The 107,212-nt window shown below is 57.1% G+C and overlaps 2 protein-coding genes across 3 annotated transcripts; both read right to left on the bottom strand.

The window, feature by feature from the left end:
* Positions 1–10,528: 10,528 nt before the first annotated feature.
* On the bottom strand, positions 10,529–15,364 carry LRRC3 (leucine rich repeat containing 3). Its single transcript, XM_045031013.1, has 2 exons — positions 15,147–15,364; positions 10,529–12,214 (listed from the first exon to the last, which is right to left on the bottom strand). The coding sequence occupies exon 2, from the start codon at positions 12,070–12,072 to the stop codon at positions 11,290–11,292; it is 783 nt and encodes a 260-aa protein (XP_044886948.1). The 5' UTR covers positions 12,073–12,214; positions 15,147–15,364; the 3' UTR covers positions 10,529–11,289.
* Positions 15,365–21,561: 6,197 nt separating this feature from the next.
* TRPM2 (transient receptor potential cation channel subfamily M member 2) lies at positions 21,562–98,447 on the bottom strand. Of its 2 annotated transcripts, XM_045031238.1 has the most exons (33): positions 98,427–98,447; positions 97,080–97,328; positions 95,865–95,950; positions 93,103–93,271; positions 92,184–92,364; positions 61,943–62,109; positions 60,396–60,576; positions 59,544–59,605; positions 58,937–59,137; positions 58,082–58,184; positions 55,966–56,087; positions 51,504–51,854; positions 50,257–50,394; positions 48,769–48,898; positions 47,671–47,816; positions 46,839–46,951; positions 45,271–45,484; positions 42,042–42,160; positions 41,547–41,679; positions 41,193–41,364; positions 39,388–39,568; positions 37,284–37,465; positions 36,929–37,061; positions 34,549–34,636; positions 33,823–33,910; positions 31,951–32,102; positions 30,881–30,957; positions 30,555–30,656; positions 27,954–28,040; positions 27,138–27,243; positions 26,345–26,446; positions 25,807–25,923; positions 21,562–23,440 (listed from the first exon to the last, which is right to left on the bottom strand). In XM_045031238.1, exons 2-33 carry the CDS (start codon positions 97,254–97,256, stop codon positions 23,315–23,317), a joined length of 4,506 nt encoding a protein of 1,501 aa, XP_044887173.1. In that variant the 5' UTR covers positions 97,257–97,328; positions 98,427–98,447; the 3' UTR covers positions 21,562–23,314. The 2 variants fall into 2 exon arrangements, with proteins under 2 accessions (XP_044887173.1, XP_044887172.1); XM_045031237.1 differs by lacking the exons at positions 92,184–92,364; positions 93,103–93,271; positions 95,865–95,950; positions 97,080–97,328; positions 98,427–98,447 and adding exons at positions 25,579–25,617; positions 65,477–65,525.
* Positions 98,448–107,212: the final 8,765 nt, after the last annotated feature.

The raw sequence follows: 107,212 nt of genomic DNA, 5'->3' as shown, positions 1-107,212 counted from the left end.
CTGACCCCGCACTGATCCCTTTCCATTTCCCCTTCATACGCCCCCAACCCAGCCAGCGGGTGGTTCCCCCCTCTCCTGCCTAGACCTGGGTTACATTTAGAAATTAGATCACCCTAGCTACAGTGCGCGGGGCAGTGAAACGAGGTGCGCGGTAGTTCCGGTGACCTAGCCGCCATTCAGCTGATGGAAGGATTCTTCCATTGACCTAGCTCCCGCCTCCTGGAGAGGTGGAGTAACTGCATGGATGGGGATAGGACAAGTCTGTGGTGCTATAACAGCACAGCTGCAGCACCAGAGCTGTGCTTAGCGGCTGTAGTGTGGACATGGCCTTAGCCTATAATCCTACCCTGTCTTCTTCCCAGGGGTCGGACACCCACTGACAAAGCTGGGATACCTCCCCAGTCTGCTCCTTTGAATGCTTCTCTGCCTGGAAACTCCAGGCTCCTAAGGGCTACCACATGAGGAGAGGGATCACTCTGGTTCAGTCCCTGAGCTGTATCTCTCCCTCAGCTATGTCCGTATCGCCTGGGCAAGGGAGGAGAGCAGAGATGGCCAGGAGGGAGTCCAGGACTTTGGGCGAGGCTGGATCCCAATGTGTCACCAAGTGGCTGAGTCAGGCTTTCCTAAGCAGTAATGTCTGGTTTAGAGCCGTGCTTTCCAGCCAGCTGCAAAGAACATTTTGAATGCTCCAGCTGAGAAAGCACTGTCCTCAAAGCGTGCAGCCCACTGTGCCCACCTCCCGCTGCTCTCCACAGCACACTCCCCGCTCATCCTTCCCCTGCCTCCAATTACCATCCCAGAACAACTCATGCAGCCATTTCAACTGGTGCCAAAGCTCAGTGCCCTGGTTATATTTCATCTTCCCTTCCCGCCCCTGACAAATGGGCAGACTGTATTTTACAGTCCTGCCACAGGGGTGAGACGATTCAATTAGCAGACGCAAATCGAATCCAAGGGAACGGTTTGGGTTCAGCTCACCATAAAAGCCTGACGCTTTTGCCTTGCTCAGACAGTGTAAAAAAAGCTCAGACATGTTTTCCCTTGGTTTTCCACTGGTTATTTTCCCATCTCCTGGGTCGTAGCGCCGCATGGGGCTATTTCATTGCTACATGTAAACTACGACTGTGACAAGCGGCTGTGTCTGCAACTAGCAATTTGTCTGACTCCAGGTTTTAGAAGTCTATTGCAATTAGATGCTGTGGGTCCTGAAGATGAGTTGCCCAGAACATGCACTAGCTAAATTGTTATAGAGGCAGGGGTGTAACAAAGGGGAGGGGGTAGAGGGCTCAGGTCCCTCCGTTGACCTCTGACAGGAGCTGGAAATCTGTCCAGCCACTCGAGGCAGCTGGGCCAAAATTGAGTGGCGTTGGACCCCCCCTTCTGCCTGCTTCCCTCACCCCTCTTTGCAGTGCTGGTACCTGTGGCCACTCCCAGACCCTGGGGAGAAGTGGGGCAGGGGGCACCAGGACCCTCCAGCCCCTGGGAGGGGTGGGTCCAGCTTTTGGTGCTTCCTGGGGAAGCAGAGGTGCAGAAGGTGTCTGGGTTGGGGGCTCCCAGAACTGCCTGGCTACTGTTGGGGGTGGTGCTCTTCAGGCTGACTGCCTCCCTTGTGCTCAGTTCTGGGCGTGGCACAGGGCTGGGTGCAGGGGGGCGCTCAGAGCTGGGTGTGGGGCAGCAGGAAGGGAGTGGTTTTGGCTCTGGGGACGGGGGAGAGTGCTGGTCAGAGGGTATGGGGAGGGGCTGGGAGAGAGTGTGGGGTGAGAGCTGGATCAGGGCAGGGGAGCAAGAGTCCTGAGCCCCCTCCATAGGAGCCTTCTGGTCGAATCCCAGTCCAGAATCCCATGGGATGACATGGGATCCAGAACCTCAAGCCACCCCCTGAGCTGCAGCTGCCCCCCATGAACGCCCTCCAGCCTCAGGAGCTGACGGTCGAGCTGGCCCCGGGGTGATGGGTGCAGAGGGATGGACAGGGGGGTGATCTGCTCCGGGGGATCAGCACAGCTGGGACTAGAACGCAGCCCTCCAGGCTCCAGCCCTGTGCCCTCAGCACTAGGCCAGACTCCCTTGGCATGTACCTGTCACCAGCTGTTCCTGCCGTCTCAGTGCCGCCTGGGGGTACTTTGGCCTAGAGCGTAGCATGCGGGGAGGCGGGGCATGTCCACGTAGACCGAGAGCCGGCACAGCTACATTGCTTGGGCTCCTCCTGCTGCAGGCAGGCCCAGGGCAAAGAAATGTGGGGCCCTGTGTGCTATGAAAATTGGGGTCCCCACAAGGAATGTCTAGGCAGAATGTCATCGGGATGCCCGTGCCAGCCCCCTACCAGCCGGTGTGAGCCTTTGGATGGTTAGTGCTTATGGTCGGGGAGGAGGGGGCGAGCACCAGGGCACAGCACCACTCAGGTTTGGCCCAGCCACCCCTCTCTTGCACTTCTGCATGCCCTCCCAGCCCATATACCCCAACAACCTCCCTCAGCCCCATTTACCCTGACAGTCCCCCAACCCAACCCAACCCAACCCTGCAACCCCAGCCCGCAACCTCTTCCATTGCCCCCACAATGCTCCATCAGCCCCCAACATCCCAATTCTCCCCACAGCCCACAGAACTCACCCCATCACCCTTCTCTCACCCAAATCCCCCCATTCCACAGCCCCCCAAAATCCCTCAGCCACCACTCCTCCAATCCCCACATCCCCCACTCACCCCTACCACTCCACCACCCCTTCACACCTCCAAACCCCCACTCCACAGCCCCCCAACATCCCCCACTCATTCCACCACCCCCTCACACCTCCAACCACACCGTCCACAGCCCCCCAATGACCTGCACCCACCACCCCTCACACCACAACCCCCCACTCCACAGCCCCCCAACATCCCCCATTCACCACCACACCTCCAACCCCAGCACTTCACAGCCCCCCAATATCCCCCAATCACCCCCACCACTCCACCACACCTCCAACCCCCCACTCCACAGCCTCCCAATATCCCCCACTCATTCCACCACCCCCTCATACCACAACCTCCCACTCCACAGCCCCCATCCCATCACTCCTCCAACCCCTCACACTATAGCCTCCCAATATCCCCCATTCACCCCCACCACCACTTCTGGCCACTCACCACCACCCCAGCTCTCTGCTCCAGTCCCAGACTGGGGCTGCCCCTGCCTGGCCCCCCTCCACTAGCGCCCACGGCTCATCCCGCACTCCCACGGCCCTGCACCCACAGAACCCCACACCACTCGTGGGTGGCTGGGCCAAGTCAGAGTGAGTGGCACCCTGGGGTCACAGCACCACTCGGGTTACTGTTTTTCCCCAGCAGTCTGGGGACATCAGATGGGAGCCCTGAGCACGGGCAGTGAGTGCTTGTTGATTAATCCAGGCCTGGTACCAGGTGAGAAACCAGCCCCGCGCTGCCTGAGTTCAGCAAGATGCTTGCTCACTGCTCAGGTTAGTCCCCAGTTGCCTGTTAAAGTGGTTAATATATGGAGATGTACCTCTCTCATAGAGCTGGAAGGGACCTTGAAAGGTCATTGAGTCCAGCCCCCTGCCTTCACTAGCAGGACCAAGTACTGATTTTGCTGCAGATCCCTAGGTGGCCCCCTCAAGGATTGAACTCACAACCCGGGGTTTAGCAGGCCAATGCTCAAACCGCTGAGCTATCTCCTCCCCCAAAAAGGTTCTTGTGCCGTCTTCAAACGCAGCCGGCGCTGACCACCAGCACAGACGGGACACTGGCCTAAGGGGCCTTGAGCCTGAGCCGATTTGCAAGTCTTATGTGCCTGGCTCTGGCATGTTTTTCCCTGTGAGTGCGATGTGACGATGCTATTAAGTACTAGCCAATAGTCTAGGCTTAGACCTGGAGGGCCCATGATCCTTCCGAACATGGGATGTGTGCAAGGGGGTCATTGCACAGTTCTGCCAGTTTCACACTTGAGTTGGATGCTGTGGTGACATGAGGGTTCCTGGCACCTCTGTAGTGGGTGGGAGCCCAGGGATAGCTGCTCCACCCTCACTGTCTCAACTGCGGGGCCAGGCTTAGCTCATTGCTAATGGCTACACTTGCAAATTTGCAGCGCTGCAGCAGGGTGTGAAAAAACACCCTCTGCAGCGCTGCAAATTGCGGCGCTACAAAGCGCCAGTGTAGTCAAAGCCCCAGCGCTGGGAGCGCGGCTCCCAGCGCTGTCCGTTATTCCCCACAGGGAGCTGGAGTACGGACAGCGCTGGGAGAGCTTTCTCCCAGCGCTGGGGCTTTGACTACACTTAGCGCTTCAAAGCGCTGCCGCGGGAGCGCTGCCGCGGCAGCGCTTTGAAGCGCTAATGTAGCCATAGCCTCAGAACTGGCAACTCTCCAGTGGAACAGTTCTCAGCACGCCCCAGGGAGTGACCCCCAAATGGCTCCATCCCCCCTTCATAGCCCCCTGGTCTGTCTCTGCCAAACAGAATCTGAGGGAAGCCTAGGGAAGCTGACAACCCTTTGTCTCCATCCAGTGCCATATTTCCTGCAGCTGCTGGCAAAACAGCTTAGTGTCCCCATCACCACACCCACATAGGACACCATCCCTTCCCCCATCTTCCTTTCTCAGACTGGGACTACTCACCCACCCGGAGTTCTCTGCTGGACTGAGAGTTATGTACATTCCTGGCACACACAGCATGGTCCAGACCCTTGGGCATACAGCACTGACCTGGCAGTCAGGGCACCGGGGTACTCTACAGGCACTGCTGCTGATTTGCTTTGTGGACCTTGGGCAAACCATGTCCTGCCTCTCTGCCGGGACCATCTCTCACTAGGTGTCTGTGCAGCCCCTAGCACAATGGGAACTGGATCTTAGCCAAGGCACTGATGTAATGAAAAATGTAATGAACCTAGGCACTGCTGTAAGGAAAAACAACTCCTCCAGCAAGCCTATTTCATACAATTTCTGTGCGAAGCTGGAGTATTACAAAACTCCCAGCCCCTGGGAAGGCACTGCCGCAGTGATAACTGTGTGTGGGGGGGACATTTTGGAAATCCATGAAAATACCAGTTCCCTCTCTGTTAGAAATACAAGCCATTTCCACCTCACTTGCAGAAACAATGTATCTTAGCCTCCGTTTAGTACAGGGCTGCAGCTCTTGACGCTTTCTGACGGGGACAGCATTTGCAATATGTCAGAGAACAAATTCCCTTAGCAAAGCTGTAGATGGTGTGTAAAGTGGGTTCAGCTGCCGGAGTTCACTGATTCCTCCATTTAATTTCCTCCTCTTGGTGGAAACAGACAATCTGATTTTCTCTCCATTACTACGAGCCAAGAACAACAGCCCTAAATCGGCCCCAAGTAGATGGAAAGGCAAGATAAGGAAAATAGACGACTGCTGGGTAACGGCCTGGGAGTGAGATATGGAAATATGGTTTGACACGCAGAGAAAAATGTGCCTGATCCAGGATGTATTGATTATACCCCCCTCGTAAGCTGGGCACTAAAATCTCGGATGGACGGATAGATAGAAGAATGCAGAAGCTGTAATGTACTGGAACTACAGTTAATAAACTGATTAATCAACTACATTTGTGTCCTGCTCAGTACTTGGGCTGTCTTGCTGCTCTTAGTCTAACATATTCTGTTCCTTCTCCCCTGATCTTGCTGTCTTGAAAACTCCCCCTAGAGGGCCATGCCCCCATATATCCCGGGTTAATGGCCTTCTGAAGGCAGGATGCTGCTATCCTCTTGACAAGCCTTTGAATCTTGCAGTGAAATGAGAAGGGGGTTTGTGCTGATGAATCCCTCAATGTGTATGAGATGCTCACACACTTCGGAGAGGGGCCATAGAAGGACCTATGCAGCTAGACAGCGTAAGAGGCTAGCCAAGATGATCACTGGCCCAAACCAGAAGAAGAAGGAGGGGCTAAAGCATTGCCTAGCAACACTGAGCTGCCAGAGAAATAGTCCGATTGTGGGGTCAGTGGCTTGCTGCCATGTGGGGAAAGCGGGAGGGGTTGGTGGTTGGCTGCCTTGTGTATTCCCAGCTGGGGGTGCTGCGCTGAGCCACGGCTTGCTGGGATTGAGGAGAGGAGAGGGAATGTGTCGGAGCTAGAAAGCAATGCCCAGAACCGGCTGGGCCTGCAGCAGGCCTGTCCAGTGCACTAGCCCCTAGCGCTGTGTGGCTCAAATGTCTCCTCTTGGTGACCCCGTTTTCAAAGCCCTGACCCCTTTACACCTAATAGACAGTAAGAGTAAGGAAAGCGGCTGTGACTGGGTGTTAATATTCAAACTCCCAGGCTCCTTGTGCAGCCAGTCCCAGTTTCTCTCTCCCCCTCCAGTCCCAGTCTCACCAGACTTCTTGTCCCAAGCTACTCTTCTCCCTTCCCCTGATCCGGCTTTTGTCCTTTCTGCATTCAAATCAGATGGCTTCCTCCACATTGCCTGGGGGCCATCGAGGGGGTCATTGAGCGACTCCCTGCCCTCTTTTCCTATGCCCGGCCCCATCCTACTGCAGCTGGAAGCAGCAATTACAAGGAAAGGCCTATCGGCCCTGTAGCCGTAGGCTGAAGCATGCTCAGTCACTCTGTGAGGCTGGTGCACGCAGTGTGTGGTCAGCACTTTGAAACGCTAGAGCGGTTCCAAGAAAAGATCACCAGATTGCTTTTAATATGGGCAAAACAATGCATTTTCCCCAAAGCTCGTTCTTGGGAATGGCTGAACTGTTTGGGCTGAAATTTTCCAAAGAAATTCAGCCTGAGGCAGCCACGCGGCTGCCTTGGCAAGGAAGATTTCAGGCCTAACAGCTGAAGATTGGCAAAGTTATAAAGAAGTGAAAACAGGCTCTTGTAACAGGCAGTATCAGGCAACCTTAATCATTGGCAGCACTGCTTACACTTCCACAGAACCTTCTTTTTTCATGCTTCAGTAACTCGCCTGCCCCATAATCAGTAGACACCCAGCTGCTCGGCACAGAGCATTTAATAGCAGACTGATTTTTAGCTCCAGATCCAAAGCCCACTGAGGTGAATGGAAAGACTCCATTGAGTTTTGGATCAGCCCCATAAGGAGATCTGAGATTACAAAGCCTTAATCACTGTAGCAAAATATACCCTGACCAGCTTGCTGCTCTGTTCAGCTGCTGCTAGTTTTTTCTGGTAGTGCTATTCACACACAATGGAGGCGCGGAAGTGTTCTCAGCACAACTAAACGCCAGCTGGGGAATGAATGAAGCCGATGGTGTGCGGCAGCAGCAGTCGTTAGCTGTGTGTGTTGCTTTGCTCATTTAGCCAGTCAGCTCATTGAAGCTGGGAGTGTCTTGTCTATGTGTTTGTACAGTGCCTGGCACAATGGGGCCCTGACGCAGGCTGAGGCCACTCGAGTCTCCTGCAGTAATATTTACAAATAAGCAAGGGGGGCTTGGGTGTGCGTACAAACTAGTGATGTTCTAATGCTTTGCGCAGCTAATCCCCATTATTAAAGGCCTTTATTTTACCTTCCATTTTTCTTCACAGTTCCTTTCCTTGGGTTTGCATTCTTGTTCCCGCTTCCTTGTGCTTTTATTCCTTCCTTCCTCTTGTGTCACCAGCTCTTCTTTTCTCTCTCTCAACCATGCGTAGTGGCCGGCAAGGCCAACTCTTTCTTTACACGCCTTTCCGGGTCGCCCTTGTTGAGACAAGAGACTCTCTCTCCTCATGGCTTCATAAAATTTAACAAACACCAGCGTCATTTATATTTGAAACCACGGCACCCGAACAGCAGCTGCCTGATGCTGAAAGGTCTGTGCACGCTAACCTGGTGCTAACTGTTGCTACATGCAGCCATTGCCTACGTTACAAACGCACACCATTATACAGCAAAAACTCCTTTGTGAGCACTTCATGGTTCCCTTTCCCAGGGATCGGTTCCAGGCTGAGCATGGGCCTTAGACTGAAGAAATGCACTTTCAGCTCTGCTCCATTGACCCAACTACAGCCCAGTGTCGGAGACACTTTCAAAGACACTGCACAGCAAACTTCAGGCTTTTTTGCTTTTACCGTACCCTTGGCCATTGTGCCCCGTCCCTTCCACGTCCCACAAGGCCCATCCTCGTTCCTACACATGACGTGACACGACGAGACCCGAGCAGCTTGGCAATTCAGTATGACTTTATTGAGAAAGGGAAGCTTAGAAAAGCAACAGCATTTTGGTGCCTGCCTGAGGTGCTGTATGCGGAGCAGAGGAGGCACTTGGGTGGGAATGTAAGAGAACGGCCCCTTTTCCACATGGTCTGCTCACTATCCAAAGCCATCCGTCGCTGTAGTGGCGCGTGAACGCCGTCAGAACAGCCACCTTTCCCTCAACAAAGGCAATGGAAGGGGATCAGGGTTGCGCCCTATTTCTACAGCACACATGCCCATCGTTAGTTCGTTCCATCGTTAGTTCAATGGGGACGTAACTGAGAATCTAATAAAGCCGTAGGCAGGTGTGAGGGCCGGCTATTCCCTTTGTAGCCCAACCATCTCTCATTATCCACAGCTGCCTTGGGGAGAGTCCTTCTCCCAGAGCCTCTCCTGGGACAGTGTCCACGGGAGGGGATGAGCGGCCTCCTGCACTGGCTCCCCATGCACAGCACTGCTTGGGGGAGAAGAAAACTGCAAGTGTGGAAACAGGAACTTGCACACCCAGAGTGAAACCAAACAATGACGACACAGGTCCCCGATTGTACTTTACATCCAGAAAGCCTGTACAGACAGTAACTAGCTAACCCACCCCCCAGACAGACAGACAGACAGACAGTAACTAGCTAACCCACCCCCCAGACAGACAGACAGTAACTAGCTAACCCACCCCCCCAGACAGACAGACAGACAGTAACTAGCTAACCCACCCCCCAGACAGACAGACAGTAACTAGCTAACTCCCTCCTCCCCGAGACAGACATAAACTAGCTAACACTCCCAGACAGACATTAACTAGCTAACCCTCCACCCCCAGACAGACATTAACTAGCTAACCCCCCCAGACAGACAGAAACTAGCTCCGCCCCCCCGCCTGCCCGCCCCAGACAGACAGTAACTAGCTCCCACCCCAGATAGGCAGACAGTAACTAGCTAAACTGTCCAGACAGACAGCTGGTCAATAACTTGCTATCCCCACAGACAGACGGTCAGTAACTAGCTAACCTGCCCAGCCAGTACCTAGCTATTGCCCAGCAGTGCTGGCTCATCCCCTCCTGTGACCAATGCCCCAAGAGGGGGCTCTGGGAGAAGGACTCTCACAAGGCTTTCCTCATGGAGCTCCTCCCATTGCCCATCGGGGCGGGACTTTCTCCTTTACAGGCCTGCCCTCAGACTCAGCAGATCCCCAGGGAGTGCAGGTGTTGCTGTGCCACTGCATTGGGTCTGGCCCCTTTCCTGGTAGCATCCCCTGGCTGAAGCCGCCCTGGGGCCCTGAGAGGCTTGGGCAGGAGGTGGGGAGCAGTGCTGAGAGCTGCTGCAGGAGGCAGGCAGGGCTCTGCCCTCCTTCCCTTAGGAGCTGGAGGAGTCTTGGGCTGGGACAGGGGCTGCCTCCCCGTGCATGCGCGCGCACACACACTCACACGGGAGAGCTGGCAGCATTGTAACTATCACGCACACAGATATACACACATACACGCACACCCACACACAGCGATACACAAACACACACGGGAGAGCTGGCAGCACTGTAACTATCATGCACACATACACACGGAGACACACAGACACACACACACAGATACACATACATGAACACTGGGGAGAGCTGGCAGCACTGTAACTAGCTCACACAGATACACACACACGCAGACACACACACACACACACACATACACGCACGCCTACACACAGAGATACACAAACACACATGGGAGAGTTGGCAGCACTGTAATTATCATGCACACACATGCAGGCACACACACAGAGATACACACACAGACACACGGGAGAGCTGGCAACACTGTAACTATCATGCACACATACACACCGATACACACACACACACACACACACAGGGAAGAGCTGGCAGTACTGATTGTCACACAATTTTTTTTTCAAAAAGCCCAAACTAGCCCAAACCCATCCTTGCACTCTTTAAACCAAAACCCTCCTGATTTTGGGGCTGATCTCATGATTGGTGGGGTCTGACTCACGACTGGGGTGGGCAGTACTGGGGAGGGCTTGGGCAAACAGCTCGTTTTTCTCCTCTCATCGGGGAATGTTGCCCAGGACCAGAAGGGGACAGGTGGGGGCAAGTCGAACCCATTGAACGGCGACCCAGGTAGGAAGCCCCAGGGCTGAGCGTGTGTCTCTGGCATGACAGAAACTGAGGGTGACCCACTGATCTCCCACTTCTGGGGTGTACTCCCTGGCTAAAGGAACCAACATGTGCTGGTTTGGCTTGTGCGCCCATCTAGCTACCTGACCGTGGATGCTCCCAATGCAGGGCCCCAGATCAGGGCCTTCCACACAGAGCTGCCAGGCTCTTCTATATACCCCAACATGCTCATGGGGGGAGGGATAGCTCAGTGGTTTGAGCATTGGCCTGCTAAACCCAGGGTTGTGAGTTCAATCCTTGAGGGGGCCATTTAGGGATTGGTCCTGCTTTGAGCAGGGGGTTGGACTAGATGATCTCCTGAGGTCCCTTCAAACCCTAACAATCTATGATTCTATGTGCAGAGCCCAACCAGTACATAGCACGAGCAGGCAGCTCCCCGGCCTGCCCCCTCAAGCCATTCTCGCCTGGGTGGGGCAAGGAGGTGCTGCAATGGTGGCTGACCCCTCTATCAATGCAGAGGGCTCCCTCTAGCAGGGAACTTGGGGTGGGGCAGGGGAAATGCAGCCTGGGGCAGTTACTGGTGTCTTAGGCTCCAGGGCCACACGGCTGTGTCAGTTGCAGGCACAGGCCCTGTGTGTTGGTCTCATGCTGATGGTGCTGAGCAGACGCTGACTGCTCAGCGGCACAACTCCAGACGTTGGAGACCTGTGATCTCTGGCTGCACATTCTACTCTTTGGAACACCACCCTCTGGAATGACAGAGGCAGACAGGACTAGGGGGTTCTGCTTTCTAACCTTCTGCAGCAGCCAGGGCATATCCTGTTGTGTCTTAGTTAGCAATGAGTAACCCGCCACGGCATGGGATGTGACGTAAACATGTGCTGTTCCCCTACAAGCTTGTGGCCACGGTTCAGTTAATAACAAAATACATTTTCATGTTTCTATCAAATGTCACATAAAAACCTCATAGAAAAGCTTGTGCAAGCAGGTCGGAAGCAGATTGCTTCCCCCGAGGCGTTTCTTGACACGGTGCTTGGTGCTTGGCATTACAGGACCGTGGTGATGGTCTCTTTGGGGACCTGGGTGCTAGGCAGTGATTTAAGGTACTCCAGGTGCTTCCTGGCATCTTCCTGGTTGTGTCGAACGTAATACACCACATAGGTGATGACCATGGTGAACCAGCCGAACATGGTGATGAACATGGCGACATCTGTGGTCTTTTGATGGATGTTACAGAAATTGACGCCAGAGTCCAGGACCTGGATCAAAGGTTTCCCGACATATTCTTCGCGCACAGAGGTTTGGCAGGTGATCTCATTCACTGACTCAGGATCTAGCTTCACTTCCCAGAGCACCTCCTGCAAAGCGCACTCGCAGTGCCACGGGTTATTGGACAGGCGGATCTTAGCATTCAGTTTGACTAAGGCTTCCTTGGGAATACTCTGAATAAGGTTATTGGAAAGATCCAGTGTCCGCAGCCCATCTGCCACACCTCTGAAAGCTGCCATGTCTATCTTCTCAATGGCGTTTCTGGAGAGGTCCAGCTCTTCCAAGTGGTTCAGGTGTTTGAATGCGTTGTTGGGGATCTGGGTGATTTTATTTGCATCAAGCTTCACAAACACAGCATCTTTGGGAATGTCCTTTGGGATTTCATCCAAATGCTTTGAGCTGCACAGCACAGCCATGGCTCCCGAGTGGTCTGTGCACTGGCAGGACTGGGGGCAGGCGGTCCATGCAGGAGGGATGCACAGGAGGAGGCAGAAGAAAACGCGGGTGGAGGACAGCTGTGCCAGTGAGGTTGCTGGATGTGCCAGGAACATTCTGATCATCGTCTCAACGGGGCACACTTCTGCATGGCTGCTGGGGAAATGTTAGTCTTTGCCAGCTAACCTCTCCAGGTGTGCAACAGGACTAGCTGGAGGCGAGTCATGTACTCTCTTTTCTTGTCTTTCAAAGTGCACTCTTTTGTTTCTGACAGCAAAAAGAGGGAGGGGAAATTGACATTATTTTTCTTGACACTATGAAACACTTAGATCTCTTGGTGTGTGATCTATATTAGCAAAGCAAGCACTGGGTTAATCTGCCAACTCTGTGCGCCATCTCCTAACAAGGTCATCTACCATCATCTCTGATAGGGTCAATTCAGATGAAAGTTATTTCTCTGCATTTTTCAGATTTTTAAATGAAAGGGTCAGTTATTGAGGGCCAGAGTGTGACACAGATACACACTGGCACAGGGAAGTAATTCCCCACTCTATGCACCGCTGTGGAGACTTCCCGGCCTGGGGACCAGGTGCACAGGTGCAAGGGTGTTGCCGCTGAGTAGTGAATGGGACAGGTGGAGCCCCATCACAGAGCTGATATTGCATGAGAGATGTTATAATCTGTTGCTGGGACAATCTTGCCAACCTCAAGCGTTAAAAAAAATCGTGAACCAGACCATCCAAATTTGTGAGATTGGCTTGCAAATCATGAGATTGTAACAAATAATCAAAGCAGGGTTGTTTTCATTTGCCCTCTAGTGTGTAAGCCTTTGGAGGTCACAATTTCAAGCTTTTCTTTGCAACCAGGACAATTGGAAAGTTACTTTAAAAAAATGAAAGCCGACATTATGATGGGATAACATGACTTCAGGAGCTGGAGCTTTAAAAAACCACTAAATATCACCTAGGATTGAGAGAGATGGCAACACTGAAATTAACACACACACACACACACACACATATCTACATGCCTGTTCTCCAAACAAATGGTGATCTCATCAGTATAGGACTTGGGGATGGGAGTTAACACTAATTTGAAAACAAAATAAAGCCGAATATTAGGAAAGATGAGGACAAACTGGAGAGAGTCCTGAGGAGAGCAACAAATACGATAAACGATTTAGAAAACCTGCCCTGAGAGGAAAGGCAAAAAAACTGGGCCTGGTTAGTCTTGAGAAAAGGAGACTGAGGGGGAACCTGAGAACCGTCTTCAAATCTGCGAAGGGCTGTTACAGAGAGGATGGTGATCATGGATGGCATGTATAAGAGGCCAGGGGAGGCTGAGCCTCCCCGCAAAAGGCCAGCGATGCAGGGGGGAGAAATGCCGCAAATGTGGCGTGGGTCACCCCTCCAGAGGCACACTGGCCCGGTGCTGCCTTTGGGCACCAGAAGCAAAGCCCCATAGAATTGGGGAGCCCCGCCCACTCTCTGCTCCATCTCTTCCCCTGATTCCCTGCTCTCACTCTGCCTCGTCCCACCCCCACTTGGCCTTTTCCCCTGAGGCCCCGCCCTCTTCCTGTCCCTGCTCCGCCTCCTTCCCTGAGGACCCCCCACCCTCCACTCACCTAAGGCAGAAAAAAGTGATGGCCCCTTGGTGGCCCACCCTTCTGGGAAGGGAGTGGAGAGGAGCAAGCAGCAGGTGAGGGGAGTCTCGGGGGAAGAATCAGAGAGGCGCGAGGGGCTGGTGGGGAGTCTCGGGGGAAGAGGCAGAGAGGAGTGAGTAGTGGTCGGGCGGAGGCTCGGGGTAGCGGGGGTAAGAGCCAGTGCGAGGGCAGGGGACGCGAATGACTGGGCACGGGGCCTCAGTGGCAGGGCCACGGTCCAGGCGCAGGTGAACACTCCACCCCCAACTTTTAGGGAGCTTCTGACACTTGTGTGTGAGCCGCCCCAAACAGAAGACTCATGCGCCACCTCTGGCAGTGATCAATGGTTCCATGTCCATTGAGGGTAGAACAAGAATTAATGGGTTTAACCGCAGCAAAGGGAGGTTTAGGCTAGAGATTAGGAAAAGCTGCCTACTGCTCCGGGTAGTTAACTCTGGAACAGGCTTCCAAACAGAGGTTGTGGACTCCCCATCACGGGAGGTTGCTAAGAACAGGTTGGACAAACACCTGCCAGGGCTGGTCTAGGTTTACTTGGCCCTGCCTCAGCGCAGGGGGCTTTGAGTGAGTTGGATTAATACAGTCATTAGAAGGATTACCTGCCCCAGGCTATGGGCACCCCTGCCACAAATTACAAGAACAAACAGCAGCATCGGTCCAGACCCAGCAGAGCTCAACCACAGCAACTCCCCTGCCTGCCCTGCCCAGCCTAGATCTAACCCCACACTTTCTGCAGCAGCCCCCGCACATAATGCAGTGTGTGCAGACTACTGGAGGAGCTTGTTCCAGCTCTGCAAGACCTTCATGGAATTCCTCTGTTGACCCCAGATCTGGCCATCCTGGCATGGCAAGAGAGGCAGGGTCTCCACTCAGCAGGTCCCAAAGCATTTAGGCCCCAGTTCAGCCAAGCACTTAAGCATGTGCTTAAATACTCTCCTAAATAGGGATGGATTAAGCACATGCTTGAAGTTAAAGTATTATGCTGAATCAAGGTCTTCTGGCTTTATAGGTCAAAGCCAACTCCTTCCATTCAATCCAGAAGCCGTTTCTATGAATGGGGTTCCACAGGTGTAAGATCAGTGCAGAATTTAGCCTGATAAATCCATGTTAAACTGGCTTTCAAAAACTGAAGCTAGGCACTGAGCTGAAAGTTTGATTATCCAGAGGGGTTGTGGCCATGCCAAGCAACAGAGAACAATGATTATGCCCAGCTTCATTTCACTAGGAAGCACAATTTTACTACCAGCCTGTCTGCATCTTCCTCAGCTGCCTGGCAATGTTTGGCGCGAGAGTTCTTTCGTTACAGCGAATGCCAGTGCGGCACGGCTTCCAATCGGACCCATTTGCAATATGCTCAGTCACATAGGCTGGGCAGGGTACTTTGTAGCTAATAACTAGTGAAAGGGCATATTTCCTACCAGCCCGCTTTCCTCTCCCTGAATACAATCTTGCTGCTTCGGTAGGGTGGGAGATCACTAGAAACCTCACCTGCTAATGGCACTTCTTGTTTGCTAAATCTGCAATGAAAAGGCACCTTACCTGAGTTGAGGTAAAACCATTTGGCTGCTGTTCAGGTTTTGTTATTCTCCTCCTTCAGCTGCCAAGCATGTAGCCAGTGCTGTCCCTGCAGCCCGGTATGCCTGAGTCTGGGTGAGATCCGGCAGGGCTAGCGGGGTTTAAACCCCATCCACCACTTGTTGCTGTCTGTTCAGTCCTCATGTCTCCATCTCTGTGGTGCTTTCCTTCGCCTCGGCATACACACAAGCCACACACCATGCAGATGGGCTGTAATTGGACAGCATCTGCCTGTCACTGACATCCTCGCTGCGCATCCTTGGATTTTTTAAAGGGACAGCCTAGTAATAACTCAGCCACATAAACAACCTCAATTGCTTCCCCACACGTCCTGTGTCATGCTGGCAGGTGCGTATGTTGCAGTAGGTTCTGGGCATGATTACCAGTCAATCGGTAATAGATAGGAAGAGGTGGAGTCGCAGCTCTCTCACGAGTGCTTTCAAATTCCCTCCAAATTTCTGTCTTCAGCGCAGTGTCTTCTCCTGCTGACAGGAGGGTTTTAAGCTGCGCCCAAGAGGCTGGATCTTAGCAGCCACTGGTGTTGGCTGTGGCTCCCCTTGTCCCAGGGATGGGCCAGCCCTTCCCGCTGGAGATGCAGTGGCTGGCTGCATTGGGTTCTGTCCCTGAGGGGTGAGCGGGCGAGTCCGGCACTGAAATGAATCCAGCAGCCTCACAGAAGGGTGACGCTCGCTCCATGTGTGGTGAGAGTTGGGGCAGGGTTGTGGTACGAGCCTGGCTGGCATTCAGCAGATCTGGGGTCTAGTCTCAGCCCCACCGTCACCTCTGGGGGTGAGTCATGGACTGTCTGTGGGTAGAACACCCTCCCCTTGTCCCCCCAAAGGGAGAGCTCCCCAAGTGCCACGCTGGCTAGGCGAGGTTAGCGCTCTCCTGCATCTGACCCCAGGCACCCCCTCTAATGTGCCCTGCAGACTGAGCCCTCAGCTCGCCTGCAGTGCTTCCCTGGGGAAACCTGTGCTGTGACTGCCCCATCCTGTGGCTGCATACAGGGTGTCTCCCCGTCCCCCTGCTCCTGAGCGACCAGCTCCAGGCTCTGTGGGGCAGGGGCTGTCTCTCAGGGGCTCTGAGCTTGGGTGGAGCCTCAAGGTGCTGCCCTACTGGATAATCACATTGTTTTCTGGGGCTCCCATTAGCCCTGACCCACTAGCAGCCACTCAGGGAGCAGGGGCCAGGGAGACGTCGCTGCTCCAAACAGCCCAGTAGATCAGGGCTGCCCGGGGGAGCAAGAGGGCAATTTGCCTGAGGCCCCGCAGGGGCCCCCCATGAGAGTTTTTTGGGGCCCCTGGAGCGGGGTCCTTCACTCACTCTGGGGGCCCTGGAAAACTCTCGCGGGCCCCGGGCCCCCGGCGCTTCTTCCGCTCCGGGTCATTGTCGGCAATTCAGCGGCGGGGGGTCCTTCTGCTCCAGGACCCGCCACCGAAGTGCCCCGAAGACCCGCGGCGGGGGGGTCTTTCCGCCCTGGGACCCGCCGCCAAAGTGCTGGGTCTTCGGCAGCAATTCGGCGGCGGCGGGGGGGGGGGGCGCCGCCGAAGACCCCAGGCCCCCTGAATCCTCTGGGCGGCCCTGCAGTAGATTACATGAAGGAAACCATTTTATCGACAGCAGGGTGATCCGCGCTGTCTCGGGCCTGCCTCTTCCTGCCCAGCCTAGTCACTTTGCACTTGTGCCAACCGCGCAGCATTTGCCAAGGGAAGTGTGGCCCAGGAAGGGTTGTGGCCACGCTGGGGCTGGCCCTGGAGCTGTCACCCAGCTCCTCGGGAGACATGGCAAAGCGGGTGAGCTCTGCCCTGGTACTGACAGGCTCCCGGCTGGCCATTGCACAGCACTGCCTCACTAGCCCAGCACGTTCCAAAGCCCTTGTGCTCTCCCTGCTGAGGCCAGGCTCACTTGGGGCAAACTCAGCCCCCCAGCACGAGCCCTGCCGGAGGAGCATGCAGTGGAGGAGGCCAGGTCTCGGGGATGCACAGCCAGACCATCCCCTGCAAGCAAGGGCCCTGGCCTGCCAGCAGCTCTGTGGCTTTCACAGAGGGAGAAGTCTGTTACGCTCATCAGTTTAAAGCTGCACCATCGGCTCCCTCTGAGGGGATGTGGAGAGTCAAACCCATCGGGACTGCACTGGTCCCCATCACAACTGCTCAGAGGCTCCTGGTACTGAAATGTTGCTGAGTGGTTGGGGCCAGCATAGGGACCAGACAACGGTGTACTGTCTCTGCAGGGTATGTTGGGGGGTTAATAACTGCATTGCTGATGTGCCCAATGAGCCGCGTGACTGTACCCGCCCCCAGCACTCATGTGTCCCCAAGGACACCCCCAGCCATTCAGCTTCCCTGTAGGGACAGGACAGGCTTAGCATCTATGATACTACCTGCCCCAGTCTCAATGCCATGGCCTGCCTCAGGAGCTGCAGGGTCGCTGGGTGATGGGGAGATTCAGAGAATACAGTTACTTCACCAGGAGCTGCTGATACTTTTGGGAATATTAACAGCTTCGACATGGGAACGCGCTAGCCCTGGGATGGCCAGAGGGCTAATTCCAGTGTTAATTATGCTCTGTGGGTCAGCGTATTAATTTAGGACTAAACACTCCCCTCAACCTGCAGAACTCCCAAAGATCAAGGGTAGAATGTGGCATTTACGTAGCAACTAAACATCTAGTTATTATCCCTTAGTTGTTCAGTACCTTCATGTCACAATCAGTGGGAGATATGCTCGTAAGGTTTACAGCACTAATTCTGCCTCTGTTCTCTCCCCCTTCCCTGTCTGTTCCTCCGTCTGCTGGTCCTTCCCTGCAGCAGCACCCCCTCACCTTGCACCAGATACAGCGATGAAGTAGTTAATGACAGGGGAAGTGTCATCACTGGGTTGTAAGGGTCTCACTCCAATTAGATGACTAGCGGGTGGGAGAGTTCACAGCTCAGAGCCGTTGTTTCAGGCTCTCTGCAGACTCAGGCAGACAGCACTGCAGTGGTTTATACTCGATCCATGTTCAGATGTTTTTCTTTACAAGTGCCAGGGCTAGAAATGGACTTGTTGGTTTCAAACAAAAGCTGAGCTTCTGCACAAGCCAACCTGTCTTGTGATCCATTCAAATGCCTCAGCTGGACTGGATCTGGGACACCCCTGCTCTAGGCTCAGACACGCATTTCTGTCTTTTTAGCCTAATCTGGACATTATTTCCCAGTCAACACCCCAGATGCAGGCAGAGGAGTCCAAAGGTCAAGCAGAGGATGGTGGCATCACTTCTAGGGGGGATGCTGTACAGACAGTGTACCTCCCCACATGGCCTGCAGGCCTTCAGCCCAGACACGGAGAAGGAGACGGGGCGTCAGATGAGCAAGGCCTATGTGTCAAAGCATGAATTCATGCCAGGGAGGCTGGGGTGAGTTCCCTCTAAGTTATAATGATGTAAATCAGGAGTAGCTCCACAGAGGGCCATGGAATTACCCCTGTGCAAAACCTGTGTATGTGCAAGCAGAACCAGTCCCATTCTGCACATGGCAGATAACGGGGCCAGATCCTGAACTGGCAGAAATGACCACTGGCTATGCCAGTTTCTACCAGCTGAGGATCTGGCCCAAAGCATATTGCATGGGTAAAGCCATCCCTTGAGCGCTCAGTGGCCTGGTGGCTACTAAGGACTAATTTCCCCCCGGACACAGGTATTTATTACAAATGTATCAATGGCATGAGAGGACACTTACTGAATCAATTCTCTATGTCCTTGTTAAGTGTGCTGGGATCTCTCAAATGCCAAGAAATCCCAGGCCAATGTGGAAAGGCCCCGCTCCAGGCAGAAGGGAAGAAATACGATCAAATGGTGGTTGTAGGGAAAGCCATTCCAGACCGGTAGCAAGCCAAATAATGCAGTGGTCTGGCAGTGCTAATCTTGTCTAAATACGGTCTCAGATTTGCTGCAAACTTGCCCAACCTTCTGTACTGGAGTAAGCTAGGGGCTGTGGCCTAGGAATTTGTCCACAAATTGTTTGGGTATTGGGGAGCTTGTGTTTATGACTAAATTAGGCTTATAGTGGAAAGCCAGCTTCTAGCATAACAACTCTGCAGAGCTAATGTGACTGGCCCTAATGCAAGTCATGCCATTAATGCTGGCCTAGTCACTGCCATGTGGAGGCGAAGCAAAGCTGTTTATTTTGGAAGCTGCAGCCCTTCATCTCGGATCCCATTAACATCCAGCACTCTTGCGGTGTATTTTCATTCGGTGCAGCTGTCTAAATCAATGAATTCCAACATTCTGAGTGTGGAATTACACACAGTAACAGATGTGGCCCTAGCACGGAGGGAGTTAAGTTCCGTAGTGACCATTTACTAAAAGGACATCATATGCAATTGGTCTTAATTGTTAGAATTATTGAGTTAAGAGAGGCATTAAACAAAACATCATTCCGCCCCCTTATGCAAACACTGAAGCCCACTTTGGTGTGTCATTGCAGGCGAGTTGCTGTTGTTCTGCATTCACTGCTCAGTGTATTACTGTGGCAGGAATAGTTTGATTGGGCAAAGACTGACTAAATGACAGGAAAAAATCCCATCGAGACCAGCCACGGTCATCAAGGCCTAGCTTCACAAAGGAACTTAGGCGCTGGGACGCTGAGTATTGCCGCACTCATCAGGGATGGGGAGGGCCCCTGCGTCACGTTGCCCCTATGGCTGAGGAGGAGGAGGGTTCTGAACAGCGACCTGTCACCTCACAGGTGCTGGGCTGTGGGCTTCCCTCAGCCTCTCTGGTTAAAGCTGTCCTACAGCGGAGAAGTGAGGAAAGAGCGCATGAGAATGATTGTATAGCCGGCTGGTAAGAGCACTTACCCAGGAGCTGGGACTCCCAGGCGCCAGGTCCCCTGCTCCAATGACACTGAGTATTTATCCACAATTCAACAGCTTCAACTGGAGAGACTGAGGGAAGATCACTGCAGAATAGCTAGAGCCCTGTTCAAATCCCTTCTTTTCATCAGGTGGAGGGGGTACACGAATGGGGGTCTCCTACATCCCAGATGAGTCCCCAAATCACTGGGCTAAAACATAGGAGGGAGCTCCTCCTTCCTCAGCTGTTTTGTGTGAACTCACGTGTGGTGCCCGACCCAGTAAGCATGCTCAGGGCACACCCATTGGATTCGGCCCCACATGCAACTTAGGTGGGCAAACGCCTATCCCCTCCCCATCCACGAGTCATGCCCAGGCTTAGGTGGAAGACAGGCGGCTGGACACCACGCTGGAGGCAGCCGGGCACATGCTCAGAGGCAGAAACTTTGGTGCCCATGGAACATTTTACTGCAAAAAACGTGACTTGAGGCAGCCACAGGGTTCGGAGGGCGTTTTGTGGAGCCTACAGCCGGGACTTAGATGCCTAAATCCCTTTGTGAACTGAGGCCAAAGTGCTAGAGTCTGGACCTCTTCCTGCCCCACAGCTAGCTAATGGACTGAGGGGGCTCGACAGATGTTCTCGCTAAGCAGGTTTATATGAAAACTCTTTCGTAGCTTGTTTTGAACTGTTTTTGACCTGGAGATCCTGGTCGGCTTGCCTGGGAGCTACGTGTGACTGGCTGGCGAAAGGCTGTGACCACGTTGTTCATTTCTAGCGATGAATTGTGGCAGGGTGGCTGGCTGGCTACGTGTGACTACGTGTGGCTACGTGTGACTGGCTGGCGAAAGGCTGTGACCACGTTGTTCATTTCTAGCGATGAATTGTGGCAGGGTGGCTGGCTGACTACGTGTGGCTACGTGTGACTGGCTGGTGAAAGGCTGTGACCACGTTGTTCATTTCTAGCGATGAATTGTGGCAGGGTGTCCAGCGGCTTCGTAAGGAATGGGAACCCCGAGGTGGATGTTTGGGGGCTGCACAGGAATCCAAAGGAAGAATGACCGGAAAAGGGATCTGCAGTCTATCTCCCATGGTGCTACTTCCCTCACAATGCCTGGTCCGGACGTGTGCCTATTTACGACGCTGACACTTTAACAGCAGCTATTTCAAATTCAAACCCAAATACGCAACCTCACTCACCTTGTCTCCATAACCTGGCTTTCTCGAGTCATCCCCCTTGTCCTCTAGACCCACCCGCCAGCCACGTTTTACTGCTCCGGCCCTGTGGGGGGATGGCAATGGCTAGGGGCACAATTTAGGCCCTGACTGCTGGGTGCTTTCTGCCCAGGCCGCTGGCGTGCTAGCAGCTAAGGAAGGCGACTAGAGCTGGTTCAAGGAATAAGCTCAGATACAATACAGTTCCCAGCATATTCAGGGCCAAATATGAGGACTCTGGGCTTTAACAGTGGTGCCAGGGACCCAGCCTAAGGAACAGAGCAAGAAATAAATAATAGCAGTAGATGCTCAGCCTAGTTTAGGGTTAATTCCTTTATAACGTGCTGTCCCATAACCCCACTTGGGAGTCAACATTTTTACGTCAAACCCAGTGAGACGGCAACAAGACCGAGTAGCTCGCACACACAATATAGACACTTCCAGTCCAAAAGATCCCAAAGCACTTTACAAATAAGTCTCTAGAGGAGCCACAGCATTCAGCATCCTCTGGATCTAAGGTGAGTGACGTGAGTGTGATCGGGTGCAAGGGAGGGGTCTGACATCCAGGTCAGTGCCTCTGGCAGAAGTAGAGAAATGACATGAGCTCTGGGAAACCCTGGGCTCCGGAGCGTCTTCCAGGCACATGCCCTCCAGGATGTCTGAGCTCAGGGCTACAAGTGAGACATATCAGCTGGCTGATAGGGGGAAGGGAGACATCTCCTGCTTCGTATTCCTTGAAGCAGCACCAGTGCCAGCCTAGAGAAAGATCTCTGCTGTTCTCCAAGCCCCAGGAGAGCATGACCATGGCTGACATAGACAGGAGCAGCCAAGATTTGGGGTAGGCATCAAGAGAAAAACGGAGGGTACCTGGAATGAAAGGGAGGGGGCAGTGGGAAGATCCCGTATGGACTGGCCTAGGAGTGAGGTGCTGGCCTAAATCCAAGCTCAGGTGCCCCTAGGAGTGGGGCAAGTGTGGTGGATGGAACAATGCCACTTAGCGAGAGGATGTACGGTAGCCCAGGTGCATCAGCAGCAGTGTGAGGGCAGGCCATGGGATCTGCTGCCCCTCCCCACTAGTGTTAGCTTACGCCATGACAGTGGGGACTGGGGGACCCAGCAAAGATGAGGCACCCATTGCGCTAGGTGCTGTACATAACACAGGGAGAGACAGCCCTTGATGTGCAGAGCCTACAAGCCCCACAGGCGAGCCAGAGGAGCCATGGTACCGACAGGAAACTGAGGCCTAAAGAAACTCGGGCCCGGAGTTACAAAGGGACTTGGGCGATGTGACGTTGGGCGTTGCGGAGCCTACCAAATCACAGGCTCACACTGGGATCCACAAAGCTGCGGTTGGTGCCTAGGGTCCCTATACAATGCATGGGGAGAGACGGGCCTGAGAAGGTGCCCCACAAAGCCAGCACGCTAGGTGGGACCTGCCTAAGCCAGCCAAGGGGAGGTGCCGATACATAAGAGAGGGGCTCCTCTACCCATGGGACTTCGAACTTTTGTGAGTCCCCCCTAAGTGATGGGCCCAAGCTCCCCCAGGGAGTCTGTGGCAGAGCTAGGAACTGAACGCCGGTGTCCTGGCCCGGTACTAGGTGGCACCACACATCAGGAGCCTTTCACCTCTACAGACGTGGGTGGAAAAACTGGCCCATGAGTTAAGTCTCTTTCCAGGTCCCACTTGTGCACATCCCAAACCCACTGCTAACTCAGCCAAAGCATCAGGCTCTGCCCAGGAGAAAGCCAAGGCCACAACAAAAGGGGAAGTTGTCAGCTAAATTTGTTGTGCGTTGGCAGAGCTGTGTGGGGAAGTTCCTGCAAGGAGGAGGGCCTGGCACAAGCCGCTGCCATCTCTGACTCACGAGAGTGTTACGTTCACTCGCAAGTAATGATACAAGAGAGTGAGAAGGAGAGTCATGTAGCATGGCATGTTATCCACGGTCCCGCTGAGCCTGGAGGGTTAAGCCAAGGTACACACCCAAAGCCCCAGTTTAGAGCAACAGGAGACAAGGGGACCAGGCAGGCAGATCTCCATGACGCTTCTCCCAGCTCCGGAAAAGCCATCCCAGGTGGCAGCCGTAATCTCAGTAATAGGCCCCCAAAAGAGCAGTGACCTTCTGCAGCAGTTCCTTGTGGTTTGCGTACAGCGGAATTCTCTTGTCCACCAGCTGCCACCGGACACACGGCTCTGGGTCCCTGCCCTGGAGAAACTGGGAGAGGAAATCCAAGATGTTACATGCAGGCTGACATTGCCACAGAGCGCGTGTTTCCAGCTGCACTCGGCATGTGGCTGGCACAGCAAAGCCTGGGATGGGATGGCTCAGGGGTGGAGGAGCTGTTTTCCTCAAGCCTTGATTACCTGGGACTAGCACAAGCACTAACTACTGGTGTTTTAACAAGGGAACTCCAACGGTGTTGGATAAAAGGTAGTTCCTGGGGCTATGTCCTCCCCACCGATGAGATGCCGTTCCTTCCCCCAGGACACAGCAATGGCCCGGCTGCTCTCCCTCAGTGCTGAGCGGAGGCCAGCGTCAGGCAGGTAATAGATTTCGAATGAAGGAAGTCATTGAATTTTCCTGGGATCTGGTCTCATGGTGCATGTACAGTCCTTCCACACTAAACTTAACAGCACGCCCTGCTCCACCACTGTGCTTCTCCCTGGCCTAGGGTTGCCAACGGTCTAATTGCACAAACACAAGCACCCTAGCCCCGCCCCCTGCCCTGCCCCTTTCCCAAGGCCCCACACCTGCACCACCCCTTCTCCCAGGCCCCGCTCCCCCACTCACTCCAGCCCCCCTGCCTCCATTGCTCACTCTCCCCCACCCTCACTTGCTTTCACTGGGCTGGGGCAGGGGGATGGGGTGCAGGTTTTAGGCTGGAGGATGGGGCCGAGGGGTTCAGAGTATGGGAGAGGGCTCCGGGCTGAGCCTGGGGCAGGGGGTTGGGGTGCAGGAGAGGGTTTGGGGTGCAAGCTCTTGGATGGAGTTTGGGTGTGGCAGGGGGCTCAGATCTGGGGCAGGGGGTTGGGGTGCAGGAGGAGGCTAGGGGTGCGGGCTTTGGGAGGCAGTTTGGGGGTAGGAGGGGATTCTGACCTGGAGCAGGGGTTTCAGGCAGGGCTGGTGCAAGGATGTTTCGCGCCCTAGGCGAAACTTCCACCTTGCGTCCTCCCCGTGCCCCCGCTCTGAGGCGCCCCCCCCCCGCAGCAGCTCCCCCCATCTGCCCTGAGGCACCCCCCCGCCCCAGTTCACCCCTGCTCCGTGCACGAGCACCCCGAGCACGCCATTGCTGCTTCACTTCTCCCACCTCCCACCTCTCAGGCTTGCGGCGGGGCAGGGGTGAGCTGGAGCGGGGAGTTCCCCTGCGTGCCACCCCACCCCCCTTTACTTGCTGCAGGCGGCCCTCCCTGCGCTCCCCTGACCCAGCTCCCTCTGCCTAAACGCCGGCAGTGACCTGGGCGGCCAAAGATCCGGCCGCCGCAGTCGCTGCCGAAGAAAATGGCGCCCCCCAAATTGCAGCGCCCTAGGTGACCGCCTAGTTCACCTAAATGGTTGCACCAGCCCTGGTTTCAGAGTGCAGGCTCTGGGAGGGAGTTTGGATGCAAGAGGGGGCTCAGGGCTGCGGTGCAGGAGGGGTTCAGGGTGTGAGCTCTGGGAGGGAGTTTGGGTGCGGGAGGGGGCTCAGGGCTGGGACAGAGGGTTGGGGTGCATCCAGAGGTTCGGGGTGCGGGCTTTGGGAGGGAGTTTGAGTGCGGGAGTGGGCTGGGTCAGAGGGTTGCGGTGTGGTAGGGGTTCAGGGTGCAGGCTCCAGCCGGGTGGTGCTTATTTCGGGTGGCTCCAACAAGCGGCAGCATGTCCGTCAGCGGCTCCTAGGCTCACAGGTGGCCAGGTGGCTCTGTGTGCTGCCCCTGCCTGTAAGCACCGCCCCCACAGCTCCCTTGGCCACAGTTCCACGTTCCCAGCCAATGGGAGCTGCAGAGTCGGCGCTTGGGACAGGGGCAGCACGCAGAGACCCCCCCACCCCGGCCATGCCTCTTCCTAGGAGCCACTGCCAGACATGTCACTGCTTCTTGGAGTGGCGTGGAGCCAGGGCAGGTAGGGAACCTGACTTAGCCCCTCTGCGCCACTGGACTTTTAGTGCCCTAAAATCTTCTGGATTGGCTTCAGTAGCCTCCGGGAGATCGAGCCCGATTCTGGGAGACTCACGGCCAAACTGGGAGGGTTAGCAACCCTACCCTGGCCTCTCCTCCCTCCTCCCTTTCTCTCCTCTTGCAGCCCCTTTCACTCCGTCTCTCCTCTGCCTAGCTCCATTTCTACACCACCCCCATTGCTATCCAGGAGTCCTCTCTCACCTGCTCCTTCTCTGCATTGTCCAGGCTGGGTCCCCCCACCTGCAGGCAGAGAAACAGGATGGAATGGGACCACAAGACTTGTGAGCACACCACCACCACGCTGCTGAGATCTGGGCCATTCCCCGGGCTCTGCAGCTTGATCCCACACCCACTGAAGTTGGCACGAGGGGTGAGGCCTTTCTGCATGGAAGTTAGTGCTTTGTGGGACAGAAGGCAACAGGCATTTACCGAGTTCGGCCGCTTCATCTGCACGTCGTTCTGATCTTCAAAGTGCACGTTGATGGCCACTGTCTCGATCCAGGCATTGTCCGTGTTCCTGGGGTCATCGACGTAGCCTTTGTATACCTGATGGATAGAGAGGGCAGCTGGGAAGGGTTCCCTTTGGGTTTCAGTGTGTTAGCAGAAGGTCAGCTGTGACCTGGCTCAGGAATGCCAGAACAGGAGGGCCAGGGGGCCATGGCACCCCCACTTTTTACCCCCATTAGCAGGGCTGATGCAAACTTCCACCTTGCGCCACCCCCGCACCCTGCCTGGGAACTCTGCTTAACCACAGCAAGTCCCACACGATGGTTGTTGTGACCAGCAGGACAATCCTGGCCTGTTCTACCATTCCTCCACAGACCACACCAGCGTCATGTACACAGAACTGCAGCCTGGGGCCACCCTGTCCTGCGTGGGAGGAACTGGCATGTTATCATCATGGCAACGTGCGTCTGACTCTTGTCCTGCTTCCCAAACACAGTGCCATGCGGCGTTCCCAGCATACCTCTGCACCTTGGTTCAGCAGGTTCTGGAACTCTGGCCAGAACTCCTTCTCCAGGACCCGCTTCAGCTTCAGTGGCAGCGATTCCCCTGGCTCCAGTGATCCCTGCACAGAAACAGATCATCACAACTGGGCACTGTCTGCACAGACCGCTGGGACTCCTCCCTGACTGTAGCAAAGAGAGCAGGCCCTATGCTTGCTACTAAGGAAGCAGGAGTTCCCAAACTATACACTGCCCCAGACGGGGGAACAAGCATGGAGCATCCCACAGGTCTGCTCTGGGCAAGGAGTGAAGGGACACCCATGACAGAAACTCCTCAGGTGTGCGTGAAAATATAGTTTTGCACATAACTTAATTCACCTCTGGAACTCACTGCCACATGATGTTTCTGAGGCCAGGCTTTGAGCAGACACTCCTGAGTCAGAACTGGCTGTTAAACTAACAAGGAGGAAAATGATACAGACTATTAATCACCTGCTAGGCTGGGGGACGATGAAATGCCGTTTGTAGTATCGTATTGCATTATAAGGTGCATTCTGCACTGGACAGGCTAAGGCCAGATGGACAACTGGGCTGTTCTGGCAGAATTATGAGACCTCTGGGCATGGGGGATAAGACGCACTGAATCCCAGCTGAGGGCAGATTGTATCTCCCTCCTGCAGAGACCCACAGGGCCTGTCTATGTTTTACATTTTGGTAACATGGGTATAGCTTGTGATGCCAATAACATCTCTCTGCCTACGTTTTCTGAGCCTTTGAAACCTAGGTCAGGTCGATGGGCTCCTTAGCACTTACCCCTGGCAGAGCCCAGTGATCTGACACAGGAGACTTGACAACTAAGACCTCCAGCATTTTCTTTAGGCTCTTTCTATAAATGGATCCATCCATATTCCTTCTCCAGCTACAAAAGAGAAATGTGTCATGCTGCCCTGGAGCTGGCTCCTCCGGTACCTCCCCGTGGCACGGCAGCGAAGATCAGTTTCAGTGCTCAGGGAGGGCCGTGACGGACTTTGCTGGAGATCCCGGGCTCTCACGAACCATCAAGGAGATTACACACTCCTAGCCTTTACATCTGTTAGAAAACAAGCCAGTTTCCCAAGATCCCCCAGCCCTGTTTCCAGGATAACAAGGGGAAAGCTCGGCTCCTGAGATAAGTGGTTAAGCGTGGTCGTGGGCCAGACAGACACCAGGGACTTCTGGAGTCTAATCCTTTCTCTATTCCCAATTCACCACGTGGCCTTGGGCTAGTCATTTACCTTCTGCAGAGATCTAATACTCCCTATCTGAGTGCAGTGAGCATCAATTAGCTAATGACTGTAAAGTGCTTTGAAAGCATTAAGTGGTGTTTACTGTAAGTGCTAAGCAATAATTGCTACACAATAGCACCATGGTCTATGAAATAAGAACAGGCTGCTCTTTATTTAAAACAAAGAACAGGAATCATTTTAGCAATGCATTCCCTTCTGTACGACAGAGGCCTCTGCCCCGTGCGTTACAGACATAATGTTCCTAGCTCAGCCAGTAGAGGGTGCTGCTCTAGTCAAGTAACTGCCACGTGCCAAGAGAATGGTGCCCAGACGTGCAAGCCGAGATCTCACTCGCTGTACTCACCATGTCACTATGGGGTGCAGCACACGGTTCGGTCCAAAGAAGCGTAGGCTTCCTCGGCCTCGTAACCCCGTCCTGCCCATAGGATTCCTAGCACAGAAAGAGCCAGAGAGGCATTGGTATCCCTTTGCCAGGATTATTGGCTAGTTCAATCACGCCGTCGCTCATGGAACTCAACGGCCAATGTCACGGGGTGACGCTGTGTTTGTTCAAACAACAAAGGCGCCGGAAATGTTTCAGCACAGCCCTGGAGGAAGACACATTTCCACTCCTGTTTTTGCTTCTTGGAGCTTTGGAAAATTCCAACCATCAAAGGATAATTGCTCAACCCAATTTCAGGAAATGAACATAAACGAACATTCCAGACGCCTTCACCGGGATGGGAGAAGTTATGGTGGCTTCTAGTTATGAGTGCACAGTGGGGTTACCTAGAGCAGCGGGGGGCGCACTGGAAGGTGGGAATGCTTCCACCGGGATAGAAAGGGCCATGTCTCTTGGTTCATGTTCACCATCCCGTTTCCCTGGGAGCCATTGGCTGTTTCCATTTCACTTTGTCATGAGGCTTCTAGGGGACAATTGCATGGAGCTTTGGTTGGTTTAGGATCAAGGGCACTATTTTCCGCAGTGTCAGAGGCACCATCAGACACATGGCCTGGTCCCCAGCCATGGAGAGAAGTTTACAGAGTGACATTGGGTAGAAATGTTTGCCCCTGTAGAACCTGCTTTGACACATTAGGGTTTCTTTCCCTGGACTTTCCCCACACCTCAGCCAGCTGACAGCTTGGGCTGGCTGGTGAACCAGGGTGGCCGGTGGCCAGGAATAGCTTAAGCCGGCCAATGGCCAGGGACGACTTGGGCTGGCCGGCGGCCCAGGGATTGGGCTGGTGCTTGGGCCAGCCGCAGCCTGGGATTCTGGGTGGTTCAGCCAGGGCTCCTCTGGCCACGGGGGGAAGGGAGCTCAGGGCTCTGGCGGGGGAGGGGGTGTGGCCTTGGGCAGAAGGGGCAGGGCCGGGGGCTACCAGGGCCACCCAGAGGATTCAGGGGGCCTGGGGCAAAACAGGGGAGTGGACATAAAAAAAGGCACCACCTGCTGCGGCGCTTGTACTCACTGGGTGGCGCTCTGAGTCTTCGGCGGCGGCAGGACCTTCACTTGCTCCGTGTCTTCGGCAGCACTGAAGGACCCGCTGCCGAAATGCCACCGAAGACCCGGAGCGAGTGAAGGGCCCACTGCCAAAGTGCCACCGAAGACCCGGAGCGAGTGAAGGGCCCACTGCCAAAGTGCCGCTGAAGACCCGGAGCGAGTGAAGGGCCCGCCGCTGAAGACCCGGACCGCCGCCGGTTGAGTAAAAATTAAAAAGGCGCCTCTAGCCAGGGAAAGGATTCTCGGCCAGGGCTCACAGGGCCTGGGGCAAATTGCCCCACTTGCCCCCCCCCTCTGGGTGGCCCTGGGCTAGCCTCCCCAGTGGGGGTGTTCACATGCCGCCCATGAGATCTGAGTGACTGTGCACTGCACTGTGAGACCGCAGGAGGCACATGTGGCTTGTGACTGGTCTGAAGTTGGGCTGCCCTCTTCCTCCCTATCCCTGGGAGCAGAGGCGGCTCTACGGTTTTTGCCGCCCCAAACATGGCAGGCAAGCGGCTTTCAGCGGCGCGCCTGTGGGCGGTGCGCTGGTCACGGGGATTCGGCGGCGCGCTTGGGGGCGGTGCGCTGGTCACGGGGATTCGGCGGTGCGCCTGCGGGCGGTGCGCTGGTCACGGGGATTCGGCGGTGCGCCTGCGGGCGGTGCGCTGGTCACGCGGATTCGGCGGTGCGCCTGCGGGCGGTGCGCTGGTCACGTGGATTCGGCGGTTCGCCTGCGGGCGGTGCGCTGGTCACGGGGATTCGGCGGTTCGCCTGCGGGCGGTGCACTGGTCACGGGGATTCGGCGGTGCGCCTGCGGGCGGTGCGCTGGTCACGGGGATTCGGCGGTGCGCCTGCAGGCGGTGCGCTGGTCACGGGGATTTGGCGGTGCGCCTGCGGGCGGTGCGCTGGTCATGCGGATTCGGCGGTGCGCCTGCGGGCGGTGCGCTGGTCACGGGGATTTGGCGGTGCGCCTGCAGGCGGTGCGCTGGTCACGTGGATTCGGCAGTGCGCCTGCGGGCGGTGCGCTGGTCATGCGGATTCGGCGGTGCGCCTGCGGGCGGTGCGCTGGTCACGCGGATTCGGCGGCGTGCTTGGGGGCAGTGCACTGGTCACGCAGATTTGGCGGCGCGCCCAGAGGCGGTGCGCTGGTCACGCGGATTCGGTGGCATGCCTGCGGGAGGTCTGCCGATGCCGCGCCATCGGCGTCCCCACCGCCGAATTGCCGCCGAAGCCACGGGGCTGGCGGACCTCCCGCAGGCTTGCTGCCGAAAGCCGCCTGCCTGCCGCCCTCACAGCTACCGGCAGGCCGCCCCTGTGGCATGCCGCTCCAGGCACACGCTTGCTGCGCTGGTGCCTGGAGCCACCCCTGCCTGGGAAAACGGTATTACTGAGCCGGAGCCAGAGCACCAAGGCAACAGAGCCAGTTTGCTTTGGCAGCGTTTGTGTGAGAAGCCCACCCCTCCACCCCCCGTCTCACTCACAGCGGCAGCCTGTTCTGGACGGCGTACGTGCCATGGAAGCTCTGCCGGTTAATCAGTCCGTCCATCGCATTGTAGTTTATCTTCGAAAGAGACTCCAGGGAGCTGGAAGACAGAACAGAGCCCTGTCCTCTTCAGCATACGGCACTGGGGAGCAGCTACAAACACCAGCGGAGCCAGCTGGCCAGCCTGGCTGGCCGGGCTGGGCAGAGAGCAGGAGAGTGCCAGCCAGTGGGGGAGATGGATACACAAAGGCAGGAGGCTGGAAGAGAGGTCGGGGGTTGAGAGAATGAGAGAGAGAGAGAGAGACTACCTGGTCCCACACTCACTCTCTGAGAGGATCGCACACAGCCACCTCCTTCCTGTCTGCCGTGTAGAAGGGAGGGTCATAGATCTGGAACGCCACCTGCAGAGCACACAAACCACTTCACACACGTCCCGCCGGCCCAGGGGCACAGCCCTCCCGCCAGTGGCTCCCGGACGGCACAGCCCCCTCCCTCCAGAGAGCTGGCGAACCCCAAGGTGGCCCAGAGGAACTACCCTCCGAGCGATATAAAGACTGGCCTCCTTGGTATCCCATCGGAGCCCAGCCCTGGAGCACTGACGCTGAGGAATCCTGCTGAAATTGACGAGGGTGGGGGGAACCACACGCCAAGTGAAAGATGCAAAGCTGGGATCTCAGGGGAGAGGATCCATTGAGGGCCTGATCCTGGGCTCCCCTGAGCCCCTCTCTGCCCTCCCCATTTCACTGAGCCTCACGTGGGCGTCTGTTCTTGGCACCGCTGGTCCCTGAGCTCCGAGTTTAGTTCAGCCTCCCCTGGGATCCCCAGGGAGCAGGTGGCCTCCCAGTGGGCCGGGGCAGCCCCAGGCCCAGCACCACTAAGGCAGTGCAGCCCAGTCAGCGCCCTCTGGGGAACGTCCTCAAGTGCACCCAGTGCCGCAGGAGTCTCACCTGTCTCCAGGAGGGATGCTGGCACGGGGGTGGGACCTGCAATGAGTACCCGACTCACTGCTGGAAACAGGACTCAGGACAGCACAGACATGGGCACGGCAAGGGGGAGCCCGACATCCTCCGTGGGAAGTGCCAAAGTGCGGCGTTTAATTCCGCAGGTAGGTCCGTACTCCCCTTGGCCTGCTGTGCCGAGCTGCTGAGCTCCCTCCCCAGGCCACGTGGCCGAACGATGGCTGGAGGCCCTCTCGCTTGACATCTTAGGCTTGCGGTCACCGAGTGAGGCAGCATCAGAGCCGGGCAGAGGGTTCCTGGCTCCCAGCTCTGTGCTCTGCCCACTGGACCTGCCTGCTTCCATCAACACACCCCAAGTGTCACAGGCTACAGCCCCTCTCCTCCGGGCAAGTCTCCCATCCACAGGCCCTGCTCCCTACAGTGGCGCTCTCCTACCTCCCAGGGCACCTTCTCGTCCGGCACTGGGAAACGCACTGTGGAGGAGCTGGGATAGAGGAGGTTGCGGGCGCTCACATGGTACAGAGCCGTCGTCTCCTCGGGCTTCTCCTCCGAGCCGTACTCCTTCAGCTCCGGGGCTTTGCTGGGCACTGGGAGACAAACACAAAGAGCCAAGACCCCAATGGAGCAGAGGAACGTGACCTCTGAGAAGAGTTGGGGTGAAAGCAATGGGGTTCGTGCCACCTGCTGCCAGGGTTAGCTGGGTTTCTCCATGAAAACGGCTTTGCTTCCCCACTCTCTGGGCCTGGGAACACTGGAAAGTCTCCTGCTGGGGCCAGTAGGCTTCAGGCTGTGTGCCCTGGCCACCCCCTCAGTGGCGGGCATTGTCTGCACAGGACACTGGGTGCTGAAGATTTGAGCCTAGAACTTGCAATTTGTTGCACTGCCCCCATAGAAGTGGGTCTGCCTCTCCTCCCTTCCCCAGCACAGTCACACATACACCCCTGCCCCCTCCCCATCCTGCAGCCCTGCTCTCCCTGCACAGACCCTGAGGGCCTGGAGAAGGAATCCAGCATGGGAGGGAGCTGGGGCAAGTGGAGGTGGGGAGCTGCTGGGGAAGGGGTGGGAAGGACGATCTCCAATACAGTGGGGCTGGAGATGGGGAGGGGAATTAGAATCATAGAATCATAGAATATCAGGGTTGGAAGGGACCTCAGGAGGTCATCTAGTCCAGCCCCCTGCTCAAAGCAGGACCAATTCCCAACTAAATCATCCCAGCCAGGGCTTTGTCAAGCCTGACCTTAAAAACCTTAAAGGAAGGAGATTCCACCACCGCCCTAGGTAACCCATTCCAGTGCTTCACCACCCTCCTAGTGAAAAAGTTTTTCCTAATATCCAACCTAAACCTCCCCCACTGCAACTTGAACAGTCTAGATCCATCCTCTTTGGAACCCCCTTTCAGGTAGTTGAAAGCAGCTATCAAATCCCCCCTCATTCTTCTCTTCTGCAGACTAAACAATCCCAGTTCCCTCAGCCTCTCCTCATAAGTCATGTGCTCCAGCCTCCTAATCATTTTTGTTGCCCTCCGCTGGACTCTTTCCAGTTTTTCCACATCCTTCTTGTAGTGTGGGGCCCAAAACTGGACACAGTACTCCAGATGAGGCCTCACCAATGTCGAATAGAGGGGAATGATCACGTCCCTCGATCTGCTGGCAATGCCCCTACTTATACAGCCTAAAATGCAGTTAGCCTTCTTGGCAACAAGGACACACTGTTGACTCATATCCAGCTTCTCATCCACTGTAACCCCTAGGTCCTTTTCTGCAGAACTGCTTCCTAGCCATTCGGTCCCTAGTCTGTAGCAGTGCATGGGATTCTTCCGTCCTAAGTGCAGGACTCTGCACTTGTCCTTGTTGAACCTCATCAGGTTTCTTTGGCCCTTAAAAAAATATTCAAATAGTAGGAGTCTGCTGCACTGTGTAGCACCCAGCCGCCACGGCACACCACACAGGGTATGCAGAAGCTGGCAGCGAGCCTCCCAGCCTGGGCACAATGCCTGCTGCCTGCCCTGGGAACAAGAGCAGACCCTTTAAGAACAACCCCTCCTCCCTTCCCCCAGCTCAAGGCATCCAGGACTCTCTGTGCTCCTTCTGCAGTGGGGCAGGGCCTGCCACCCAGCTCACCCAGGAGCCTCTTGCCCTGTCCTGCTCTCAGCCCTGGCGGCTGCACTGGCGCCAATCAGGCCTGCGCTGGAGCCAGCGGAGTGACACTGGTGGAAACCCTGGAGAAGTGAGAGGAGAAATGGGTCCTAGAAGACAAAGGCTGGTCTTTCGTCTCACACGCTGGCAGCCAGAGACTGGCTGGACTTACCCATGGTGGGCGCGTCCTCCTCTGAACCAAATCCATTCCCACGCAGGGCCCGCACGATCCAGGCCAGGGTCTTGGCCGTCTGCGACATCTATCCAGAGCAGGGCAGACCATCAGGGAAAGCCACCTCCCAGCAGCTCCTGCCCAGGGCTCAGCTTGGACATGGGGGTGGGTGCATGGATGCCCCGTTTCCAGGCATAGGGATGTGTTTGGATTTTGGTTTAGTCCAATTTTACCATGATTGTGAGAGCCAGAAGGGGCCTGGCCCGGTTTGTCAGGACAGTGGTTGGAGCACCCCCCCCTCCCCCAGGAGACGGTCTCAGGGAGCGCAACCCTCCGGGTAATTCCTCTGACCTTGGGAATGAAATCAGTGCCCAGTTCTGCTGGGCTTCCTCTGCTGAAGGGGTCTAATGGAAAAGGAGCTGAGGCTCGGGGGTGGGATGGGACTATATCACCCCCCAATAGTGCAAGTCTTCCCAGAGTAGTTGGAAGAGACGTTTTGTGTGCTCGATCCTCAATGTGACCCACTCTCCAGCCTCTGACCCACTCCCTGGGCCCCACCCTTGACCCCCGATCCTGAACATGGCCAGTTGCCCAGGCCCCAGACCAGTCCCCACTCCCAATCCCAAGTGCCCCTTATACAGCCCCCAATCCCAAATGCCACCCACTCCACGCAAGCCCATCCGTGACAACATCTGTCCTCTCGATGCGCCTCGAGCTCTGTCTCACCTGCTCTTCCAGACCAGTCAGCCTCTGCTCCACCAGTCCAGTCCTCTTCACCCGATCCAAATCCAGCAACTCCACCAACACGTCCACCCTGTGAACGGGCAAGAGGAGACAGGAGCTCTGAGGGACCAGACACCAAGCAGGCGTCCCATGCAGCAGCATACAGCCAGCGAGGTGCTGCTCTGGGGTCAGGGTAGCCTGCATACCTTCACGCAGTGCTGCCCACAGACACCCTGCCCCTTGCGCCGCCTGCCAGCTCAAAGTGCCGAATTCCTGCCTTTGCCTTCCCAGTGCCCCCCACTGTTTGTCATCCCTGGTGGGTGCTGCTGATGAGGAAGCAGGGTGGAGTTGCCCCGGGGCACCTCTGCAGAGAGTTATGCCTCAGTGTCCCCCGCTCCCTGGAGCACAGCTGAGTGTGCACATGGCACATCCCTTGGCACAGCAGTATGTCCTATCTCAGAGAGGCCCGCTCTGCAGCAGCCGTGCTGGGAGACTGCTCCTCCCTGCCCCTGTGTGCACACAGTGGTGCAGGGTGCATGGAAGTAGGGCCAGGTCCTTGCCCTCTCTGCGCTGGCCCGTACTGAGAGGTGCAGCACACGCGGATCACACGCACTAGCTGTGCAGAACTGCTGCTCAGGAGTTCGCTTGCTGCTGCATCTGGCTAGTGCTGTAGCCTTTGGTTTGCTGCCGAGTCCCATTTCTGCAGCTCACATAGATAGCGGAGGCCACGGTGCAAGCAGCGGGATGCTGCAAGCTCACCCGAGGTGCGATGCGGGCTGGGCGAGGGCTGGCACACACCTACCTGCCTTCTGCTTGGCTCTGCCCAATGCTACCGGGCACCTTTCGTGTGCACTAAATCCCCTCACAAGCCGCACTGCGTGTCTCACCCACACGCAATAACCCACCATCTTCCCCGCCAGCAGCTCTGCCACGGCAGACAGCAGGTTTAGCGCGGCTCTATAGCCCTGCAGAGAGTGGGCCACATTCTGCTCTCATTGACACCTGTGCCAGCCCAGGAGTGTCTGGGAGCCACTGTGCCAGGAGTAACTGCTTGTGTGAACAGGGCTCTTCACGGAGCCTCAGGTCCAAGCTGCTCCCTCACACCCCAAACGTACCCTCTGGATGTGCAAGAGCTCCAAGTCACTCCCACACGTCCACCCTATAGCTCCGCTGCTGCTGGAGAGGGGCTTCCGTTGGCCTCGCTGGGCCCCCTGCGGCCAGGGCCAGAGAACTAACAGCTATTCTTCCCTTGTCTCCAGTGCACCTGAGCCGACTGCTCTCCTCCACTGACCTATCCCTCTGCTCCGGACTTCACTCCGAGCCCATTGAGTCGACAGGAGGAGTCACTCCAGAGGGATACTCGCCTTCTCAAACCACTGACTGTACTGCCCCTGCAGCATCCCCAGCCGGTGCCAGCCAGGGACCCAGGATGAGAAGCCAAGTGCATTGCAACGCACCCTCGGCAGGGCTCAATGACCATTCCAGTGGCAGATACACCACGTGCTTGGCCCCAAAGCCACTAGTCATCGACCCCTTGGTCTAGTGCTTGGAGCACTGCAGAGCCACACACGCAACCCCAAGGGAAAAGAGAAGCGTGTCTCACTCTGCAGTGGCCCCCTGATTGAGGAGACAGGTTCTGGAGGGAGCCCCAGCAGCCTGTTAGCGCGCTGGGGGCGATGGGAATGGGAGCAAAACAGCTGGGTTATAAGGAAAGAGGCTGCGAAAGGCAAATGAAGATCACTGATCTATTGTCCCAGCAGTGCGATGAGTCCCCCCACAGACTGTCACACCTGAGCCGGACGCACTGGATGGGAATGTCCCAGGGCTATCACAGCTCCATGAACTGGGGGCAGGGTGTGATGGGTTGGTAATACTCTGTGTCGACCTGGTTATTGTCATGTTACTGTGCAAACTGCTTGAGTTTAGTTTAATGGGGGTTGTCAGGAGAAACGAGCAGAAAAGGATAAGCCACTTCTCCACAAACACTTGAGGGCTGTTAAGGGACAACGCCAGGATGGGGAAGGCCCAGGAACACTGGAGTGCCAAAGAACTATAGTGGGGTTTAAAAAGGGGGCCATTCTCTCAAGAAAGGGGAGTAGCTGTTTGGGGGAGCCAGACTGAGATGGCCCCCACTGGGGCGTGTGAAGAAGCCAGGCCTACCTGGGTTCCCATCAGGGGATGCCGGGGTTTGAAGTACGCGAGATATGCATGTAGACGTGGTTGTTTTAAAAGCCTTTTTTCTCACCGGCTTCAGGGGGACTAGCAAGGGGGCCCTGGGGACAGCTGCCCAAAGCTCCCCACTCAGAGCTCCCTTCGTGACATCAGAGAGCACTGACACCTACAGGTCTTTCCCAAGGAAACGCAAGGCGAGAGCGGCCAGTACCTCTGCGCGACATCTCGGATCTTTTGCTCCATGTTCTGCTTCTTCTGGCACTGCTGGTGCTGCAGGTAGTTCTCCTTCAGGTACGTCTCCCAGGAGAGAAGGGCCGCTTCCTCGTTCTTCTCCAGCTTTTCTTCTGCAGAAGAAACCGAAGAGCTGAGCCCCGGAGGAGAACCCCCAGGCCCCTCAGACCCAGGCCCTACTCCATGACACTCCCACCCCAGTGGCACTATGTCTCCTCCAGATCCCAGTCTGGTCTGGAGAACATCAGCGCCTCCCCATAGCCCTTCGAGCCAGCCTAACGGAGGCAAGGCCCCACCGCATCACAACCGGCCTGGCCTGGGAAGGAACTCCTTACTGAGCTGTTTGTGCCGCTTCGCTGGCTGCCGGAGCAGGACCCTCTTGACAAAGAGCTGCAGGTGGTTGAAGAGGATGAAGGGCGGGGGAGCAGCAGGCCGGCCGTGATACTCCTCAATCAGGTCGTGCCGCTGGAACTTCCAGATCTGGTCGGTGTGCTCCTGCACCTGCTGAAACGTGTAGCTGGGAGGAGGGCCCAGGGGGCAAGGGATTAGCTATGGTCATGCCAGCGGGTGCCAGGCAGGGGGTCTGCAAGCCAGCGCTGGGCACCATCCCAGGCACTGCACCAGGGGTAGGCAACCTATGGTACGCGTGCGCCTTCGGCATGCAAGCTGGTTTTCAGCAGCACTCACACTGCCCGGGTTCTGGCCACTGGTCTGGGGGGCTCTGCATTTTAATTTAATTTTAAATGAAGCTTCTTAAACACTTTAAAAACCTTATTTACTGTACATACAACAATAGTTTAGTTATATATTATAGACTTATAGAAAGAGACCTTCTAAAAACGTTAAAATGTATTACTGCCACGCGAAACCTTAAATTAGAGTGAATAAATGAAGACTCAGCACAGCACTTCTGAAAGGTTGCTGACCCCTGCACTGCACTCTGCTATTCTCGCTGGCTTCCAGCCTTGATTTTCCTGTCATTCCTGGCCTCCCTTCCTGCTGCCCTGCAGAGCACAGGGGTTGGCCCTGGCACAGAGGGGTGGACGGGCTCCCAAAGGAGGGGCAGGTGGACCCTTGCCTCAGGACCTGACAATGCATCTGCACCACAGCACCCAACCAGCTCACCAGGTTCCTCAGGCTTTTGGCTGGTATCTCAGGCTCGCATCTAGAGCAGGTCATCTGACATCTGAGCCAGCGTGCCTGGGACCCCGCATCCACCCCTCAAGCTGGTCAGGGCACCCAGGACCCCCAATCCACACACCCCCAGGCAGGTCAGGGCACCTGGGACTCCCCAATCCACCTTCCCAGGCATGCCAGTGAAGCTGGGACCATCCATCCACCCCCCAGACAGGTCAGGGCATCTGGGGCCTCCAATCCACCCCCCTCCACATAGACAAGTGAACCTGGGGGCCCCAGTCCATCTCCCCACACACAGGTCAATTCACCCAGGGTCTCCAATTCAACCCCACCGACACATTGACAAGCACATCTGGGGGCCCAGTCCACCTCCTTACACACATAGGTCAGTGCACCTGGGGGCCCCACAACCTACCCCCCTACACGTCAGTGCACCTGGGCCCCCCCCCAATCTGCCCCTCATGCAGGTCAGTGCACCCAGGGCCCAGACATAGAAGTCAGTGAGCCTGCAGCCCTCAAATCCCTCCATACACATGCAGGTCAGGGCACCTGCTCCCCTCAAGTACAGGACAGCGGGATGGATCAGCTAAGCAAGACACTACAACTCCCCGCAGCCCCTCCCCGCTGCTCATCCCTGCCCTGGGCCAGGCAGGAGGAGGGGCTGCATGGCAAGCCAGGAGCTGCAGAGAATCCCCAGGAACCGTGCACAGAGCCCTGTGGAACAGGCTGTGACAGCCAGGTTCAGGTCCGTGCGGGGCTTATCGGGGAGCAGCAGCAGCTGGGCAGTGAGCAGTGCAGAGGGGCCCCAATGAGAGACACTAACCGAGCCTGGCCTGGAAACTCGCAATGCTTATTTGTTTGGCTAGAGCCAGGCCTGGAGAGGGGACCCCAGGCACCAGGCCGAAAGAGCCAGACTCTCAGCTGGAGTGTCCCAGGACCACACAGGAGCCACTGTGGCTCATGCTGAGCTGAGTTGAAGCCTCTGTCTCTGGGGTGCAACCTTCCCTTTTCCTGCCAGCCCTAGGAAAGGCCTTGCCCTGAGCCCTGTGTCTGAGCGGTTCCTGGGACCCACCCGGGCTAGTGCCTGCAACGCCTCGCTGCTGAATCCCCTACACCCTACACTGCCTGCCCCCGAGCAGCAGTATGCCTGGCACGTGGTTCTCCCCCTCCCACCAGTTTGGTGCGCTCCAGCACTGAGCAGCCCCCTCCCCCATTTACAATAGCATTAATTCACCCTCGCTTCACCCAATGGCCCCCCACAGGCGCAGTGAGCAGGGGGTGGCGGCGCTGGGTCTGACTCACTTGAACATGGCGATGAGTAGGTTGAGGAGGAGGATGTTTGTGAAGAGCAGATACAGGCAGAGCAAGATGACTGTCAGCCATTCGGGGAAGACGGGCCGCTTGTCCTTATTGCTCTCAGGGCACTTGGGCTTGTAGGGGTCTGTTCCGTTCGGGCTGCACTGATCCAGATTGAAGTTCACCCCTGCGAGAGAAGAGACCAGAGTTTCACAGTGGCAGGCTGTCATTGCTCTGGATGTGTTTTACATGCTGCTGATCTGGGCGGCTCTGTATGGACCCAGCAGCCCACCTTAAACAGACCAGCTTAAAAGCAGCCCTCTTTGGTCTGTAACACTACTTTGTTCCTGCCCTTCCAGGCCAGGGAGTTCTGTGGGGTCCTCAGACTCAGTCCCTGCATGGCGCATCTGCCCCCAGCTGCCTCTGGGACAATGGAGCAATAGATGCTTGTAACTGACTGGTCCTTTCTTAGCAGCTACTCACAGGTAGGAAAGCGGCTGGAGCTTTTTTCTCTGCTCCGCCCCCGAGGCTGCCAGGTGCAGTCGCTAATCAGTGATACGTTACCCTTTAGACTTGGTAGAACAGCATTACCTGACCCGCCGATGAGCGGAATTCAGGCCTCTCTCAGAATGGTGAGTCATTCACGCTGCATTCCCAATTCCGGAGCCTGGCCTTTGCATTTGTCATAGATCCCACCCTCAGGATGGCTCCCACTGCTTTATTCTAACTGTCATTTACAGCATGCGATTGGCCACATGGTGGTGTTTCTGCTGCCTGATTGGGTCAGGGTAACTCTTTAAGAGGGGAGAAATGACTTATAGCAAACCTGGCACTTCCCCTGCAAATGTGCAACCCCTTCAGGAGTCCGAATATTTCCATGGAAACCAGTGACGGTCATGTGACTGTGCATGACTAATGAATGGCACCACCCCACCCATGCGAGCAGAGCAGTGGGATTGATACACTATTTGGGATGCATTTTTGAAGGAAGTGGAGAATGCTGGGAGAGAAACAGTCAGGCAAGGGCCCCTGCTGCTCTTGGTCCTGATCCTTAAAGGTGCTGAGCATCCTCAATGCTCTGACAGCAACAAGAGCTGAGGGAGCTCAGCCCCTCACAGGATCAGGCTGAGCTCAGCCCCTCACAGGATCTGGGTCACTTTAGTTTTAGTTCTCCTGTCTCTGCTGACATCTCATGCTGCCCTCTCCTACACAAGCACTGAGCTCAAGTCTCCACTCCATGACACCAGTTTGATGGGTGTAATACTCCACTGGCTTCAGTGGGCCCAGACCAATTGACACCAGCTTGCGATCTGGCCCATTGACTTCGAGGGAGTTGCCTCTGCATGAAGCAGGAGGTGTCCCAGAAGCAATGTGCTGGCCCGTTGTGTTTTAGTTCTACACCTTCCTAACAGTGGCATGAAAGCAGGGAAGGGGCTCACGTCCTTCTGTGATGCTGGTCTGAGCTAGGGTGTGCATGGTAAAGGACACAGCAAACCAGCTCTGGGCCCAGCCCCAGATTCACTCCTTTCTGTCCTTCTCGCTCTCTCTGTCTTTCATGTTTTATTTCAGTTTCATTCTTTCACTCTGAGCCTCATTTCCTGCTGGTCTGTGTCAAAATCTGGGAGCCGAGCTGCTACTGGACTCCTGCTGGGAAGGGGCTGAGCTGTGTGGAGCATGCTGGCAGGACTAGACTGGCCGTTTGAGCACAGGGATGCCTCTGCACTGTAACAAAGACATTCAGCTTCGGAAATCTCATGCCAAGCGCTGTCATGGCCCAGCCAGGAGCCTGTGAGAAACCCTGGGTTCCGTACCGTCGATGTAGGAAGGGATCTGCCCAAAAATCGTCAGGTAGGAATGGTAGACGACGCCCCGGAAGATCCAGTCCACACGCTCCTCATTATGGATCAGGATAGCTTGCTTGGCTACGCCGAAGGATACAACCCAGACAGCCAAGAGGAAGAGGAAGAAGAAGACGTCCTTCATCTGCAAAGCCATGAGACAAAGCAGGAGTGAAAAGGTTCCCCTCAACAGATCAGATGCAGAGAATTACATCCTCTCCCAGAACAAATGCATGCACAGCTCCTATACCCGGATCACATTTCGCATGCAGGCCCCACTCTGCTCCTACTGACATCATGCCATCTGCAGGGAGGAGTAGCTCTTACCATTCTCTTCACTATGATGATCTTGGGCCCCAGAGTTTTACTGACTGTGAAAATGTGCATCAGCCGCAAGCAGAAAATAATAAAAGCCAGAGACAATATGATCCGTCCTGGATACAAAGTGGCTGGGATCCATCTGACACAGACAGGGGAAAGGAAGACACATCAGTGCATTGTCTTAACCAATGTTACTGCCTTTTTAAAACAGAAAAATTTACAGCCTGCTTTCCTGGGGAACAAATAAGTCTATCCCTAGAGTCCCATTTGAGAGAGGGATACAGCACAAAACCTATCCGATGGAGTGACACAGCAGCTGGGGATTGCACAGAGCTGGGCAGAAAGATCCACGTTTCAATGAAAAGTTTCATCTGAATTTTGAATGTAGATGTTACATTGAAAAAATTCCAACCACCTCTTTTGCAACTCCCCCTCCCTGGTTTTCCAGCAACTCCAGCAAAGAGCAGTTTGATACTGTCCTACAGAATCCCTCCTACTTACCGGCAGGTCAGCCCTGCTATAAAGATCAAGATGGCACAAACATCCAGTTTGTTCCAGAAATCATTGAAGTACAGGGAAGCCATTTTCAGTAACCCAAAGCCATCGGGGTCATAGAACAGCTGTTAGGAAAAGAAGTGGTTTCAGTATTTCAGTAAACAAAACATAGGCTGCTTCTATGCGCTTGAGACAGCAATTGTGGCACTGGGTCCCCAACAGGAATCTGAGCTGGATTTGGAGGGGGTGGGAGGAAATGGGGGAGTGGGCTTCAATTGATAATGAATTTCTCTGCCATGGTGATTTTGGTGCCAGGAGAATCCTCAACAATCCCTGAGACTTGGCCCTGTGGTGTTCTTCAGACGTCATTCTCCCCTGGCTACCAATCTTCATTTAAACTACAGAGGCTCTTGGTGTTGGCAGCACTCAGCTGTTTTATGTCCTGGCCTAAACCTCTAAAGAAGGTAGCAGGTCCTGTTCTTAGATGTCCTGTAAAATATTTGCTAGTGCATTTGAGAGGCTGACATAGAACTCTTCTTTTGCATAATGGAGTGAGGCTGGGAATCTGACCACAGTTATTTCCAAAGGGACCGGTAGGATCCTTGCATACACCCCCACGGCTGATTCATTCTTATCATTTTCCTTTTGGCCAAACCCTGAGGTCATTTCTCAGTGATCTGAGTAACAAAAGGGCAATGAATCTCCAGTATCACATCTTGGAGCATGTTGGAGCTCTCCTAACCCACATTCTAACATGGCCTGACTGCTTAGCTGTGAGAAGTGGGCCAGATTCTCAGCTGATGCATAGCTCCACTCAAGTCACGTAGACCACCTGCCTAGAAGTAAGGGGCACTTGTGCTATTGACACCAGCTAAGGACCTGGAATTTTCTGTGATTCCATCTCAATGAGTTATGAATCCTTGCTGGTGACGATGGCTCTTTGTCATCCTGCGGGGTTACAGAACAGATCTTAGGTTTGCCTCAGCTCTGGGACAAACACACAAGGACAGCTCTTCCCACAGAAATAATCCCTGACTTCCCATCTTCTCATCTATACTACAGTTATGGGACAGTTTCTGTGGGAAGTTGCAGATATTCCATCCACACATGCTGAGAAGATCCCCTCCAGGGTCCTGACCAGGTCTCCTGGAACCACCCCAATGTATCCACGTTTGGTTTTACAGGGGGCTCAAAGCATGGTGGCACAGGCTGCTGGGAGATACCCCTGGGTCTATAAAGCTACCAGTTCCTTATTTCAGTACTGAGCCTTACTGCCTTCATTCAGGAAGGTCTCAATATCTTGGGCACTTCTCCTCCTGCCCCTGACTCAGCCCAACAGTATCCACAAGAGCAGTTGAAACAAAACCATGGGAGGGGAAGGAGTTCTCATGCTTTCCCCTGCCCATTCAGCACCCATCCATCCCTGGTGAGAATTTATGAATGCCACCAACTTGCTCTGCGGGTACCGGGGTCTCCTGCACTATCCCTCCAGTTCAGTCAGCCCAGAATATCAGTGACTCTCTCTGTAATCGCTACAAATCGCCGAAGGACCCCTGCTAGTCCCTCACACTATGTCATGGATTTGGAAGGGTAAGTCGGGCTGACAAGTGGAGGCAGACTATGAAACACCGGAGATATCAAAGTTTTCTCCCCTGACTTGGGTTAGGCCTATGCCCTCAATCCTTTCTAGTAAGCATGGGAGAAAATACTTGGTGCTAAAGAGCTCTTTAATCTTGGGGGAAAGGCAGAACAAGAACCAATGGCTGGAAGAGGAAGCCAGACAGATTCATATTGGAACTAAGGCCCATGTTTTGAACAGAGAGGGTGATCCCGTGCCATCTTCAGCCAGTTTACCTAGGTATGTGCTCCCAGACAGCAAGAGCAGACCTGTGGCCACTGGTGATTGCTAGGGCTGCAGTGCCAACCCTGGGAACTCTCCCCAGCCCCTCAGCGATGGGCAGCTTTTCCTTGCCCAGGGCTGCTGTTACTGTCATCGGGGGGCGGGGGGAGGGAGCCTAAAAGTGGGAGGGCTATGCCTCTGTAACTTTAAATGAAGATTGATCGCCGGGGTGGAATGATGTCTGGAGAACACCAGAGGGTCATGCGGGAACAAACTACCATGGGAAGTGGTGGATTCGCTGTCTTGGATTGACTAAAGCACATCTTCCTATAAGGCGCGCGGACACAAGTGGCTGAGCTCGATACTGGCGTGGCTGGGTGAAATTCTCTGGTATATGATGTACAGCAGGCCAGACTACAGGGCCAGCCTTAGGGGTGGGCCATCCGGGTGACCGCCCGGGGTGCCATGGGCAAGAGGACGCCGTGCGGCAGTGCAGAGATGCGCACTGCTGGTGTAATGTCAGAAACTGCTCCTGGCTGGCAGGGAAGCATCGCTTTGGGGAGGTGCCCAGATGTCTCCCTGCTTCCTCCCATCGGAGGAACATGTGTGGGAGCAGTGACACACATACTGTTCGGCCCCCCATGTTCCTCTGTGCCCCCCAGGGGGCTGCGAAGTGGGGGAGTGAGGAGCAACGCAGGGCTCGCTGCATCCAAGTAACTTTCCGCACCCGGGGTGTGCTGTGAGGCATCAGGGGCTGCTGCTCTCCTGCCCTCCCTTTACATAGCCCAGGCGGGGAAAGTGACCTGGATGCTGGGAGCCCTGACGTCGCTCCCCCCGTCACAGCCCCCGAGGGGTGCACGGAGGAGCAGCATTCAAGGGGGGAGCAAGTAGCAATACCAGCCGCTCTGTGCATCCAGGTCCGTTTCCCCATGTGGGCGCAGGGGTTAGGAGCGCAGGGGACTGGGGAGTCTGGAGAGCCTGCGGAGGCCAGGGGCAATGTGGGGGGCACCCACGGGAGCCACAGGGGTTAGGGGGCTCTGTGTCCTCAGGGGCCAGAGGTGCCAAAATACAAGTTCACCCAGGGCGCCATTTTCCCTAAGGCCGGCCCTGCCAGACTAGATGGTCCGAAGGGCCCATCTGGTGAGAACCCCGTGAGTGGCATGTGAAAGTGTGCGGCCGACTGATGGGTGCGACATCACCATTTGGCTGGCGTAGGTGATGGGATTGTTGTGGGAGCACACGCAGCAGTGCGAAAACAGGAACGGCTGCTGCCCTTCCAAGAGACCCTGGGGCGGGCAGCCCTCGCTGACTGAGAGAGACGCCTTGCAGAGCCTGGATTTCACCATCACCACCATCTCCCCTGCCCCCCATGCCTTTGTTGAGCCCACCCAGTACCTGGCGGGTCTCCTCGCACACCAGGGAGAAGAGCCAAAAATAGATGACGTACTCCCGCCAGGACGGCGTCGCCTGGAAGTCGATCATCAGGACATAGGCGAAGAGCCAGAGGAAGCTGAAGTAGGAGAGGATGTTCAGGTGGAAGATGACAACGGGGGCTGTGAAGAAGGCGCGGGTGCGTGTCAGGCAGCTCATGGGCTGCAGCCTCTTCTCCCTGCATGGGGAAAGGAAGCAGGAAGGAACAGCTGACTCAGCTGTCAGAGGGGAGCTGGACGCAGCTGAGCAGAACACATGGGCTAACTGGGAGAGGCCTTGATCTGAGCAGATACAGTGCAGCTAGGGAACCCTGGGACTCTCCCCAGCCCCTCTCTTGCTTGGCCCAGGACTGCTGTTACTCTCATTAGACTGTGCTATAAGACCTCTCATCTTTTCCCATCGCAGCTTGCTAGGCCAAGCAATGCCCTGCCCAGGAAGATGTTGGGGCAGCTGCTGCTAGGCCGGCATCTTGCGAAGGATAGAGACCAGCTCTGACAGTGTCCTGGCTGCCCCCAAGGCTCGCCAGTGCCCACAGGCCTGTGCTGGCCGGCTGGGAGCACGTTCCTGGTAAGCTGGCTGAAGCTAACGGCAGAATGGGAATGCTGCTGCTAGCTGGCACAACAGCATTCAGCGAGCTCCATGGGCTGGGCCTTTTCTCCCAGGGAGGGAGGGAGTAGATCAGCCAGGCTGCCGGGGCATGAGCAGTGCAGTGTGGGATGGTAGTGGGCATGGGCGGTGGGTATTGCAGGCCACGGGAGGCTGAGCCTCCCCAAACAGCCGAGCCTCCCCAAACAGCCAGGCATGGCCCTGTCCATGCTCTGCCCTGAGCCCCGCTCCTGTTTCCCACTCTTCTCCCTGGCCTGGGCTGGGGCTAGGGTGGACCAGCCTGTGGCCTAGGACTCAGGGCAGCTGGGGCCGGTGCTCGGGCCACCTGGCAATGAGCCAGCCCGCCTGGCACTCCGGGGCTGGGGGCACTGGGGCTGCCTGCGTGGCGCTCTGAGGCTGTGTGTGCTGGGCCAGCCCGCCTGGCACTCCGGGGCTGGGGGCACTGGGGCTACCTGCGTGGCGCTCTGAGGCTGTGTGTGCTGGGCCAGCCCGCCTGGCACTCAGGGGCTGGGGGCACTGGGGCTGCCTGCGTAGCGCTCTGAGGCTGTGTGTGCTGGGCCAGCCCGCCTGGCACTCCGGGGCTGGGTGCGCTCAGGCAGCCTTGAGCTGGAGTGAGGGGGCCAGTGGCCATGGTGGGGAGCTCTCACAGGGGAAGAGTGTGGTGGAGGGGGGGACTGCAGGCAGAAGGGGCAGGGCCAGGGCCAGCCTCCCTGAACGGGCGGTTCAAGCACTGCCCATGGCAGTGGGAGAACTATTTACACCACTGGCCAGCCCAGGGACGCAGCAGTAGCACAGGGGAGAGGCAGAGGAGGGGGGCAAGCACTCTGCAGTCAGGGAATGTGAGTCCTACATTCCGACTCCCAGCAGCGCACAGCAGCTAGGGATGGGGCCACATGCCAGCTGCATCCCAGGAGCCCTGGCGGTACCTGAAGGTGATGAAGCTGGTGTAGATGAGGGGGAAGAACACCATGCACAGGATCACCCTCCAGAGCCCGTTGTCCACGCACAGCTTCCCCCACCAGACTTTGGTCAGAAAGGCCTGGGCGTGGGAGAGGAAGGAAGGAAATCAAGCTCACATGGAGCCCAGAGCTGGCCCCCTTTACCTCTAGCTCCAGCATCACTGATCCCAAACAGAAATGTTGCTGTGGCCCACCCCATCCCCAGCCAGATCCACGCCCCTCGCATGGAGGGCTCAGTGAGTAACCCAGGGCCTGCCCACAGCTGTGCCAGATGGAAGCTGGCAGAGACTGGCTCGCTGAGTAGTTCACTAGTCTGGATGGTGCACAGGGACCCTGCGTGGCCAAGGATTAGTGAGTGGCCACCAAAGAGCAGAGGAAATGGACTGCGGCCAATGACACAATGTGGGCAGCCAGTGAGTGCCGGGGCGGGGCGTTCAGGGCAATCCAACAGTGTGTGCGATCTCCTGTGAGGAAAGCACGGGTGTCCAGGGAGCCTGCATGCCACAGCATGTCCCCTCTCTCAGAGAGCAGGTACATGGGCTCTGCCCTTCCCAGGCAGCATGGCACGGGATCTATGCAGGTAACGGGTGCAGGCACTCTCAGAGCACCTAGTGGAGCCCGAGCTGCCAGACATGCTCCCCTGGCCGAGCTCAGGCATGGGAGACAGTGCTGGGGGAGCCGACACAAGGCCCTGGCAGTGGAGTGCCCTCCTGTGAGCCCCACAGCTAGGAAGCGAGATACTGGGCCCTAGCATGGGGCAGGGAAGAGGTGAGTGCCTCTTCCCAGCCTGGAAACACACCTGGATACCTCCGTGGGACACAAAATTCATATTCTTGGCCTCCAGCGCCAGCTGTAAGCAGGTGGTTTTGCCCCAGGCCTCTGAGACGCGGATGAGGAGCTTCTGGGCTCTCTCCTCGTCCTTGCGGTAACACTCTGTGAACACGCCTAGCAGGGCAGAGAGCAGAGCCAAACGTGGGCAATGGGCCAAAGAGAGGCTAGTGCCCAGCGTGGCTCTAGGATGCCACTCAGCCCTGTGCCGTGGAGGAGACAGACCATTCCTGGGGATGGGGCCAGAGGCAGCGCGGTTCAGCCCGGCCCCAGAGAGCGTCCTGCCCTTTGCAGGGCCCTGCGTTGGCCCAAGCTTCAGGTGCAGGCTTTGTGCACCTGCTAGGCTGGAGATCTGTCTCTGGAGTTAGGCTATTCTGTCATGGCATGTCCAGCTGTGCTCTGAACTGATTCCTGCCAACCTCTGAGCCCAGCACTCTTCACAGGTCCAGCCATTATGCTGCACTGTGGCTTCTGCTCCAGCCTCTCCTACCCGGTACCAGACACATTTCCCGGCCCCCAAGCAACAACTTTCCAAACAAATGGCCTGAGCCCAGATGTGTGTACCAAACACCCTGGTCCAGGAACAGCACCCCCTGCATCCCTAAGGCCAGCCAGCCAGGCATGGCTTTGTCTCACAGATGCCCAGGAGACAACTATCCACCTCTGTGTACCAACACTCCTAGCCTGGGGGTATCCGGCACCAGTACACAGCACTGGAATAGTCAAGGCCCACAGGATCCCCCCTTGCCCAGCCTGGCAGCTGGACTGTGGAGCAACATTCGTCATCAGAAATCACCAAAGGGAGGGGAGGTGCCTGACGCCAGTCGGAACCAGGGAGGGACCAAGAACGGACTCAGGAAAGAGAGCAGTGGCTCCAGACAGAAGAAGGGGCCGATAGTGCGACACTGTTGTTGCTGGTGAGCTGTTGGGAGCAGAGATTGACCCTGGGATCTCTGGAGCTAGATACATGAGCTGCGGCTGCCTGAGCTAAAGGACGCCCCCCCCCCCCCGCCCAGCGGGGGACAGAGCACTACACTGAGAGGGCACGGCCTATGGGAACAACGCTCACCGATGGCTCGGTGCTCATACTCCTCTGCCAGGGTCAGCATTTCCTCCATGCTGTCCGTGTCATCCTCCTCCTTGGACAGCTCCTTCAGGATCTTGCTGCAGGCCAGAGCCCCCACAATGCAGTCCTGGCTCTGAGACAGCAGGGCACAGATTAGCCAGAACAGGGAACTCCCATCCTGGGAAGCCAGCAGAGCCCCATGTGTCTGCTGAAGGGAGAGGAGCGGGGCATCCCAGGCTGAGTGCCACAGAGAAAGGCCAGCATTACAAAGCAAGGCTGGGAGTGATGGCAAATGGGGCTCCTGGCTAGGCAGGTAATTCCAGCCCCTGCCCAGGCTGCAGTGTTCCCCCGGACCAGGGCCAGGCACTGCTGTGCCCTGGGGCTGCCCAGGTCTTTGGGCCATTGCTAGGGAATGCTGCAGTGGTTTGTCATTTAAAGGGATGCTCTTTCCTGCCCAGAGCTCCTTCAGCACAGGAAACCCTCCATGTGCCCCTCGCCCTGTCCATGGGCATCCCAGCACCTCCTCCCTTCCTGCCCAGGGAACTGGGAGCACCCTGAGCTGGCCCAGGACATGTCACCACCACCCACGCTGCCTGCTGGGAAGGGATCTCTCCCTAAGGCCTATGGCTCGCTGTTGCTGATGGCCTTGGCCAGTTCTACATGCAGTGGCTGCACTAGCAACACAACCCAGGCTGGGAGAGGGGGACTCTCTGTCCCCTTCTAGTGGCTGCTCCTGGTAAGAGACTTGCACTCGCTACAGTTCTCAGGTAAGGACTCCCACTGCTGTGGGGTCTCGAGCTAAGCAATCATGTGCCTTGGCCTAGCTCGAGAGCCTGGGCACAGTCCGAGCAGCAGGCACGGCCACTTGCTGCCATTACTCCCTGCGCCTGCACTGGCACGGGCCCCACTCGAAAGCACATATCCTGCGGGTCCCAGCACCACAACTCACTGCGCTGCTCTGTGCTTACTTTCATGGGGCATTGTGGGACAGCCTGGCTGTCCCTCCTGGGGATTGTGGGTGGAAAAGGTCTAGGCCTAGGACATTCATTTCCTGACCAGACCCGAGCTGATGAGCTGTAACCACCCAGCGCTGGAAGATAGGGGTCCCCCTCGTCCTAATGGCGACCGACTGCTGCTTGGTTTGATGGAGGCAGCGTGCTCCTGGTGTGCCTCTGCGGAAGCTACAGATGGTGGTGGGTTCAGAGACAGCCTTTTGCCCTTGCTCTTACAAGAAGGAGGCCTGAGCCCAGCTGATTCTGCCCTCCCCTACAAACCCCGCCCCTTCCGCACTAGGTCACAAGCACGGGGTGGTGATGACAATGTGGGATGATAGCAGTGGGCCCCAAACTTGCACAGGAGGGAAGCAGCATTGCTGGAGCTGGGAGTCCGTGTGCTCGTGGCAGACACAGGAGGTCAGCACTGAAGGACCTGGGTTCAACTCTATCATTGTTAACAGTGACCTCGGGGAGTTGTTGGGAAGGATCCTTGTACCTGTGCCCAGATGATTTCTGCCAGCTCCTTGCGACTCTGGACAATAGCCCAAATGAGGAGGTCCCTGACCGGGTCCATGGTGAAGGTGACCCGGCCGGCTGAGCGCTTGTAGAGGGAGCGGAGACTCACTCCCTGCACCTGGGGAGGACGGCAGAGTTAGACCAAGACTTTGCAAAGAACTGACGCTCGCTCAGGAGCACCCTGCTGGCACAGCAAACTGCAGCCCTGGTAACGGGGCAGGAAGGCTGCAGGCCATGGAGAAAGGAGAGACCCAGTGACAGGGGACCAGCGATCTGGTGTCAGTGCTGGGGCAGCTAGTTAACTTGCTCTCTCAGCTTGTGGCAGTTGCTCCATGCAGCTCCCAGCATGAGACCCTGCACTAACAAATGCAGAAGCAGGGGAGCCAAGCATCCAGGGAAACCACATGAGTTTCCTCCGCAGCTACCAGGATCTCCCCTCCCTGGCCCCGTGGACTTGTCCTGGAAACACCTGGGGTTTCCCCAGTGCATGGAGCCAGGAGCACCTGACTTAGGGGGTCTCCCCTGCCCTGCCCCTTGTTGGGACAGGGACAGCAGTGCTGTGTGGGTGGGACATGCTACTGCTGCAGAAGGGTGTGTCACGACTAACCCGCTGTGCAAGGAGGAAGGCCATGGGAATCAGGCCCCAGGAATGGGCCAGGCAATGATCTGCCTACAATGGCCATGTCTGGCTTTCAGGTGATTTCCGTGGGGACTCAGAGGGACCCACCTGAGCTGAGGAGGGGTTGGACTTTTACAGGAATTTAAACCTGTCTTTAGCTGGAGAGGAACAACCAAACAAATACAAGGGCTTGTCTAGAGCAGGATAGTTTACACCAGTGGAGCTACCCCAATGTACTTACCCCAGGGCCAGCTCCTGCGGTCCACACATAGTTACACCATGCCAACCTGATAATGGATCGGAGAGTCCTCCTTTGCACCAGTGCGGCATTAGGACTCAGCCCTGGTTGGAGGCGCATTGATACACTCCCACCAGTGCAGATCTCCCCAGAGCCTTCAGTTGGCTGTCCCAAGGCCGGGGTTTCTCAGGTGCTGGCAAGTGCAGAGATTGCTCAAGTGCCCGGTTTGAAACCTGCCCACAGTCCTGGCCTCGCCAGCTGGTGTCCTCTCCCAGCAGGTCTACCCCCTCAGCTCTCCACCCCCTCAGCTCTCCACCCCCTCAGCTCCCCACCCACTCAGCTCCCTGCCCCGGCGCAGGGAGACCCGTACGTTGAGCTTGATGTGCGGGACGGCGATGGAGAGCCGGTGCCGCTCAGCGTGCTTGGGCTTCGGGTACAGCAGCTGCGTAGAGTCGCCCAGTAGCTCCCTCAGCACCTGGGACACGTGGTGCAGTTGGATCCCCGACACCTTGGAGAAGGCCGAGCGCTCCTTCTCCTCCACCAGCACCTTCTGCAGCTTGCTGTGGAAGAGGCTGGAGGGCGCCACGTTCTCGTAGAGGTAGATCAGGGTGTCCCAGGTGACGAACTCCTTCAGGCGCACGCCCTGCTCCAAGAACAGCTTCACGAAGTCCGGCTTGTTGGCGATCAGGGCGGCGGCCATCACGGGGTGCAGATCTGCAGGCTGGCAGGCCAGAGACAGCACTGTCATTGAGTGACGTGACGCCGCCCTGCCGATCGGTCCCAGGGCAGGGTGCTGAAGCAGGCAGCAGGCATGGGGCACCACAGCAAGCCCGGGTAGGGGTCACTGGAGCAGAGGAAGCAGCCAGCAGGGGGAGGCAGCGAGACGGGGAGGGCATGGACAGGTCGACGCAAGCCATGCATAGCACACATCTCCACTGCCCATAGTAAAGCAACGTCGTTCTGCCCCTTTGGGCAGAGTTCCACTCCTCCTCTGCCCCTGAGCCACTGGCCACCTGCCCCTCTCCTCTCCTCTCAGAGGCACCGTGGCTCAGGGGCTACTCTGCCCAACCTGGACAGCAGCTAGGCAGCGCGCTCATCCCCTTCCCTACCCACAATCCAGTGGTGTGGGACTGACCAGCTCCCTCCGGCCTTCCTCCCCTCCCCCAGGAGATACACACTTTCTTTCTGCCTCTCTCTCCCGGCGTGGGGCCCTGGCAGGATCAGCTGCCTGTGTAACCCAGCCCGGATCCCATCTGTACTGGGGGAGCCGTTACAGCTGGCCAGGTATTTCCCATCCTCAGGGCCAGATTCTTTCAGGCTTATTCACGCTGAGTAATACCCCTCCAATGTGCAAACCCGCCAAATTCAGTGGGACTCCTCAGGTGAGTAAGTGCTGTGCTGTAGTGTGCACAGGGGTTGCAGGCTGTGGTGATTTTGGTAGGGCATGGAATCCTCTAGCTATAAGGGCTCTGCAGTGGTCATCCATCCCCGGCAGGACATTAGACCTATGAGTGGCCATGCTTCTATGGTCAGAAGGTTTGGCACTCTGGAAATCTGCTTTCCTGGATTTTGGTTCTTCAGTGGCTGAGATGGGAGCCCCTGTAATTCTCTGATGCTTCTTGTCATGCAACTTCAGACGTTTCCATGGAGAAACTCATGCCACCCTCACATTTTGTTTTCAGGTTATGTGTGTGTGTGTCCTTTGTTTAACCACTGCTTGTCTCCAGACCACGTGGAGTGGCATGTACAGGAATTTCTCAGTTTGATGAGTTTCTCACCAGGAAATGCCAAAGCATCAAAATTGAATTTTTGTGCAGGAATGTATGGGTTTCGACGGAACTTGCATAAGGAAGGTTCCTCACAGCTAGGATGGAATTTCTGGTTCAACCCAGAGAACCTGGTGAGTAGGGCACTCACCTGAGATGTAGGAGATCCAAATTTAAGTCCCTCCTCTGCCTTATTCAGAGAGGGACTTGAACCTGGGTCTCCAATATCCCATGTCTTAAATATTCTGGGCGCTTGGTTGCTCTCTGTCTCATGTTTTTTCATGAAAAATGTCGAAAGGTCTCAGGTTTGTTCCAATGTGGAATGAAAACAGATTTCAAAACCTCAACATTTTTGCAGAACAGAATTCTGAATTCCTGGCCAGCCCCCCTCCCATCTCTTGGGTCCCACTGGGCAGCTGAAGCCTTTCAACAAAATATTTGCCAACACGTCAACCTCTGTAAACTACTTCCAAGTTCCAGTAGAATCAGAAAAATTAAAGGGAAGACCCAATTTTGCCCACCTCTAGCTTCTGAGCAATAAGATTGCAAAACAGATGTGTGAGAGTGGAGCTCCCCCGCCACTTCTCTCCACATGAATGTTGTGACATTGCTGAGTACGTCAGCGGGAAAATTCACAGCTCAGAGAGCTGAGCCATGCATCCAGCAGACTTGCGATGCACATAACTGAGTGCGCAAGAGGACGGCGGCATCTGTGACAGATTTCTTGGCAGTGGAGAGGTAAATCATTTGTAAAAGACAGCTATTCAGACTCTAGAATACATTCCCCGCCCAGTCAGCATTTAAAGGCCAGTCACATTTTTGGCCTGAGCAGGTTGCTATTAGATCTATGGATAGGGCCCTTCATTTTCTTTTTTTATTTTATTTCATTTTTCCTGGGAATTTATCAGTGGTTATTACTACAACAACAAAAACAGGTGAAAATCGGTAAAAAATAATTAATAATTTTTCTGGATAAATATTGGGGTTTATTTTGGTGGATGGAAGGACAGGGGAGAAAAATATTCTGTAGATTAATGCTTTGATGAATGGAATTCAATGTGGTTTGCTGCAGAACTAAAAGAGAACTCAAAACACAATGCTACCTCTGATTTTAAGAAAACAATCTGTCTCTAATTAAGGCTATGGTTTCATCACGGAGTTCGTAGAAGTCATGGAATCCGTGACTTCCAAAGACCTCCGTGAGCTGCAGGGTACTGCTGCCTCCCGCAGAGGCAGGAAGCTGTGAGGTACCCCCACCGCCTGAGGCAGCGGGGCCCCCAAGCTCTCAGCTGCCGGATAGCGGGGGTACCCTGCAGCTCCCAGCCACCGCCATGGGGCAGAGGGACCCCTGCAGCACCCCGTCGCCGCTGCGGGGCAGGGGGACCCCAGCTGCTCCCTGGCTGCCATGGCAGGGCAGGGGGATTGCCACAGCTCCCCACTGCTGGGGAGGGGGAAGGGGGACCCTGTAGCTTCCCTCCACCGCTGGTGGCAGGGGGACCCTGGAGCTCTGAACCCACACTGGTGGGGGTGGGGCCCAGAGCTCCCAGCCACCCCACAGCTGCCCAGACCCTTCCCATTTTATCATGGATATTTTTAGTAAAAGTCAGGGACAGGTCACAGGCTTCTCTGAATTTTTCTTTGTTGCCCATGACCTGTCCCTAACTTTTACTAAAAATTTCCATCACAATATCTTAGCCTTATCTATAATCCCCAAATACACTTTTAATTTGAATAAACAGTTTACTGTTGTAGACTTAGAACTATTAGCCTATAAATAGTTACATTTAATACTTGAGCCGCACCATTTGCGGCTTATGCGCTCAACTTCCTCCTTTTCTTCTGTTTTTGTTTTTTTTAAACTTTTGAATCCTTCCTTGTGTTCTGAAACGTATTCTGATACAGATTTTCGTTTTCTTCCCATTTTAGTGTATCAGACCTTTAAACCGTTATCTGCTAACAGCTTGACATGTGTATGTGGTGGGCATGAATCTCATCAGTATGTTCAGATGCGCGCGTGCACTTCAGAGCTTGGGTACGCCCATTTATTGTGGGTATCTTCTAGACTAACTGCCTTACTTCAGCAGGCAGCTTTGCATATATGCACAGAATAATATATTCTTGTAATACAGATACCTCATGCAATGTACTGTATTTTCCTAATAAAACGAGTTATTTTTTATATATTTGAATGATACAAAAGTAGGGTGAAAACTGGAAAAAAACAAATAATACTTTTTGTAAGACCCGGGATTTTTTCTGTAAAAATCGGTTTAAACTGAAAACGAAGGGGTTTACCTATGGAAAAACAGGGCATTACAAAGCACTGAATCCTGTGTTCCCCACCTGTAGTTCAGACTCACATCTACAAGGTTTGAACAGAGTAGCTGTTTCTGGCAACAGAGGGCCTTAAAGCGGGCGGAAATTGACCCCTGAGAATGCTCCCTATGCAGGGGGCTCCTTGGCCAGCATACGAGGCCCTGTAGTAGCCCTGCTGCCGATCCCCAGCATAGGGGACAGGTTGGAGGCACTCTGGAGGTGTGCTGGACCCCGGCTGGCACGCACTGCACTACGGCTAGTCTCTGCTCCTCAGGGCAATCAGGAGATAGGAAAAGCAGAGTGTCCGTTAGAGCAGGCAGCCCTGCACCAGCATCCTGACCAGCCTTGGCATGACTTTGGAATAGGAGGGAGGCCAAGGTGGCATAAAGCCCCCCTTAGATCCCACCCCTCCATCCCTGCTCCAAGCACCAGGGCAGAGACCTTGGGGGCTTTTTGCCTTCTGCAGCCTGGGGCATGAGTCACTTGCTGGTTTGAACTAGTGTAAATGGTGAATTCTCTGTAACTTGAAGCCTTTAAATCAAGATTTGAGGACATCAATAACTCAGCCAGAGGTTCGGGGCCTACTACAGGAGTGGGATGGGGAGATTGTGTGGCCTGCGATGTGCAGGAGGTCCAACTAGATGGTCATGATGATCCCTTCTGGCCTTAAAGTCTAGGAGAATACCTGAAAATCAAACCCTCTGCTCCCCACCTGCTGCTGAAGGACAGGCACAACCAAGCGTGTCTCACCTTCCATTCATGGTCATCTGTGAAGATTTCGCTGCGAGCAATGTCCACCCTGTTCCAGGCCACTGCCAGCTTCAGCTGGTGGTCCCAGTTCTCGTGGCCAAAGTGGTCGCGGTTTCGGGAAGCTGCAGCCAAAGACACATACAACAGAGTGAACTCCAAGGCTGGGCTGGGATGGCCACATCATTCTTACCTCCCCCAGAAAAGCAACATCCAGAGCCGGGCCCCTTGATGGAGAACCAGCCAACTGAGCAGAGCAGCCTGCCCATAGCACATCCCAGTGAGCACAACAGGCCAGGGGCAAGGGAGGCCAATGAACCCTGGGCGAAAGACACCAGAAGACATCCAATATTGGCCCTTCCATTGCCATGGCTCCTGGGGTCCTGCCCTCTTGGTCTGTTGTGAGCCATTCGCCAGGCTGCTACGTCTCTCTGACTGCCCCACACAACCTATGGGTGTGGGATTTCTTGATGGGAATCCAGCGCATGTGCAGAGGAGAAACAGCGCAGTCGCTTTGTTCTGAGAAGCGGGAACTGGTACAGAACTATGTGCCAGGAGTTCTCTCCTTATCCCTGCCCTGAAGAGTTGCCAGCCTAAGAAACAGTAGAGACCAACTGGAAGAGCATTATGGGAACTGGCCTGAGAAGGAGCTGCTTGCGTCCCCACAGACACTGGAGCAGGATGTCCCCCACCAGTGAAGTAATCGATAACGATGAGCCAAAAGGGGAAGGGTAGGAACATCAGGGATACAAAGGGGGGGACTCTTCTGACCAGCAGAAGAGCATGAAGGAGTGTCGATTGTCTCATGAGAGATCAGTGGTTGTTTTAACAGTGATCCTTCCAAAAGCAGGGTCACACGTTCCCCTGGGCCTGCGTGAGCAAAAGGCAGAGAGGAACGGATTAGTGTAGCAAGAGCGAGGGCTGGATGATCTGTGCATGGCACTAGATAATGACTGGGCAAATGTCTTCCATTCAGACAGTGCCAAAGCATCTCAAAGTGCCTCACAGCCTTCCTCTGGTGAAATGGTGAAACGGCGAAACAGCGCCTCATATGGGGCGAGACGCAGCAGCACCTGACAGGGACAGATGCTCTTTGGTCATGCTCAGTTAAATCACTTGGGAAATGAATTGACGACACCCCTGCTCCATCCTGTTGTAGGAAGAGAACCTGAGACACAAGCCTTTGTATTAGAGGCCTGGTATGAGGCCTGGGCTAAAGTAGCGATCAAACCTTTGCTGATAAAAACAAAAATTACACTGTGAGCTAGAGGCAGGCCCTGCTAACAGAATTTGGCAAGAACAGAGCTGATATTGCAAAAACACACATTCCTAAGAGGTGCTAGGCACAGAGCATTCGCGCAAACACATTCCAGAAGGGTGGTACCAGAACATCCAGATATTAAGGATGCTACAAAAACATTCCCCAAAGATAATGGGAACACACTGACCCCTTTTAAACGATACGGTCAGAATGAAAGTACATACTAGAGATGTTTTGACTGAAGCAACATGTAAAAGGTGATGGGTGATAACTAGCCGCGTTAGGGGGCAGTAACTAACTATGTTAGAGGAGCAATACATAACTTGTTTGTATTAGGGTATAAAGATGTATTTTAGAGGGAGTGTTTTTGTTTAGCCCAGGAAGGAACGGAAAATCCTGCTGTTCACTGAGCTGGTCCATTGTTACAGGCATACATGTATTAGTGGTCCAGTAGAGTTTGCGGGATACTAGTACTGTGCTTTGTTGACAATAAACTTGGCCTGGTGCCTTCATACCTTAATGGATTTTGTTGTCATTGGGCGGTTCGCTCGAGGTCTGCTGTGCCAATTTTCTGCGCAGAGCTGGGACTGCACACAGGGAGAACACACACGCAGCCAACATCTGTCCACACATCCCTTTCCTCTGCATATACCTCACACTCCCCCACGCAGCCCAGAGACACTGCACCAGGGAGTGACAGCTGGTGCACTCAGCACCATGGCCACTAAGGAGCAGCTCAAGCACTGGTGAGCCCATGGCCAACTCTGGTGTGAACTGGCAGCATCCTGATGCCTGGTGGCAGGCACGTGACTGCCTGTCTCCAGAGCAGAGCCAGGTAATGCCTGCTCTGCCCCTCACCTTTGAGCAGTGCCTGAAGAATGGCCACATCCACATCTTGCTGGCCATCTTTGCCCTCCCGGAAAATGGTCAGGAGCTGCCTGCACCGCACTATGTCTTGGATCTGCAAGGAATGGCAGAGGATCAGATGTCCTGCAGCAGCAGCATCCCCTGCCATGCCACCCAGCTCATGTGGGGTTAATGCTCTTCCTGAAGATTCTGGTTGGACTGCCCAGTGCAGTTAATACCTTGCTCCTGCCTTGGGATCTGCGGCCCCTTGTAGCCCATTTGACATTAAATCCCCATCCGCCATGGACACCTGTTACCCCTCCCAGCCCATTGGAGGTTAATTCTATGACTTCCATCCCAGCCACCAAACTGCAGGCTGTGTGTCCTTGGAATGCACACACAGCCCGCTGCTTGCTAGAACACTGTGGGTTAAATTGTGGCCCCATTGGAGTTGATGGCAAAACTCCCCCTGGCTGCAGTGGGACCAGGATTTCACGCTGTGTGTTCTTGTCCCCAGTAACTCTCCTGCCCCTTCTAGGCACACTCATCTTTCATCCTCTGGACAATTTGCACAGTGCACGTAGTCACTTTGCTCACACAGATGTCCACTTGCACACACAAACAACGGGGTTTTGCAGGTGCACCCAGGGTGAGTGGTGAGTACGAGACACAGGCTCCCTCACTCCCAACAGTGGGGTGCATAGCTAAGGTCTGGAATGCTTCCCCAGCATCATACATGGGGTCCCACTCCTCAGTGGCTGTGTGGTAATTGCAGATCCCAGGAGGGGTGACGCATTGCCCTCTCCTGGTATCTGCGTGCTCTGGAGGATGTCAGCCAGCATAGCAGATGGGGTCTGAGCATCTCACCTTTTTGGTCCACTCTACGATCTTGCCCTCGGTGAAGAGCTCGTAGGTGTCCCGGAAGAGGATGCTCAGTTTCTTCTGGATCAAGGAGATGGTTATCTCTGGAACAGGCCGATTGGCCACCTGCGCAATGACATCGGCCACACGCCCGGACCCCTCCACTATCACGCATGGGGTGCCATTGGTGATTGCATTGTAGATTGTCTGCAACACAGAGATGCGGGGCTAGAAGGGCTGACCCAAATCCACTTCAATCAATGGGAGCCTTTGTGTTAACTCCAGTGAGTTTTGGATCAGGCCCGAGGCACCCATGCTTACACACAGTCCCCCACTGGTGGCTTCTCTGCATCTCCCACCACTGATGGGCTTCGAGCACTCCCTGTGGTCCTCCTCCACTCAGGCTAAGGGAAGCACATGGCTCTCTCGGCTTGTCTCTGCGCTGGGGATTTCCAGGGGGAGCCATCCCCACAGTATTTGCTCCGTTGTTATTTGGAAGTCACTGGGTACAGTCATGGCTTTAGCTTCCCCATGCCCCAGCAGTTCTGATTTCCTGCCTGACCTGTCTGAGAGGAGGAAGCTGCGCTTTTCCCCTTCTCTCCCATGTACTTACATCAAGCGTCCCGGGTCCTCCTTCCAACACTACACAGACGATTGGGATCTTGATGGCGACTCCTGCAAGGAAGCAGGGACTCAAGTCAGTTCCATTTGGTCGCAGACCTCTCACAGATCAGCTGCCCTGCTAAGACAGGCCAGCAGGGATCTCCCACAAATAGCTACAAGTAGAAGACAAGCCAAAGGTATTTCCAACCCATGGCAGCTTGCAGAGCAGCTCCCAGAGATCAGCTAGCAGGAAGCACTGGCCAGAAGGGCAGGAATGGTTTGCAGTCACTTCACCAGCAAAAATATTGCCTTGACTTGTGCCACTGACCATGGGTGGCACGTGAACCGCTGGCTGGGGGATGCTAGCCCCCCAGACCCGCCCCTTCTGCCCGAGGCCCTGCCCCCTCCAGCCCAGAGCCCCCCACCACAACCGCCGACCCCCACCCCAGGCTACCACTCCCAGCTCTGGGAGGGTGGATGGTTCAGCCCCAGAGAACTGCATAGGGGGAGCTGGAAGCTGGAGTGGGGGTGGGCCTGGGGGCAGAGCATGGGCGGGGCCATGCCTGGCTGTTTGGGGAGGCACAGCCTCCTCCAGCCTATGATATTCTCCTCCCAGGCCACTGTCAAAGCCTGTCAGGAGAAACGTTATCCACTAACGGAGCTCCTTCTCCAAAGCCTCTGCTCCCTGGACTTCCTGACACCACACACCAATGGTGAATGCACTGATGCTAACACGTGGCCCCCTCCTCGCCAGACGCCAGAGAGATCTAGGCACTTGCCCACGCCCTGGTGCCAATGTCTGTCGGATCTCACGTCTTTCACTCCCTCCGCTCCGGGGCAGGCTGACCTGTGCTGCCATTACCTTCTTTCACCTTAGTCTGCTCGGAAATGAACTTCTCCAGTCTGGTCCTCAGGGAGATCTCCACACCGTATCTGCCATGGGTCCCATCATCCACCAGGATGAAGTGGGAGTGGTTGCTGTCCAGGCAGGACAGGTTCCCCTGGCTCTCCTCATCCAGCACGTACTCAGCTGGGAAGCCGCCCTGCAAATGGCCAGAGGAAAGAGAGACAGACCAACAGAGGGATTTCGCTGGGCCCTTCTCGCTTGGACAGCTCCATTAGCAGAGCAGGCGGCTGTCCCCTGGCTGAACACCAGAGGAACAGCCCCAGGGAAGCAGACAAGAGCACAGGTGGTGTCTGGCAGGTGAAGAGAGCAGGAGTGCGAAGGGGAGTCCGCACATGGGGTGGGAGAGGAGAGACGGAGGACAGTACTGACTTGGGTCAATGAATGATGGACAAGATGGCCCAGTGTAGTGACAGAGGCGGAGCCAGAAAACAGAAGGGGGCGGGATCTGGACTGGGCAGCAATCTTTGACAAATAGCCATCCCGGCCCCTCCCAAGCTGTTTCTCACAGTTACTGTTACCTAACCCCCTCAGCTCAGCAGCTCGTGCAGCGCTTCCTGCACCGCCTGGCTGTGTCCCCCTCTTTACGGGCCCCTCCTGACGCTTTACGGAATCGAGAGGGGAGAATCGTTCGCTCAGAAATACACAAAGGAGGGATTTGAAATTGCTATCAGCTCAGTTAGCTCAGTGATTCGGAGATGGACACTGCACAGCCCAGAGGCCAAGAATCTCACACAGGGGTGCCTGGAGTTAGGCTCCCAAGTCCCAAAATAAATTATCTGGTTTTCCAAAGTGTGAAGTTCCCAACAGCTCTCAGTGAAATCAATGGCAGTGCTGGATGCTCAGCCCTTCTGAAAGGTGGGCTACTTATCTAGGCACCTAATATCTTCCCACTGTCTCATTAGACTCGAATGTGTCTGCTGCCTTAGGTACTCCTGAAGGGCCTATCACTGTAACTACAGACTCTAGCCGGAGTTCTGCAGCTATGGCAGGCATTCTCCAGTGTATTTCCCTGAGACAAAAGCAAATGTGTCACAGATTTGGTTAAATTCTGAGAGGTTTGGGGGGATCTACATTATTTTAGAACCAAAAGCTCCCTAAAATGTGTTCACAAGGGGGAGGACGTATTTGCCTCACCCGTGTCATAATATGGCCCCTTCTAACTTTCTTGGCTGTCTATTTTTCTCTTATCACTGCTGAGATTGTGTGACAATATCTAACATGAAATGGGCAAGGTCAGGCGTTCCATTTGCATGCTTGGCATTTTAAATACATGGTATTAACAAACAATCATGAATTCCTTCTTCGAATTCCTTCTCCTTGTTCCTTTCTGATGAAAGGTTTTCAAAGAGGTTGGGGGATAAGTGCTGGCCTTTACCTCTCCAATCCTCTGAGGGTGTGTGAGATTCAGGGCATGTCTACAAACACAGTCCCCCACCCCAACCCTGCAGGCATCGGAGCAATCAAACACAGAGCCCCCACCCCCGCAAAGGCTGGACGCTCACCATGGGGCAGATAAGGCTGCCACGGTTGTACACGGTCCCCCAGGTGGCTATGCCGATGGTGACAATTTCGCCCTCTTTGCAGCTGCTGCTCATGCTGAAGTCTCTCACAGCTTCTCCCACCTGCTTCATCACGCCGGCATGGGACCCACCTGTTATGATCCAGGCACCTGGCAGACAGAGCAGGGGTTGGCAAAGTGAATGCGCCACGCACAGTGGCTGATATCCTGGCCTATCAGAGACCTGCAGAAGTCCCCCCTCCACCCAGGTTTTGGAGATTCTGAGACCTGTGGGGTGCCCATCCTGCATTCTGCCCCATCAGTACCTTGGGGTGTCGAAGCCCTCTGTGAACTGAGCCCACCTTCTTTGACACACAGGTCTGGGACCTCTCTGGGCTTCATGCCTGCCCTGCACTTTGTGCAGGCCCTAGGTGAGGAGAATGCTGCTATTGTGAGCGGACTGTGCTCTGTGCAGGGGCAGACAGATTGTCTTGTGGGTGTCTTTCACATGGGTCAGGCTGGGATGCAGAAGATCTGGATTTGGTTCCCTGTTCTCCCGCAGACTTCCTCTCTGACCTTGTGGACCTGTGTGCCTCTATAACATGGGGATAACAACCCTTCTTCTTTCCACCATTGGGCTGTTGAGACTGTGAACTCTTCAAGGCAGGGGACTGCCTCTCACCATGGCCTTAATAGCCATGTCTTCACTGCCAAAAAGGTGTGTTTTGCAGCAGGATAACTGTCATACAGAAACCACCTGTTTGTAAAATCCTAGTGGAGACAAGGCTTTGTAGCTTTTGCTGGAACTAGGTGAAGTTAACCGCAGCTGTGGGGTACAGGGCAGACCTGTCTAGCTAGAAACTGCCTCTGCCTAGGATTTTGCAGCGACAGAGCTAATTTGCATTAATTCTTTTGCTGTAAAAACATACCTGTTTTGGCAATGAAGACACAGTTGAAGATTTAAAAGCGTGAGGCTAATGTGTTAACAAACACCTTTTAAAAGTCTAGTCTGGGCAAGGCACGCTGCCTTTAACACATGGTAAAGGGCTCCGGTAAAAGGTTAAAAGGCACACACTTGTCTGGAGACCTTTTAAAAAAAACCATTGACATTATTAACACATATGAACATATGAAATCTGATCCTTCCAATTTTACAAACAGCCACATATATCACCTCCTGATGCCACCCTATTTAATCTGCAAAGAATCAAAAGGGTTTGGGGATAGTGACAATGCTGATACTTGTTTAGAAAGTCTAGTTTATAGCCCACAGCACAAGTCCACCGAAAGTTTTTCCAACCTCCAGACATTTCCTCCCTTCTTCTATTGCTTTTCCTTGGACAGAAAGTGGTATTTTCTGTAGTATTTTTATGATGCCTATTTGCGCCTCAGTTTCCCCTATAGATGAGGTGAGAGAAGGACTGTTTGCTCTTAGGGCAGGCTGGGAGACATAGGTATGAATGTTGCCCAGCCGTCTGAGCCTGGATGGGTCATAAAAAAGGACTGGCCAAGGCCAATCCCATATCAATGGAGGAGCCAAGAAGACAATGGCAAAGCCAATCGCTAGGACATTGACAGCGACCCAGACAGAGATGGATTTCCCCCCCGTCCCACCCCAGCAGGGAAGCTGAGCACAATCCCCCAGTTTGAGAACAAAGGACTGGGGAGGTGTGTGGTGGGGATAAGTGCTGGCTGCTGGAAAGAGTCGGGGCTCTGACCTGGGAAGCGACCATAGAGGTCAGACTGAGAGCCCGGACAGAGCCTGAACATGGGGGTTCACTACCGCTTGGCTGTGCTCTGGGCTAACCAGCATGGTCTCTGCACTAACCTTCATTTCTCTGTGCTAATCTAAGGATTTCCTATGCTGTGTCCAGTTGACCAATAACCCCGACTGTTTTGACAGCACTGTGGGAGTGTCACTGTGTATGCTGGGTGCATTAATCCCTGAAGAGGGGACAAGTCTCTACCAAGAGTCTAGCTCAGTTGGACTCTCTGAGCAGCGCTAATGGTGTGAAGTAGGAGTGCTGGAGCCCCAGAGGTTCAGTCACGGGGGCAGTGAGGTAGCATGGCTTACCCTGGAGGAAGAGTGAGACCCTGTGGGAGTCTGGCACATTGAAGGGGCGCCTCATGGAGACTGTTCCAAACTGAGGGTGTCACACCAATCCTGTGGATCCACGACAATCAAACCAGCTGATCAATAGGGAATCATTTGCCCTGCCCCACATCTGCTTATTCTCCTGTATTTGTCAGCTTTAGAAGGCTTGCTTGTGTTTGGTCAACCTCCTCCCCTTGTCTGTCTAGTTATTCAAATGCCCAATGTGGTGACCATACATTGTATAATCTGCTTGATCCCAACAGCTTTTTGTCCTCTGCAATAATTTCTAGTACTTAGCCTGGCTTTTATAATGTGTTAGTTACCATGTGTCAGCTAATTTGCTCTAACACCACACTTTAAATCCTAGTCTAGACAAGGCCTGTGTGTGTGTACAGCATCAAGTAGAACGGGGCCAAGGTTTCTAGAATCTACCCTAATACAGACAATAACAACTGCACCAGGGGCAAGGCAGTGAGGAATCAGCCCCAGTGCCTAAGTGTCATGTGAGACCTGTAGAGTTCTAAAGGTCCAATGGGTCCATCCAGATTGTCTTCTTTCTCTTTGTCTGAGATGGGCCTGAAACACAAAGTTTGGATCCTGATCTGAACTTTTCCAAAGCCTGAGGAATCCTGGCATGAGGTCTGGATTCATTTCCATCTAGAGGTGGGTGACATTTTTTGGCCAAAACTCTTTGTTGCCAAAAAAAAAAAAAAGCACATTTGGGTTGACAGATACATTTTAGGAATTCACCAAATTGTTTCCACTGAAAAAAAACAAAACAAAAACTCTGGAAACATCTAATTGTTTTGTAGTAACATTTTCCAGCCAGAACGTTTCAATTTTTTGATTCAAGATAAAAAGTCATTTAGAAATTCCTGCAGCTTCATTAATTAATTTATTTATTTTTTAGTTCAAAATTGAAACATTTTGTTTTGGGTCAAACTCAACATTACATCTAACTGAAAATAATTTTGTTTTTTACTGCTTTTTGAGTCCCTGAAAATTTTGCTTTGGGTCAACCTGAAACTATTTTAAAAAATTTTTTCCTGGAACTGCCAACTACCTGAAAAAAAAATCACTCGTTCTCCCAGCTCTACTCCCACCTCATTCAGATGTTCAGAATCCAGATTCTTTGCTCAGTATTTACTCTGGCTATCCCTTTCCCAGCACTAGCTCTTTGAAATAAGGACTCATGGATTGGCTCCTTTTGCTGTAGTTTATTGCAATGGCTGTATGAATAGCCTCTGCTGAAGCTTTTATTTGTCACGTCTTGTGGCAGAATTCCAACACAGATCTTGTGGTCTCCTGCAGCAGTCAACATTTGGGCTGGCCTTTCCCCACCATGTGGGAGAACACCAGGCTCACAGAGTATGAGCTACCCCAAGCAAGGACTGTGCCTGGACCCCAACACAGTGTTACTTCCCTGTAACGTGTCGGACTCACCCCCGCGGCACCTCCTGCTGGTGACTCCGGGAATTAGCTCTGTTCCAGCGTTCGGAGCGCCCTCTGCAGGCTGGTGATCCACCTGTCTTCAGGCCCCCGTGTCCCTCCCTGGACCCGGTGCCCTTTTACATGGGGTGCTGCCCCCTAGCAGTAACCCCTTTCTCTTAGGGTCTCCCCTCCTCAGGGAACCCTCACCCTCTATCTCCACCTTGCCTCAGTATTGGCTACTGACAGTCATTGTCTAGCCCCACACTCTGGGGCAGACTGCAGTATCAGCCTACTCATCACTGGCAAGGAGGGTTTGGACCTGCTGCTTTGTCCTACCCCTGGGCCGCCCTCTGCAACCCACAGTACCTATTGGCCCACTGCTAGGCCGCAGCCTGGGGCTTTCCAGGCCAGAGCTCCCCAGCCTGTCCCCAGCCCTGCTTCACTCAGGTACCTGGTCTCTATTTCCCAGCAGCTAGGCCCATCTCTCTCTATGGCCAGAGAGAGACTGTGTGGCTTCTGGCTTCCCTGCCTTCTTATAAGGCTCTGTTGCTCTGTTTGGGGCGTGGCCCCCAGCTGCAGCCACTTCCCCAATCAGCCTAGCCTGAAGGCTGTCTTCTCAAGCCCTGGCAGGCAGCTTTTCAAGCCCCTTCGGGCAGGAGCAGGGTCCACCCTGCTACAGGGAGCGCTCTGCCTGCTTGGGCTGCCCTGCTGGCTGGAGCATTCCCCCTTCTCTGGCTGCCTTGCTGGCTGGAGCTCCTTTTCCCTTCCTGGGCTGCTGCTGCTGGCTGGAGTGCTTCTTCCCAGACTGCTGCTCCTGCTACAACTGCTGCTGAGTGGGTGAGTGAGGGGTGGGGGGGGCCTTGCTGGCCAGCCCCCACTCCCCCACCTCTGGAGGGAGAAGCCAGGACCCCACCACCACCACTACAGCTACCACCTGGGGGGGTCCTTCCTGCCTGGCCACCAGGGCTGCTGGAGGAGGAGAGGCTGCTGCTGCTGCTGGAGCTGTGTTTGTCCTGGGGAGCTGCTGGAGCCTGGAGGAGGACTGAGAAGACCACCGGCTGCTGGGAAGTGCACAGGAATCTGAAGACCACTGTGGAGGGGGCCTTAAAAACTGAGTAACTTTTTGACTGTGCTCTAGTGGTGGGGGTTTAGACTGTGTTTGTGGGGACACGGGGGTGTGGCGTGGAGCCTGCCCCCGGTCCATCTGTGTGCCCCCCCCCTGCCCCCACCACCACCGCTGCCCCCTCCACCACCCCCGCAGGCTGCTTACCATCTGCCTCTGCTCCTGCCTCTGGGACTCAGCTGCTTGCCTGGCCTGCCACGCCCTATTGCCACCGTTTGGGCCTCCAGCAGCAGCCAGCCAGCCATTGACTTTGCACAAGCGCTTGTGGGTGCACGCACCCCCCCCCTTCCCCGGACTCCCCCCTGCCCCTCTGCAACAGGCCCCCTAGCTTTGCCCCTTGTTGCCTGCCCCGTTTGCCCCTTGTGGCCCCCCCTCCCCCGCCCCGCCCAGCTTCAGTTTGTTTGCCTGCCCTGCCCGTCTCCCTTTGCAGCTTTGTTTGTCCTGCCCCAGCCCTGAAGCCAGCCCCTTAGTCCCTCTGCCCCACTCCCAGCCTGGTTGCTCCCCTCCCTCCGCGGCCCCTCGCCCTGATTAGCCCCTCCCCTCGTGCGCCCATAGCCCCATCAGTGCGCTTGTGCCTCTCCCTTGTTTAAGTTGCCCCTCTTGCACTGCACCCCCATTGCTCTTGTTTCCCCTCCCCTCCCCTAGTGCAGCTAGAGGAGCCGGTTTTCGATCTTCTGTCGGTGACTACCCCCCCCCCCGAAGTCCTTGATAGTCCCCGTATCTGCCCCCCCCCTCTCTATTGTTGGCACCATCCTCCCTGCCCACAGCCTAGCAGGGAGGAGTAGGTGACCTGTCCCTTACCCCCACCCCCCTTTCTCCTGTGTTTGCCCTCCCTCCCCGTTCAGCATGGCAGGGGGCGCGGCGGGTGGGATTCCCGGGACGACGTCTGCCCCCCCTCCCTCGCCTGCTCCCCCCAAACGCCTCCCGGTCTCGACCTCACCCGCCGCTGCCGGACCACCTGCCACCGCTCCCGCTGAGGCGCCGGCAGCGGCGACCGACGGGGTGCCCTCTGCTGCTGCCACGTCCCTCGCCCCTTCCGCCTCTGGGGGAGCCCCCCCAGCCGGCGGAAAGGGCCAGGGCAAAAAGAAGGGAAAGGGCCCCGCTAGGAAGACGAAGCCCTCCATGGCGGAGCCTGCCCCCGCTGCCGCGGCCCCGCCACCGGCCGCGGCGTCCCTCCCCGCTGTTCCCTCCACCAGCTCTGCGGGTGTCCCTTCCTCGGCCCCCAGAGCGTACGCCCAGGTGGCGGCGGCCCCCCCGCCCGCCGCTACGTCATCTCCCCCGACCGCCGCCTCCGCTACCATCTACAGCGGCCGGGGCCCCTTCCCCACCTTGACCCGGAAGCACGGCGTCCGTTGCCTCCTGGTGCCCGCCTCGCCCCACGTGGAGACCTACGTGCGGGCGTTGGCGAGGGTGGTGGGGCCCACGGCCATCGTGGCGGCCTCCAAAATGTACGGCAAGGTGGTCTTCTTCCTTGCCTCGGAGGCCGCCGCACAGGAGGCGGTGGAGAAGGGCCTGGCGGTGGGGGGCGTGTTCGTCCCCCTGGAGCCGCTGGAGGACCTGGGGGTCCGTGTCGTCCTGACCTCCGTCCCTCCCTTCCTGCCCAATGCCGCCCTGTTACCCGCCCTCTCGACCCTGGGGAAGCCCATTTCCATTGTGAGCCCTCTCCCCTTGGGCTGCAAAGACCCCGCCCTCCGTCACGTTCTCTCGTTCCGCCGGCAGGTGCAGCTTCAACTGCCGCCGGCGGCGCGTGGCGGAGAGGCGCTTGAGGGGTCTTTCCTGGTCCCCTACCAGGGGGCCCATTACCGGGTGCACTATTCGACGGGGGAGGCCCGGTGCTTCCTCTGCCGGGCGACGGGGCACGTCCGGAGGGACTGCCCCTTGGCCCGGCTCGGAGGAGTTCTCGGGACCCCCGAGCCCCGGCAGGGTGCCGGCCCCGCCATCGCCGGTGCCCCTGACCGCCCGGTACCCAGAGCCGCCCCTCCTCCCCCTCGGTCCGTCACTGCTCCCGCTCGGGCCTCAGGGGTGCATTCTCCGGAGCGCCCAGATGAGCGGGAGAGCCCCGCCTCCGCTGCCTGCACTCTGGCGGGGCCTGTGGAGGAGGGTGCGGCAGGGGTACTGCCGGGCATGGGAGGGGGCTCTCCCCAGGGGGACTCCTCCCTCCCTCCTGTTGTTCCACCAGTGCCTCTCCCAGCCCCCAAACTGTCTTCCCTACCCCCCGACCCGATCCCTGTTGACCAGCCCGCAGGCGATGCCATGGAGGGCTGGACCCGGGTGGAGGGTAAGCGGGGTAAGCGGAAGGCTCGGGCTCCGCCCGTGCCACCTGAGGCGGAAGCCCCCCGTAAGACCAGAAAGGGGGCCGCCGACACCGAGCCTTCTGCCGTGCCCCAGGGGTTGACCCATCTGCCGATGACGGCTAGGGAAGACGTGGCAGCACCGGAGGGTACCACCATCCCTCCTCCGCAGTCCCCCCCTGCGGAGGCCTCCGCTGCGGCCCCTCCTGGTCCCTTGCCGCCTGTACCCCCTGCAACACCCGAGGTGAGCGTCGCCTCGGGCGCGAGTGGGGAGGACCCCGGGGTGGTGGGAGGCGAGCTCCCCTCCATCTTCGAGGAGATCGAGGCCCTGGGTCTGACCCCGGTCACCCCGGGGGAAGACGACCCTCTGCCAACGGGCCTCGATCTAGCCGACCTCACCCCAGCTCCCCCTTCCCCGTGCTCCACCAACCCTCCTGCTACGTCCGCTCCCGCCTCCGCGGGTCCCCTGGACTCCTCGACCTGCCCGGCTGCGGATGGCACCCCGCTGCTGGCCGCCGAGCCTGTTGAGATGACGGCCGGTGCCTCGTGGCAGGGAGATGGGCTACCGGGGGTGTCCCTCGGTGGTGCGGAGCAATCGAGTTCCTTCCCGGGTGGGGGCCCCCCTGAGGGTTCCACATCTCCCCGTGCCGAGGCTGCTCTGCCTGCCGTTGAGCCTGAGCCCGGTGTCGTTGGGGACCCCCTCCCTTCCCCTCCAACTCCCCTACCTGGCCGCGAGGAGCCTCTTACTGATGGCTCAGCTCCTGAGGCCCAGGGTCCCGTCTCTCTCCCTCCCCCCACCCCTGCTCCTGACCCCAGCCCTGCCCCCTCCACCTCCCATGATATTATTGCCGCCCCTGGGGCTGTCTCCTTCCCTTTCCCAGAGGATGACTCCCAGGGAGCGGCCTTTGAATTTCACAGTCCCGACCCACTAGGGGCTGCAATCTTCCCTCCGCCGCCCCCCACTGAGCCGGGGTCCGCCCCTTGCTTGCCCGTCCCAGTCGGCCACGGGGCTGCGCCAGAGGCCCCACCCCCCCATGTGCTGAGAGAGGAGTTGCAGGAGTTCCTGGAGGACGTCCGGGGCTCCCGCAACAAGGTCGTGCTTGCTCTCCAGCGCTGGGGGGATTTCCACCAGCTCCTCCTGGCCACGCGGGCCCTCATAGGGGAGGGCAAGGGGACCGGGAAGCGGAATGTCGCGGCTTACCACCGGGCGCGCGGCTTCCGTGACTCCCTGCTCGCCTTCGGGGTGGGCCACAGTTTGCTGCGCGGCCCAACGGGAGCCGTGAGCGCCCCTGCTGACGTAGATCCCCCCCAGCCCTCCTCATGGCAGTCATCACCTTTGCCACACTAAACACCCGGAGCTGTAGGGTGGGTTTCCGCAGGAGCCAGGTGCTCTCCTTCCTTCGGGAGGGGGGTACTCCGTGGTTTTCCTGCAGGAGACCCACACGGATCCGGCCGCCGAAGCTAACTGGCGGCTGGAGTGGGGGGACGGGGTCTACTTCAGCCATCTCACCACCCATCAGGCTGGAGTGGCTACCCTGTTCTCCCCCGACCTACGGCCAGAGGTGCTGGGGGTCGCCGAGGCTGTGCCGGGCCGCCTGCTGCACCTCCGGGTCCGCATGGCGGGGCTTGTGGTCAACCTCATCAACATCTATGCCCCGGCATTTGCCCCGGAGCGGCTGCAGTTCTATCGGCAGGCGTCCGCCTTCCTCGGCTCCCTGGATCCTCGCGAGTGCCTGGTCCTGGGCGGGGACTTTAACACCGTCCTCGAGGAGCGGGACCGGTCGGGAACCGAGCAGAGCCCGGCCGCCGCGGACGTCCTCAGGGAGATCGTCGCCCATCACTCCCTGGTGGACGTCTGGCGCGACCACCACCCGGACGACGCCTCCACGTACACCTATGTCCGGGTGGAAGCCCATCGGTCGTGCCACTCCCGGTTGGACCGCATCTATCTGTCCCGGTTCCATCTCTCACGGGCCCAGTCCTCCAGCATCCGGCCGGCCCCTTTTTCGGACCACCACCTCGTCACTGTGACGGCCTCTCTCTGCGCGGAGAGGCCGGGGCCGGCCTATTGGCACTTCAACAACAGCTTGCTGGAGGATGGGGGCTTCGTGGCGTCCTTCCGGGAGTTCTGGCTGGCCTGGCGAGGGCAGCGGCGCGCCTTTCCCTCGGCGCGGCGGTGGTGGGACGTGGGGAAGGTGCGCGCCCGGCTCTTCTGCCGTGACTACACCCGGGGCGCCAGCCGACGGAGGGATGCGGCGATAGGGCAGTTGGAGCGGGAGGTCTTAGAGCTGGAGAGGCGTCTGGCCGCCAGCCCCGAGGATCCATCCCTTTGCGGAGCGTGCCGGGAGAAGCGGGAGGAGCTCCGGGTCCTCGAAGACCATCGGGCCCGGGGCGCCTTTGTTCGATCCCGCATCCGCCTCCTTCGGGAGATGGATCGCGGCTCCCGCTTCTTCTACGCCCTGGAGAAACGGAGGGGGGCCAAGAAGCACGTCACCTGCCTCCTGGCGGAGGACGGCTCCCCCCTCACGGATCCGGCGGAGATGTGCGAGAGGGCCCGGACCTTCTACGCGCGCCTTTTCTCCCCGGATCCGACCGATCCTGCCGCTTGCAAAGTGCTCTGGGACGGACTCCCGACGGTCAGCGCGGGCGACCGGGACCGGCTAGAGCTGCCTCTCACTCTGGCCGAGTTCTCGGAAGCCCTCCGTCGCATGCCCACCAATAAATCCCCGGGCATGGACGGGCTGACCGTGGAGTTCTACCGCGTGTTCTGGGACGTCCTCGGCCCGGACCTAGTCACCGTCTGGGCCGAGTCCTTGCGGAGCGGGGTCCTCCCTCTCTCGTGCAGGCGAGCCGTGCTCGCTTTATTGCCGAAGAGGGGGGACCTCCGCGATTTACGGAATTGGCGTCCCATCTCGCTCCTCAGTACGGACTATAAAATTGTCGCGAAGGCCATTTCGATTCGGCTAGGGTCCGTGCTGGAGGACGTGATCCACCCAGACCAGACCTACACCGTCCCGGGCCGTACCATCTTCGATAACCTGTATCTGGTCCGGGATCTCTTGGAGCTTGGGTGCAGGGATGGTCTGTCGTTCGCCCTCCTGTCCCTGGATCAGGAGAAGGCGTTCGACAGGGTGGACCACGGGTATCTCCTGGGCACTCTGCAGGCGTTAGGCTTCGGGTCCCAGTTTGTGGGTTTTCTCCAGGTGCTGTACGCCTCCGCAGAGTGTCTGGTCAGGCTCAACTGGACCCTGACCGAGCCGGTCAGCTTCGGGCGGGGAGTGCGGCAGGGGTGCCCCCTCTCGGGCCAGCTGTACGCCCTGGCGATCGAGCCCTTCCTCTGTCTCCTCCGCAGGAGGTTGACGGGGTTGGTGCTTCGGGAGCCGGAGCTGCGGCTGGTCCTGTCGGCGTACGCCGACGATGTGCTCCTCGTGGTCCAGGACCCGGGCGACTTGGCGCGGGTGGAGGCCTGCCAGGCCGTGTACTCGGCGGCCTCCTCCGCCCGGGTCAACTGGGTCAAGAGCTCTGGCTTGGTGGTAGGGGACGGGTGGCAGGCGAGCTCCCTCCCACCCGCGCTTCAGGCCATCCGGTGGAGCGCGGGTCCGCTGCTCTATCTCGGCGTTTACCTTTCTGCCACGCATCCCTCTCCGCCGGAGAACTGGCACGGTTTGCAGGGCAGGGTGGCGGAGCGGCTCCGGAAATGGACAGGACTCCTCCGGTGCCTTTCCCTCCGAGGGAGGGCACTGGTGCTCAATCAACTGGTCCTGTCCATGCTCTGGTACCGGCTCAACACCCTGGTCCCGGCCCCGGTGTTCCTGACCGACCTCCGGCGGGTGGTGCTGGAGTTCTTTTGGCCAGGACTGCACTGGGTCCCTGCAGGGGTACTCCACCTGCCCCTGGAGGAGGGAGGGCAGGGCCTGAAGTGCCTCCGCACTCAGGTCCACGTCTTCCGCCTCCAGGCACTGCAGAGGCTCCTTTATGGTGCGGGTAGTCCGGCATGGAGAGCCCTGGCGCACGCCTTCCTGCGCCGCTTCCGAGGGCTCCGATACGACCGGCAGCTCCTTTATCTCGACCCGAGGGGCCTTCCGCGAGACCTCTCCGGGCTGCCGGTCTTCTACCAGGACCTCCTCCGGACCTGGAAGCTGTTCTCTGCGACCAGGTCCGTGGCGGCCACCGAGGGGGCAGACCTCCTCGCGGAGCCCCTGCTACACAACCCTCAGCTCCGTGTGCAGGTGGCGGAGTCCCCCGCGGTGCGCCAGAGGTTGGTCCTGGCAGAAGCCACCAGGGTCGGAGACCTCCTGGACTACGACCGGGGAGACTGGCTGGATCCCCTGACGCTCGCTCGGCGGATGGGGCTCTCCAGACCTTGTACTCCCCGGCTCGTACTACAGGAGGTGAAGGCCGCTTTGCCGCCCGCTGCTCGGGCTTACCTCGACCGGGTCCTGCGCGAGGGCACGCCCCGCCCACCCTCCACCCCGAGCCCTCCGGACCTCTTCATCGGGCCCCTGCCCCGTGGACCCGACCGGCCCCCCCGCCCCTTCTCCGCCAGCCGGCTGCACGATCTGCAGCCGGTCCATTTCCAAACCGCGCCAAGGAAACAACTCTACGCGCTCGTGCTCCATACCGTCCACTTCCTCGCCCTCGTGTCCCGCCCCGACACCAAGTGGCGGGACCTCTTGCCACCTGTGGAGGGTGAGGAGCCCCGGTGGGCCAGCCTGTACTCCACCCTGGTCCCGAGGCCCGCCGGGGATATCAGCTGGCGGCTCCTTCACGGGGCCGTGAGCACGGGCGTGTACTTGGCGCGGTTCACCCCTGTCCCGGACACCTGCCCCTTCTGCGGCGTGAGGGAGACCCTGGCGCATGCTTACCTAGAGTGCGCCAGGTTGCAGCCCCTATACCGGCTCCTCACCGACATTCTGTTACGTTTCTGGCTGCACTTTTCCCCTCACCTCCTTATCCATGCACTCCCTATCCGTGGCCCCACAAAGTCGCGGGACCTCCTGGTCAACCTCCTCCTCGCCCTGGCAAAAAAAGCCATCCACGCGACCAGGGAGAGGAGGTTGGCCGACGGAGACTCCTGCGACTGTGGGGCTTGTTTCCGGTCCCTCGTCCGCTCACGTCTCCGGGCAGAGTTCCTCTGGGCGGCGTCCGCTGGCTCCCTTGACGCCTTCGAGGAGCAGTGGGCGCTGTCCGGGGTTCTCTGCTCGGTGTCCCCATCAGGCTCCCTCCTTATGACCCTTTGACCTCACTCCTGTCCCTGTTCTTTTATTAGTTGTCCCCCGCACTTAGTGGGTTTCCGTGGCCCTGTAGATCCTCCCCTTGGGCTGGGGGGAGGATCCGTTAGCATGGGGCGGGCTTCCGCCCGCCCCCTCTCCCGGATAACCCAATAGTACAGGGAGCGCTCTGCCTGCTTGGGCTGCCCTGCTGGCTGGAGCATTCCCCCTTCTCTGGCTGCCTTGCTGGCTGGAGCTCCTTTTCCCTTCCTGGGCTGCTGCTGCTGGCTGGAGTGCTTCTTCCCAGGACTGCTGCTCCTGCTACAACTGCTGCTGAGTGGGTGAGTGAGGGGTGGGGGGGGCCTTGCTGGCCAGCCCCCACTCCCCCACCTCTGGAGGGAGAAGCCAGGACCCCACCACCACCACTACAGCTACCACCTGGGGGGGTCCTTCCTGCCTGGCCACCAGGGCTGCTGGAGGAGGAGAGGCTGCTGCTGCTGCTGGAGCTGTGTTTGTCCTGGGGAGCTGCTGGAGCCTGGAGGAGGACTGAGAAGACCACCGGCTGCTGGGAAGTGCACAGGAATCTGAAGACCACTGTGGAGGGGGCCTTAAAAACTGAGTAACTTTTTGACTGTGCTCTAGTGGTGGGGGTTTAGACTGTGTTTGTGTGGGGACACGGGGGTGTGGCGTGGAGCCTGCCCCCTGGTCCATCTGTGTCCCCCCCCTACCCCCACCACCACCGCTGCCCCCTCCACCACCCCTGCAGGCCCCTTACCATCTGCCTCTGCTCCTGCCTCTGGGACTCAGCTGCTTGCCTGGCCTGCCACGCCCTATTGCCACCGTTTGGGCCTCCAGCAGCAGCCAGCCAGCCATTGACTTTGCACAAGCGCTTGTGGGTGCACGCACCCCCCCCCTTCCCCGGACTCCCCCTGCCCCTCTGCAACAGGCCCCCTAGCTTTGCCCCTTGTTGCCTGCCCCGTTTGCCCCATGTGGCCCCCCCCCCCCGCCCGCCCAGCTTCAGTTTGTTTGCCTGCCCTGCCCGTCTCCCTTTGCAGCTTTGTTTGTCCTGCCCCAGCCCTGAAGCCAGCCCCTTAGTCCCTCTGCCCCACTCCCAGCCTGGTTGCTCCCCTCCCTCCGCGGCCCCTCGCCCTGATTAGCCCCTCCCCTCGTGCGCCCATAGCCCCATCAGTGCGCTTGTGCCTCTCCCTTGTTTAAGTTGCCCCTCTTGCACTGCACCCCCATTGCTCTTGTTTCCCCTCCCCTCCCCTAGTGCAGCTAGAGGAGCCGGTTTTCGATCTTCTGTCGGTGACTACCCCCCCCCCGAAGTCCTTGATAGTCCCCGTATCTGCCCCCCCCCTCTCTATTGTTGGCACCATCCTCCCTGCCCACAGCCTAGCAGGGAGGAGTAGGTGACCTGTCCCTTACCCCCCCCCCTTTCTCCTGTGTTTGCCCTCCCTCCCCGTTCAGCATGGCAGGGGGCGCGGCGGGTGGGATTCCCGGGACGACGTCTGCCCCCCCTCCCTCGCCTGCTCCCCCCAAACGCCTCCCGGTCTCGACCTCACCCGCCGCTGCCGGACCACCTGCCACCGCTCCCGCTGAGGCGCCGGCAGCGGCGACCGACGGGGTGCCCTCTGCTGCTGCCACGTCCCTCGCCCCTTCCGCCTCTGGGGGAGCCCCCCCAGCCGGCGGAAAGGGCCAGGGCAAAAAGAAGGGAAAGGGCCCCGCTAGGAAGACGAAGCCCTCCATGGCGGAGCCTGCCCCCGCTGCCGCGGCCCCGCCACCGGCCGCGGCGTCCCTCCCCGCTGTTCCCTCCACCAGCTCTGCGGGTGTCCCTTCCTCGGCCCCCAGAGCGTACGCCCAGGTGGCGGCGGCCCCCCCGCCCGCCGCTACGTCATCTCCCCCGACCGCCGCCTCCGCTACCATCTACAGCGGCCGGGGCCCCTTCCCCACCTTGACCCGGAAGCACGGCGTCCGTTGCCTCCTGGTGCCCGCCTCGCCCCACGTGGAGACCTACGTGCGGGCGTTGGCGAGGGTGGTGGGGCCCACGGCCATCGTGGCGGCCTCCAAAATGTACGGCAAGGTGGTCTTCTTCCTTGCCTCGGAGGCCGCCGCACAGGAGGCGGTGGAGAAGGGCCTGGCGGTGGGGGGCGTGTTCGTCCCCCTGGAGCCGCTGGAGGACCTGGGGGTCCGTGTCGTCCTGACCTCCGTCCCTCCCTTCCTGCCCAATGCCGCCCTGTTACCCGCCCTCTCGACCCTGGGGAAGCCCATTTCCATTGTGAGCCCTCTCCCCTTGGGCTGCAAAGACCCCGCCCTCCGTCACGTTCTCTCGTTCCGCCGGCAGGTGCAGCTTCAACTGCCGCCGGCGGCGCGTGGCGGAGAGGCGCTTGAGGGGTCTTTCCTGGTCCCCTACCAGGGGGCCCATTACCGGGTGCACTATTCGACGGGGGAGGCCCGGTGCTTCCTCTGCCGGGCGACGGGGCACGTCCGGAGGGACTGCCCCTTGGCCCGGCTCGGAGGAGTTCTCGGGACCCCCGAGCCCCGGCAGGGTGCCGGCCCCGCCATCGCCGGTGCCCCTGACCGCCCGGTACCCAGAGCCGCCCCTCCTCCCCCTCGGTCCGTCACTGCTCCCGCTCGGGCCTCAGGGGTGCGTTCTCCGGAGCGCCCAGATGAGCGGGAGAGCCCCGCCTCCGCTGCCTGCACTCTGGCGGGGCCTGTGGAGGAGGGTGCGGCAGGGGTACTGCCGGGCATGGGAGGGGGCTCTCCCCAGGGGGACTCCTCCCTCCCTCCTGTTGTTCCACCAGTGCCTCTCCAGCCCCCAAACTGTCTTCCCTACCCCCCGACCCGATCCCTGTTGACCAGCCCGCAGGCGATGCCATGGAGGGCTGGACCCGGGTGGAGGGTAAGCGGGGTAAGCGGAAGGCTCGGGCTCCGCCCGTGCCACCTGAGGCGGAAGCCCCCCGTAAGACCAGAAAGGGGGCCGCCGACACCGAGCCTTCTGCCGTGCCCCAGGGGTTGACCCATCTGCCGATGACGGCTAGGGAAGACGTGGCAGCACCGGAGGGTACCACCATCCCTCCTCCGCAGTCCCCCCCGCGGAGGCCTCCGCTGCGGCCCCTCCTGGTCCCTTGCCGCCTGTACCCCTGCAACACCCGAGGTGAGCGTCGCCTCGGGCGCGAGTGGGGAGGACCCCGGGGTGGTGGGAGGCGAGCTCCCCTCCATCTTCGAGGAGATCGAGGCCCTGGGTCTGACCCCGGTCACCCCGGGGGAGGACGACCCTCTGCCGACGGGCCTCGACCTGGCCGACCTCACCCCAGCTCCCCCTTCCCCCTGCTCCACCAATCCCTCCAGCTGCGTCTGCTCCCGCCTCCGAGGGTCCCCTGGACTCCTCGACCTGCCCGGCTGCGGATGGCACCCCGCTGCTGGCCGCCGAGCCTGTTGAGATGACGGCCGGTGCCTCGTGGCAGGGAGATGGGCTACCGGGGGTGTCCCTCGGTGGTGCGGAGCAATCGGGTTCCTTCCCGGGTGGGGGCCCCCCTGAGGGTTCCACATCTCCCCGTGCCGAGGCTGCTCTGCCTGCCGTTGAGCCTGAGCCCGGTGTCGTTGGGGACCCCCTCCCTTCCCCTCCAACTCCCCTACCTGGCCGCGAGGAGCCTCTTACTGATGGCTCAGCTCCTGAGGCCCAGGGTCCCGTCTCTCTCCCTCCCCCCACCCCTGCTCCTGACCCCAGCCCTGCCCCCTCCACCTCCCATGATATTATTGCCGCCCCTGGGGCTGTCTCCTTCCCTTTCCCAGAGGATGACTCCCAGGGAGCGGCCTTTGAATTTCACAGTCCCGACCCACTAGGGGCTGCAATCTTCCCTCCGCCGCCCCCCACTGAGCCGGGGTCCGCCCCTTGCTTGCCCGTCCCAGTCGGCCACGGGGCTGCGCCAGAGGCCCCACCCCCCCATGTGCTGAGAGAGGAGTTGCAGGAGTTCCTGGAGGACGTCCGGGGCTCCCGCAACAAGGTCGTGCTTGCTCTCCAGCGCTGGGGGGATTTCCACCAGCTCCTCCTGGCCACGCGGGCCCTCATAGGGGAGGGCAAGGGGACCGGGAAGCGGAATGTCGCGGCTTACCACCGGGCGCGCGGCTTCCGTGACTCCCTGCTCGCCTTCGGGGTGGGCCACAGTTTGCTGCGCGGCCCAACGGGAGCCGTGAGCGCCCCTGCTGACGTAGATCCCCCCCAGCCCTCCTCATGGCAGTCATCACCTTTGCCACACTAAACACCCGGAGCTGTAGGGTGGGTTTCCGCAGGAGCCAGGTGCTCTCCTTCCTTCGGGAGGGGGGGTACTCCGTGGTTTTCCTGCAGGAGACCCACACGGATCCGGCCGCCGAAGCTAACTGGCGGCTGGAGTGGGGGGACGGGGTCTACTTCAGCCATCTCACCACCCATCAGGCTGGAGTGGCTACCCTGTTCTCCCCCGACCTACGGCCAGAGGTGCTGGGGGTCGCCGAGGCTGTGCCGGGCCGCCTGCTGCACCTCCGGGTCCGCATGGCGGGGCTTGTGGTCAACCTCATCAACATCTATGCCCCGGCATTTGCCCCGGAGCGGCTGCAGTTCTATCGGCAGGCGTCCGCCTTCCTCGGCTCCCTGGATCCTCGCGAGTGCCTGGTCCTGGGCGGGGACTTTAACACCGTCCTCGAGGAGCGGGACCGGTCGGGAACCGAGCAGAGCCCGGCCGCCGCGGACGTCCTCAGGGAGATCGTCGCCCATCACTCCCTGGTGGACGTCTGGCGCGACCACCACCCGGACGACGCCTCCACGTACACCTATGTCCGGGTGGAAGCCCATCGGTCGTGCCACTCCCGGTTGGACCGCATCTATCTGTCCCGGTTCCATCTCTCACGGGCCCAGTCCTCCAGCATCCGGCCGGCCCCTTTTTCGGACCACCACCTCGTCACTGTGACGGCCTCTCTCTGCGCGGAGAGGCCGGGGCCGGCCTATTGGCACTTCAACAACAGCTTGCTGGAGGATGGGGGCTTCGTGGCGTCCTTCCGGGAGTTCTGGCTGGCCTGGCGAGGGCAGCGGCGCGCCTTTCCCTCGGCGCGGCGGTGGTGGGACGTGGGGAAGGTGCGCGCCCGGCTCTTCTGCCGTGACTACACCCGGGGCGCCAGCCGACGGAGGGATGCGGCGATAGGGCAGTTGGAGCGGGAGGTCTTAGAGCTGGAGAGGCGTCTGGCCGCCAGCCCCGAGGATCCATCCCTTTGCGGAGCGTGCCGGGAGAAGCGGGAGGAGCTCCGGGTCCTCGAAGACCATCGGGCCCGGGGCGCCTTTGTTCGATCCCGCATCCGCCTCCTTCGGGAGATGGATCGCGGCTCCCGCTTCTTCTACGCCCTGGAGAAACGGAGGGGGGCCAAGAAGCACGTCACCTGCCTCCTGGCGGAGGACGGCTCCCCCCTCACGGATCCGGCGGAGATGTGCGAGAGGGCCCGGACCTTCTACGCGCGCCTTTTCTCCCCGGATCCGACCGATCCTGCCGCTTGCAAAGTGCTCTGGGACGGACTCCCGACGGTCAGCGCGGGCGACCGGGACCGGCTAGAGCTGCCTCTCACTCTGGCCGAGTTCTCGGAAGCCCTCCGTCGCATGCCCACCAATAAATCCCCGGGCATGGACGGGCTGACCGTGGAGTTCTACCGCGTGTTCTGGGACGTCCTCGGCCCGGACCTAGTCACCGTCTGGGCCGAGTCCTTGCGGAGCGGGGTCCTCCCTCTCTCGTGCAGGCGAGCCGTGCTCGCTTTATTGCCGAAGAGGGGGGACCTCCGCGATTTACGGAATTGGCGTCCCATCTCGCTCCTCAGTACGGACTATAAAATTGTCGCGAAGGCCATTTCGATTCGGCTAGGGTCCGTGCTGGAGGACGTGATCCACCCAGACCAGACCTACACCGTCCCGGGCCGTACCATCTTCGATAACCTGTATCTGGTCCGGGATCTCTTGGAGCTTGGGTGCAGGGATGGTCTGTCGTTCGCCCTCCTGTCCCTGGATCAGGAGAAGGCGTTCGACAGGGTGGACCACGGGTATCTCCTGGGCACTCTGCAGGCGTTAGGCTTCGGGTCCCAGTTTGTGGGTTTTCTCCAGGTGCTGTACGCCTCCGCAGAGTGTCTGGTCAGGCTCAACTGGACCCTGACCGAGCCGGTCAGCTTCGGGCGGGGAGTGCGGCAGGGGTGCCCCCTCTCGGGCCAGCTGTACGCCCTGGCGATCGAGCCCTTCCTCTGTCTCCTCCGCAGGAGGTTGACGGGGTTGGTGCTTCGGGAGCCGGAGCTGCGGCTGGTCCTGTCGGCGTACGCCGACGATGTGCTCCTCGTGGTCCAGGACCCGGGCGACTTGGCGCGGGTGGAGGCCTGCCAGGCCGTGTACTCGGCGGCCTCCTCCGCCCGGGTCAACTGGGTCAAGAGCTCTGGCTTGGTGGTAGGGGACGGGTGGCAGGCGAGCTCCCTCCCACCCGCGCTTCAGGCCATCCGGTGGAGCGCGGGTCCGCTGCTCTATCTCGGCGTTTACCTTTCTGCCACGCATCCCTCTCCGCCGGAGAACTGGCACGGTTTGCAGGGCAGGGTGGCGGAGCGGCTCCGGAAATGGACAGGACTCCTCCGGTGCCTTTCCCTCCGAGGGAGGGCACTGGTGCTCAATCAACTGGTCCTGTCCATGCTCTGGTACCGGCTCAACACCCTGGTCCCGGCCCCGGTGTTCCTGACCGACCTCCGGCGGGTGGTGCTGGAGTTCTTTTGGCCAGGACTGCACTGGGTCCCTGCAGGGGTACTCCACCTGCCCCTGGAGGAGGGAGGGCAGGGCCTGAAGTGCCTCCGCACTCAGGTCCACGTCTTCCGCCTCCAGGCACTGCAGAGGCTCCTTTATGGTGCGGGTAGTCCGGCATGGAGAGCCCTGGCGCACGCCTTCCTGCGCCGCTTCCGAGGGCTCCGATACGACCGGCAGCTCCTTTATCTCGACCCGAGGGGCCTTCCGCGAGACCTCTCCGGGCTGCCGGTCTTCTACCAGGACCTCCTCCGGACCTGGAAGCTGTTCTCTGCGACCAGGTCCGTGGCGGCCACCGAGGGGGCAGACCTCCTCGCGGAGCCCCTGCTACACAACCCTCAGCTCCGTGTGCAGGTGGCGGAGTCCCCCGCGGTGCGCCAGAGGTTGGTCCTGGCAGAAGCCACCAGGGTCGGAGACCTCCTGGACTACGACCGGGGAGACTGGCTGGATCCCCTGACGCTCGCTCGGCGGATGGGGCTCTCCAGACCTTGTACTCCCCGGCTCGTACTACAGGAGGTGAAGGCCGCTTTGCCGCCCGCTGCTCGGGCTTACCTCGACCGGGTCCTGCGCGAGGGCACGCCCCGCCCACCCTCCACCCCGAGCCCTCCGGACCTCTTCATCGGGCCCCTGCCCCGTGGACCCGACCGGCCCCCCCGCCCCTTCTCCGCCAGCCGGCTGCACGATCTGCAGCCGGTCCATTTCCAAACCGCGCCAAGGAAACAACTCTACGCGCTCGTGCTCCATACCGTCCACTTCCTCGCCCTCGTGTCCCGCCCCGACACCAAGTGGCGGGACCTCTTGCCACCTGTGGAGGGTGAGGAGCCCCGGTGGGCCAGCCTGTACTCCACCCTGGTCCCGAGGCCCGCCGGGGATATCAGCTGGCGGCTCCTTCACGGGGCCGTGAGCACGGGCGTGTACTTGGCGCGGTTCACCCCTGTCCCGGACACCTGCCCCTTCTGCGGCGTGAGGGAGACCCTGGCGCATGCTTACCTAGAGTGCGCCAGGTTGCAGCCCCTATACCGGCTCCTCACCGACATTCTGTTACGTTTCTGGCTGCACTTTTCCCCTCACCTCCTTATCCATGCACTCCCTATCCGTGGCCCCACAAAGTCGCGGGACCTCCTGGTCAACCTCCTCCTCGCCCTGGCTAAAAAGGCCATCCACGCGACCAGGGAGAGGAGGTTGGCCGACGGAGACTCCTGCGACTGTGGGGCTTGTTTCCGGTCCCTCGTCCGCTCACGTCTCCGGGCAGAGTTCCTCTGGGCGGCGTCCGCTGGCTCCCTTGACGCCTTCGAGGAGCAGTGGGCGCTGTCCGGGGTTCTCTGCTCGGTGTCCCCATCAGGCTCCCTCCTTATGACCCTTTGACCTCACTCCTGTCCCTGTTCTTTTATTAGTTGTCCCCCGCACTTAGTGGGTTTCCGTGGCCCTGTGGATCCTCCCCTTAGGCTGGGGGGGGAGATCCGTTAGCATGGGGCGGGCTTCCGCCCGCCCCCTCTCCCGGATAACCCAATAGTACAGGGAGCGCTCTGTGTCCCTGGGCTGCCCTGCTGGCTGGAGGGCTCCCCCTTCTCTGGCTGCCTTGCTGGCTGGAGCTCCTTCTCCCTTCCTGGGCTGCTGCTGCTGGCTGGAGTGCTTCTTCCCAGGACTGCTGCTCCTGCTACAACTGCTGCTGAGTGGGTGAGTGAGGGGTGGGGGGGCCTTGCTGGCCAGCCCCCACTCCCCCACCTCTGGAGGGAGAAGCCAGGACCCCACCACCACCACTACAGCTGCCACCTGTGGGGGGTCCTTCCTGCCTGGCCACCAGGGCTGCTGGAGGAGGAGAGGCTGCTGCTGCTGCTGGAGCTGTGTTTGTCCTGGGGAGCTGCTGGAGCCTGGAGGAGGACTGAGAAGACCACCGGCTGCTGGGAAGTGCACAGGAATCTGAAGACCACTGTGGAGGGGGCCTTAAAAACTGAGTAACTCTTTGACTGTGCTCTAGTGGTGGGGGTTTAGACTGTGTTTGTGGGGACACAGGGGGTGAGGCGTGGAGCCTGCCCCCTGGTCCATCTGTGTCCCCCCCCAACCCCCACCACCACCGCTGCCCCCTCCTCCACCCCTGCAGGCCCTTACCATCTGCCTCAGTGCCTGCCTCTGGGACTCAGCTGCTCGCCTGGCCTGCCACGCCCTATTGCCACCGTTTGGGCCTCCAGCAGCAGCCAGCCAGCCATTGACTTTGCACAAGCGCTTGTGGGTGCACGCACGCCCCCCATTCCCGGACTGACCCCTTCCCTCTGCAACAGGCCCCCTCGCTGTGCCCCCTGTTGCCTGCCCCGTGGGCCCCTCGTGGCCCCCCCTCCCCCGCCCCCCCGCTTCAGTTTGTTTGCCTGCCCCGCCCATCTCCCTTTGCAGCTTTGTTTGTCCTGCCCCAGCCCTGAAGCCAGCCCCTTAGTCCCTCTGCCCCACTCCCAGCCTGGTTGCTCCCCTCCCTCCGCGGCCCCTCGCCCTGATTAGCCCCTCCCCTCGTGCGCCCATAGCCCCATCAGTGCGCTTGTGCCTCTCCCTTGTTTAAGTTGCCCCTCTTGCACTGCACCCCCATTGCTCTTGTTTCCCCTCCCCTCCCCGAGGGCAGCTCGAGGAGCCGGGGTTCGATCCTCTGTCGGTGACTAACCCCCCCCGAAGTCCTTGATAGTCCCCGTATCTGCCCCCCCCGCGCGATTGTTGGCACCATCCTCCCTGCCCACAGCCTAGCAGGGAGGAGTAGGTGACCTGTCCCTTCCCCCCCCCCCCCTTTCTCCTGTGTTTGCCCTCCCTCCCCGTTCAGCATGGCAGGGGGCGCGGCGGGTGGGATTCCCGGGACGACGTCTGTCCCCCCTCCCTCGCCTGCTCCCCCCAAACGCCTCCCGGTCTCGACCTCACCCGCCGCTGCCGGACCACCTGCCACCGCTCCCGCTGAGGCGCCGGCAGCGGCGACCGACGGGGTGCCCTCTGCTGCTGCCACGTCCCTCGCCCCTTCCGCCTCTGGGGGAGCCCCCCCAGCCGGCGGAAAGGGCCAGGGCAAAAAGAAGGGAAAGGGCCCCGCTAGGAAGACGAAGCCCTCCATGGCGGAGCCTGCCCCCGCTGCCGCGGCCCCGCCACCGGCCGCGGCGTCCCTCCCCGCTGTTCCCTCCACCAGCTCTGCGGGTGTCCCTTCCTCGGCCCCCAGAGCGTACGCCCAGGTGGCGGCGGCCCCCCGCCCGCCGCTACGTCATCTCCCCCGACCGCCGCCTCCGCTACCATCTACAGCGGCCGGGGCCCCTTCCCCACCTTGACCCGGAAGCACGGCGTCCGTTGCCTCCTGGTGCCCGCCTCGCCCCACGTGGAGACCTACGTGCGGGCGTTGGCGAGGGTGGTGGGGCCCACGGCCATCGTGGCGGCCTCCAAAATGTACGGCAAGGTGGTCTTCTTCCTTGCCTCGGAGGCCGCCGCACAGGAGGCGGTGGAGAAGGGCCTGGCGGTGGGGGGCGTGTTCGTCCCCCTGGAGCCGCTGGAGGACCTGGGGGTCCGTGTCGTCCTGACCTCCGTCCCTCCCTTCCTGCCCAATGCCGCCCTGTTACCCGCCCTCTCGACCCTGGGGAAGCCCATTTCCATTGTGAGCCCTCTCCCCTTGGGCTGCAAAGACCCCGCCCTCCGTCACGTTCTCTCGTTCCGCCGGCAGGTGCAGATTCAACTGCCGCCGGCGGCGCGTGGCGGAGAGGCGCTTGAGGGGTCTTTCCTGGTCCCCTACCAGGGGGCCCATTACCGGGTGCACTATTCGACGGGGGAGGCCCGGTGCTTCCTCTGCCGGGCGACGGGGCACGTCCGGAGGGACTGCCCCTTGGCCCGGCTCGGAGGAGTTCTCGGGACCCCCGAGCCCCGGCAGGGTGCCGGCCCCGCCATCGCCGGTGCCCCTGACCGCCCGGTACCCAGAGCCGCCCCTCCTCCCCCTCGGTCCGTCACTGCTCCCGCTCGGGCCTCAGGGGTGCATTCTCCGGAGCGCCCAGATGAGCGGGAGAGCCCCGCCTCCGCTGCCTGCACTCTGGCGGGGCCTGTGGAGGAGGGTGCGGCAGGGGTACTGCCGGGCATGGGAGGGGGCTCTCCCCAGGGGGACTCCTCCCTCCCTCCTGTTGTTCCACCAGTGCCTCTCCCAGCCCCCAAACTGTCTTCCCTACCCCCCGACCCGATCCCTGTTGACCAGCCCGCAGGCGATGCCATGGAGGGCTGGACCCGGGTGGAGGGTAAGCGGGGTAAGCGGAAGGCTCGGGCTCCGCCCGTGCCACCTGAGGCGGAAGCCCCCTGTAAGACCAGACGGGGGGCCGCAGGCACCGAGCCTTCCGCCATGCCCACGGGGACAACCCATCCGCCGATGACGGCTAGGGCAGACGTGGCAGCGCCGGAGGGTACCACCATCCCTCCTCCGCAGTCCCTTCTTGCGGAGGCCTCCGATGCAGCCCCTCCTGTCCCCTTGCCACCAGCGCCCCCCGCAATACCCGAGGCGAGCGTCGCCTCGGGTGCGTGTGGGGAGGACCCGGGGGTGGTGGGAGGTGAGCTCCCCTCCATCTTCGCGGAGATCGAGGCCCTGGGTCTGACCCCGGTCACCCCGGGGGAAGACGACCCTCTGCCAACGGGCCTCGACTTAGCCGACCTCACCCCAGCTCCCCCTTCCCCCTGCTCCACCATCCCTCCTGCTACGTCCGCTCCCGCCTCCGTGGGTCCCCTGGACTCCTCGACCTGCCCGGCTGCGGATGGCACCCCGCTGCTGGCCGCCGAGCCTGTTGAGGCGACGGCCGGTGCCTCGTGGCAGGGAGATGGGCTACCGGGGGTGTCCCTCGGTGGTGCGGAGCAATCGAGTTCCTTCCCGGGTGGGGGCCCCCCTGAGGGTTCCACATCTCCCCGTGCCGAGGCTGCTCTGCCTGCCGTTGAGCCTGAGCCCGGTGTCGTTGGGGACCCCCTCCCTTCCCCTCCAACTCCCCTACCTGGCCGCGAGGAGCCTCTTACTGATGGCTCAGCTCCTGAGGCCCAGGGTCCCGTCTCTCTCCCTCCCCCCACCCCTGCTCCTGACCCCAGCCCTGCCCCCTCCACCTCCCATGATATTATTGCCGCCCCTGGGGCTGTCTCCTTCCCTTTCCCAGAGGATGACTCCCAGGGAGCGGCCTTTGAATTTCACAGTCCCGACCCACTAGGGGCTGCAATCTTCCCTCCGCCGCCCCCCACTGAGCCGGGGTCCGCCCCTTGCTTGCCCGTCCCAGTCGGCCACGGGGCTGCGCCAGAGGCCCCACCCCCCCATGTGCTGAGAGAGGAGTTGCAGGAGTTCCTGGAGGACGTCCGGGGCTCCCGCAACAAGGTCGTGCTTGCTCTCCAGCGCTGGGGGGATTTCCACCAGCTCCTCCTGGCCACGCGGGCCCTCATAGGGGAGGGCAAGGGGACCGGGAAGCGGAATGTCGCGGCTTACCACCGGGCGCGCGGCTTCCGTGACTCCCTGCTCGCCTTCGGGGTGGGCCACAGTTTGCTGCGCGGCCCAACGGGAGCCGTGAGCGCCCCTGCTGACGTAGATCCCCCCCAGCCCTCCTCATGGCAGTCATCACCTTTGCCACACTAAACACCCGGAGCTGTAGGGTGGGTTTCCGCAGGAGCCAGGTGCTCTCCTTCCTTCGGGAGGGGGGGTACTCCGTGGTTTTCCTGCAGGAGACCCACACGGATCCGGCCGCCGAAGCTAACTGGCGGCTGGAGTGGGGGGACGGGGTCTACTTCAGCCATCTCACCACCCATCAGGCTGGAGTGGCTACCCTGTTCTCCCCCGACCTACGGCCAGAGGTGCTGGGGGTCGCCGAGGCTGTGCCGGGCCGCCTGCTGCACCTCCGGGTCCGCATGGCGGGGCTTGTGGTCAACCTCATCAACATCTATGCCCCGGCATTTGCCCCGGAGCGGCTGCAGTTCTATCGGCAGGCGTCCGCCTTCCTCGGCTCCCTGGATCCTCGCGAGTGCCTGGTCCTGGGCGGGGACTTTAACACCGTCCTCGAGGAGCGGGACCGGTCGGGAACCGAGCAGAGCCCGGCCGCCGCGGACGTCCTCAGGGAGATCGTCGCCCATCACTCCCTGGTGGACGTCTGGCGCGACCACCACCCGGACGACGCCTCCACGTACACCTATGTCCGGGTGGAAGCCCATCGGTCGTGCCACTCCCGGTTGGACCGCATCTATCTGTCCCGGTTCCATCTCTCACGGGCCCAGTCCTCCAGCATCCGGCCGGCCCCTTTTTCGGACCACCACCTCGTCACTGTGACGGCCTCTCTCTGCGCGGAGAGGCCGGGGCCGGCCTATTGGCACTTCAACAACAGCTTGCTGGAGGATGGGGGCTTCGTGGCGTCCTTCCGGGAGTTCTGGCTGGCCTGGCGAGGGCAGCGGCGCGCCTTTCCCTCGGCGCGGCGGTGGTGGGACGTGGGGAAGGTGCGCGCCCGGCTCTTCTGCCGTGACTACACCCGGGGCGCCAGCCGACGGAGGGATGCGGCGATAGGGCAGTTGGAGCGGGAGGTCTTAGAGCTGGAGAGGCGTCTGGCCGCCAGCCCCGAGGATCCATCCCTTTGCGGAGCGTGCCGGGAGAAGCGGGAGGAGCTCCGGGTCCTCGAAGACCATCGGGCCCGGGGCGCCTTTGTTCGATCCCGCATCCGCCTCCTTCGGGAGATGGATCGCGGCTCCCGCTTCTTCTACGCCCTGGAGAAACGGAGGGGGGCCAAGAAGCACGTCACCTGCCTCCTGGCGGAGGACGGCTCCCCCCTCACGGATCCGGCGGAGATGTGCGAGAGGGCCCGGACCTTCTACGCGCGCCTTTTCTCCCCGGATCCGACCGATCCTGCCGCTTGCAAAGTGCTCTGGGACGGACTCCCGACGGTCAGCGCGGGCGACCGGGACCGGCTAGAGCTGCCTCTCACTCTGGCCGAGTTCTCGGAAGCCCTCCGTCGCATGCCCACCAATAAATCCCCGGGCATGGACGGGCTGACCGTGGAGTTCTACCGCGTGTTCTGGGACGTCCTCGGCCCGGACCTAGTCACCGTCTGGGCCGAGTCCTTGCGGAGCGGGGTCCTCCCTCTCTCGTGCAGGCGAGCCGTGCTCGCTTTATTGCCGAAGAGGGGGGACCTCCGCGATTTACGGAATTGGCGTCCCATCTCGCTCCTCAGTACGGACTATAAAATTGTCGCGAAGGCCATTTCGATTCGGCTAGGGTCCGTGCTGGAGGACGTGATCCACCCAGACCAGACCTACACCGTCCCGGGCCGTACCATCTTCGATAACCTGTATCTGGTCCGGGATCTCTTGGAGCTTGGGTGCAGGGATGGTCTGTCGTTCGCCCTCCTGTCCCTGGATCAGGAGAAGGCGTTCGACAGGGTGGACCACGGGTATCTCCTGGGCACTCTGCAGGCGTTAGGCTTCGGGTCCCAGTTTGTGGGTTTTCTCCAGGTGCTGTACGCCTCCGCAGAGTGTCTGGTCAGGCTCAACTGGACCCTGACCGAGCCGGTCAGCTTCGGGCGGGGAGTGCGGCAGGGGTGCCCCCTCTCGGGCCAGCTGTACGCCCTGGCGATCGAGCCCTTCCTCTGTCTCCTCCGCAGGAGGTTGACGGGGTTGGTGCTTCGGGAGCCGGAGCTGCGGCTGGTCCTGTCGGCGTACGCCGACGATGTGCTCCTCGTGGTCCAGGACCCGGGCGACTTGGCGCGGGTGGAGGCCTGCCAGGCCGTGTACTCGGCGGCCTCCTCCGCCCGGGTCAACTGGGTCAAGAGCTCTGGCTTGGTGGTAGGGGACGGGTGGCAGGCGAGCTCCCTCCCACCCGCGCTTCAGGCCATCCGGTGGAGCGCGGGTCCGCTGCTCTATCTCGGCGTTTACCTTTCTGCCACGCATCCCTCTCCGCCGGAGAACTGGCACGGTTTGCAGGGCAGGGTGGCGGAGCGGCTCCGGAAATGGACAGGACTCCTCCGGTGCCTTTCCCTCCGAGGGAGGGCACTGGTGCTCAATCAACTGGTCCTGTCCATGCTCTGGTACCGGCTCAACACCCTGGTCCCGGCCCCGGTGTTCCTGACCGACCTCCGGCGGGTGGTGCTGGAGTTCTTTTGGCCAGGACTGCACTGGGTCCCTGCAGGGGTACTCCACCTGCCCCTGGAGGAGGGAGGGCAGGGCCTGAAGTGCCTCCGCACTCAGGTCCACGTCTTCCGCCTCCAGGCACTGCAGAGGCTCCTTTATGGTGCGGGTAGTCCGGCATGGAGAGCCCTGGCGCACGCCTTCCTGCGCCGCTTCCGAGGGCTCCGATACGACCGGCAGCTCCTTTATCTCGACCCGAGGGGCCTTCCGCGAGACCTCTCCGGGCTGCCGGTCTTCTACCAGGACCTCCTCCGGACCTGGAAGCTGTTCTCTGCGACCAGGTCCGTGGCGGCCACCGAGGGGGCAGACCTCCTCGCGGAGCCCCTGCTACACAACCCTCAGCTCCGTGTGCAGGTGGCGGAGTCCCCCGCGGTGCGCCAGAGGTTGGTCCTGGCAGAAGCCACCAGGGTCGGAGACCTCCTGGACTACGACCGGGGAGACTGGCTGGATCCCCTGACGCTCGCTCGGCGGATGGGGCTCTCCAGACCTTGTACTCCCCGGCTCGTACTACAGGAGGTGAAGGCCGCTTTGCCGCCCGCTGCTCGGGCTTACCTCGACCGGGTCCTGCGCGAGGGCACGCCCCGCCCACCCTCCACCCCGAGCCCTCCGGACCTCTTCATCGGGCCCCTGCCCCGTGGACCCGACCGGCCCCCCCGCCCCTTCTCCGCCAGCCGGCTGCACGATCTGCAGCCGGTCCGTTTCCAAACCGCGCCAAGGAAACAACTCTACGCGCTCGTGCTCCATACCGTTCACTTCCTCACCCTCGTGTCCCGCCCCGACACCAAGTGGCGGGACCTCTTGCCACCTGTGGAGGGTGAGGAGCCCCGGTGGGCCAGCCTGTACTCCACCCTGGTCCCGAGGCCCGCCGGGGATATCAGCTGGCGGCTCCTTCACGGGGCCGTGAGCACGGGCGTGTACTTGGCGCGGTTCACCCCTGTCCCGGACACCTGCCCCTTCTGCGGCGTGAGGGAGACCCTGGCGCATGTTTACCTAGAGTGCGCCAGGTTGCAGCCCCTATACCGGCTCCTCACCGACATTCTGTTACGTTTCTGGCTGCACTTTTCCCCTCACCTCCTTATCCATGCACTCCCTATCCGTGGCCCCACAAAGTCGCGGGACCTCCTGGTCAACCTCCTCCTCGCCCTGGCTAAAAAGGCCATCCACGCGACCAGGGAGAGGAGGTTGGCCGACGGAGACTCCTGCGACTGTGGGGCTTGTTTCCGGTCCCTCGTCCGCTCACGTCTCCGGGCAGAGTTCCTCTGGGCGGCGTCCGCTGGCTCCCTTGACGCCTTCGAGGAGCAGTGGGCGCTGTCCGGGGTTCTCTGCTCGGTGTCCCCATCAGGCTCCCTCCTTATGACCCTTTGACCTCACTCCTGTCCCTGTTCTTTTATTAGTTGTCCCCCGCATTTAGTGGGTTTCCGTGGCCCTGTGGATCCTCCCCTTAGGCTGGGGGGGGAGATCCGTTAGCATGGGGCGGGCTTCCGCCCGCTCCCTCTCCCGGATAACCCAATAGTACATTCCCATAAGGACCCCTTGGGTAATATCAGTAAGGGCAGAATTTGGCTCAGGATATTTCTGTTTGTGGTTCAGAGAAGGCTAAGAGATGATTTGATCAGAGTCTATAAGTACCTGGAGAGAAGACTTCTGATGGCACAGGGGTCTATAAACTAGACTCTAATCTAGAACAAGATCATAGAATATCAAGGCTGGAAGGGACTTCAGGAGGTCATCTAGTCCAATCCCCTGCTCAAAGTAGGACCAATCCCCAGACAGATTTTTACCCCAGTTCCCTAAATGGCCCCCTCAAGGATTGAACTCACAACCCTGGGTTTAGCAGGCCAATGCTCAAACCACTGAGCTATCCCTCCCCCCTCCAAAAAAAAGGGGTGGGGGGGAAGCAGAGGGGGCAAAAGATTTATACCATCTGAAGATCCAATGGCTGGAAGCTGAAGCTAGATAAATTCAGGCTAGAAACAATGTGCCCATTTTTAACATTGAGGGTGATGAACCGTTGGACCAGCTTACTGGGCAAAATGGTAGATTCTTCACCCCTTGAAGTCAGTACATCAGGATTGGATGTTTTTGTAAATAATGCGCTGTTGCTCAAAGAGGCGGGACAGGCTCCATGCAGGAGTCATGTTGGCCTGCATTAGAGGATCGTAATGGCCCCTTCTCGCCTTAGCATTGGACTCTATGGCCCACCAGGTGATTCCTGAGATTGCATTAATTTTCTGTCTGAGGCATCTCTGCTGGTATGCAACTGGCACTGTATTCCCAGAGATGCCGAGCCAGTCAGCATGCTAATGAGAGGCTCAAGGCGTCAGCATTGCTGAAAGAGGACAGTGAGTGACTGGCAGCTGCTCAGCAATGGAAGCGTTTACTAGGAAAGGCTGGTGCAAGGGTCCTGGTGAGATACAGGGCAATGCTGGGGCTGGAACACAGGAAGGGGTTAGTGCCCTGTGGTATGTATATAAGAGACCAGTGTGCAGGTGGTGGAGAAGAGAGGCTGGTAGAAGGGAGAAAGATTCACAGGGCTGCAATGAGCTGAGATGACAGTGCAAGAGGTTCCTCAGCCTGAAAGCAACATTTCAGCTCCATGGGCCCCACCCAGAAATGGGCACTCTGGGCCCCTGCACCCCACCCCAATCACTACGAGACCGCACAGCAGATTTGTCAGGAAAGCTAAAGGCTTTTCCCCCAGAGCACGTGGTATATAAGCAGAGGGCAGGCAGGCGTGAGTGGGGAGGAGGAAAATGCTGGCCCCAAGGGAGCAAGAGTCCAAGGACTCATGGAGGGTCACTTACCAAAGCTGCTCACTGGCTCTGCAGAGCTCTGGTAACTGTCTGAACCTGCCTGTCTCCAGAGTCCCTGCAGAGGCTGATCTATCGGCTCGTTGTCTGGAGAGCTGTGGTTTCTAGCCAACGTCACTGCCCGTCATTCAGGCTCTGATGAGCTCGTAGGCCAGGGATGCTGTTCCACAAGGATCTGGCACCTTCTATTCTATTCCATTCCAGTTCTGACACCACCCTCACCACCGTATTAGCTGCGCTCCCTCCCTAGCACATTAGCCCCCAATGGGAACCCCCTAGCGCTTTTCCCTCAGGGATATAAACAGGGCTCTCCTCCAGCGCAGCCCCAGGAATGCTCTGCCCACCCTCAGGGACTATGTACCACTGGCGGGTGTTACCTGTTGTCTGGGCCACCTTGACCAGCCCCCGTCGGAAGATGTTCTTCAGCCTTGGCATCATGTTGAAGTTCTTAGCTCCCCCGGTCACAGAGATGAGCAGGTTGGGCACGTCGAGGCCCCAGTGCTGAGTCATCAGCTGGTAGATAACGCATGGAGGGGTGTCCGCTGAGACGCGCACATACTGTGGGTGGTGCAAAACACCGGGAAGGGAGGGAGTAAAACCCACTGCACCTACCCAAAGAGCAAAGCCAGCCAGGGACTCATCCTAGCCAACATGAGAAGAATTAAACTTTTTTCCTCTAGGCAGCTCCCTTCTCTCCCCATCCTAGTTCCTCACCTTCCTGTAAAGGACCAGGCCTGCATGTAGAGGAACATCTCCCTCCACTGCCTCATGTATCACCTCAGGGTCAGTCCAGCCTGGCAGCTGACTGTCACCGCACAGCATCCCCGAGGCGACAGATTCCCCCCTCCAAGGAGAGGCTGAGATGACAGCGTGACGTATGCTGCTGCTGTTCTAGTGCCAGGCCCTGGGAGTGTGAGGTTGACTCAGAGCTGGATGCTGTACCTGTTCCCTCCCACTTCCATGAGATTCAGACCCCCAGGAGTCTGAGGCAGGAGAAGTGGAGGAGGTTGCACACTGAATCTTGGCCCACCAAATGGCTTCAGAGGAGGCCTCAGATTTACTTGTCCTGGTCCTGGTCCTCTTCCCCTCTCCCCAGAGCTGCTCCAGCTGTTGGCAGGGTGAAGGAGGTGACCCCATCTGCCCCCTCCCTTTCTCTGCTGGGACCAGGGCTGCCTTTGGGGCCTCTCCCCATCTAGCATCAAAGGCGGGCAATACGCCATTCCATCAGCCGTAAGTGCCGAGCAGCAGGGTTTCAATATGGGATCCCTGTCCCCTAGACACTAGGGACTGACCCACCTTTCCCACCTTTGGTCCCAGACCCGCAAAGCTGATATCACCAAACGCGTCCGTCGGCATTTCTTGGATGTGCCTCTTGGGGTCCCATTCCTTCCCCAGGAAAACAGATGACTTTGTAGCCTCTTCCAGGTGCTGTTCCCTGGGGTAACCACACTCACACATGACCCTCCTGCAAGAAAACAGCATCAGCAACCCCCTGAACTCAGAAGGGGAGTCTCTGGCTGTACAGGCAGATGAGTCCCTTGGCAATCTCAGACTGGAAGCAGTGACAGTGGCTTACTTTGAAAATGCCCAACACCAGCCCCTAGGGAGGTTAAATCTCCTGCCCAGCTTGCTCATCGGCCATTGGCTATGGAGACAAAATCACTGTGCGGAAGAGATCATTGTGCATGGTAGAGCACAGCAAAAATCAGCATTTCCATCCTGCAGGACATTCTGATATCTGGACATTGTTTTCACCACAAATTAAGCCAAAATATATTTTAAAAATTGTGGAACAAAAAGTTCTGGAAAATATTGATTCAGAAATGGCGAACCATTTTGTTCTGAGACAGTTCAATGTTAAGCTACACATCCCGGTAGTGCTTTGCATTGTCTCGTGGGAGGTGTAGTTCTGGGTGCTTCATGTCCTAATGTCCCCAATAGCGGGTCTCCATGGCAAGACAACATCTCCTTTGATGCACTGTAGTCAGCTCCCATGATGCACCACACAGGTCAGTTTGAGGGGATGCCACATGCTGCACCATGAGACATGTAGTCCAGCCCTGGAGCTCAGACCATAGGGGGAGAATCACTGGAACTACACCTCCCAAGAGGCAATGCACCACCAAAGGGAAAAGCAGTCCAATGGTGAATGGACCCAAAATGAAATATTTTTCCATTAGGATACTGAAAAATTTAGGCAAAATAGAAATTTTCTCATAGAAAATTTTAACTTTGCAGAAACTGCATTTTCCATCAAAAATTCGTTTTGATTGAAAATTCCCAACCAGCTGTAGTGCAGAGTGCTTTGCACCACTGACCTGTTAAGTTTGGTAGAAGCTCACTAATCTGCACCAGTGTCCAGGAGACTTGATGCATACTGCTCAGTGCTGTGAACTAGTTAGTAGGTGAACAAACATAATCAGGAGCCACATCTGCATTGCAGAAGGAACCCAGGGTTTCCTATTATTATAGTTGACAGTGCTTCATAACAGTGTAACAAGCCAAGGCTTGTGGCTAAGCATTAGACCGATTCCCTGTGCGAGCTCAAGCCTCAGCTCTGTGGATCTCAGCTCCACAACTACTAAAAGGGGATAATGGTTTTTCCAGTCTCTGTCTATTTGGTTTGTCAGCTCTTTGGGGCAGGGTCTGTCTCTTACTATGTGCAGCGCCTAGCACAACGGAGCCCTGATCTCAGTGGGGCCTTTAAATGCTACAATAGTAATACATTACTATAGTATATTTTCCTGAAGTAAATGCAACCTCACTACAGTCATCAGCAATGTGCAGTGGGAACACTGGAGATTTTATGAGGATTACCTATGTTTGCAACTTTGTACAGTCAGACTTAGCACAGTCCTACTGTATTCATTAGCTAGGATTCAAGCCTTGCCCCATGTTTAGAAGAAGTCTCCTTCATCTTCTGTTGCCTGGGAGAGTAGCTGCTCAGATTTTGATCCTGACATTACATTAGAGCTGCTCAACAATTTTGTTGGATTTTTGACTAAAATAATGTTTTTGTGAAAGCATCTGCCTTCTGCAGAAAAAAATCAGTTTTCTGTTCAAAAACAGAACACACAAAAAACTGAAATGTTTTGGCCAACCCCACCCACCCAAATTTTTATCTGGAAATACTGCTGCAGAGCCTCATTGGAATTGTAGTTCAGTTTCTTTATATCTCCATTCACTTGTATGGGTGGAGCTCCCCAGCTGGACTACACCTCCCATGGTGCACCATCACCAGGGACTCTCATGCTGCACCAGCTTCCCTCTCCAAGAGAGGATACTGTGGTGCATCATGGGAAATATCCAACCAGACTGCTCAGCCTATAAATAATAATAATTCCTATAATGCTTAGCTGTTTATATAGTGCTTGCCATCAGAAGATCTCAAAGCACTTTTCAAAGGGTGGTAACTCATATGTATAAGTATACATTGTCAGTATAAAGAAAGGGAGGTGAGGGTAGCCACTCATGCATTCCCAGAAAACATGGTACTTCTGGGAATGGCATGGACCCACCACTGCTGACATGACCTTGCACTCATGGTGAGTGTAAGGTCACACCACTTGGAGGACACCATTTGGAAGAGTATGCCACTCCACCCCCAATGGTGTGACCTTGCACCCAGCTGAATGGCCTGCCTGATGGGAGTATGAGGCACCGGAACTACAACTCCCATGAGGTATCATGGCTGTATTTGCAAATCAAAATATATCCATTTTCAAATTTCCACCAAAAAAATCCCAATTTTCTGTAGAAAATTTAAACAAAAACTACGGTTTTTGTTTTTGTTTCCATCAAAGTTTTCCACAGGAATAAGAACAACATTTTTTCAACCAGCTGTGCTTAGCATTGTAGAATAAGCTGAAGAAACGCAACATTTCTTCTCCAGGAAATCTTTCTCTGTATTCTCTTTGTGCAGCTCCCAGACCATCATTGCACTCCTCTCCTTGTAGCAGAAATGGGCTTAACACTGGATGTTGACTCTACTTTCCTGCAACGTGCGTGGAAAGCAAGAAGCAGATGGAAGGGGGAAAACATCAGTGCATTTGACTTACCCAGTATCTGACATTTGGGAACTTTCAACAAAGTACACACACTCCTTCTTCTTGATGTTTTCAGGAATCCACGAGCTGAGATTCTCCTATGGGGTGGAGAGAATAAGGGAAACAGCAGGCCTAAATGGTTTCAGACAAAGACCAGATTACATAGGTTCCTACAACTGATCCACAGAAAAAGGGGCACATCACAGATTCAGCGTGCAAGGCCTCTCAGCCAGTACATAGAGAAACAAAGGTCATAACAGCAAGAAACCCAAGGGGAATTTGACACTTTCAGTTAGACACTGTGTACCAGACAGACAAACGTGTGCCCAAAACTGAGGATGGCGAGACACGAAGGAGCAGTGAGGGCTGAGTCTAATAGCTTATTCACACTTTGAATTTGTTGCGGGTTAACTTGAGTTATTTCATGTTAAATTGGTGGCAGGGCCGGCTCCAGGTACCAGCGAATGAAGCAGGTGCTTGGGGCAGCCAATGGGAAGGGGCGGCATGTCCGGGTCTTTGGCGGCAATTCGGTAGCAGGTCATTCAGTCCCTCTCGGAGCGAAGGATCTGCTGCCAAATTGCCGCCGAGGAATGAAGCACCACAGTAGAGCTGCCGCCGAAGTGCCACCAATCGCGGCTTTTTTTTTTCTTTTCCTTCGCCGCTTGGGGCGGCAAAAAAGCCTGAGCCAGCCCTGATGGGTGGGGGCTTTGTCTGGTCAAGCAAGAAGAAAGGAGTTTTGGCTCCTTTAAGGAATCCCCCTTCCTTAGGGTTGGAAGGTGGGCAGAGGGATGGGGCATCACCTGAGCTGGGGGTTGGCCAGAGGGGCTCAGGTGAGCCATTGATCCCAGCAGACAAGGGTTAAGGAATGTGAATGCCCTGCCCTTTCTCATTCCAGAAGCATCAGAACAGCTCTGGGACTGGGAGTGATGCTGTTACTGGGTTTGTTTTCACCTTGTGTGAATGGGATCGGCAGAACGGTTCCCCTCCATGTGTCCACGTCTCCCAGGGCACTTTGTCTGTCTCCCTGGCTATTGGAGAAAAGCAGGTAATGACCCTAACTACTACCTCCTCAAAATGATACTCTGTTCCTGGACTGAGAGCCCCTTTTAGCTTACTCCCACCAACCCACGTCTGGGCTCGGAGCATCTCCTGGTTATGCCTCTGACTCTTACACATGGTCAGTATATTTGCTGGCCTACCCCTAACCTTGGCATTGTCTAAACTTGCCTTTTCATTATTGCCAGTGGCAAAGTGAGCCTTCCTCTTGCTCTTACAGAAGCCACTATTGCTGCGTCTGAGGTTGGGAACCATTTCGAGGTCGCAGATCTTAGGACGCACAACGTAGCTGTCTCCCTCATCAGGGCAGACTCCGTTCAGCTCTGGGGGTAGCATTCTGGTTTGCATGCCACTCCCAGCTACAGGCAGGTCTCTTGTCACCCTCAACGCAGCCTCTCGAGTTTGTTATGCTGAGAAGTACTGAAATGCAATGAAACAGAAAATACTAAACATGCATCAGAAACATGAGGACACTCGAGCTGGCGCTTGCTGCTAGGAGAACACCCCTCACCATGAATCCTCTCCCTCCAATCCCAGCATGCTTTGGGATTTGTTTCAGATGTGAACTAGACCAGCTACGCATGTCACGCAGCACAGACTTCTAAATTCATCTGTTGTTTTCCTACAACAGGCCCCGAATGAATGATCACAGAATCATAGAAATGTAGGGCTGGACAGGACCTCAAGCGGTCATCTAGCCCATCCACTGACCAAGTAAACCTAGACCATCCCTGAGAGGTGTTTGCCCATCCTGTTCTTTAAAACCTCCAATGAGGGGGATTCCACAACCTCCCTAGGTAACTTGGTCCAGTATTTAACTATTCTTATAATTAGAAAGTTCTTCCTAGTATCTAACCTAAATCTCCCTTGCTGCAAATTAAGCCAATTAAATTATGAGCTAGGGAAGATTTTAATTAAAAAAGCAAAACTAAACAGTAACATACACTGCATCTATATGTATGTGTTCGTATCAATATGTATGCCCAGTTGTGGGCTCATATCTATATCATCAACAGCCGAGTTGTTAATTTTTTATCTATCACCCATGGCATATGACCCAGAGACACAACCACAGACCATTCTCCAAGTCAGACATTCATTATTAACCATAGACACTGCCATCTTCTTTGTTACCCTCCATACACAGAGCAGAGATTCAGCTCTTCACTCATCTCAACACATCACATCTCCCACACTCAGCCCAGAAATGATACCTTGCCCACCCCAAGCCATTATTCCACCAAATGGGGAAATACCCAATCTATCCGAGCCACCCTCTCTCTATAGATTAGAAATCCCATGTGTCTTCCCTATTCACCCTGCTGGAGTGGGTCAAGCACCTTCCGGCTACCCACCAGCTATCTACCTTCATCCAGTTCGCTCTGTGCATACAGACCAAACCCTCAGCTACCCCTGCACCACACCCAGCTAGTATGTTACTTGTCCTGTCTTTAGAATGTCAGGCAGCAAGAGTGCATGCTCCCTCCTTTCAAAGGGTGTAGCACCCTCCAAACTCACCCTGACCCCCAGATCCCCGGGGCGAGATGTAGGCACACTGCCCATGGGAGCCCTGCTGGACTGACAGACTCCACCGGTAGCTGTGGTCTAAAGCCACAACTGCGCCCTCAGTGCCATGAGGCTAATTTCATTCATGTCTGTGGAGCACTTTAAGATCTTCAGCTGGAATATGCTATAAAAAGGCAAAGTGTTATGATTATTATTTATTCATACACCTGGCAGAACAATTCAGCCTCCACCACATCACAGTCTGTCTGGGTCATGAGCAAATAAGCCAGTTTTCTGGCAAAGGGATAGGATCAAATGTTGTAGTCTTGATGTACAATTGTTTTCTTAGATGTGCTAATTTTGATGTCTCCCTCATTAAGGTACCTGAGATGCTGCCGGATGCTATTGCTAATTCAGTACATTGCACAATATGGGACCAATGTGCCAGTATGGCACTAGCTGGTGTAACTGTGCTACAAATGCCATGTTTCACATGAAATATTGTTGTAAAAATAAGTTCCTGCCCTCTTTTGCTCTCTGGCACTTTCCATAGATTTCAGACCAGAAGGGACCACTGTGATCATCTAGTCTGACCTCCAGTGTAACACAAGCCATAGGACTGCCCTGAATTTACTCCTGTTTGAACTAGAGCAGATCTTCTAGAAAAACAAATAACCATCCAATCTTGATTTAAAAATGGCCAGTGATGGAGAATCTACCACAGCTGTGGGGAAACTGTGCTAATGGTTACTTACCTTCACAGTTACAAATGCACACCTTTTTTCTAGCCCGAATTTACCTAGCTTCCAGCCCTTGGATATTGTTACAACTGTGTCTCTAGACTCAAGAGCTTCTGATTATCTGTTTTCTGCTCCTCATGGAGGCACTTGCAGACTGTGAACAAGTCACGCCACAACCTTCTCTTGGTTAAGCAAATTATATTGAGTTCCTTGAGTCTATGTAAAGCCCAGTGGGTCTTAAACCTAGCCCTGCAGAGCTGCTAGGCAGCAAACAGCACCATGCTACCACCCAGCAGAAGCTGTAACCAGCTCCAGCTCCACTACCCACGACCAGCTGTGGACACAGCCCCTGGGAAGTCCCGCCTCAAGGGAACAGACAGGCAGCAACCTCATGGCTCCTGACTGGCTCCCTGCCATATATAAACCCCAAGGATATTCCAGGAAGTCTCTAGGTAGCAGTGTGGATCTCCTATAACTGCTATTACTGTTCCTACTTCTGAACTCTTGGCTTTGGCTTGATTTGGGCCTTGCCTCCTTACCCAGACCTTGACACCTGACCTTTGGTATTGACCCTAGCCTGGAACCTGACTACAGACTCCTCTGCTACTCTCAGCCTCAGGTTTGACCCAGTTCTGACCTTTGGCCCTGACTACCCTGGTTAGGGTCCTGACAGCCTATCACTATAAGGCATGTTTTTTAATCCTTTAATCATTCTCATGGTTCTTCATTGAACCCTCTCCAACTTATCAACATCCTTCTTGAATTGTGGGCACCAGAACTGGATGTGTTCTGGTAACAGTTGCACCAGTGCCAAATACAGAAGTAAAATAACTTCTCTACTCCCACTTGAGATTCCTCTGTTCATGAAGGGTTGCATTAGCCCTTTTGGTCAGAGAGTTGCACTGGGAGCTTGGGTTCAGCTGCCTATATACCATGACTGCCTATTCTTTTTCAGACTCACTGCTTCCCAGGATAGTCCCTCGTCCTGCATGCCCTCCATTCTTTGGACCTAGATATATGGTTTTATATTTGGTCATATTAAAATGCATGTTTGCTTGTGCCTAGGTTGCTCTGTACCAGTGACCTGCCCTCTTTATTTACCACTCCCCCAGTCTTTGTGTAGAGTATTAACCTCCAAGTCCTGGTCACACTGCTTTCTGCCTATTGTACTTACACTCCCCGTTCATTTCCAGACTGCACCTTGTATTCTAAAGTGGTGCATAGCCTTGCTATGAACAGTTGTACAGGTGCAGTATTCCACCCCAGAGGCAGCTGCAATGCATCCCGGGGGAAGTGATTCCTCTGTGGTTGTGTCTGATTCAAAGGAAATAGGCTGGACACTGAGAGGCAAAGACTAAGAAGGCAACAATAGTTAATCCTTGATGGTAGCAACTCCTACTACTTAGCTTGCCTAACATTTCTAACTATAACCCCAGGTTGAATTGCTTTGCCAGTTGTTCAGGCTGCAATTTTCTATGCTTGCTCTCTGCCTCAGACTGAATTTTGTTTTGGAAGAGTTCAATCATTTCTGTCACAGCTGGGAATAGAATCCAGGTCTCTGCTATTTTACCCCCAGTTCTCAGCTGCTTAGCCCCACAGCTTCTCAGGCAGAAGAAGGAAGGGAAAGGTGCCACCTCTACTTGGCTATGTGCCTGTGAAATGGGGCTACGCCTGCATAGGTTGCCCACAGTTTCTATAGCCCAGATTTTAAAAGGTATTTAGGATCTAGGCATATGTCTTGTATTCCCCTCTCTAGTGGCTGGTCCACAGAAGAACTCACAGCTTTCTGCCACTGGTAGCTAATGGAGTTCGCCCCTAGCTCAAGTGGTGGAAGGCTGTGTTATGGGGGTGAAGACCATGGACTGATAGCCCTGTTGATGCCTGGTGGTTTTCTCACTGTTGAAATTGATAGATCGTGCATCTTTCTTTTAAAATACCCTGGGAAATTACATACAATAAACTAGATTAAAATTCTTTTAATCAGCTTGCAAAATCAAGCACTGAAAACACCAAAACAAAGAAAAATCCATGCAACCTTAGTTCAGCTCTCTCGTGCATTATGATGCTGTCTTTAATGATCACATGCTATTTCCCTCCCCCCGAACCACTGCCTCATTCAGTGCACAGGCTGGATGGTGCTCCCTGAATGCATTGGAGTTAAGCGGTAAATGAAGCTGCTGTCAGTAGAACCCCTTGCTTTTTCACTGCAAAAGTTGGAAAGTGAGTCAGGAATGAGGCAGAAAACTACAGGGGGAACAAGAATGGGCATGTAGTTAAGGCAGCTGACTGCAACCAAGGAGACCTAGGTTCTGGCCTTTGCTCTCCTCCATGCAGATGTTGGCTAGACCATCCCACCAAATGTTTCTGCAGGTGGCTGCCAGTTCTGTACTTCTCATTTTCTGCCTGTTTAACCTGAGATACATCATTTAAGGGCTGAGCGTTCACACGTGGGACTGAAGTCAACAGGTTCTGTGGGTGCTCGGCCCCTATGAAAAATCAGCCACTTGAGATAAAATTTTCAAAACCATTGAAATAATTTAGCAACTTACGTCCCACTTTCAAAAGTGACTTAGGGGCATGCAGGAGCTGAAATATCATTGACTTGCAGGGAGACTTGGGCTTCTTTGGCCCAGATCCTCAAAGGCTTTTAGGTACCTAACTCCCATTGCTCCCGTGGATGTCAATGGGAGCTAGATACCTAAGTGCCTTTGATCATCTGAGCCCTGTGTGCCTAGCGTTCTTTAGAAAATGAAACATAGGCTTCTAAGTCACTTAGCTGCATATTATCCTCAGGTGTCCAATGGGATTGCCAAGATCAAAAGCAGGAAAAAATGTACACTGCCTTTTGGGGACCTCACTGATGGGTGTCTCAAGCCAGGCTCCCACAGGTAACATTTTCAAAAACTGCTATCTCACAGGGAGTCTTAAAGACAAAGTCACTAATATTTGGGAATGAGGCACTCAGGTACTGTAGTAATAAGCAGGCCCAGAATCTGATAATTCTGTAGTTAGTGGCTATTTGGGATGGTTTGCAGTAAATAAGGTCTGAGGGTTATACACTGAATGATGAGTGGAGAGAGAGAAATATTGAGAAGCTGCCTCATTCCCAGCGTAATAGCCACCCTCTGCATGGAATGAGGCAGGGACATTTGGGGGTGAGGGTGGGGGGACAGTATATTGGCTAAAGAGGGCCTTGGCCTACATCAAAGAAATCCTCAACATGCACTAGAGATGGCTGAACACAATCACAGTTAGTTAATATTTTGCTCAATGCCTCCATCAAACAGCAGAAGGCAATCTCCCATCTCACCCTCTCTGGTATCTGCTTGTACAGGTGTTGGAAAGAGGGGTAGCGTGGTGCTGAAAGGGAGTATAGTAACTCACAAAAGGTCCAGGATTGTCCCTGACTCTTTAAAAAGGTGTCCCATTTCCATGTCCTCCACTTCATCAGGCTCAGCACGATCCAGCTGCTACCATGCCTGCATGTCACACAAAGTACCCCAGCCACACTAGCTTCACAATTTCCCACTACCCAGGGGAGCAGGGCTGACTTAAATTTGGTCTCCGGGCCAGATAAAACCTCCCATGGAAAACTCCCACTGCTGAAGATTCCCTGCAAGTAATCAGGGCTCTGCTTGCACTGGGTGGAGAAGTGGGTCACTGCTTTAGGGGCCCCAGTGGCATAATCCACCAGCACTAGAAGAGACCTGTTTGCTCTCCAGGCAGGTTTATCCACAACAACCGCACCAATTCCCTGCAAAAGACACTTTATGATAAGAATCAGTTTCTAAAGCCATTTGTATCCATCTCCCCCATCTCCTATCCACTGCTCCAGGACTTGCACTCTAGTTCTACAGCCTTATATGCCCTGGGCCAATAAAAGATCTAAGTTTCCCTTTGACTGGTTTGCTGGGTGCCTGTTTGTTACTGGTGTAATGTCCAGCAATTTGGACTGGTATTTGTGAGGCACACCTCATTGCTTACGGATCAGGAGCCCGCTGGCTGCAAGGAAGATTCTGCTCTCCGAGGACTCGCTCTGTTCCATTTTCTAAAGAACGCTAGGCACGCAGGGCTCAGATGATCAAAGGCACTTAGGTATCTAGCTCCCATTGACATCCTGTGGGAGCTCCCCACCTGTGCCTGATCTCACGGCGGAACCCTCCGTTAGCTGTTCCGGCCGAGTTCTGGCTAGCCTGGGGACTGTATTCAGTAATCCCATCCACGGGGAAGGATCACCATCATTTAAAGTGCTACAGCCAGCATGTGTTGATGTGGGTAGGGCCAGGCTCTGGCCTGATAACGGTTAGCTGTGGCCATGTAGCCTCCTGACCCTTGGCCACTTCTTTTTTACCCTGGCTGGGAACCATGTGTTCCTCAGACTCCAGCTTAGCAGCGGTGATGGCCCCATGCATGGAGCAAGTGAGTTGTAAGCACAGTGGGAGTGGAACATCTTTCATATTAAGCCATTTTCCAGCATGTGTAGGGCACAACAGCTGCCAGCCTGGACCCTGACCTGGGTCCCTCTTCCTTGTGCTGTTCACTGAATTGCCAAGTGAGGGTGAGGGTTAATGCAGCCATGGGGGTGGAGGATGGGAGTGCTGAGCTGCCAGCCGGGGGCTGTGAGAGTGTTCACAGCTGCCAGAGCCTGGGTGACCAGGCTGGAGAATCTAGTTGCTGAGGATATGGCTGGTACAGTACAATGCAGGAGGAACATGAACCGTTGCAGGGAGGTCCCTAGTCAGCCAGGGAACGCCATTACACTGCAAGTAGAGCACCACTCAGTATAACGTCAAGCGAGAACTGAGTTTTTCTCCGACAAGCCCCAAGGCAGCCTCCAGACTGGGCTGCTCCTACCTAAGTTCCCTCTAAGCTGCACAGCCGCGCAGTAGCCTATTAAGCGCCACTGTGGCTGCAGCGAGGAGAGATGTCTCTCCCCCAGCCCTGGACCTGCCATGGCTGGGGGAGAGGCACCTCTCCCATGGCCCCAACCTGGCCCGGACCTGCTGCAGCCAGGGGAGAGGTGCCTATCCCATGATCCCAGGTGCTGCTCCAGGGAGAGAGGGGTGGGGGGAGTCCCCACTGTAGCCCTGGGGCAGCCTGTGCCCCAAACCCCTCATCCTTGGCCCCACCCCAGAGCCCTCACCCCCAGCCAGAGACCTCACCCCCTGCACACCAACTCTCTGCCCCAGCCCTGAGCCCCTCATCCCTGGCCCCACCACAGAGTCTGCACCCTAATCAGAGCCCTCATACCTCTAGACCCCAACCCTCTGCCTCAGCCCTGAGCCCCCTCCCACACTCCAAACCCCTCGGTCACACATCACCTCCATACTGGTGCACATAGCAAAATTCATTCCACACATGGGTGGGAAAAATTAGAGGGAACACTGGTTCCCACTGAATAAAGGTACCTGTTCACTCAGTCTGTTTTCAATGGCTCCCCACCATATCACCCCTTACCCAGCTCCAGGCAAAAACACCCTCCATGCCTTCAGAGGGCTCCCAAGTCTGTCTCTGCCCCCAGAGCGCAGCCTGCTCTGGGCACAATAATGACTTCCGCCTGCTCACTGTGCTGCTCCGTCCTCCACCTGCTCTCTGCTCCTTCCTGGGTTGAGGATCTGGCCCTTGGAGCTCTCTTGGAGTGGCTGCCTCTTGCCCCATCTCACCCTGGGACCACTCCCCTCTCCGTAGTTCACCATTGGCTCTCTTTGTGCAGAATGTTCCAAGACTCGTGGGTTATGGGCACAGCGGCCTTGTGAAATGAGGAGCAGTGGTGTTCTAGGAATAGGCTGGAGTCAGCAGCAGGAAGGGCCATGGTAACAATGCATACAGTACGGAAATGCCCAGGTCACCATAGTGAGGAGATCACCATGCAGGGCAGGCTTACAAAAGCCCCTAGGGAACTGTGGTGCACCAGTCCCATTGACTTGAAGGCCCAGATTTTGCCAGCCTGGCCTTCCTTCTGTGCTTGCAATTATTTGTGGACATCAATGCTACCCTTTATAAGCCTAGCTACGTGTTACGCGGAGGGCTAAATGATGTCATCAAATGTGCCCATCGTTGGTTGCTCCTACAAAATTGTGGGTCTGAAAAGAGAGGCCAGGATAAAACTTAGGCTTGTGGCAAACCCTAAACTAACCAGCAGTGCCTAGCATGCACAGCGCTTGCTGAAGGGCATTCACACAGGGCCCTCCAATGGGCACCATATACACAGGAACCTACAAAGAGAAAGCACAGGCGCATCTTCCGAGGTGGACATGCACACAGCCTATCTTACTGGGAGCACATGTACATGGGAACGCTCACGTGTCACATGCATACATGCACAGGGAATGGTGAGGACCCCAACATGGTTTTGAATGCATGAAAGGGTTCTTGCAGTCTTGCCCTACAGAATAGTTGCAGGTAGCATGATTCCTGAGCAATTTTGGACAGCCCTCAGCGGCATTTCTGTCAGATTCTGTCCTTCTGCCGGGCACTAGGTGCTATTGACATTGTCTGGGACAGCAATTCCCAGGCTTTGCAGCTTCTAGGCCCTGGCTGAAGTTCCTGAAAATCTGCTAAGACCCGACACAGAAACTGTACATGCCAAACAATGTACCTGCCTGCACCTGCTGTGCATCCTCCTCCTGCATCTCCTGCTCAGACGTTCTTCGGTGCCAGGCCTGGGGAAGGTCCCTTCGGCTCACCCTCCAGGCAGGTCATTTGACTAGTTGAGACCCAGGTGATGAGAGAAGAATCAGCTGAGGCATCTCTGAACGGACTGACTGCAGTTAGGAGGAGGAGACAGGGATGCTGCTGGCAGCCTTCCAGCAAATCAGACTGCAGAAGCAGTCCCTAGACCTGCTAGGGAGCTTTAGGCATAAGGACAAATCCAGAGTTTGCTAGAGCGTGGTGAGTCATGCACCCTTTGTAAACTGCAGAGGAACCCTTTCCATTCCCCAGCCTGACAAGGCACTTTCTTTCTCCTGAATAGCTTCAGCTTAGCAGTGCAAGTGATACTCCAAAATCTGAACCACTCTTCACAACTCTTCATCAGTGGCTGCTTTGTTATCTACAAGGGCCCCATTTGCAAGAATACTAGCTGAAAAGAACCGCACATCCACGGCTCAGATGGAGACTTGGGTCCATTTATTTCCAAGCCTGGCAATTCCTGAGTACATAACCAATCTCACTATACTTAGCATTATATTCAGTAAACACCCTACTCTTAAATTACTGTTCATGGCAATAAAGTCCCATTAAACATACATTCCCTCTCCTATTATGCAGTTGGCCTCTAAATGAGGTGTCTACACTGTGCTCTACACTAGGTTAATCTTTTGGGTTCTCTCCCGAATTAACTAAACTTCCATTTAGTTTCCTTTCCGATTTCCTCCCTTTAATGACCATGCCATAAAGCAAAGCTGAGCCAGCAAATGGCACCGTGTAGCAGCCAGATGGGTCTCCGGACTGAGCTCCTGGCCTGAGAAAGAGGCAGGGAAAACTAGCCAGGCACTAGCTGCCCCTATATTGCAGCTCCACATGCCACACCAGGAGCTCTCAGCAGTCCCATCGCAGCGCCATGCTCCTTATTTTCAAAAGGGGCAGATGAATTTTTTTCCAGACATCGTTGTAGCTTCCTAATGCACAAGGCAAAGCTTAGGGTTGCCAACTTTCTAATTGCACAGAAATGAACACCCTAACCCCACCCCTTCCTGAGGCCCCACCCCCTGCCCTGCCCCTTCCCCGAAGTCCAGGCCCCGCTTACTACATTGCCCCTCTCTCAGTGGCTCGCTGTCCCCCACCCTCACTCACATTCACTGGGCTGGGGCAGGGGGTTGGGGTGCAGGAGGTGGGGAAGGCTCTAACTGGGGGTGCAGACTCCAGAGTTGGGCCAGAAATGAGGGGTTCAGGGTGCAGGAGGGGGCTCCAGGCTGAGGCAAGGAATTGGGGTGTGGGAGGGGGTGAGAGCTTTGGCTGGGGGTGCGGACTCTGGGGTGGGGTTGGGGATGAGGGGTTTGAGGTGCAGGAGGGGACTCTAGTCTGGGGGGTGGGGCCGAGGGATTCGGAGTGCGGGAG

This window comes from Mauremys mutica, chromosome 9, assembly GCF_020497125.1.
Source record: "Mauremys mutica isolate MM-2020 ecotype Southern chromosome 9, ASM2049712v1, whole genome shotgun sequence".
NCBI lineage: Eukaryota > Metazoa > Chordata > Testudines > Geoemydidae > Mauremys > Mauremys mutica.
This window is presented reverse-complemented; position numbering and strand designations above follow the sequence as displayed.

Excerpts from the sequence above, each read along its gene's own strand:
- LRRC3 (XM_045031013.1), bottom strand. The coding sequence starts at position 12,072 with ATGATCAGAATGTTCCTGGCACATCCAGCAACCTCACTGGCACAGCTG.
- TRPM2 (XM_045031238.1), bottom strand. The coding sequence starts at position 97,256 with ATGCAAACCAGAATGCTACCCCCAGAGCTGAACGGAGTCTGCCCTGAT. Across the intron at positions 47,817-48,768 it reads GTATGAGCACCGAGCCATCG|GCGTGTTCACAGAGTGTTAC; the intron begins GTGAGCGTTGTT and ends CTGCCCTGCTAG. Across the intron at positions 46,952-47,670 it reads TGTCCCACGGAGGTATCCAG|GCCTTTCTGACCAAAGTCTG; the intron begins GTGTGTTTCCAG and ends TCCCACGCCCAG.